General features: G+C 44.0%; 2 protein-coding genes across 2 annotated transcripts; both read right to left on the bottom strand.

Moving 5' to 3' along the window:
- Nucleotides 1–22,553: 22,553 nt before the first annotated feature.
- On the bottom strand, nucleotides 22,554–32,408 carry LOC126033455 (ceroid-lipofuscinosis neuronal protein 6 homolog). Its single transcript, XM_049790431.1, has 5 exons — nucleotides 32,368–32,408; nucleotides 30,901–30,984; nucleotides 24,566–24,675; nucleotides 24,317–24,414; nucleotides 22,554–24,224 (listed from the first exon to the last, which is right to left on the bottom strand). Exons 1-5 carry the CDS (start codon nucleotides 32,406–32,408, stop codon nucleotides 23,442–23,444), a joined length of 1,116 nt encoding a protein of 371 aa, XP_049646388.1. The 3' UTR covers nucleotides 22,554–23,441.
- A 4,724-nt stretch (nucleotides 32,409–37,132) lies between these two features.
- Nucleotides 37,133–94,037, bottom strand: RBM20 (RNA binding motif protein 20). The gene is made up of 13 exons (XM_049790430.1): nucleotides 92,883–94,037; nucleotides 91,103–91,164; nucleotides 89,069–89,160; nucleotides 88,206–88,303; nucleotides 76,626–76,769; nucleotides 72,468–72,599; nucleotides 58,748–58,827; nucleotides 56,315–56,975; nucleotides 51,946–52,050; nucleotides 50,357–51,014; nucleotides 48,553–48,687; nucleotides 40,975–41,096; nucleotides 37,133–37,400 (listed from the first exon to the last, which is right to left on the bottom strand). Exons 1-13 carry the CDS (start codon nucleotides 94,035–94,037, stop codon nucleotides 37,290–37,292), a joined length of 3,555 nt encoding a protein of 1,184 aa, XP_049646387.1. The 3' UTR covers nucleotides 37,133–37,289.
- Between the last annotated feature and the right edge of the window lie 44,901 nt (nucleotides 94,038–138,938).

Here is a 138,938-nt window from a genome sequence, read left to right as displayed (position 1 = left end):
TGGCTCTGGCCCAGATTCCTGCTGTGTGCAGACCCCTCTCTTCGCAAATATTCTCCACACTGACACACAGATCACTTCAGCTTCACCAATGTGGAAACAAACTCACAAGCTCTGCAAAGTTCCTTTCCTAGTAGTGACCAGCCAGGCATTGAACTGGGTTAAGTCCCACACAGTTCCCACTGCAAGGACGGGCCCTTTCTCAACCAGGACTATAATTTCATTGTTGACACTTCTGCCACCCTTGATTGTTCTTAGCATCTTTTTCTTTCCGTTGCAATCTTTGCCTCATTCTCCCTAGGCTGCCATTCCCAAATAATAACCAGAACTTTCTGCTGCCTCTGTGTCTGGAGAGAGGACACAGTCACTCTTGATCATGTTGTCTGAGACAAAACCTGAGTGAGCAGCGAAGCTCCAGCAATCTTCTCTAAGGCTATTCTTCCTGTTTTGTTTTGTTTTGTTTTTTTAACCTCTATTGGCTTCCCATTGCCTATACATCCATGGCTAAAACCTACTTGGAACACCCAGTTCTCTGCTTTCCAACCCCTTTGTCAGTAGTTTTTAATCTCTTGAAATGCTGCTTCTCTTATCTTCTATCTATATCTATGCAGTCCTGCCCATGCCTCATGTCTCATCTACATGGACCTTTCTGAGCCTCATGACTTACTCTGCCTTTTCTGTCTCCTGATTCTTGACAGTATTGACTTGTAGTATCTGTCAAGGTACTGATCACATTCCACATTCAATGTTATGTGTCTCTGTCCTAGCTGAGTGTACCACTGTTTTTTGGATTGTCACATTGTGAAGGGCAAGACCTATGTCTCAGTCATGTTAATATTGTAGTGCTTAGCAAAACTATTTTGCACATTTATTGAACCTGTGCAAGAAATAGTGTACCTGTGCTTGATCTGAGCTCACAAACATGCTCACAAATATCTTCACCTATTGGGTAAGAACCTTCCAGCACTGTCAACTTCTGAATTAGCATCATGAGTCACTTTTACTTTCTAAAACCTCTGTTCTCTCAGTTTTTTGTTTTGTTTTTTTTCCATAACCTACCTACAGCTATCTCCTTATCTTCTCTGCCAAGGTTCCAGGTTTCTGACTCCAGTGCTGGACCTTGCTTTTCATCTACCCTCTTGCTCCAAATTTTTGCATTTACAAACTTTTTTTGTTGTTGTTATTGTTCGAGTTTTTTGGTTTTTGGTCACACCCTGTGACGCTCAGGGGTTACTTATGGCTACGCACTCAGAAATCGCTCCTGGCTTGGGGGACCGTATGGGACGCCAGGGGATTGAACAGAGGTCCATCCTAGGCTAGCATCGGCAAGGCAGATGCCTTACCACTCCACGCCACTACTCCAGCCCCTTTAGTTCTTGACCCTTCTTGCCACCAACCTTGTTTAACATCATTTTGGAATTTACTCATTAAGCACATCTATTAATTATCGGGGGCACATCCACACTACAGTGGGAAGATACCCCAAGATCAATGAGATAAAAATAGAATGGGATAAGGCTTCTCAGGATCACACAGTGCTTGTACATGTGAGGCATGCCCTCTACCACGGAGCTACATCTCTAGCCCTCCCCCTTTGATTACCCCTTATCAAAAAGGATATTAAAAAACCTTTGTCCTTTAGCAAATTATCCAAAAGGGACCCATTAGGAGCAAATTGTGCACATCTTTTTAATGTATCATTTCAAGCCAAGACCCACCTTAGGGAAAAGCCTCCCTACTTGGATGTGATTGACTAGTTTGAATCAGGCAGTCAGGAAATAGAATTCTTGTTCTTGCTCCACATATAGAATATTTAAGAATGTCAACCCCTCTTAGGACCATCTTTTTTCTTTCAAATGTAAATTGGGCTCAAGTAGTAGTTTCTAAAGAACATGAATTTTTGGAAACCATAACAAATGTTTTTAAAAATGGGAAGTTTTTGTTATAATCAAAGTGGTATGAAAATAAAATTATTTTAATGAAATTAAAACTTTTTTGTTTGTTTGTTTGTTTTTAACCCACAGTGATGCTCAGGGCTATTCCTGACTCTGCACTAAAGAATTATTCCTGGCAGTGAAACCATAAGAGATGCTGTGATCTAATAAACCAAATCATACATGCAAAACAAGTGCCCTACCAGCTATACTATTGCTCCAGCCCCATTAAAACATTTTTGTACTCCAACTTTTCAATATCTTTAATGGACTGATCTTAGAAATCTTGAAGTTACCACAGTGAAAGTTCAGTAATATTTCCCAACTCATTCCAACACAGAACTTTTTTAATCAAGATTTCCTTCCCCAAGGAGGAAACTGCACTCTCCAAGCAAGTGAAAGCAGAGATTAACAGATGGGAATATATTAAGCTGAGAAGCTTCTGCACCTCAAAGGAAATAGTGCCCAGGATACAAGAGCCACCCACTGAGTGGGAGAAACTATTCACCCAATACCCATCAGATAAGGGGCTAATCTCCAAAATATACAAGGCACTGACAGAACTTTACAAGAAAAAAACATCTAACCCCATCAAAAAATGGGGAGAAGAAATGAACAGACACTTTGACAAAGAAGAAATACACATGGCCAAAAGACACATGAAAAAATGTTCCACATCACTAATCATCAGGGAGATGCAAATCAAAACAACGATGAGATACCACCTCACACCCCAGAGAATGGCACACATCACAAAGAATGAGAATAAACAGTGTTGGCAGGGATGTGGAGAGAAAGGAACTCTTATCCACTGCTGGTGGGAATGCCGTCTAGTTCAACCTTTATGGAAAGCGATATGGAGATTCCTCCAAAAACTGGAAATCGAGCTCCCATACGATCCAGCTATACCACTCCTAGGAATATACCCTAGGAACACAAAAATACAATACAAAAACCCCTTCCTTACACCTATATTCATTGCAGCACTATTTACCATAGCAAGACTCTGGAAACAACCAAGATGCCCTTCAACAGACGAATGGCTAAAGAAACTGTGGTACATATACACAATGGAATATTATGCAGCTGTCAGGAGAGATGAAGTCATGAAATTTTCCTATACATGGATGTACACGGAATCTATTATGCTGAGTGAAATAAGTCAGAGAGAGAGAGAAAAACGCAAAATGGTCTCACTCATCTATGGGTTTTAAGAAAAATGAAAGACACCCTTGTAATAATAATTTTCAGACACAAAAGAGAAAAGAGCTGGAAGTTCCAGCTCACCTCAGGAAGCTCACCACAAAGAGTGATGAGTTTAGTTAGGGAAATAACTACATTTTGAACTGTCGTAATAATGAGAATGTATGAGGAAAATGGAGAGCCTGTCTAGAGTACAGGCGGGGGTCGGGTGGGGTGAAGGGAAACTTGGGACATTGGTGATGGGAATGTTGCACTGGTGATGGGTGGTGTTCTTTACATGACTGAAACCCAAACACAATCATGTATATAATTAAGGTGTTTAAATAAATTAAAAAAAAAAAAAAGATTTCCTTCCCACTCCCAACCAAATTAGTGTTTTTATAAACCAGTTTGGGAAATACAAGTGACAGCTGCTACTATAAACATTCTTTTCAACTCTATTAAACCCTGAACATCTGAGTCTTTGCTAAACATTTTTTAAAGAATAAAAAATGGGACCAGAGAGAAAGTGTAAGGGGGTAAAGCAATTACCTTGCATGTAGCTGATTCTAGTTTGCTTCCTGGCACTATATATGGGCCCACACACACTACCAGGGGCCACTCCAAAAGCAGAGAATCAGGAATAGCCCCCAAGGACCAAGGTGTGGCCCATTTCCTGCCCAAGAATATAAAACAGTATCTGAAAATAGGAAAGTACTCACATATCAATCCAGAAATATTGATTATGTGTCATTTTGTAAAAAAGCCCATAGTTAATCCAGCTGTGGACTTGGCAAAAGATATTCTTACCTTGGAGTAGATAGTGTTGCTCAGACTTCTGGATCATAATGTCCAGAGTAAAATGAATTTTATTTTAAATAAAATAAAAATTAATTTTATTTCACATTAAAATTGCTCACAAGCTGACATTCTATTTTCTTTAGCCCTGTGCCAGTAGGCTTGTGTTAATTTAGCTGTTATAAGAGAGAAAGGAAGAGAGAGCCCTTCTCTTTAACCCATTCTATCCCAAATATTGGAAATTACAATTTGCATTTTCCTTTACAATAATACTTTCCAGCAATTAAGAACAGAAAGGTCTACCACTGTTGGCTTAGATGAGACAGTAGATTAGCGGTAGTTAAAGAATGTCTATGGAGAGGCTAGAGTGGTGGCACAGTGGTAGGGCCTTGCACATGGCTGACCTGGATTGGACCTCAGTTCAATCCCCCGGTGTACCATATGGTCCCCCGAGCCAGGAGTGATCTCTGAGTACAGAGCCAGGAGTAATCCCTGAGCATCACCGGTGTGGCCCCCCCCCCAAAAAAAAAGAATGTCTATGTAGTGATTAAATCAGTATTATGCACCTAATTTTCCTCGTGCCCCTTAGGTATAGGCAACAATGAAATGAGTGAAGGAGGGGTGATGGGAATGAGGGTACAGGATTACATCAGGGGTTTTGTGTTGTTGTTAACTCTTCAGACAACTTGACTCTGTCCTTAACACTTTCTTTTGAAATATTATTTCCCCTTTCTGGATAAATTGAATGTCTAAATACTCTTTACTATAAAAAGAGTTGGGGAGAAGGGTGCTGGAGAATACAGTACTTGCCTTGCTCACTGTGACCAGGTGTCACATATGGTTCCTGAGCTCTGCTAAGAGTAATCCTGAGCACAGAGCCAGGAGTAAGCACTGAGCACTACTGGATGTGGCCCAAAACTAAACAAGAAAAAAGAAAAAGAAGAAAAGTTTCTGTAAAGGATCTTTTTTTTTATTATTTATTTATTTATTTAGGTTTAGGGGCCACATCCGGTGGTGCTCAGGTTACTCCTGGCTCTGTGCTCATAAATCACTCCTGGCAGACTTGGGAACCAAGTGGAATGCTGGGAATCAAACCCAGGTCCATCCTGAGTAGGCCACATGCAAGGCAAGCACCCTACCACTGTGCTATCGCTTCTGGCCCCTCTGCAAAGGATCATTAAAGAGAATTCAGTTTTGATGCCATAGGCGGAGATAAGGTTCTGTACTGATATGGCAGCACTGGCATCCTGGAAATGAGGGACAAGAGTTGGCAGGATTTGCTCTAGAGGTATGGGAGAATTCTACCAGGTTTAGATAGAGGCTTCCTTCTGAATTCAGAGCTCAGATAATATCACCTTCCTCCATCCCAAAAGCAAAAATGAATGCAAGTGTAAGGTCAGGCATGCTAATGACTTAATGCAAGTGAATTACTTGGAAGTGCACAGAGAGCACAAGTTTCTTAGTAAGCACTGTTCATGGTTTGAGATCAAGAAGAGTCCATCTCGAAGACTGAAGGAAGTCTTAGACCACTTCCTTCTAAAGAACTGTTAGATGCTACTATAATTTGCTACAATTTCATCTACCTGAACTAACATCCTGTTTCCTATTTCATCAAAGGACTCAATTTTAGGAATTCCTCCTTAACCCAAGGGGTAAAAGTTGGGGAATATGCTCTGAAGAGAAAATTTCATAAAGGATTCTCAAAACAATGATGACTTCTAGCATTTGTGTTGTGTTTTAAGGTTCACCGAATATTTTCACACACTTTCATCCTCACCCTCTGAAGTGGATCCGAAAGGATCATTCCCTGCTTTAATGACAAGGAAAATGAGGCCTTAACAGGTCATTTAATTTTATGTTGAGGAAACTTGAGGAGTCCTTGTTTTACAAATGGAGAAACAGAGAGTCAAAGTTAAATTAGCAGCTTAAAGCCACATAGCTAATTAGGAGCAGAGCTATCTACCATGCCGATAAATTTGTAATGTCCCAGTCTTACTGATAGAGTCCAAACCTTCTGGCATCCAAGCATAAACTGGATTTTTCTGCCAAACAACTTGATTCTCTTGAATAAAAATGAAATACTTGAGCTCATTTCTGGTCCCCAAGAGCTTTTCACTATCAGCTGAATCTTCTTAAGGTCCTGGAAGGAGAGGAAATGACTTGTAGAGAGGTTTTGTTTGGAAGCTGCTGAAAAGATTATTTTCAAGATTATCTTTTCCAGAGTAAAAAGTAGAACAGGAAATAATGTGCAAAAAAAAAAAAAAAAAAGAGAGAGAGAGAGAAGCAATGTTTTAAAGTGGTATATACTATTATTAAAAGGTTAATAAGGTTTTGCTTTCTCTGCTCAGATTTGAGGCAGTTTTCTTGGTACATCTGTCCTAGTGGTATTTCCCTCATCTGCTTACTAACCAAATTATTCCTGCTACTACAGAATTTAGATAGAGTTCTCTTGGGATTGAAGAACTGCAGCAACAGGACAACTTTCCCAAAATAACCCAGGAATTTGAACATACCTCCTACACCAGACCTGAGTTCTAAACCTGTAGGAAAAAAAAAACTAGTACATTAGAAATTTGCTCTTCTGAGACCATTTAACTCAGTGCCTTTCAGTGCTTATCACAGAGTCTGGGTAGAGAAGAACTTCCCAGTTATATCTCTGGAAGCTGCATTTCTGTTCTTCTTGTATACTAGGTCATCAGCTAGACAGCACACTTCTCAGAATGTATCCCCTCTTCTCCTGTGAGCCCTAAGTGCAAAGAAGTTGTCATTACACTCCATGTTGGTCAGGGTCAGTTATTTCTGCTAAAGAGCATGAAAAAGATGAAGAATTCTCAGAGGAATCATGAGATCAGTGCCAGGTAGGGAAAGAAATATAAAGAAAAGGAAGCAAATCTCTGTTTTCAGTAAAAAAAAAAAAATAGAAGAAGAAATAAAATTAGAGGCCAGAGAGATACAGAGATAAGACTCTGGCCTTGCACACAGCCAGCTATCATTAGATTCCTAATGGCACCATTTATGGCCCCTATTCTTGTCACTGTGACCTCTGAGCACCAAGCCAGGAGTAAGCATCGAGGACAGCCAGGTAGGGTCCCCAAACCTCAAACAAACAAAAGAAATAAAAGTTCTGGAAACTAAGAAATTTGGAGGAAGTCAACAATGAAAGTAGTTTCATTGAAATTCAGAGATAAAAGGACCCCAGAGATGTCAGTTTGTTAAATATAAAGAAGAACTCTGAGCAAAGGAGAGATCTGGCTCCAGTCAAGGTTCAGTCTCCCCCTCATTCTTGTACTGGTCTTTCTTTTTCCATGTGGTTCTCTGCTCATATTTTGTCTTCTAGTTCACTCTTCTGCCAGCCTTCCTTCTTTCCTCTTTTTTATGAAAACAAAAAATAGAGGCCATCTTTCAGAAAGCGAATAAAAACCTATGAGAGGATTGACACTTTTAAAGGGCTGTAGGAAATTCCAAACTCTACATTTGAAGCAACATGATTAGTAGTCTTTAAGCAAAACTAGTATTGAAACAGGAACTAGTGGGCGACAACCAAGAATAGAAAGAAAAAAATAATTCTGGATGGACCAGCGAAATAATCATAATTGTTTCTAGTGTTGTGTGGTTCATTGTGTTAAACTTTTCTTTGAAGGTAATTGATTCCCTCAATAACTTATTGATAGAGCTTCAAAGAGTACAATAACTTCTCATCTTTTATGTAAATGTAATTATGAATATGCATTTTATGGATTATAACTCCTTTTGTACCATACTTGAAAAAGAGCCATGTCCAAAGAAGATCGCCATCTTCTGAAATATGGCATATTGTTATGTATGCCCATCTTCAAAGGGGTTATTCATTTAGGAAATGCCACTAGAATATTTCTCTATGTGTGTTAAACCAGGTGCAGAATAAAAGTGCCTTCAAAGTTACCACAACAGAGAAACAAAAAAAATTATTTTTTAAGAGATTTGTGGTCCCCCCAAAAAAGAATTGGAATGCCATCTTGGGACATCTCAACATTGACTTCAAAGTGCTAAATCTCTCAATGCATCCTAAGCAAAGGTCATAATTCTATTATCACAGAATTTATCTTTTAAGAACTTTGGGAATTATTTAGAAAAGAGTATATAGTATCACTCAAATATGCTCCACAAATGCTCTACCACAAGTATTCCAGGGGACCAGAATCATAGTACAGCGGACAAGGCATTTGCCTTGCACATGATTGATCTAATTCAGTCCTCAGCATCCCAGATGGTCCCCCAAGCTTGCCAAGAGTAATTTCTGAGTGCAGAGCAAGGAGTAACTTCTGAGCATCACCAGATGTGGCCCAATCAAAAAAAAAAATGTTTTTTTAAGAATTCCAGGATGAATTGAGGAAAATGCCTATCGTCTCCCTTCTTGGAAAGGCATACTTTATAAAAGGAGTTTTAAAGGCAAAGAAATTCTATCTCAATAAAATTGTAGTTTATTTCATTGAAAAATGTTTTTGGCTGTTGGGCCACAATCAGTGATGTTTAGGACTTACACCTTGTTCTATGCTCAGAAATTGTTCCTGGTGATGCTCAAGGAATCATATGTTGTGCCAGGGATGCAACTAGGCAAGTGCCTTGCCTCCTGTATTATCTCTCTAGCTCCTGTTTAATTTTCTTAGCTCAATATTTGCTGAACTTCTTGATTAAGGAAGACTTTTAAACTTAATATGTATTAATGTCTCATAGAATACACACTGGAAACATTGATAAAGTAGAAATGAGATCTGAGCTAGAAAGCAAGAGGTGTGGATTCCTACCCACTCTCTCCTCCTAATTTGATAAGTGGCCTTAGAACTTTGACCTTCAAATGGTATTAAATGTAAAGGGGTCTCTTCCTTTCCTTCTGGGATTTTGATTGATCTAGGATGATCTCTGGTTTAGTAGATGGCTTAAAATTCTTTTTGTAGGGCCAGCACGCTAGCACAGCGGTAGGGTGTTTGCCATACATGCTGCTGACCTGAGACGAACACAGGTTTGATCCCATATGGTTCTCATGCCTGCCAAAAGCTATTTCTGAATGCAGAGCTGGGAGTAACCCCTGAGTACCTCCAGGTGTGGCCTAACTCTCCCACCCCCCAAATTCTGTTTGTAGCCATTTTCTGTAATTATGGGCCCTTCAGTGATTCTAAGCCAAGTGAATTTAGAGAATGTGGTTCTGCAATGCTAGGGATTACTCAGGCCATCTGGGGGTGCATGGAGGCCTCCAGGACTGCATGTAAAGAGGCCCCAGAGCCCATGTGTGCCAGGGATTGAAACAGTGTGTTGGTTACATGCAAGGCAAGCCCCTTAACCTCTGCACTATCTCTCTGGCTCCTGGGATTCTATTTTCATTGATGAGACTATATGATTTCTGCTAGTCTATAAGCCGCTGTCTCTTTAAGAATCCTCTAGAGAGAAAAAAGCAAATGTTTAGGCACCAGAAGGGACACTGCAAATAGGATCAGCTTTGTTCACTATATGAACACATATGCTTGGCTCAGAGACCTTGGTAAACACAAAGACAGATGACTAGTGTCCATGGGGGTTTAATGGGGCTGTTTTTTTTTTAAAACTACACAACCTCTTTGAAGCCAGCAGTGTTTTACCAAGCCTGATCACATAATGTTAAAAGCAAATGCTCTTTTTCAAAGTTATCCCCAGAGGCATTTTTATCCTCTGGGAGAATTCCCTATCTCAGAGGAGAGGAGTGCTGACTGCAGCTGGCTTTCAAAGGTGTTTGAGTCAGTAACAACTCTGACAGCAAGCTTTCCCAGAGGCCTGGGAACACTTTAAGTACCACCTGCAAAGGCCTTGCAATCTTGTGCAATCAGTGAGATGTGGCTCAGGGTCAAGCATTAATCCTACCTATGCTTTCTGCATCCTGAGTACAGGAAGCTCTATAAAACTTTTGCAGGCATAACATAGGAGGGGTCATAAAAAGCAGAGGCCCAAGACTGCTGGCTCGGGACCAGAGATAAGTTGGAACTTGTTCCCTAGAAGGGCTTTCCCTAGCCACTACTGTGGCAGTATATTTGTCCTTGACTTGAGGTGGGGCCACTTGTCCAGGCAAGCTGGCCTGTGTGCAGCTCATGTTCTAATAAAAAGTTTTTTCCCAAAAATAAATTGATATCACCACACCTTGATGCCTCATGAAATTTAAACAGTTTAGCAAAGCATGCATGCATCTTCCCTTCTGGGAACATAATGCCTGTGTTTGAAAGTGTGGGTGCAGGGACAGGATTTTTGCCCTCCAGGAGCCTGTGGTCCAGGAGCCTGGAATACCCGCATGAATCACTGGCAAGTCATAGGAGCAATGAGTCTTTCCCTGCCCTGGCCCCAGGAAAGCCTCTTACAGGTGATGTTATTTTACCTGGATCTAAAGGATTTGTCAGAATTCAATAAATAACAAGGGATCATCAGCAAAACAGTTTTATCAGATAGTTATAATATGCCAGAATCTTATCGGTACTATGCAAACATTCTTTTTGAACAATAACCTTAAAGAAATGACTACTGTAATGATTCTCATTTTATTTATTTATTTATTTTGGTCAGGGGTTATTCCTGGCTATGCATTCAAGACTCATTCCTGGTGGTGCTCAGGAGATCATATGGGATGCCAGAAACCAAATTTAGGTCAGCTGTGTATAAAGCAAGTGCCTTACTAAATATACTACCAGGACTATCCCATAAACCTAGAGCACTACCAGGAGTGACCTTGAGTGCAAAACCATAAGTAAGCACTAACTATGCCAGGTGTAGCCCAAAAACTAATTAAAAATAAAAAGGAATAGCAAGGGTCAGAGAAATGGTACAAAAATTAAGATTTATTCATGCATATTTAGCAAAAGACTGAAAGAACTGAGCCAAGAAGATAGCTCAAATGGCTGGAACTCATGTTTTGCATGCTGGAGTCCTGGGTTTGGTCCCTGCCCCTAATCCTGCCAGCAACCCCCAAGTATTTTGCTGGATACAGTCCATGAGCACTGCACTTGTGGCCTTTGTTTCCTCACATCCCACCCCAACCACCTCCAACCCCAGAAAAGTATGAAGAAACTAATACAATTATGCCTTAAGTTTCATTTTCTGGCTTAACCTAGCATCCGCCTGCCTTCCCCTCAAGGTCTGCAGGGAGCTGTCAGGAGACACAACTACAACAGACTGATTTCAGAGCTTACAGCCAAAGCTAGACTTGCTGAGAAAGAACCAAGGAGGGGAACTATGGCAATTTATAGGCGCTTCCAGGAAAGGCAGGAAGCTGGAGTTCTCCAGCAGCCACCACACACTGATCGCGGGCAGAACGTGCAGGCAAGCACGCCAGCTGTTTCAGGAACACTCTGGCCCTGCCGACTGGGGCAGGATTGATGTCTCAGGGCCCCTGGGCTATTTCTACTCTGACAGCCTGTTTCAGGAGGTGGTGGGGAGGAAAAGCTGATGAAAATCAAACAAGCTTGGCGATGTGTTACACAGGAAGTCACAGGTCTGGAAGCCCTACCAGAGCAGGGGTACTGGGGTGACCCACCACAGGAAAAGCTTCCTGAATATGAGACCCTAAAATAAAGCTCAACACTATTTGTATTTGGGGTTTCTCCTTTCAAGATCAAGCAGGTAATACTTCCTGTTGTCAAGTTGGTCTCTGCTCCTAAATAGGCAACTTAGTTTAAACTATTGAGGTAAAAGTCAAGACAGCCAATAAAAAGGCAAATTTTACTGTCAATACCACAGATAGACCATGTACAAGAACCCCATGCACAAGGCATACAAAAGCACATGCATGCTCCGCACACAGACACATTGTACACATGCACACATGCTAACTTGAAACATTTTGGAATCAAGCATCTGAATGCTTAATGTTCAGAGTTTCTCCAATTGGCTCCCTAATTGGAAACAGATGTTCTTTCTCTTCAACTGTTTCTGGGGCAGAGTTCCTCTAAATGTGGGTCTACTCATGGTGATTTTGTTTCCTTTTGCTCAGTCAACAGTCATTCAACACCCTTCCCTGGACATATCTGCAGCCCTGTCACATTATTCACTCATCAGTCTCCATACTGAGATGTTTATGAAAATTTCAAGACCCTCACTGATTGACAGAATTTGCTGTGCACCAGCCAATACTCGAGGGCAAGTGAACTTCATCACACACAGCAAGATATTTTTATTTCCCTCTCTATCTACAGATGAGGAAGTTGAGGCTCTCAAAGATACGAAAATCACCCAAGGCAAGAAAGGGCAGAATTTGAACCTCAGTGACTTTCTAGCCTCCTCTGCCTGCTCCCTGCAGCCTGGCAACACAAAATTCAATATGCTTTCTTTTTTCAGGAAAAAGTTCCTAATCCACTGCTGAAGTTTCCTGCCATCTAGACAATTTCTGACCCTCAATTTTTACTTGAGTTCTCTTCTCTCTTGGGAGCTGTTGGCTTTGTTCTCTTGGCACTTTCCCTGGCTGGCAACATGCTGTCTCCCATCAGCGTGGCCAACACAAACTTCTCGCTGGAAAACACTGTGCCCCTCACACAAAGACTCTGTGTGATGTTCTAGTACCTACCTTATTCTCTACTGTGAAAGGACCCAGCTGGGGCAGCTGGAGGGCCAGGCAGGCGACAGACAGGCAGCGTTCATAAACAGCTTGTCTTGCCTCAAAGCTCAGACTGGTGTAGAGCCAGGTGTTGTCTGCCTCAGGGCCTAAAATCTCGCTGGCCTGGGTCTGCCAAAATCCTTTTCTGGAAAACCTGGAGCTGCTGGATTTTTAGGGGCAGAGGCTTTGAATATTCACTTTTAAACAACAGAAAATGGGTTTAAATCTTAGCTCTGCCACTTTCCCACCTCTCTGGCTTTCGAAAAAAGAACTTCAGTTGGCTGAGCTTCAGTTCACTCAGCTGCTGAAGTGACTGAAATGAGTAACATCTACCTATAGTCCCTAAACAAAAATCTGGGTCTCAGCCTACCTGTTTCTGTAATGCAGGGACTGGGTCACATGACCTTGAGGTTTCTCAAAAACAGTTCTTTGTGCAGGCTGAGAGGAAGATGTTTTTCCTATTCAGGAGTATAGTGGTGAGGGGGGAGGCGGAAGAAGGAGGGCTGGATGTTTTGTTGACTGTTAGGGTGAACTCAATCCTGTGGAAAAATACCTAGCCTAATTCAACAAATGTTGTTAAGCACACCACACGTTTAAAAACATTTTAAAGAGTCAGGGTACAAAGATAAGTATAGGCCCTACCCTTAAAAGAGCTCAGAGGGTAGACCAGTAAGAATGATTAAAAAAAAAAAAAAACAACAACCATAAAAATAAGTTATAGTATATGCAGGAAAAGTGATAAGTAGACTAGGAAGGGCAGCGATAAGGGACTGTGAAGGTTGAGAAATAACCAAAGGTGATGATTCTCCACTGGAAGGGTGCTGTGGCCACTTCAGGAAAGGTCTTAAATGACAGTTTGGGTTTTCTGGGGCAGCTTTAGGAACCACAGAAGGCATCCGTTGAGGGCAGTGGGCATATCAGAGTCCTCTGCAAGTTAAATGCTCTACCACTGAGCTATAGTCCCCATATCAGTCTGGAACAAATATGTATAGAAATTTTTAAAAGGGGGAAACTCACCATTTTAGTCATTTTCACCTTGGCTTTGTTCCTAAACAAAGAAGTTCAATATCTGCATAAAAAGTAAAGCAAGTCACAGCTGGTGTTCATTCTTTTTTCTTTGGGGGCCACACATGGCTATGCTCCAGACTTACTCCTGGCTCTCTGCTTAGGAATCACTCTTGGCGGCTTGGGGAACCATTTGGAGTTCTGGGAATAAAACCTGGGTCAAACCTGTGCCAGGAAAATGTCCTACGCACTGTACTATTTCTCCAGCCATGGTTCTGCCCTTTCTCTGTGCCCCCTTACACAGCCATCTCCATGCATGAAGGACACAGATAATGAGGGGCAGAAGGCAAGAGGCAGGAACCCAACTCAGGGAACTGGACCTGGGACCTTTGCTGCCCAGCCAGCTTACCCTGACTTACTTAGCTCATAGACATTTGGGAAGGAATTAAGGGAAGGAGGTATCAGTGAGTAGCATTCAGCTAACAGATTGAGGTGTGGATTGTGCCTGAGCGTGTTTGTGTGTGTTGTTTTTTCAGAACTAAGTGTTTTGCAGCTGATCTCTATCTTGGTTAGAGCTCTGCAGCTCTCAGCATATCACTATCTAAAGAAGATAAACTTGAACAACCCTCTCCAGAACCTACTAGCGATAAACTCCCACACTGGAGGTAAACACAGATGTTGGCTAGGCTTTCATTTCCAACCCAGAATGGGGCCTGAGCACTAGCAGATGCCATCAGGTGAGCACGCTGTAAGTTAAGTCTCCCAAAGAACTGAGGGTCTCAGCTGGCCTGTTTTTTTGTTGAGGAAGACAATATAATGGTGATGTTTCTTTGGGTTTTTCTTTTATTTTTTTGATGGGTTGCACATACTAATGCTGAAGGGCTACTACTCTAAGCTCAGTGCTTTAGGGTCCTCAGGAAACAATGCAGTGCTTCTGGGATATCATCATAGAGAGCACACACCCAGTTTTTTGAGCCATCTCCTGGGCCCAACAATGGGGATTTTTGTTCCAGCCTGGCTCCTGACACTTGGCTCACCAGAGAAATCAAGTGGCAGGACAGGAAGACTTGAAAACATCCAGGTCTAGATGCTTTCTTTGCCCTTTATCTACCATGTGACCTCAGTCGTGTCAACTTGCTTCATGACAGTGAGTGAAACTGATGCTTTCGGAAATGTGAAAACCAGGAAGGAAATCCCAAAAGAGTGATAAAAAAAAAATGACTCTACCTGTCCAGCTGGTTCATCTGTATGCAGTCAAAAGCTCCTCATCATCTCTTGAGTTGGTATGTTCTCAGTTTAAATATGAGAACATACTTGGTTTTCTGACTTCCTGGTCTACCTCCGATAAGAACTGATTAGCAGTGTTGATCTTCAAGATGACTGATGGAACACGAAAGGCAACCCAGAGATCAAGCAAGGAGGAAAAACCAACAAAACAGACTTTAGAATAGAAATAAGATGTTTCAAACTACAGGAGCTACAGGGTCAGAGTGATAGCACAGTGGGTAGGGTGTATGCCTTGACCACGCCTACCTGGATTCAATCCCTGACTTCCCATATGGCCACCTAGGCATTGCCAGGAGTAATGCCTGAGAGCAGAACAAGGAATGACTGCAGAGCGCCAGCAGGTGTGGCCCCAAAACAAAACAAAAAAAATTAAAATACAGGAGTAACTTTGTACAGCCTCAAACACATTCATACTTCTCAGCAGTACCTAAGGTAAGAACATCATGCCTGGGAGCCTACGATAAGGAATATATTCAAAAGTGATTTTTCAAGGAAACTTCTAAAAACTGCTTTTTGTATTTTGGAATGGGGGATACTCTGTCAACCTAGCCAGCAGTTCAGTGTGAAAGTTTGTGGCTGCTGTTCTAGCCCTGCAATGCCAGGAATCACTGGGCTAATCACTGTGCTTGGGAGCCTCCAAGGCCACACCAGGTGGTGCCCAGGGGCCTTCTGGGATAACCCAGTAGTGCTCAATACTCAGGGTTCAAACTGATGATAAACTCAGGCAAGACATCAGAAACTATTTTATATAAAAAATTCCTTCCAAATAAAGTTTTGGTTCTTATCAGGGAAAGTGCTGGTATATTCTAAATATTTAGAACTGGGAAAGTGGACCAGAGAGATAGCACAGTGGTAGGGCATTTGCCTTGCACGCAGCTGACCCAGGATGGACCCGAGTTTGATTCCTGGCATCTCATATTGTCCCCCAAACCTGTAAGGAGCTACTTCTGAGTGCAGAGCCAGGAGTAACCCCTGAGTACTGCTGGTTGGCCCCAAACCCAAAAATAAATAAATAAAAATAGACCTAGGAAAGTGTGTGTGTGTGTGTGTGTGTGTGTGTGTGTGTGTGTATTATCTTCAAGTATATAATCCTCAAGTATAGTTAGTGGAGGGCATAATAATACCTATTTTCTGCAGATCAGCATTTGAATCAAATGTCAAATCAGATGGAAATGCAAAGTTACCAAAAAGTTACTAACCATGGAAGCAATGATGATTTATCCATTGGTCTCTAATTGTTTTTGAAAAATGTTTCAGAATGATCCTAACAACCATGCTCTCTGATGAATGTGATTTTAATTTGTTTTTTTCTTCTAAATAAATGTAGAGTGAACTTTCCCCAGTAGCTACAGCTAGGAAGAAGAGAAGAATTAGGAAGTACAATTTCTGACAATAAATATCCTTTTTCATGAGACCAGCTCCTTTCTTTAGGACTATGTGATTGCTTTGGGTTTATAGAGAAATGCAGTTAGTCAAGTCACACACTACTGCTGCTTCTCAGTGCTTGGGACAAAAGAAGCATGAGGCGCAATCAGAAACCTTACAGTCTCTCAGGTCAAAACAGTACAGTGAGCAGTGTATTTGCCTTGCATGCAGCCTACCCATTTGATTCTGAAATCTCTGGTCCCCTGAGCACCACCAGGAATAATTCCTGAGTATAGAGCCAGGACTAACCCCTAAACGTTGCTGGGTGTAGCCCAAAAACTAAACAATAAAAAAAAACAAAAAACAAAAAAAAACAAGGACTGAAGCAATGGTACAGCAGTTTGCCTTGCACACGGCCAACCCAGGACAGACCCTGGTTCAATTCCCAGCATCCCATATGGTCCCCAGAGCCTGCCAGAATCGATTTCTGAGTGTAGAGCCAGGAGTAACCCCTAAGTTCTGCTGAGTATGACCCAAAACAAACAAACAAACAAAAAAACAAAACTAGGAAAATTTAGTCTAGTTGCTTTCAAGGATAGGGCTTACATCAATATTAGTATTGGATTAACAGCATTTTTCCTAATGCAGTTTACTCAATACATTTCAATGCACAAACTATGATTTCTTATGAAGAAAATACAGATGTGAAGAGAAAATAAATGCATTTACAATATTTCACACAGGCACAAGCAGTATTATCCCTAATATTACTAACCAGGATTAATCAGTTATAAAATTAGTTATATAAATGATCAAATGAGCAAACACTGAATATTATTACTAAAAATACGCATAACTCCCCTCACACATTTAGAAGAAAGAAGAAAACCTCAGAAACACATCATCTGTTCTGGGAACATAAATTCTTTAACTACTCCAAATAGAAATTCCTCAAATAGTAAAGATATAAATGCAAATAAGCAAAGTTATAAAAGTAAAAAAAAAAGCAAAGAAGACTAATTATGTAACATCAGGATGGAGAAGCCTTCTTAAGCAAGGCAGGAAACCTAAAAACTTAAAGAAAAATAATATATTTAAAATTTGAAACATTTAAAACTTCAACATGATGAAAGAAGCATAAAATTAAAAAGCAAATAGTTTAAAAGCGATGGGTGGGTTAAATTTATTATCAGCCAAGGGATTTACTATCCCTAACGTCAAGCTCTATCTCTGGCACCACTGTACCTCCTCCACCCAACCCTTACCCCACAGGCTCCAAAACATTGTCCTTTTTTCTTGCCAATAAATGTCCCTGCCCAGTGCACAAAGTGCCTTCAAGTAAGAACATCCCAAACGTTTAAATAGAATAATTGGCAAAGAGTATAAGAAAGAAATCACAAAAGGAAGCAGATGACCAATAAACATGAAAGGTAGTTCAAGTTCATTGGCATAAGGGAAATGAAAATAATTTTAAAATGAATAACTCGTAGTACTAGCAAATCTACACAAAAGTGAGTACATAGACTGCTAATGCTGATGTAAATAAATTCACATAACTTGGGGAGGAGGTGATTTAGTAGAAGTTACTATGTACACTGAATATGTGTTTTACTTTTTAAACCTGTGATGCTACTTTTGAGACTGTCCTACAGAAATAATAAACAAGGACGTGTATTGCAGCAAGTTTTGTAATAAAAGACACTCGATGTGAGTTTGTGTTAATTGCCACATATTCATATTTAGGGACTACTATGCAAACAGTAAAAAGGGGTAGTATTTTGGATGTGTTTGAAATTATGTATACGAGAGACTTTTGAATTTTTAAAAAGCAAATTGCAAACCATTATATACAACAGTATTTTGGTTTGTAAAATTATGTGTATGTAAACTTTGTGAAAGTTTGAACATTTTTGAACTAAAGAGTTAATAATGTATGTATATCTGAGGAAGAAGATTTGGTGGAAAAGTGGTCTTTTACTTTTTAACATATTCCAGGTGCAATTATGATGAGAGACAGAGAGAGAGAGAAAGAGAGAGAGACAGAGACAGAGACGAAGAGACAAAGAGACTCGGGGGTAAAAAGAAGGAGCAAAGTGTGTGACTTGCTCAGCTTCAGAAAAGGACGTCCCCATCCTTAGTGCTTGGGCCTTAAGTTCATAGATATGAAGGAAAGAAAGGAGAAGGTTCCAGAGTAAGGCAGCTTTGTTCTGAGAATCCCTTCACCTCCTGTTTCCCCACTGCCGGTGTTGCCTTTGGCTAACTCTCTGGCTTCTTGCCTGAACCAATACAACAGAGCGGGTCTGTCCTGGTTTCTGTCCGAGGCTTGGCTTCTCCCCTGCTTGTCTCATGGTGTGCACCTGATTTCATTCTTCCTCATACATCCTCCAGAACAAGATGTCTCTGGGCAGTGACAGCCCAGTAAAGGTGACCCCAGATGGGGTGACTTGGTTGAAACTTGAGAGCTGCCAGAGCTCACTTTGACTTATCCTCCGTAGACAAGCACATGCAGGAGGGTGGAGTTCCAGACCTGACTCTTTTTCATTAACTTCCTGAGGACAGGGACCATGGTGGTTCTGCCCATCCACTGGCCCCACAAGACTTAGAACCTAGAGGGATCCTAAGAACTTGTTGCTAAATGAATATTGGATGGATATACTTACACTTTCTTCGCTGGCTCGAGAGAACAGAGGAAGTCATTGCAACACATCTGAGAATCCTCTGGAACTAAGTCTGCAAATCTTTTCTGAGAAAATTCAGCGAGTAAATATATTCAGTTGTTTAGGCAAAAAGGAGGCCATATTGAGGCTCCTGTCCTTTTTAGCTTAGCACTGAAGAAAACAAATTCCTATGAGCCTTTTATGGATGGAATCTAAAATATAATAATGTCTAAATACAGTTGATTTAATAATACAAGTTTCCTGATGAGAAGAATAAATTTCTCTCCTTAAAATGACTAGTACTGTGCTTAGTGGGGGGGTGGGGGTGGGGACTCACAGCTGGTATCTTTTCTCATCAAAATCTACTGCAAATATGCAGCCTTTGATCCTTAAATGTGATATGAGTGATGAGATTTTATTTTATCATTGAAAGCTGAATTTCATATAATTTTCACATCATAAAATAATTATTTTCCTTCCAAAAGATATAAAGCTCATCAAGCAATGGGGTGGATGTAACATCAGATAATGTCTGTTCTGGAGAACATGCTTGCAAACCTGTACAAGAGAGAAAATCTTATTCTCTCTCACCCCTAAGCATGACTGCAACACTCACCCTCAATTCCTAACTTTCTAAAGTCTAGAGGTCTCCAAGCCACTATCTCTCCCTTTCTCAGTTCCCTTTCCTTTTCAAAGAAGGACTCATAGAAATAGCAGAAAACCCTCAAGGAAGAAGTCAGGGAGTTTTGTTATTGCCTAAGCTCCCCAGAATCGCAGCATGGAGTCAGAGCCATTCTAGGCCCTTCCTTTCCCAAGCTCAGCGTTAGCTCTTTGCCAACCACATGAAAACCACTGGGAAGGACTTACTATGGGCTCCTTCTCCACCCAAACCACAGGGAGAAGGTCACAGAGCTCCTGAGTTTTAATGGGAAACAGTTGTCCTTCCCCAGCCCTGTACACCAAGGGAACACATTGAAATGCCTAAACTTTTGTTGTGTTCTAAAAAACATACCTTTTGGATAAAACACTGACCACAGTCCAGAATTCAAGGCCGGCAAAAGAACACAAGTAATGGGCCCGGAGAGATAGCAGAGCAGTGTTTGCCTCGCAAGCAGCCAATCCAGAACCAAAAGGTGGTTGGTTCGAATCCCGGTGTCCCATATGGTCCCCCGTGCCTGCCAGGAGCTATTTCTGAACAGAAAGCCAGGAGTAACCCCTGAGCAATGCCGGGTGTGGCCCAAAAACAAAAACAAAAAAAGAACACAAGTAATAACCTAAAAGACCTTGTTTTTGTTTTGTTTTGTAAATATGAGAGGGTTAAGGAGGACAAAAATTTATGGAAACATCAATCATTCGCTGACTCATTAATATATTCAACAAATATTTTGCAAGGGTATGTTCCCTGCCACACACTGTATTAGGCCCTGGGCAGATTGCAGAAAACAAAACTGACACAGTTCCTGCTCTCCTGGAGTTTGCAGTGTGTCAGTCGAGTTGACCAAAGGTTAGTAGGCAGTGGCATATTACTAAACACTCCTTCAACTAAAATGATTGCATGGTAAACGATACAGGAAAAGGGATTACATTAAGAAAGGAAGACAGCTCAAGGGTCAGGGTACAAGACCCCAAATTCAATCACTGCCATTAGGACCAAGCCCTAGCATTGGACTGTCAGACCTGATTGGCTGAGTGTTGCTGGAGGTGACCACAATCTCCCTGAAAACCACGTGGGAGCAACCTCTTCCCCATAGATTAAATCGATAATTAGGTTACTTTATGTTAATACTTCAGAATCTTTAGCCTTTAATGTCCATTGAGAACCTCTATTGGGTCAATAGAAAGTAACCTCAAACTTAGGGCATTCTTGAGCTGCCTTTTGTGTTATCAGAGTCTCAGGCAATGCAGTTTGGGAATGGTCCTCAAGACCCACGGCACTTCTGGGTAGGTTGTGCACTGAACAGTGGGAATATGATTAGATTTACTCAGACTCTCCAGTCACATGGCTGTCACTGGATCATGTGACTGAGCTCTCTCTGACCGAGCAAAAGAGAGAGGCTTGTATTCCCAGCAGCTGGGAAGCCCCTCTCCCTGTAGAGGATGCTCAAAGGAAGGTCAGGTGCCTCCTTTGTAAGGTTCATTGTGAGGAGATTCAATGTTTTGTGAGTCTTCAGGCAGAAAGAAACTAGCAGATAAAACAAGGACCCAAAGAGATAATACAATGATATTTAAAACTATAGATATAAAGAAGACCCCCCCCCAATCTCTGAGATGGAAAGTTACAAATTATATCTAGAGAAAAAAAGAATGGCAACGGAATTCTCATTAAAGCAACTTTGGAAACAATATCTCAAATGAAAATAATTTGCAACCCCAAACTCTCTATTGGCCTGACTCCCAATCAAGTTTGAGAGTAGAAGCAAAGTATTTCAAGTGTTGTAAAGGTTCAGAAATATTGGCCTCCCAGACTTTCCAGGAATTATTTGAATATGTGCTCTTTGAAAAACAAACAAATACACAAAAGAAGAGAAAGGTCAGTCTAGTTTCCAGGAAGTTAAAGGTGCCTCAAAGGATAAGCCCAGAGGACATCCAGGATGGAGCTAGGATTGCCCAAGGACATAATTGTGTGGTACTGAGGACCTAGTCAAATGGATTCTGAAGAAAGTACAAAGAGGAGAGAGCAATGCCAGAGGGAGGAGTGAAGCCAAAACAAATGAACAATAACAACAAAGCGCCAAACCAAGGAATTATCTAACCCTGTGGAAAATTCTGTTTACAGAACTGGAAATACCTATCCATGGGCTGAAAGAAAACTGGCTATCATAAAACAAGGTAATTATTAACTTTCAATAAACCCTCTAAGAAAGGCAATGTGCCATAGCTGCTATTGGACTTAGAAATGATTCATACATACCTGTTTAGCAACAAGAACACAAACATAAGTTTAGATTTAGAAAGAGATGATCAAGAGAGACTGGGAAAGGAGAAAGTGAGGAAGCTAAAATTATTGTTTATCCCCCTGGGAAACAGTGGACAGTGACTTTAATTCATTCATCAACAGTGAATGTGCTGTGCACTTACTTGTTGATGAGAAAATAAAGGAAAACATTGAAACGAAAAACTGAAATACTGGAGAGACACTGTATGTCAGATGGAGGTGGGAGAGAGCAGTGGGACATGCAGAGAACTGTCATTTTTGTTCTACATTTTAGCACTATTTAATTTTTTATGTTAAGCACGTAGATTTTTTTTAAGTGGAGATGGTAGGGTGTTAACCAGGTTGTCATTGGCTAAGTGGTTTATTCCATTCACCTGCTTCCAAGCTGGCCCAATTAAAGCTCATGGACAATTTAAATGATAAATTGCAGAGATCTTTGCTACTCATGAGCAAAAGCACAAACGGTGAATGTCAGACCAAGAATAATGGCTTATTGCCTCAAGATTCCAGCTGTTCTGTATCTGCGGACTTAAGCAAGGACAGCAACTGGGAACTGGTTATAAAATGCACTATCTCAGGTGACATTCCTGGCCTAGTCCCCAGATCAAAGCTTCTTACATTTCTCTCCCTTGAGACCTCTTTTGGCCTGAGAAATATCAGAAAGAGTATCTCCAGAAACACTGCAGATTTATGACATGGATGGTCTTAAATTCATTTTTGGTGCATGTGTATTCAGAAACCTTTTCCTCTTTTCAACTTTTTTTTGCAAGCTCTAAATTCAGCCACAGCTCAGGGCTTTTCTTTTTCTTTTCTTTTTTTTTTTTTTTAAGAGTAGCACACACTTTTATTCACACCTCACACCCATGTCCATGTGGGCAGCACACAGGATGACAAGGCTTGGGGTGACCCCACTGTGAGTAAGTCAGGCCCAAAAGTTCCCTGAGAACGCAAGACAAGGAAGAGACCAGAAAGCCCAAAACAGAGGCCCCAAAGCCTGGTGGACACAGGGGTCCTGCTCAAATAAGATCCCGCTTGGTCTGGATTTGCTAGAGAAAAGCACAAGCTTTCAGCTGAGATGGAGGACGCTTGGGGTCATCCTGCCACCCCCTCCAAGCTCAGGACCACAGCTGGAGAGCTCCATTTGGCCAGGCTGAACAGCAGGGGAACTGCAACTCTGCAGAGGCCAGGAGAGATCCCTCTGGGAGTGAGGAGTGAAGGGTGCCCTTCCCTGGGAGCAGAAGAAAGGGGAGCTAGACTGCTCAAATGTCCACCCTGAGGCTGAGCATGTGGGGTCTGACACGCCACAAGTGAGGCCAGGCAGGGGTGAGCTGGGTCTAGACCCACCGTCAGGATCCTCCACACCCAGCAGCAGAGTGGGTGCAGCTGCAGTGGGATCCAGAGAACCACACCCCCTTCTTCAGCCCCACGAGGACTCCCTGCCATGACCCCAAGAAGGAGACCAGACCTGAGCAGAGAGAGGGGCCAGAAAGGAGAACCTGGCTCTTGGCTGAGAACAAAGTCCAGTCCTGATCCAAACCAAATAGAAATGTCACCTCATACCCCACCACCATACACACGCTTGATACAGATGTACACACATCATAAACACATCCTCACACTCACACTGACATATAGCCTCTCACCCCCACACACTCACACCCCCACACTCACTCTCACACCCCAGCAGCCAGCAGGGCTCAGCGCTGGCTGCTGACGTGGAGGCTGTAGAAGGCCCAGGGTTCGGGGACGTAGATGGCGCCCGGATACTTCTTCCTGAGCACGGGGTCGTCCCACAGCCAGGCCACCCAGAGCACCACGAGCAGGAGCGCAAGGCTGAAGGACGCAAAGAGGAAGAGGCCGTTGCTGTCTAGGAGGAGGCGTTTGCGCCTCTGGTGCAGGACGAGGGCCAGCATGGCGAAGAAGGTGAAGATGAAGAGGATGAAGATCTGGCCCTCGGTGACCAGGTACCAGTAGTACAGGCCACTGGGCACCACCAGGAGCAGGGCCGCCCCTGGCATGGAGCGTGGCGCTGCTGCGGGAGTGAAGCAGCCACTGAAGTACATGAAGAGGATGAGGAAAAAGGGGATATACCACATGCAGTGGCCCAGGTACTCGTCGTAGTAGTAGAGCAGCTCGAAGGAGTCGATCAGCGACTCGGGCCAGAGGTCCCTGATGATGGGGTTCTCGCGCACTGACAGGTGGTGCTGGTAGCCGCTGAACAGCAGCCGGTGGTTGACGGAGTCCCCCACCAGATGGATGCTGGCGCCCATGATGAAGGTGATGACGCTCACATAGATGATGGAGCGTGGCAGGGTGCGCGGGGATCGCTCGACGAGCTTGAGCAGGAGGAAGGGGGTGATGACGTTGTAGGCCATGTGGAAGTAGTCCCCCACACTAGGCTTGTTGAGCGGAAACCACTCCAGAGGAAACACCAACATGGCAATGGGGCGGCCGAAATCCAGATATATGTTTTTAATACTCTGAGGAGTGAGGGATGTTTCCCTGAAACTAGCTTCTCCTTATTTCTGCATTATTAGTGAGGACACCCACGGGATTGCCATTTGGGGCTGACTCTCCTAGAGGTCTCTGCCTCCCCTCCAATGGGCACCTGCAGGCCCCTCTCAGAGCCATCGCTGCCACAGCCATAGGCACGATGCACCTGGTGGCACCCTAAAAAAGGAGACTCACATTTTCTCTGCCTTACTCACACTCCTTTCAAAACCAGTTTTTAACGTCCACTGCAACTCTTTCCAGCACTCCTCAGTAATCCAAGAAAGAAAATGCGCGACTGGCATGGTTCCCCGAGTACTGAAGAGACTACCGGCACCGCACCCTTCCATTTGGACCTCTGGTTCTACTTCACTGTGCAGAACTGGGTTCTGGATTTCGGCCGCCCCATTGCCATGTTGGTGTTTCCTCTGGAGGGCTTTTCTTTTTCAAGAGGTTTGGGGCAACGAAAACAGTGGTCAATTTGCTGCCACTGCCTTAACTTCTTACAAGATTCCATGGATTTTACCCATTATTGTTGTACTCCATCTGTGCAAATGGAGTAAAATATCTCAGTCTTATTGAACTGGGCTGGGACTTAAGCGGTAAATAGAGCACAGGCCCTGCTTGTATGAAATCCTGGGTATGACCTTGGTAGCATGTTGCCCCCAAGCACTGTGACAATGACAAGAATCTTTTTTTGTTTTTGTTTTTTTGGGCCACACCTGTTTGATGCTCAGGGGTTACTCCTAGCTAAGCACTCGGAAATTGCCCCTGGCTTGGGGGGACCATATGGGACGCCGGGGGATCGAACCTTGGTCCTTCCTTGGCTAGTGCTTGCAAGGCAGACACCTTACCTCTAGCACCACCTCACCAGCCCCATACAAGAATCTTAATATTAATAGAAAATAGTTTTGACCTCATGGATCCACTGAGAATATAAAGAAAACATCCAGAGATCTAGAGGCTACATTTGAAGAATCACTGACTCACATATGGTAGCCCCCAAAAGTGTCTGTCTTTTGATGGCTCTGCCAGAAATCACAGGGAAGAGTCTGGCAGACCCATCTGGGACCTGTTCATCTCTCCGAAACATCATCACTCTGAGGAGGAGAAGCTTCTCTGAATGGTCAGGCTTGAATCATGGAAGGACCTCTAGGAAGGATGGGGTTACCCAGCCCACCCAAAGCACAGGGAAGGACCCACTGAGGAAGGAGCGCCTCTCTTCCAGGAAGAAGAGGGGTTGGCCGAGCCAACCTAGTACAGATTTACAGGGAAGAGTTAATGTCAGTAAGTGCCAGACATTGTTCCTGTGGGAGGCTTCAGAAGCAACAGAAGAGATCAAAGCTGAGGAGAAGATTCTCAGGCATCCTTGAGGGCACTAGGTCCTACAGCCAGTTTGCCTGCAAGTTCATGCAACACTGCAGGGAGAACCAAGTGACCAGACTGAGGTTTGCTTAAACCAGTGGTCCTCAAACTACTGCCACATATTGTATTTGTTCCCATTTTGTTTCTTCACTTCAACACAAGATATATGAATGTGCATAGGAATTTGTTCATAGTTTTTGTTTTTACTATAGTCCAGCTCTCCAAAGGTCTGACAGACAGTGAACTGGCCCCCTATTTTATCTTATTTTTTTGTTTTTTGGGTCACACCCGCAGTGCTCAGGGGTTACACCTGGCTCCACGCTCAGAAATTGCTCCTGGCAGGCATGGGGGACCATATGGGATGCCAGACTTGAACCAATGACCTTCTGCATGAAAGGCAAATGCCTTACCTCCATGCTATCTCTCCAGCCCCGTGGCCCCCTATTTTAAAAGTTTGAAGACCACTGGCTTTAACTGTGCAAAAGGTGGATGGTCCCTTCTGCAGTCTCTGTCAGCAAACCAAGAGCTGTAGACATTTGTTTCCTCGGTCAGTCAGCTTGACTCAGGAATCAGAAATATGGGACCTTCAGGGAATAGGGACTGAATAAGTGAAAGGGAATTCTGAAGCTGGGGTGTCATATAAGAATTTTTAGGGATTTCCTTGGAGGTGCTATTGGGCAGTGATCAGTGGACTGTGGTGTGTGAAGTTGTGCTTCTGGCAACACTCAGTCAATTGGTTCCATGACTGGACTGACTCAGGTCCAGCAGTGCTGGGGTCTCAGAGCTAGTCTCAGGGGTGCTTGGGAGGCTGATTGGTGCTGGAATCAAACTTGGGTCATTGTACATGCCAGGTCCACATCCCTGACCCTTAAACTATCTCTCCAGCCTTTGTATGGAGATTCTAAAATCGCATCCACCCAAATGCAAGTCTGGTACAGGGCTTTTCACATTTGCTGTTTAAATCTCTGCCTTCTATTTATTTACACTCAGAATTCTGAAAGTAGGGGCTGGAGAAATAGCATAGAGGCAGGATGTTTGCTTTGCATGCAAAAGGACGGTGGTTCGAAACCTGGCATCCCATATGGTCTCCCAAGCCTGCCAGGAGCAATTTCTGAGCATAGAGCTAGGAGTAACCCCTAAGTGCTGCCAGGTGTGACCCAAAAAAAAAAAAAAAGAAAGAAAGAAATTTTGAAAGTAAATAATAAATAAATGTGACCCAATATGGTCACATCAGAGTTCACTGGGGATCATCTTTGTCTGGAAATAGGTTTTGGGTCTCCTTAGTTTCATCCCCTCCCAGGCTTTCTCCTGGTTCTCTGCATTCTCAGCCTCCTTTGCTTATCCCATCAGTGTGGGTAGTCTTGGGGTGCCTGGACATAAAACCTCCTTTCTTCTCTGGAGGCAATGTGATCTGTCCTGTGCTCAGTGACGACCACTTTTCTTTCCTAAAACTGCAGGAAAACTGTTCCTCCTCCTTTTGCACATACAAACACATTCTTTGTGCACTAATTTGCCTTCTTTTCCCCTCAAGAGCTGGGATAATCAGAGCAATTGGTGCCCCACTGGTACCAAGTCTCTCATGAACCCATGTATACACTGGGGACTAAAGCATGTGATCTGCTCATTCAGATGTCCAGGCTGTGTGTGTGTGTGTGTTTGTGTGTGTGTGTGTGTGTGTGTGTGTGTGTGTGTGTGTGAGAGAGACAGAGCAGAGACAAAGAGAAGGAATACACAGCTGTTTAGCCATCTTTCAGATGATCATTTATGTGCAAATATTTAGTTCTAACCCCTTGAGAAACACGTGATTGTTCTAGAACGCGATTGAGTCAGAAAGAGACTATAAAGTGCCAGGCAGTGATAGTAAATGTGGAGGGCATGAAGGTGGAAAAGTCTATGTCCATTCCTCAAAGCAGCTGGAAGGGTAAGTAATGAAAATCTGTTTATGAATCCCACACTGTCCAGTCCCAGCGTGCTGTAGCAGTGGAGTGAATGTAAAGGAAAATTTTTGTATTCACTACTTAAGTACATACAACTTCCCACATCTTAACATTTGGGAAATCAGTTGGGCTGTGTGGAACAGGAGATCTGATAAGAACACATGGTGTCAGGAACTAATTGGCAGCATTGTTTGCTTTACTTCTTGTGCACAAAGCAAAGATTGAAATCCACTGTGGGTGCTGCCCTAGACTTACACAACATATTAGTTGGCTCTCTCAGAGAACATTGAAATTGAATTTGTCACCCATAGCAACATCTTTTTAAACTCCCATTTACATTTCTTTTGGTGTCTCTAACCCTGCATTCCCTTAAGCTGCTCAGAAGTCCTATGTCTCCATTCCTCTCTCTCCTTACTCTCCACTGAAACATAGCAGAGCATCTTTCTTCTCCTTACCTGAGAGGACACATTGTCTTCTCTTCTTCTTCCTGCTCTTCCTTACTCCATTCCTGGCACCCCTGGGAAGCAATCTCACTCATTTTCAAAGAGCATCTCCCCTGCTGTGGCTTTACCAAGATCAGTCCAGAGGTCAGTTCCAGGTGTGTCCAGTGGGACTGTCCTACACAGAACCAAGGTAGTGGGACCAGAAAGCCAGAGTGGGCTGGAAGTACAGAGTGCAGCTGGTAGGGTGCTTACTTGCCTTCTACATGGCTGACCTGGGTTTTATCCTTGGCATCTCTTGTGGTCCCTTGAACTCAGCCAAGAGTGATTCTTGAGTGCAGAGCCTAGAATACACCCTGAACATTACTGGGTGTGGCCCCCAAATCAAAAGTGAAATAAAATAAAATAACAGAGAGGGGAGAGGCCCTGCTCAGGCAGAACTCATGAGGGAGTTAAGGAAACACAGTCAACAGAGGTGGAGCCAAAGTACAATCTGATCTGCAAAGCCCAGGGCAAAGCTAGCAAAGTTGGTGATTGCTCCAGGCCTGTGGGTAGCGTCGAGTTCATGAGAATCCAGGAAGTCTTTGTTTACCAGGTGACTTACTGGCTCTTGATTGTCGGGAAGGATGAGCCCCAGACTCTCAAGAGGTCTTTCCCTGACTCCTAGGAATGATGCTAAGCCTCCAGACCTCCTTTGCAGCCCTGCTGGTGGGTGAAATCTTGTCTGAAGAGGGCTGTGTTTGACCAAGTGGGTCAGGTTTCACATTTAATCCAGCCTCAGTGACCTCCATCAAGGTCCCTCTCCAGTGAAGCCCCCAGAATGACCTAGACAGTTGGAGAAGAGCAGCTGAAGCAAGCCGCGATGTGTGCTCAGGAGGCATCGATTAGGTGTGGACACCAGGTCGGCAGGTGTGGTTTCCAAGAGGCAGGGTGAGTTGAGGCCATCGCCCAGTGTTGGCACAACTGCCAGCTTTGCCTGGGAAGGGCCCTGAGAAAGGGGTGGGCCTGGCCAGGTGATGCTGAGTGAGGACATATATTAGGAAGTGTCGCCCCCAGGGACGCAGAGCCATGAGGCTGGCAGGAGCACCTCGTTCTCTGTGGCTGCCAATTAAATTGGCTATTCAAAAGCTGAATTTGGGGATTTTAGCAACAAAGTATTGTGTGAGGCCCTGAGTTCAATTATGGCACTGCACAAAAACAACAGAAAGCAAACACTGAGTCTGGGGCAAGCTAAACTGGTCTTGCATCACTAATCATCAGAGTCACCTCCCCGATCTGAGCTATGGACAGGGAACAAGGGGCTATGTCCTGCCCTGCTTCGAGTACACACCTCACTCTGACAAGTGAAGTCTGGGCAGATTCCTGGGTCAGAACTGTAATGGCTCCAATCTGTCCTACTCCGTGCTGGGCACAGTGGCCACTAGACAAGCTCCTGCAGAGAGAACTTGAGACAGGTTGGTGGGTGCGAAGTGCAGTTAGAAAGGGTCACTGGGGCCCGGAGAGATAGCACAGCAGCGTTTGCCTTGCAAGCAGCCGATCCAGGACCAAAGGTGGTTGGTTCGAATCCCGGTGTCCCATATGCTCCCTCATGCCTGCCAGGAGCTATTTCTGAGCAGACAGCCAGGAGTAACCCCTGAGCACCGCCGGGTGTGGCCCAAAAAACAAACAAGAAAAAAGGGTCACTGAAGGCTCCCTAGCACATGGAAAAGTCTTGGTTTGTACAGATAAAGGAAACAATTGATCTGGGTCAGAAGAGCAGATCCAAGAGCACCAGTTGGGGAAACACATTAATCTGAAAGCTTATATTAAATTTTTATAGGGGCCAGAGCGATAGCACAGTGGTAAGGCATTTTTGCCTTACACATGGCCAACACAGGATTGACCCCAGTTCGAATTCTGGCATCCCATATGGTCGCCCAAGCCTGCCAGGAGTGACTTCTGAGCACAGAGCCAGGAGTAACTCCTGAGTGCCACCAGGTGTGACCCCAAAACCAATATGTATATATATGTATATACATATAAGCATACATACATACATACATACATATTATATAAGCAGATAAAAAAGAAAAATCGAGTTAAAAAAGAAAAAGAAACACACTTATAAATTTAGGGAGTCAATGAAAAAACAACACAAATTCAGGAGGTCCAGGCAGGTGTGACAAAGGGCAGGCCTTTGGACCCTGGCAGATGACACTCTGACATTAGGGGCTATTAAGAGAACTTATTGTCTCCCACAATGGATATCTTCTCACCTTAGATGGCAACTACTGAAGGATTTTCTTCACCTCTCACTTGGCACAAACCACAGAATTTTTGAGTAGAGTTGGGTAGAGGCATTTTCTCGAGAGAATCTCAAGGTTTGCTCTGATGAGAATAAGGTATTGGCACAGACTTCCTCTTTTGCTGTGTCTCCCGGGAAGCCCCCATCACAGTTCTTGCTTCTCCACCACCACTCAGCAGCCTTTCTGCTCCTATACATGCAGCCTCCAGCTTTCTTCAGTCATCAAATGTTTTCTGTGGGCTCAATCTGGACACACACGATCTGGGCTGTATGTGCCCTCCCTGACTTGCTGGAGAGAGGTAGCAGGTAAATAAACAATGAGGTCTCACTCAGGAAAATGTGGGTGCAGAGACTGAAAGTCAGAGTGACTTACTGGGTCTGGGGGAAATCCCCTTCTGATAGTCTCTTATAGCCCCAAATTCCCCAGAGCAGAGATCAGAAGTAGGAGGAACTCAAAATACTCCTCGCTCCTTTTCCACTCACCCAAGATCCTCCACTCATGCCTCTGGTAAACTCTCCCAAGTAAGCAGAAAGAAGAAACAGGAGTTTGGAGTCCCTGGTTTCCTGCAGTGCGGTGGATAGGAACCTTTAGCTGCTTTCAAAGTGTGTGGGTGTGTGTGATGGGAGATCAACCTCATACCTGACAACCTGGATGTCAGCCTTCAGCACCTGAAGGAAGTAGCCGCATGCATTTCCCCAGTCTAGTCTAGCCCACAGGTGGAGCCTTGGGGAGATAGAGGATAAGATAAGACCCTGGTGCTGAGACAGACCCTGGAGAAGAGTGACTTAGGTACACAGCTGGAAGCCATTCAGATCTGGGTTTGAATTATTAGTCGTGGAATGCTTGCAAAAATAATAATAAAAAAAATAATAATAAAGGCACAATAGTTCCCTCTAAATGGGAGAATGACTGTCTCCCAATACTATAGACCCAAGACCATGTCTCTACAGAGTAATACAGTGTGTGGGGGGCTATGAAACCGGACTTAACAACTCACAGGCTAGCACTGGTGTTTGTGAGGTGGCTGTGGTGGGTAGGAGAGAAAGTGTGTGTGCAAACCACAGAGTTCCTTGCTCAGGTGAGAGGCCCAGGGAACTGTACTTGATCCTAGGGAGACAGTAATCTAGTTTCTCTCTCTCTCACTCACTCTCTCTCTCTCTCACTTTCTCCAATTTAGTCTCTCTCCCTCTTTCTAATCCAGTGTCTCTCTCTCTAATCTAGTCTCTCTCTCCTCTCTCTCTCTCTCTCTCTCTCTCTCTCTCTCTCTCTCTCTCTCTCTCTCTCTCTCTCTCTCTCTCTCTCTCCTCTCTCTCTCTCTCTTTCTTCTCAGTGCCTCCCACCTCCACTCTAAACACTGCTGACTCTGCACAGCAGGTCCTTTCCCTGAGGGGCAAGTCTGTCACCTGCCCCTAGCCCCAGTATTGCTATGAGTTCTCACTAGTACCATCAGCCATGGCCAGACTGTTCTCCCTCTGTGGTCCTCTTTTGAATGCTGCAATCTCTCCTTTCTTGAGTGTTTTTTTTTTTGGGGGGGGGCACACCCGGTGATGCTCAGGGGTTACTCCTGGCTATGCGCTCAGAGTCGCTCCTGGCTTGGGGGACCATATGGGACGCCAGGGGATCAAACCTTGGCCCGTCCTAGGCTAGCGCTGGCAAGGCAGACACCTTACCTCTAGCGCCACCACGCCAGCCAGAGTGTTTTTTTTTTTTTAATCACCCTTTTCCTGCCCTTCCATTGGGGAAACTAAAATCCCTTCAAGTCCAACTGGGGCATTTCTGGTAGCACCATCGAGGCAATGAGCACTGCCTGTACTGATTGTCCACACAGCTCTTACAGTGCCCTTGTCAGGGTCCACCAAAGGAAAGGCCAGGAGGCCCCTTTCTAACTAGTTCCATGCCAAATTTGCACACAACCAAGCACGGCAACAGTGATTATTTTAGGTTCTACTAAGTGGCCAAGTTCAGGAAGAGCTCAGCCTGGAAAACTCGTAAGATAATAGACTCCAAAATCCACAGGTGCCCCTTTCCACAGGAGGCATCATTTCACACTCTAAGCTAAGGGACTTAGGCAGGTCCCTTCCCCTCCCCATAACTAAAATTTCTCACCAGCCAATAAAGGACCCGGCCTTAAGGGTCTGCCCTATCATGCCTGGAAATCCACTAGAGGCAGGCTCCAGGGACAGGCCCACAGGTGAGAAAGGAAAATGGGGAGCTGGTGAATGGGCCCAGGTGGACCATGAACAGTTGATACAGTTGTTCAAAGGGACAGAGGACTCAGATCAGATGGGGGCCATGGTCGGTGTGCAAATTACCTGGAAGAGGGAAGACTATGAGGAGCATCACAGCATCAAGGTCAAGCTAATACCTCCAGAAACTCCAGAGCAGGCTCTGGGGGCAGGGAGGGAAGCTTGAGCCCAGACAGTGAGCTAGAATGTCAGGGCTCCAGCTCAAGAGGCTGGCTCTGGGCCAGGCTCTGGGGTCTGGAGGAAAAGCAGAAAGCATAGAAACACTAGGGACAGGGGCCCTCCATACAGGGTGGCTCCACTGCACAGCTTCGGGGGTGGGGTGGGGCATAGTATGAAAAACAATGTGGCTGGTGTTTTATAAATTGTGCCACGTGGAACATGCTAGGCTCTGGATCCTGAACTTGGGTGGCAGGAACTTCGGTACAGCCAGCTGGCAAGAAGCCCACTGTAGCAGGAAAGGCTGTTTCTCTACCCCTCCTGTGGGGAGATTTAGGGGAGTACAGCCCCCATATGGCCACAAGAGCCCGGGGTCAAGAGGGGAGCAGAGACAGGTTCAATTAGAACTTCCTTTGGACCTACAATGTGCTCCCATTTCTGGAAGATGCCCCCCACCCATCACTGCATTCTCCACATGGGCTTGGGAGCTCAGCCAGCAAGAAGGGAGGGCCTGGGGGAGCTTCCAGGTCGTTTAAAAACTGCCATCAGGGCCTGGGATCCCAGCACTGTGCTGCTGGAGCACCTTGCAGAGGGCACTTGAGGAGAGCAGACTCCAGGCTCTGCCTCACACCAACCCACTGATGCTTTCACCCAGGCTCCCAGATGCCTGCAGATGCCCAAGAAGGGATCAGCATCATTCTCACTAGAGGCAGTCATGAGGCTTAAAAGTGTGCATTAGCCCTCATTCCCTGTCTCCACCCTGTCAGAGGAAGGAAACTACAGCAGTGACCTGGCCCTGATAACAGGACTCAGGGTCTGTCCCTCCACTAGAAGAGGACTGGGAGCAAAGGCAGGCCCCCAACTTTCTCTTTCATTTAAACCTATCCCTTTAATATGTAAAAGCCCACCCAGATCTCACTTGAACCTCCCCACCTGGGTGAATTGGTACTTGTTTAATAAAGAAAGGTCAGGGGGCTGGAGAGATGGTATGGAGGTAAGGCATTTGCCTTTCATGCAGAAGATCAGTGGTTCAAATCCCGGCATCCCATATGGTCCCGAGCCTGCCAGGAGTGATTTCTGAGTGTGGAGCCAGGAGTGGCCCCTGAGTGCTGCCGGGAAAGAAAAGAAAAGAAAAGAAAAGAAAAGAAAAGAAAAGAAAAGAAAAGAAAAGAAAAGAAAAGAAAAGAAAGAGAGAGAGGGAGGGAGAGAGAAAGGAAGGAAGGAAGGGAAGGAAGGAAGGGGAGGGAGGGAGGGAGGGAGGGAGGGAGGGAGGGAGGAAGAAAGAAAGAAAGAAAGAAAGAAAGAAAGAAAGAAAGAAAGAAAAGAAAGAAAGAAAGAAAGAAAGAAAGAAAGAAAGAAAGAAAGAAAGAAAGAAAGAAAGAAAGAAAGAAAGAAAGAAAGAAAGAAAGAAAGAAAGAAAAAGTCTGGTTTGGCAGGAGGTGAGAAGCAAACTGACTCAACTGATTCTCTCCTAATTGGGTTGGTTTATTAATTTTTCACGGCTACCCTGCTTCTTCAGACCCCATTCATTTAGGGTTGAAAATACGGAATGGGGGCCAGAGAGGTGGTGCTAGAGGTAAGGTGTCTGCCTTGCAAGCGCTAGTCAAGGAAGGACCGAGGTTCGATCCCCCAGCGTCCCATATGGTCTCCTCAAGCCAGGGGCAATTTCTGAGCGCTTATCCAGGAATAATCCCTGAGCATCAAATGGGTGTGGCCCCAAAAAACGAACAAAAACAAAAAACAAAAAACACGGAATGTGGGGTGATTTCACAATGTGGGGATTTATTTTACATCAGTCCTGTTTGAAGTTCACCCTGAGGATCTCACTTTCTCTGACCAGACTCGCAAGCAGAAGCTGTGGTCTCCTCACTGTCCAACTCTTTAGGAACATTCTAGATGCAGAGAGGGACCAAGTCTCAACTGCTATGCTCTATCCACAAACCTCCCCAACCAAATGGTGACTAGGGCTCCTGTGAAACACAAAGCTCTCACTCCACAAGCTTTCAAATGCTCTTTATTAAAAATCTCTCTTTTGTAAAAACAAACACTTGCAGTCCGTTATACAGATCAGGAAAAGTGGTGATGATTTATATAGGTCACTCAACAAATTCCAAAACTTTACAGGTCAAACTTAAATTAACTCAGGGTTTCCTCTTTCCACCCCCACCCCCATAAACTCAGATAACAAACTCTGGTCCAGTTCAAGTATAATCTAACAGATCATGGCCTTGCCTTTGTCCAAGAAAGAAAACCCTGAAACTCAGGGCTGCTATTCACACCAACGTCTAATTTGCTAAAGTCCAGGTACACGTCATTTCAGGTGTCTATGAAGTAAAGAAAATTACACAAGTTTTTTGTTACCAGAAAGCAGAAGACAAGTAAATCTGCTGCTTCAGGGAGCAGCTGCTCTTGAACAACCTTGTGGAGAGAGACTCTATTATATGGCTGATAAACACTGAAGAAAGGCTTTATAAACCCTACCAGTATTTTTCTTGGTTACCTTGAATCCTGTATTGTGTGACACACATAGGAACAAAAAGTGCAAGTTGTAGAGTGGGTGAAGGACCATGCCAATGGAATAATATAAAAATAAATAAAATACACATATATATGTACATACGTCTCTAAACCATCCATCGTTTTTTTTAAATAGAAGGCTCTGACCGAATGCAGCGTGAGCCTCCAGCTCATCTCCTCCTCCTCGGGGCTCTCTCTAGCTTTCCAATATGGAGAAGGTCAGTCTGTCAGTAAGAGAACCATTCTCCAACTCAGGCAGGCGGGAGGCTGTTTGAACAGCCTTCCAGATTTCCATGGGAACGCTGCTAGGGGGATGCTGCCAAGGTCAGCTTCCTCTTTGCTGGGGGAGAAGCTGCATGCCTCTCTGGAAGCACAGTTCTGCCTCTGAGGGATGTGGAAGACTTTTCCTAGTGAAGCGGCCAGAGATCTGGTTGGAGACATACAAGATCAAAGGTTTTTCTGAGAAATAGTAGGTTTCCCGAACACCAGGTAAAAACCTGTGTTAGCAGCCAGGAGACAAGGTCTGAGCTGAGCCACAGCCTCAAATCTTAGGCTATTCTGAGCCTCCTCTGTCTCACAAAGGCCTGGCACTGACTGAGTGGGTTTTCTATCTGCTCTGGCCTCTCCTGCTCTGTTCAAGTCTTGAGTACTTGTCTCCTCACTCCAAACAGTAGGCCCCAGGACAGGGCAATTGCTTTAGGTTTGGGCTCTTTTCTTTCTGTGTTTCCTTTCCTCCCTGAGCCATGGTTCAGCATTGAACTCAGACCATCTCTCTACCCTCTACCATTCTTGCCAAGGACATAATGTGCGGTCTACTCATATCAACTGTAAAAACAATGATACGAACAATAAAAATTAAGTCAAACAATCCTGTGCTGGTCTCCCTGCCTGGGGTAAGGAACAGAAGCCAAAGGAAGGGCTCTCAGGGGGCCCAGCCAGTATCTCAGCTGCTGGAAACAGTTCCAGCATCTCCAACCTCACCCAAGGTCTTCTCTGCAATTGAGGAGCCCCTTTCCACCCAGTTCCTTTGTGCTCAACACCTCTGGGTAACAGGCCCAACTGGGGCCTGAAGGCACTGCCCCCTCTCCCCCACAAGAGTCCCATGGGATAAGGGCTCTGTTTTAATAACTTGACATCAAAGTCTACCCATGGGGTCAATTCGGAGATGCCCTTGACCTCCTGCTAAATTGGAAAGTATCCACATAAAATATCCAGCTATCCTCAAAGGCCTCACTTAGGCCAGCAGCCTGGCACCAGGGACTAGAACCCATTTCTACTTCCTCTCCAGGGCCAGCTGAGGTCCCAGATTTAGTGGGTAGGAGAGACATTTCTGTTTCATTCCTAATGAAGTGAACCTACCTCAAGTCCACTGCCCAGAATAGACCCAACCCAGGATTGAGAGACAGGGTAAAGTGTTTGGAGAGAATCTAAGAGAGGTTTCAAAATGAAGAGCTCTTTCCTCCTCTATGAAATTCCTTGAGTTTAATTTTAAGGCATTAATCTGTTAGACCATTAAAATAATTGAGAGATAAAACAGCTGTTTAAAACAGGGGCTTTCCAAAAGGACACTCCCTGCTGGTTACTGAGGGTGCCTCTCCCTAAGATAAGCAAGACCCCAATGGGGTCCTCTACCTCTACCAGGATGCTAGGCAGGAAAATGTCCAGGTCCACTGAAGTAGCTTTTGACCCAGGCATTTTCATGAAATCCTTTTCTAGGATGACTTAGCTTGCCCTGACCTGTCATCGCCCATCAAGAATTTGAACATGAAAATCCCTGAGAAGTTGGATTTGATGAAAAAGGAAATGACCTTTGACACAGAAGGAGGAGAGAGGGCAAAAGGGAGGGAGGAAGAAGGGACGAGAGAGAAGCACTGAAGGATTGTGTGAAGGGGACCAACTCAACAGGGAATGAGTGGACACCCCATGGTGGACACATAGGGGTCATGGTGTCAGGCACATCAAGGGTTGTTATGAGTCTGAGAACAAACCCAGGCAGCATGTGGTTTGCCTGGTTTTTTTGTGCAGAGGCTGGTACAGGCCCCCAGGGACAGTCCCCCTCACGGCCCTCCTCTCACTGCAGCCATAAAGCAGCAACAACACAGGGACTGGTCAGAGCTTCTTCCTCTCAAAGTGCGGCACAATTCCACTGTCCTCAGGCCGTGGGCTGCCAGCCCCCTCAGTCTCCTTCAGGCCCTCCTCTGCCAGCTGGGACAGGTATTTCTGTGTAGCAAAGACAGAAAAAGCAGAGTGTCAGTGGGGTCTAGGCAGGAAAGAGGGCAGGACTCTGCCCCCTTTGCCATCTTGCCCAGATCTCTGCATTAACTAATGTGCTCCCTCCCTTCTTGGCATTAGTTGCTAAGCCAGACTGACATACCACAGCCTTTATTCTGGGCTAAATCCTAGACCTCTCTCACATAAACCCATTTCATCCTCACAGCAGCTCTACTTGTTTCCTGGAAAGAGCCCTCATTTCAAGGCAACTGTCCACACCAGAAAAGCTGAGGGAGGAGAGCTTTCCAGAAGGATGGTGGAAGGGCTGAGGAGAGAAAACGATGTTTGGTAGCAATTGTGAAAAACAAAACCACAGCCTGACACTGTGAGCCTCCCAACAACCTATTTCCTGTCAAGCCCGTGGACTGCTGAGTGTTCTGGAGGGGCCTCACTCAATTTCTGTTTGTGCCTAGCCCTACACACTTACTGCCCTCATGGCCTCTTTCCAACTCTGGATTTGATCCAGCAATCTGGAAGGGGGCTCTGGCTGGGAGGTACGAGGGATGCTCTGATCGATGGGGCAACAAAGAGCACTGGAATAAGAGTTAGCAGAGTGAGGCCCAGCACAGTGAGTGAGTGTTTGGGAGCTACAGACCAATGATCCAGGTTCAAATTCCAGGTAATTCAGCAGGTAAGTTACCCCAAACACCTGACATCTGCATTGTGAAAGTAACAACAGGAACCAGGACAGAAGGTTGCTATGAAGGCCTGGAGCAGTACCCCAAGCATGGACTGTGGTGCTTGTCACAGAAGAAACACTCAGGCCTGTGCCCTTTGTCCTGAGTGGAACCTGCCTCAGTTTCCCTATCAGTGCAATGGGGAAAGTGTCATGCTGCTCCTTGTCTGCTTGTAAGGGTCAGGCAAGGCAATACACATTAGAAGACAGGTCTGTTGGCTTCTCTGGAAGATGCTTGCTTGGTTGAGAGACAAGAAGTCTGATGGAAAGAGGGAGGACAGCTGTGAACCCCGGAAGCCCAGCTGTTGTCTGAGGCTGGGTTCTTATGGTTGTCAGTTCAGAAAGAAAAAGCGCTTGGGGCCGGAGAGATAGCATGGAAGTAGGGAGTTTGCCTTGCATGCAGAAGGACAATGGTTCAATCCTGGCATCCCATATGGTCCCCCGAAACTGCCAGGAGTAATTTCTGAGCATAGAGTCCGAAGTAACCCCTGAACGCTGTCGGGTGTGACCCCCCCCCAAAAAAAATACACACACATAAAGAAAAAGGTGCGCTCACCAAGAAGCAGGTGTGTGCTATGGACAGGCACATGGAGCTAAGGGCTGGCCACAGCGGCCGGGCTCTTCTTGTTGCCCTGGATCCCTCTGGATGGGATCTTGATGCCATGACCCCTAAAAGAGGACTGGAGGAAGAGTAGGAGCCTCACACCTGCTGCTGCATCCCAAAGCAACCCCCGCTCCTGACCAGGCCTGCTGGTGAGTGCTAAGTTTACAAGCACCCTGACCTCCATGAAGGCCAGTACTGGCTGCTCACACATCAGAATTCTTCCCTTATCACAACCCAGGGTGGGTGAGACTGTGCAGACAGAGGTACTTGCAAGGTCATGGCAGAAACTCTATCTAGGGAGTCTGCAGCAGAGACAGGTGTGTGGGGGAAACCTGAACTGGGCAGGCGGATGGATGGGCCAAGCACTGTCTGGTCCCTACGTGCCTGGGAACCACAGGAATGGCTGCTGCCTGCGGGGCAGTGGAGAGAGACTCTTTGGGGGAGCTGGCATGGATCCCACATACAGCACCTTGGGCTGTGAAGCAGGATCTGGAGTCAGAGGGCCTGACCCGTCTGTCTTCTTCCTGGTTGACCTGGTCTGTGTGGTCTCCCTGAAGGCAGCACAATCCAGCTGGGAAGGCTGGAGGAGATACTGAGATAGCAGCCCCCGCTGGGAAGGTTTCATACATTTTTTCAGGCAGAAAATAAACCAAGGGGTACAAATTGAGGTCAGGAGGGTGTGTTTTAGAAAGATGCCAGTGGCTTTGAGGACCAAGGACCAGCACTCGATGATTTTGAGACCCGTGTCCAGCCCTGTCACTTTGTCTAGGCAGTAGATGATGAAGCGGGATATGCAGCTGCCTTCAGCCACCCCTCTGAGGCTCTGTCTGGCTACATCAGGCTTTGGGGGTGTGGGGGTTCCGCCAAGAGAGGATTGACCATGACCTGGGTCCTGCGGCTTCCTCAGTCACAGAACAGCTGCTTACTGAGAGGAAATCAAGAGGCTTAAATGACCTGTGTTTGGGCAGAGCAGTCTCTTGCACACAGTGACCCAGGCCATGACATTATGGGTCTCAGCTTGCAAGATCTGAGAAGCTTAGAAGGAAGAGGAAAGTGATTAAGCATCAGGTGACCTGGTCCCAGGCCTGGCCACCAACCACCTGCATGACTGCACACCAATGAGGGCCTCTGTTTCCTTAATTATAAGACTAGGGCACTAGCCTCTCTTAGTTTCTTGAGTTTGGTCTGCTGCTTTCTTAGGTTCTTGGTTTGCCCCAAATTCTGTCTTGTAGCATTGTCTAGGAGATTGTGGGTCACATCCTCTTTCTCAACAAAAGTGACAGTAATGTGCATGCTGCTCTGAGGCCTGCTATGACCGGAACTCCCTGGGGATTTCCCCAACCAAAACTAGCAGTCTTGGCAGTACAAATAAGGGGGGATGGGAGGTGAGTTTGAGAGAGTTGCTCCTGGGTAAAGACATACCAGGCTTTTTGGGTTTAAGTTGCTCACACCAGTCTAGACCCAGAGTTCAGTTATGAATGTCCTACGGTGCCTATGTTAGGTGTCTGTTAAAGAACATTGGGACATGCTTTTTTTCCTCCACATGTCAACATTTCTGAAACTGACCTGCATTTTATAGCTGCTAGAGTCTCAACTCCATTTATAACTTTCTTTTTTACTAGTTAGCATCCAAACAAGTCTTGAGTATCTTGCAAGTTGTGGCACCCCTATGGGATTTATATATCTCTTTCAATATACTATAAAACTTGTCTTTTTTATGAGTTGTCACTTACAGTCTAACAGAAGCTTCATGGGGATGGGGATTTTCTTTCTTGGTCTGGTTGGTTTTTTTTTTCCTGTTTCTGGTCGTTGTGTCTCTAGCTAGAGCAATGTGTCCCTGGCTAGAGCAATGTCTGGAATGTGATAAGGAGCTGTTATGTGATGAGCTTCTAACCAGAATATAATCATGGTTTGTATTCGAGCAAAGCGAGAAGCCCAAGGTACAAGAGATGTGAGATAATGAGAAAGTTCTGCATCAGAAACACCCATGCACTTGGGGGTGGGGGGGTTGTCTGTAAGTCTTAATCAGGCCAGGGGCACTCTAAGTCACATGACTGCATCTAGTAGGGGACAGCAGATAGCTAGATACTGAGTAGCACATGGGGTTCAGCTCTGGGGAGCAGCCTGGTGGGATCAGGCCTCAGTGCAGAGCAGAAAGTCTCCAAGGGATGGACAAAGGTAGAAATTCTGAGATATAGGGGTGGAGGCACCCCAGTGCCCTGAGGGAAGCTGGGATTGATTACCTGTAAGTTCCTGTAGTGGATGGCGCTCCGGCAGTGGCTCATCTTCGCCATCTCCTCACTTGTATAGAACAGCCCACACAGCTTGCAGTAAAAGCCAGTCCTGGGTACCACGAACTCGACCCCTGGGGAACATGGGAGATGGATAGAAGTTCGTTAGGAAAGTAGAAAGAAGGCCTGGGGAGGAAACAGGACTAATGAAGTCCAGCTCCTTTTGCTGCTGACTTTGGCTGGTTACTACTACCTGGCTTCTCCCATCCTCAGTTTCCTCATCTGCAAAACTGACCACTGATAACCTCCACAGTTGGCAGTGATGGGGGGAGGTGCTCCTGAAGTGGGGTGCCTAGAAATCACAAGCTCTGGGAATCCTTCTCCCAGAACGCCTAGTGTCTGGAGGGAGGGAGGGAGGGAGGGAGGGAGGGAGGGAGGGAGGGAGGGAGGGAGAGAGAGAGAGAGAGAGAGAGAGAGAGAGAGAGAGAGAGAGAGAGAGAGAGAGAGAGAGAGAGAGAGAGCTGGGGGGTTTGCTCATCCTACTCTCTAAATTTCTTTTCTCCACACTGCACTCATCTCTGCAGCTGCTGTGGCCAGAGAACTCTGGGATAAAGCCCACACTTTGTTTTGGAATTCACGGAAGGACATTTTTTAAACAAACAAAAGCAAGAAAATATCACCCAGCAATATTTTGATCCAGATTATTTTTATTTTTTTACCCTACAGACTGTCTGTAGAGCATCTGGAGGGTGGAGATTATTACATTTATACCCTGTGGGGTGGGTACATTTTTTCTCCTCCATTTTCTTCATCTAGTAGTGAATCAAAAACACCCTCCACCCTTGGATGGGAGTTGTGGATGAAACGTTTCACCTTCAAGTTATTAGCCCAAGTCCCAGGACTCAGGAAGGCCTGGTAATTCTAAGGAAACTATCCTGGCAGTCTAAGAAGTAGCTCTGCTACAGTCCAGTTGATTCTTTTTCTAAGAGTGGCTGCCCTCTCCTCCCCCCAGGGGTTGTGGGGGTGTTAAGGATTCACCCCCTTGACAGAGATGTCAGCATAGTGGAGAGTGCTTTTGGGGTCTGTAAAGGGCAAGCCAGACATTGAGAACCTGTATCACCTTGGAAGGGTCAGCTGACAGGTTCCAGGGCCCGTTTCCTCACCTGAGGGGTAGTCACTGCCCTTTCTTCGTACACCTGACAGTGATGCCAGCCCAGGAGCATAGGTGACCACCCCACAGCAGGCCCACATCCAGCTCTGCACTGGGCAGATTCAGCAAGTGCTGCCACGTTTGGCTGGGCCTGTGCTTCCATCTGCTGTGCTGGGGGCGGAGGGAGGGGGAGAAGGAGTTGGTGAAAGGAGATGGGGAGGAACTGGGGAAGGAGGAAAAAAGGAGACAGGGGGTGAGGAGGAAGAGGGCAAAGGGAGGGAGAAGGGACTGTGAAAGGAGAGGGATAGAGGAAGGAAAGAGGAAGGAGGGAGACTGAGCTGGAAAAAAGGGGAGAAAGGAGGGTGAGGGAAGGAAATGGGGGAGGCTGGACCAGATCTTAGTGGGTCTGAACCCATCTCTAGAGCTGCTTCCACACTGTCCTCCTGCCTCAGGACACAGATCTAAAGGCACTGGAAACTCTGCATATAACTTTTGGGTTTATTTTCCAAAAAGTCACTTATCAATCAGCATGGAGGCGGAGGCCTGCGAGGAGGGAGCGGCAGGGGCCTGCCTTGGCTGATGGTGCTGCTGTGGTTTGGGGCTGGATGACCAATTCCCTAACTGTCACCTGGCAGTTGGCAGTGATACCAGCTGCCCCTGGGAGTCGGAAGGCCTTGCCCTGACTTTCAATTTTTGCAGAAATGGCTCAGCTTTGTTTGTGGGGGCCCATTTGGTCTTTGGATCTCACACTCAGGGTCTGGCTCCCAGTGAAGGAACATTAAATAATGTCCCCATTCAAGAGTCCCGCTTTGAGAAACCCCCTCAGTGCTCCTCTGCAGGAAGTCGACACCCTGCAGGAGAAAGAGACGTGACCCCTGGAGGCCACACAGAGCACTGCAGGTCAGAGCAGTGGGTGGCACCAGAAACAGCTGGGATTTTGGCTGCAGACTCCAGCAGAGGCCTCCCTGGTCCTTCTGGCCATGTCCCAGAAAGATGATCAAAACAGTTTCCAGATGTCGGTAAAAGGTTTCTCCAGAGAGGCCAATGGCCCACATCTAGGGCAGCGATATCCATACTCTGGCCTTCACCAGGGCCCCCTACAGAATCATTCTGGAGGGGGCTTTGGTCCCTGTTCTCACCCATTTTCTTGGGCTGCATTAAGAAAAAAGAGGGTCAGGACAAATGCTCTGCAGCATGGCTGGGAGCTACCCCAAGTTCCTGAGACATGCCCTGCCCACCCTGCTATGGATGCCTCTGGAATGTGAGGCTATGTGAACAGCATCAAAAAAGCATAGCAAACAAAAAAAACGCTGCCACAGCCCAAACAAGTTCTGGAGCTACTTGAGTGGTCCTCCCATTTTCAGCCTCTATTAAGCACTATCATTAAAGCAGCATTTGCCTTCTAATAATAGCTCCTGGCATGAGTAATTACAACTCTGTCATCCCAGCAAAGCCTAGGTGGGGTGAGGGGGGAGAGCAGGAGCACAAGTCTTGAGTTTGCAGTGGGTTCTGGGGAGGAAGAAAAAGCCTTGGTAGGCCATGTTGGCTGGGGGTCACCGGAGTGATCCTGGAGGACCTGGGCATCACTGTCCTCTTGCAAGCTCCCTCATTGAGTCCCTGAGCAATCGGATCTGTCCCCTCCTTGCACTCTTCATTCATTTTGCTCTCTAGAGTCACACATCCTTAAAGATGTATCCCACCAGTCACTACCCCTACAGTACTGACCGCTCCTGAAGAGCATAGGGTTATACACCCAAAGTGAGAAAACACAGTAACTCCCACCAACTACTTCAAAAGGAAGAGTAACAGAATGGGGGTCTTAGGCAGTACCTCCTGCTCGAAGGCATGAACATTGCCAGCATCCATTCCCTTAATACTCAAAATAGCCTGACATAGTAGTTTCTATAATAGTCCTTGTATTTACAAGTGAAGAAAGCCAAGTAGAGAGGTTAGAGAAGCCGCTCTCTGTGGCCCAGCCAGCTGGTTTTGATCCCAGAGTCTGAGCTCTTCATCACTGCACAAATATGGCCTCTTCCAGGCCACAGAAATGGTTCTGGGGTCCAGAGACCAGGGACAAAGGTCTTGCATGTGCAGGGATGCAGATTCGGCCCTTTGAACTGCATGACCCCTGACCCTAACATTGCCAGGTATAGCTCTGGTGGTTTCCAGAACTTCTAGGTCTAAGAATTACGGTGTCTGAGCGTTGAACCATCTGGCAAAGTTGACCAAGAATCACTGGGCGTAGCCCTTCAATATCCTGAGCACCACTTGGAAGGCCCATTAACAAAAACCATGCTCATTTCTGCACTGGCTAATCAAACTGGAGGGGCAAGAGTCAGAACGGTCTCAGATCAGAAATCCTGAATGCTGACCCAAACTTGCTGCGCCTTCTTGAGTAAACCTCTGGACTCCTGTGTCTTCACCTGTCCATGTCATCCTCCCACCGTCATCAGTGAAATAACAGATCTCAAAGGCATCTGAATGATTTATTTAATACAGAAACAACACTGAAAACAACCCAAGTGCCGGCCAGCAGGTAAATAAATAACAAAATGTGGTGGAGCTAGAGCTACAATGAGCATTTCTCAGCAGTAAAAAAAAAAAAAAAGAAAACAACCAATTGAATAGGCTGCAGAGAGAGAACATTGGTTAAGGTGCTTGCCTTGCAAGAGTCAACCACAGTGTGATCCCTGGTTCCACATATGGTCCCTCAAACACTGTCAGGAGTGACCCCCTGAGCACAGAGCCAGAAAGTCTTTGTGTAACTCCTGCACAATTTGGCTCAATCCCCCCAAAAAAAAATCAGATAAGGAAAATCCATATCGTATGAGACTCTCATACAAAACTTTAGGAGATAAACTAATATTTCACTAGTGGCTAAAGTAGATCAGTGGCAAGAGATTGAGAAGGAGCACAAAGAAGACCCAGGAAGTCTAGGGGTGCTGAACCTGTGGTTAGGCTCTAACTATGACTACGGTTAAGACTGATCAAAGAGGACATTTAAATATGTGCATGTCATTAATATCAGTCATGCAGCAATATGGAATAGTGTTGAAAACCAGATACTGCTCTCTGCATATCCTAACAGACTGGTATGACTGTAAACCAAAGAACAGATTGGTAATGACTGAAAACGAATTAAAACCCTTTTTTGGCCAAGAGAGCGCTTACTCTGGCAGGGAAAAAAACTGGCATCATTCCCATGGAATGTAGTATAGCAGCAATACTGAAAATTTGAGGTATAAGTGACTATGACCCCAGACCCCACAAGGACACTGTCTATCAGAAACAGTGTCTCACACACACACAAAGGGAACTGTAAGTCTGAGGGTAGCAGAGCTTGGCTAAAAGCAATGCAACTGGGGAAGGAAACCAGGTGAATCATTCCTACCTCCTAAGTGTCCAAAGAGAGTTAACTGTTCTAAAAGATGCAAAAAGACTAGAAATGGTGCCTACGAAGTAAAATTAAACACCTATTAAAGCATTAATAAGGGGGGAATTAAAAAGAACATAAATGTTCACCAGGTTAAGACTAGTTCAATAAGTTATGGAATGTCTGGAAGTTGGAATCTTTGCAGTGCTTAAAAAGAAGACTCTCGGGGGCCGGGCGGTGGAGCTGGAGGTAAGGTGCCTGCCTTGCCTGCGCTAGCCTAGGACGGACCGCGGTTCGATCCCCCGGCGTCCCATATGGTCCCCCAAGAAGCCAGGAGCAACTTCTGAGCGCATAGCCAGGAGTAACCCCTGAGCGTCACAGGGTGTGGCCCAAAAACCAAAAAAAAAAAAAAAAAAAAGAAGACTCTCCAGACCTGGCATGAAGAAATCTCTAAGACCCACTGATTAGTTTAAAAAATTAGAAGAAAAGAAAACTGCAGGAACTGGTATGTATATTATGATCCTATGTTTGTGGGATCAGAATGATCCTATGTTTGTGGTTCCTCCAGAGTTGGCTCCTGAGAGACAGAGGAAAGAGGCTTTTAATAAATACTCTCCATAGTTCATTTACAAATTGGCCATTATGATTTTGCACATTGTTTTGTAATGAGAAATAATAATAAAAAAGAAGGAAATTAGAAGGTTGCAGAATATTTTCTTAGAGTTTTTACTGCATGGGTCAATTAGATGACAGGCTTGAGTTCTGCCCCAAGCCCCTCCTTTAAGGCCCTGCTGCCCAGTTGCTGACTGAACAAAGGAGCCCTAGCCTAGCCACTGAAGAGTGCAGGCCCTTCTCTCTGGAGAGGTACGAGTGCTGGCCAACCATTTCCAGGGCGAACCTAACCCAGGGCCTGTGTGCTGTCTTCTGAATTCATTTGAAGGTCAGTATCTCTTTCTGTTTTCCTGGGGCATGCTAGATGCTGAATATATCATTTGTTCCTTAAAAAAGGGCAGGGGTTCTGTCCAGATCTAATTTTACGAAAGAGGGATACTTGGATTGAGAAAGAAAAAGGAAGGAAGGAAGGAAGGAAGGACGCAGGTAGGAAGGAAGGAAGGAAGGAAGGAAGGAAGGAAGGAAGGAAGGAAGGAAGGAAGGAAGGAAGGATAGGGAGGGAGGAAGGAAGGATAGGGAGGGAGGGAGGGAGAGAGAGAGAAGGAAGGAGGAAGGAAGGGAAGGAAGGAAGGAAGGAAGGAAGGAAGGAAGGAAGAAGAAGAAAGAAAGAAAGAAAGAAAGAAAGAAGAAAGAAAGAAAGAAAGAAAAGAAGAAAGAAAGAAAGAAAGAAAGAAAGAAGAAAGAAAAAAAAAGAAAGAAAGAAAGAAAGAAAGAAAGAAAGAAAGGAAGGAAGAGAAGAAAAAAGAAGAAGAAGAAAGAAAGAAAGAAGAGAAGAGAAGAAGAAAGAAAGAAAGAAAGAAAGAGAAAGAAGAAGAAGAAAGAAAGAAAGAAAGAAAGAAAGAAAGAAAGAAAGAAAGAAAGAAAGAAAGAAAGAAAGAAAGAAAGAAAGAAAGAAAGAAAGAAAGAAGAAAGAAACAGGTAAAAATGTTTTAAAAGAGAAGACAAGAAAGTGACCTGCTGGCAGGGTGAGCCTCAGTTCTGAAGCCTCTCCTTGAGGCCAGACTCAGCAACAGTGCTCTGTGTCTGAGCTGCCCCTTTGGCCTCCCTGACAAGCTCTGAGTGTCACTGCCTGGGCCACTGCTTTCTAGACACTCAGTCATAAAAACAGCCAGAGACCATGTGGCTGGAGCGTCCTAAACTCTCACATTCCTTTCTGGGCTGCCCAGCAGTGCTCAGGAGCCAAATGGGACCATATGGAGGGGTCATTCCATCTCTTAGACACCTCTTTCTGACTCCCCAAATTTAAAATACTTACACTTTCCACACTGCAAATCTAAACGCTTCTCATTAAAAATGTGTCCTAGACTCATGCTGTGATTAACCTTCCTCTCCCCCACTGCCCTTTCCTCCCTTCTACCCATTGTTTCTTTCTTCCACCTGCTTTCCTTCCTTAGGATTTATTGGTTCTACAGGGATCATGCCTGGTAGTGCTCAGGAGACCAAACATCAGAGATCAAAACTGAGTTGCCACATGCAAGGCAAGTGCTCTGCTTGTTGTACTAGCTTTTTAAACTCATTCTTTTTTCTCTTTTTTATTCTTTCTTTTATTTCTTCCTCCCTCCCTTTCTCTTTTCCCCTTCATTTTCCTTTCTCTTTTCCCTTCCCTCTCTCCTATACAGGCACCCAGAAAGGAAAAAGGAAGGGAAGGAGCCAGACCTTTCCTTGTTCAATGCATCTTCAACCAGGGTCCAGCCATATGCAGCCTATGTACCACTATTGTTGGTGAGAGAAGATGATCCCTGTGTGAGAAAATGCAGCCTTCCCTAGAAAGGGACAGGCAAGAAAAGGAAGAAAGAGAGAGGCCACATGGGCTCAGGCCTATTGAGGCTGCCATTGGGCTTTGCTTTCCCTTCACCAGTGGAGCTGTGTGTGGTTGGGAATATAGCTTCCCTGTGGGGAAAGTGGGTTCCTTGTAGCCCTGAATCCCATTCAGGGCAGCACTGTGAAGGAGCAGCAGTGTCCTGTGGCCCCTGGAATTGTAAGAGACTAAAAAGAACAATTGCAAATGAAAGCTCTGCAATAGACAACAAAAATGACCCCCCTCCAAATAAAAGCAAAATGTCCTCTCAACTATTGGTCTGTGTTTGCCTTGGATGCAACTGACCTAGGCTCAATCCTTGGTTCCCCATTTGGTCCCTCAAGCCCTCCATTAATGATCCCTGAGTACATCAAGGTGTTGCCCCAAAACAAATCAAAAAAGCCTCCCAAAGACCAAAATAAATAAAAAGCATCTCTCTCTCTCTAGTATATATATATCTATCTATCTATATATATCTATCTATCTATCTATCTATATATATATATATATCTTTCTCTCTCCTCTCAAGTTTGCAGATGTCACTGTGAAACAAGTACTTCCTGCAGCTGAAAGTTTGTGTTTGTGGGGTTCACCTACCCAGAGGAATGCTAAGTTCGCTGAATACATCCTCGGGCTCCCACGAAGGCAAAGAAAGGGGCTGTTTCAGCTCCACTTCAGTGTATTCTGGGGACCTCACGTCCAGAGATTTCATTTCCCCGAACCTGGAGCCTTCTGCAAAACAGGAGCCAAAATCAACAGTGAATGAAACACCCCAAGCCTCAAAGCCTCCCTCTAATCCTTTCCCTGCCCTGTGTGATGGGGAACAGCACCCAGGACTGCTTAATAATATACAGCTGGGGTGACAAGTACTAATTAGAACCAAAGTGCTATAATTAAGTGCTTTTCTCCACCATGAAAAGGATGCCACACACATCATAAAACATGGCAAAATCTTTGCGTTGGGTTGGGACAAGACAACACGCGAGCCACGCACTATCACTCCATCTCTGTGGGCACCATTATGGAAGAGCAGAAATTGTGCTGGCAGGCCCAGGAGCCTCCAGCAGGCAAGAAAAGGGCAATGCCACTCGCTCCCCAAGCTTGTTGAGTGGTGTTATTAAATCCAAACTCCAAACACTGGGGAAACTAATAAACCATGAATCCTGTACATGTTAAGGCCTATACTGCAGAGCAGGAGTGAGATTTGAGCAAGGGGGGAAAAATTGCCCCTGCTTCAGTCATGCCTTTTTGGGACTCAGCAGTCCTCTAGCAACATAAAGGCAATGCATGTCATTTCCATGGAGACACAGGTCCGTGCAGGTGGAAACTGCCCAGGTCAGCATAGCACAGACCAAAGCATGAGTTTCCAGTTCAGCTACCAGCTCAATCTGCCATTGAGCACTGGCTGGGCATGTTCTCTTTTCTTGTCTTTTGAATGTGTGTGTGTGGTGGGGATAGGTGAGTGGGAGAACCCTCTATACCTGGTGGTGATTAGGGGTTACTCCTGGCAGTGCTCAGGGAATCATATGTGGTGCTGGAGATCAGTTCAGCACTTTGCATGCTGTTGGTCACATGCAAGAAAAGTGCCTTAAGCTCTGTAGCGTCTCTCCAGCACCCAAAATGTTACTTTTAAAACCTCCCCTCTTAATTTTCTGTCCTTGGCTCTCATTCTCTTCCTTCCAACTCCTATTTCCTATTTTGCTGTAGGCTTTCATGGATGGCATCTCTGTCATTTTTCCCGGGGAGAACACTGAGGGGGGCCCCCTTGCTCCCTCACGCCAGAGCCCTTCATGGAGCGTAGTTTCCATTTGGCAAAGAAGACAGGGCTTAATCTATTTTAAATTCTCTTTCATGATGTCATAGTGCTGGGCACAGACCAACATCGCCTCCAATGAGGCAGGAGAGATCCCAGGACAAGTTGGGTTTCACTGTCAGGCCCTGGAAAAAAACAGGTCTGAAGTAGTAAGAAGGGGAACAGGCCACGCCCCCTCATTCTTCCCATTGACTAGTTCTGAGTTCTGTTCCCCTCAAGCCCCCAAAATACCAGCAGCCTTTGTGGTCCTCTTGAGAGGCTGCCTGTAGATTAAAAACAAAACAAAACAACAAAACATCTCTACTGGCTGCTAACTCCAAACCTTTGCTAACTTTTGCCATCAGCCAATCTCTGGGTTCAATCTCTCTCTCTCTCTCTCTCTCTCTCTCTCTCTCTCTCTCTCTCTCTCTCTCTCTTCTCTCTCTCTCTCTTCTCTCTCTCTCTCTCTCTCTCTCTCTCTCTCTCTCTCTCTCTCTCATGCACTTCTTGCCATTCTTCTATTCCTTCTAGCTGGCCTCACCCATACTTCTCCAGGGGAGCAAAGGTCTCCTCAGCCCACCCACACCTGAGAAAAGGGGAGGTAGTTACCCGGGATCAACACTCTGCAGCAAGCCTGGCTTTGGAGGTCAGTTTCGGTGGGAGGGCTGGCTTTCTCCTCCAAGGGGCTGCCTTCACAAGCCCCCTCTTCGGGGCTCCCCCTGGCCTTGTGGTCATCGAGAAGTGGGCTAGGCTGCCGGGCTGTCTCCTCGGCGGGCTTAGGGGAGGACTTAGGGGAAGACATTTGCTGGACTGTAGGGGCCGGACAAGCATCTGAGCTCTCCTCTCCCTTTGCCCGCTTCTCGTAGCAATCTGAACCCTCCAGCAAGAGGCCTGTCTCGCATTCAGCTGGCTTCCGCTCAGCGTCCAGATTTAGGCCAGGCATTTCCACGTCCATGTCCCCGGGATGGCGCGTGGGAGCAGTAGGCAGCTCTCTGATCACTTCCGCAGCCCCGTTCCCTAAAGTCTTGAGTCCCTCTTGGGTGGAATCCTTGGCTAAGCCCAGATCTAAGGCCGTCACACAGGGACACATTTCTGGGCAGAGTTTGTCCCTCTGGTCAATGGGCACAATCTCGTCCAGCTCTGGGATGTCTGGTTCCATGATAAAATCTTCTTCTTCCCCCACCTCGTCCACTGTGACCAGTTCCTCCATATTCGTGGGGTACCAGCTCTCTCCCTCTGCTTCACTTCCGCTCTCCCAGTCTTCATCCTGAATAAAATTGCACAGTGAAGGTTTAAGGATGGTGGAGTCTTGCTGGTTAACCAGTGGGGAACCAATCTTCACCACAAAAACCCTCTAACCAGAAAGGAGCATTCTTACTGCTACCTACAAATAATTACTGGGTAATTGGGGGTGGGGGTTAAACCACCCTGACTCATTCTCAGGCTGAAGCTCAAAACTGCACAGCTTGGAATAAGCCCTCTCTGCTTCATCCACTAGCTTTAAAGCTGTACAAATAATTGCCAGCCCTGGCACACAAGAGGTGCTCAATTATTAGACACTATACCCATAGCCATGGCTCATACTTTACCACTACCCACCCCAATCCACACACTTTCTCTTTGTGTCCCCATCAACCATGGGCCCAGAACCAGTGTGAACCATCAGTGTCCTTGCCGGTCATTCCCATCTCTCTGCCTCTCTGAATAAGAAAGGCATAAAGCCAGCTATATTTTCAAGGACATTTCTTTTTTGCTATAATAGCCAGACACAGGGAGAACTGGTGTGTGTGTGTGTGTGTGTGTGTGTGTGTATGTTTTCATTTTAATCAAGTAAAATAATCCTCGTAAAAGCACAGTTGAGGTCTTGTTAATCCCAGAGCCTGAGCCAGCTGAGGTCAGTGCCCAGCTCAAGTGCTTGAAGCTGGCCCTCACCCCCTGTACCCCCCTAACAGTGTCCATCCCCACTCTGACTCCTCCCTGGGGATCTGTCTATTTTGGGAGCTCGGCTCTGAAGCCTGAGTCTTTTCTAGGGCACATGTTTTCTCTGATGAACATAGCCAAGTCACTGGAAGGTTACAATCTCCATCGGGACTGCCTGAAGGCTGTGAGCGAAGCCCTTCTTCCCCCTGGGATGGGAATGCATGAGACTTGGTCCCCATGGGCCAGCCTGAATCAGTGGCTTCTGGAACCAACTTTACCTTTTTTGCCCTCATGTTTTCTGTGTCAGAGGTCTCTGCTTCTCTCTCCTGCCTGGCCAATGATGTGGACTCTTCCTCCTTGCCTTCCTCCTCCTCTTTTCCAGCCTTACCAAAGGAAGAACAGAACCAGCCAATCAACCATGTATAAGAATAGAAAAAAAAAAAAGCACCAAGAGAACTGTGTACTGTTGGCACAGATAAATCTCTGTAGGCAAGTCTCCTGCATCCCTTCCTTGAACTGCACTAAACTCCTTAGAGGCAGGTGTACTTAGCATCTCCACTGTATAGCTAGGAATCTGAGGCTCAAAGAGATGAAATAAGTATTTCCAGGTCACATAGGCAAAGGGAGGCATGACCCCCTGGGTTTTATCCCCGGTGTCATAGCCTTGGGCTATGCACTGAACCATCAGACCACCTTGGGGCAGCTCCTATAAGAAAACATTTAAAATGTATTATGAATCAGAGAAATAGTAATATAGGGATAAAGCACTTTCCTTACATATGCAGCCAACTCTGGTTCCATTCCCACACACCACCAGGAGTGGCCCCTAAACTCAGAGTCCCAACTTCCCTCCAAACCAAAAAAAAACATTTTTTAAATAAAATAAATAGTAATCAGCAACCTATAATCTACAAGCCAGATCTGATTCACTGCCTGCTTTTGTACAGCCTGTGAACAAATGCTTTTCACATTTTTAAGTTATAATTTTGGATGCTGTATTTTGTTTTGTTTTGTTTTCTTATTTTATTTATTTATTTATTTATTTATTTATTTATTTATTGCCATACCAGGTGGTGCTCAGAGTTTATGCCTGGCTCTGTGCTCAGGGATCATTTCTGGCTGTGTTCAGAAGACCATATGCGATCCTGATATCAAACCAGGATCAGCCACATACATGCAAGGCAAATGCCTCAACTCCTTTACTATCTTGCTGGCCCTAATAGTCACTTTTTTTTTTAATGATTAAATAAACACCCAGATTAGATTCTTGATTGTGCCTTTTGACTAGCTTAGGCTGAAACATTTAACTATCTGATGCTTTGTAGAAAAAACTGGCCAAAACCATGTCAAAAGCTTTGAGCAAAATATTCTCCCATGATGTAAATGCTAACCAGCAAGTCACTATTTCCAGCAGTCCTCAGGACAAGATGCTTTTTCTCTTTGGGGGCCGAGGTTGGTTCAAAGTAAATGACATTGGCTCTGATTTCTTACATCCAAACACACCCCTTCTGAACTGACTAGGAGCCAGCTGGAGAGGAGCTCAGGGTGGACTGGTTTAACCAGTTCATACCAGACAGAGAAAGTTCAAATCTAAAAGTCACTGCTCCGTTCAATATTTGGAGCAGAAGACGACATTGAAAGCTTCTCTCAAGTCTTTTGAGCTCACCCAAGTTAAAAGCTGCTCCAAATGCCTTTCTTTAGCCACCAGAACCCACAGCTTCTACCAAATCAGCAGTACTTTCCCAGATTTTTACCCATCACCCTCTCTCATCAAGATAAATAATCCTTATGCTTCTCAAGCAATTCCTGCAGCCACACTCCTCCGGCTTAAGCTGGCAAAACACAGACTAGCCACAATCTTCCTAAACCTCAGCCTACTCTAATCTTTTTACCAAAGGCACCCTTGCCCTTCTCTCTGCCAGCAAAGAAAGAGCCTGTGTGCCCTTCAGTGGTTTCTCTGCCTCGGTAGTGACCAGGTGAATGAAGCTAAAGGGGAGCAAACAAAGCCAAACAACACGTCTGCCACTGGCCCAAATATTAAGTCGAAACAGTTGCCAACGAACTCTGCCAAACTACCTCCTAACTGGTCTCCCACTCCCTAATTTCTTCCTGCCCAGGGCAGTCAACGATGATTCTTCCAAACTCCAAAAACTGGAGCCCAGAAAAATGGAGCACCTGCTGGAACTGATGAGCTCAAGCCCCTAGAGTTGCTGTTTGTTCTGAGTGTGAGCCTGGAGATACTGTGGGCCACAATCCGTGGAGCAATTTCTAGCCAGGTGTGCATGAGCACCACACTGCACCCCACAGAAACTAGCTGCACAATAAACAAAAGGAGTTTCTCAAAACAGGCTATTTTCTATAGACATATGGTCTTTGAGCATGTACAAAGAAATGGGAAATAGGGTTCCCAATTGTTTCTGAACAATGGCCAGATAATAAAGCTGGCCAGTGAGTGGTTACCCCATCAGACAAGCACTTCATTCTTAGTCTGTCATTGCCCCACCACCTCACTGTGACTTCCCTCAGACCCACAGGTCCATGCCATGTGCCTGGGCTCCCTCTCTTAGGCATCTGGGTTTGTGACCCTGGACTCCACTAAGGTGGAGGGCTGCCCCTTAATTTATTTCCTCCCTTCTGTGGTCAGGGTTGGCCTCTTGGATGGATAGGGCCCTCCCATCACATGTAGTAGACAAGGTGGCCTCTCCGGTAGGGACAGTTTCCTCTCAGGCTCTGAGGGTTCCTCATCAATGTCTCCCCACAGCCCTGTGGTCACACCTGTTTAACAAACAAGAAAACTAAAGAGGAGCAGAATCAGGTGCGGTCTCACTTTCCCCAAATCAGAATTTTTGCCTCCAGTGTCTGAGTTCAGTCATTCACGTCTCCAACAGGTATTTCCTGATTGCCAACTCAGCCTCTGGGGACTGAGACTGGGGTCACAGACAGAAGTTCCTGCCCTTCTGGAGGCTACATTTAGGAGCCAAGGCAGGATCAGGATAGACTCGAAAATGTCAAAGAATAAGTCCCTACTAACCTAAGAGGCAGAGCCAATGAGAGTAACAAAATTGAGTGGTAAATCTATGGGACTTTCTGGAAATTTCTTTCTGTAGGCAGGATCTCTATTATGGGCTGAATCATAATCACTGGCAATAGGAAAGGATGTAGTCCCTGTGAAATTGGGGGAGGATCGGAGTGAAAACAGTGGGAGAAATGACGCTGCCATGGAATGGGGTGGAGGGGTGAAGGGGAAGCTTCTTCCCTTTGCCTGAGGGACAAAAGGCTCCAGAGCATGTGTGTGGGGACATGTATGAGGGTCGAGCAGGCCAGTCTGTGCCTTTTGTTGAGGCCCTGACCCATTTTTAGTACCATGGGTGCTTCTAAGCACAGATACACTCAAAAGTATTTCTGGGTAATGGGGTCTTTCTGAGCTCTGCTCCCCACCCTAACCTGATCATCCTAATGATGCAGCCACGTTGTGTGTCTCCATCCACTGTGTATGCTGCTGGTGCTGGGGTGGCCCTATCCACCCAGGAGGCCAACCCTGACCAGTCTCTCATTCTCACTTTTGTCCTTGTATTACTTCCCAATCCCCTGTCCAGCTCCAGTGAGGCATCTTTCCTCTCCCTGAGTTAATAGATGTCCTGAAAGCACCTTAGCTACGGCTCCACTCAGCAGGTGACCAAGTTCTCAGGTTCCTAGTCTAAACCTGCCTCCGTCTGCTCTCTGGCCTCAGCTACAACACTGATTCTGTCCTATGCACCCCACCCCAAGAATACCAGCAACAAAGTGGTCCCCACCACACTCATCACCACTCTCATGGGAGAAAAAAAAAACCCATGGTGCAAGGTTCTATGTTTATGGAAGGGAGAATCCGGCTCTTTATTCGTGTTTACTCACTGTTGCTGACTGTGGCAGACTTGCTGACTGGCATGTAGGACTTTAGAAGCCAGGTTCTTTAAGCAAATCCCCTATCTCTATGATCCCCCTATGATCCCCATCTCTTTTACTTAAACAGATGGCTCTGACAAGCAGGCATAAGCAGAGCTAGACGATAGAGCTGAACCCTGAGTCTACCCAGTGCCTCTGTGATGGCAAAGTCCTGCAGCAGTGCTGAACTGCCCAACATGTGGATGAAAAGAGCTGCACAGGGTCTTTATGAGGATATGAGGCAAAGACTACAAACCTTCTAGAGAAACACCCTCAAGCTAATTTACTGGGTGGTGGCTGATGCTTCTAGACCGGCTCAGCCAGGAGCCCCAGAATGGGGAGATGCTTTTGGCAGAAGAGAAGATGGAGCAAAACAAAGATCTAATCTCCCCTGACAGAAACTATGAGTGCCAACACTTCAGGGCATTCCACCCTGGACCATGGCTCCCAGAAGGCCTTTGCAGAGTATCCTTCCCCAATGTCCAGGAAAAGCAGTGGGCCACAGTGGGCTGTGAAGCCAGGTCACCAGCACACCCACCGATCTGTATTTCCTCGGTTCCTGTTATAGCATGAGCTCGCAGCCCTCCCCACACTTCCCCATTTCCTTACGGCAGTAATAAAGCCCTAGAGCCCCACTGGCTCGGAAGAAAGGCCTGAGAGCTATGTGCTGTCTCACTCACTCGTGGAGTGACCATGTTTTCCTTAGGGCGAGAGCATCATTACCTCATTCTTGGCCACTCTGATTTCTTTTCTCTCATCAGCTCCTTCTTGGTCTCTGTCAGGCCTCTTAATTCTGCTTTTCTCATTCTGCTTAGACCTGGCGCCCTCAGGGGCCCGAGTGCCCTTCGCCTCCTGCCCATCTTCTTTGCAGGAGTCCTCAGGGTGGGGGTGTCTGCTTTCCCAGGGCCGGGCCTCATCCTTCCGCCTCGACCTCCCCGGGAAATCCTGTGGCTGCTTCAGATGCTTTTCCGATTTGCCCTTTGGCTCCTTCCTGTAGTAGCCATCTTCCCGGCCCTTGTAGCCCAGTGATGCTGAGTGGAGAGCAGCAGGCGACCCAGACCTCGGGTGCTTTTCTCGGTGGCCCCTCCCGGCCTCCAGCCGCTCATCTAGCTCGGCTTTGTCCAGTGGCCGGGAGTAGTGCTTGCGATCGTGGGCCCAAGTGTCTGTCCTGTCCCTCTTGTCCTCCCCGTTCTCCCTCCAGGGCACCAGGTCCCGCTCTTCCTCCCTCCTGGCAAAGGGAGAAAGTTCCCAAGAGTCCCTGCTGTTGCCCCAGTCGGTCCGAGAAGGGCCCGGAGGGCTGCAGGAGGCGAAGCTGGGAGTGTGCGAGCGTGGGGAGAGAGACCGGTTCATGGGACTGCGAGACCGAGGCCGCTCAGGGCCGTATCTAGGAGGGAGCAAGAAAGTGGAGGTTAGAACCTGTCCTGACAGCCCCCCCCCAAACGAGATATGCTCAGACTCTGCCTTCACTGGCTGTTTCCAAGTACACAAGGCCAGGCCCTTCTCAAACACAGCACAGGGAGCACGTCTGGATTTTCCCCACTGGGTTTCCAACACTGGGTGTTCCCTTTGCAGTCCTGGCTACTTTCAACCTTTGATTCAGCCGGACCAGGGACAGGGGTGAATAATTGGACCACTGGGCTCAGCCCTATCTTCCAGCCTCCAGAAGACTCCCCTGGGGTGTCTAAGGTGGATGAGGTTGTCCTTGTGCAGCCGGTGGATGAGACCACCTCACCCTGGGGTTCCAGAGCAAGCAGAACTCAGCAGAAGGCACCTCCCAGCCTCCATATTTTTTGTAATTTTTTTTTTTTTTTTGTAAAAAGATCAAGGACAAATTTATTTAGAATTTCCATGCTGGGCTAGTTTTCTCTCTGGTCCATCAGGAGTGCACTCCGGCTTTCTCCAGTTCCAAGGGATCACTCAGATCCAGATGGGGCTTGGGAGCTCCATCCATGCCTGGAAAGTCTTAGCACTAATTACAAGACAGGAAAGACTTCTTGCGAATTTCTCACCTTAATCTTTGTTCAGATCCTCAGCATGGGAGAAGGAAGCAGATTATGGTGGAAGATAGAGGGTGGGGCTTAGGCAGTTCTAGAAACAATGACTTAATGAACTTGGAAGGCATTTTAGGGCTGAAAGAAACCTCAGCACAGTGTCCAGCTCATGTTTGAATGAAGAAATACAGATCCCCCAAAAATCCTAACCTGCCCAAGGCTCAAAGCAAGATCTGCCCTCCACCCATCCTTCCACTCCCAGTCCGACAGAGAGAAGCAGAGGTCATGGTGTAGTTTCACACATGCCTTAAAATAACCCAATAACCATAATTAAGATGAACAAAATGCCAAACTTGAATATCCACATACGCACACCCTCTTCTTTCAGACATTTACTTAATTATCAAGCACATCAACTGATTCAGATTCCCGACATTTGAAAAAGATGAACAATTTTTATTTTAGTTCCCAAATACTGAAAAATCTCACATTCTAGGGGGCCACAAAACGGGATTTACTAGGACCAGGCCTAGTAAATCTGATCATCTTTGGGGGAAAAGGCCAAGAACATTAGAACACTATCCGGGGTGGACAGCAGTGCCCTAACAGCACAGAGGGCACCTACAGTACTCCCATCTGCTTTTGCCTGCCTGACTCTTCTCATGGACTCTGTAGGGCAGTGATAGGGGAAAACTTGCAGCCCCAGCATAGCACACTCACACCCTCCCCAGGAGAAATGACTTGGAAAAACTGTGTGTGTTCACTGTTCAGAGATAGTGATGGGTCAAGTAATTTTCTTAGTCTACATTTGGTTCATGAGAAATCAAGACCTGGCTCTCGTGTGTACTTATTCGACCATGCATGCACATTCACTCACACACTCGCACACACACACACACACACACACACATCTCTATATCCCTTTTCTCACAAGGGAGCAGCTAAAATGAAGTGAAACATTACAGTATCTCGCATTTCCCTGCAGTACAATCTGAGTATTTCCCTGCAGTGCAATCCAAGAGCTGGGCTGATACTCTTCACTGGGCACATGGAAAGGCAGGACCCAGAAAGGTGATGAACAGGGCAGGACACAGCATGACTCAAATACCCCAGAAAGTGTTCCACCACCTAGAGTTGGTGCTGAGACCTCCAGCCAGAGCCTCACCTGTCTGCTTCCCGGAACATGTCCCTCTCCCTTTGGGAATGGATGTCCTGGATGATGGCAGCCACGGTCTTCCCCGGTTTCTAGGAGAAGACAGAGAGATCACTGTCAGGCCAGGGACACACAGACACATTGTATGAGGGAAGCAGGGAGGACCTGAGTCCACTGCCCAATCCTTCATAAGGGGGACATGTGCCTCTTAAGGGAAGATAAAAGGAGGACCCCGAGATTGCCTGTAAGTACAAGACTGGCAAGGGGTGAAGCTGAGTGTTCCTGGTTCATGGTGTCCTGGAGCCAGGAAGGCTGGAGCCTGGGGCTCAGCAGTCACGTGCTGGGGGAAGCAGCATTCACTCATGAACTGAAAGGCATCATCTGTATTGTTTGTGATGGAAAAGGAAGGAAGGAAGGAAGGAAAGGAAAAGGAAGGGAGGGAGGGACAAGAGGCCAAGGGGACACTGCTGATCACTAAGCATAATCCCATATTTTATACAATGAAACACTAAGAGTGCATGTGGCCAAACTCTGCCCTTCAACTCCAGTGTCACCAGCTATGCTGTGCTACTTTTTGATGATGGCCTGGGGAATTAAAGAACAGGTTCAAGGTCTTTAAGTCAGAAAACTGAGGCTGCATAATCAGCAATTTTAGTTCAGATGCCTTGGTCTATGTCCAAGTCTCCTGCTTCCCCTTACCTGTGCCTCCTCAGCAGCCATTTGGGGCTCAGTGTAAACTGGTGAGGTAGACAGTGCCCACATTTCACAGCTGAGCATGAAATTACAGCAAGGGCCTAATCCCTGCCCCTGCATCCCAACCAAAGCCTTTGATTAAATCCAGAATGTGTTACAACAAACTGATTTTAATGCTTAAAATAAGAACTTAATGATAACATAAATGAAAGCACAAATTAAAGGGTAAAAGCTTTTTCCAAGAGGACTCTAAAAGAATTTATGCATTCAATTAAAGTATATTGAATTATGTATTAAATATTACAATCTGGAGACTATTTCAGTAAAGCTGAAAGTAGAAAAACCAGACCCTAAAAACTCAGTCTGTAATATCAGCTTCTGAAAAAGAGGTTATTTAGAAGTTATTTAACCGACTGTTCTTTTCAGTCTTGCAAAAAAAGTTCACAAAGACCCAAGTACTCTCAAGATTATAAAATGTGGGGAACCATCACATATCACCTCTTATAGATGGGAAACCAGTCGTGAACTGAGAAGTGAGCTGGTGATCAAACTGGGACAAGAACTGATATGTGAAAAGCTGCAGGAAGCAAAGATCAGGGTGTGTGAGTGTGGGAGAGACCAAGTCATGGGTCTGTGAGACCAGTGCTGCTCAGGGCCATATCTAGAGGGGAGCAAATAAGTGGAGTTTAGAAACTGGATCCTCAGCAGCCTCTCACAACCAGATATGCCCAGATTCTGCCTTCACTAGTGTGTCTATCCCCATGTAGCCAGGTCCTTCTCCCACACAGCACAAGGCACACATTTGGGCTTTCCCCACTGGGTGTTTAGGTGGAATGATGCTGATGTTGAGCCAGGAGGGTCAACTGCTGGCTGGGTCAGCTGGGGCCAGACAAGCGCCTGTGGGAGACTCACCTTCCCCACCTGTAAAATGAGAAATAGCCACCTGCTCCTCACCAACAGCCTTAGGGCCTGGCAAGCTATGCTGATTACAGTCCCAGAGCACAAAGGAAACATAAAGTGGAAGCTAGAAAAATTCATGCCTGTGGTCCCTTCATGGCTGTTTTACAAGACTCAAGAGTCCTGGCAGAAATATTGAAACCTTTTAGATGAGGCCTAAATTTTTCTGGGTCAGTGCTACCCTAGCAGTTCTAATGCTTTTGAACTTGACCTTCTAGACTCTGCATCTCCTTTCAGTCATTCCTTCCTGGAAGCTCCACTGTATCTAACTATTTTTCAAATTTCAGGGGTTTTCAGAGAGCCAAAGCCTTCCCCTACAGGACCCTCAGCTCCTGCACTTATGCTGTCTCCTGGCTAGATAGCACCCACCCCACAAGCGAAATGCACATCTCCTATTTGTGATAGCCTCAGCACTAAGGCCTACATAGAGACTCAGTCATTGTGTGTCTACTTATTTGCCCTATCTGAAGGCTCTGTGGCCCACTCACAGGCCTGCCAAAGGCCATATATGGCTGGGAAGCTGGGAAGACCAGTGTTCCAGAGCCAGATCCTCTGTGCCCCCAACACCTGAAAGCCTCAGCCCTCTCCTAAATGTTCTGAATAAGTTATCACTGGGCAAGAGACCCTAAACGCCCCCTTAGCATCCACCCTCCCTCAACCATTCTCTGGTAGAAGGCAGACACAGTATTCAATATCTCAAATTTCTCTTCCATTCCCAAGGACACTATGACCCTGGAAAAGCTGCTACAGACAATCCAGGAAACAGCTTATTCTTCTATCCCAAGTCTATGGGCAATGAAAAATAAAACATTGTTCTTTTAGGGGCTGGAGCGATAGCACAGAAATAGGGCTTTTGCCTTACATGTGGCCGACCCAGGACAGGCCTGGGTTCGATCCCCGAGATCCCATATGGTTCCCTGAGCCTGCAAGGAGTGATTTCTGAGTGAAGAGCTAGGAGTAATCCCTGAGTTCTGCCGGGTATGGCTCCAAAACAAAATGAAATAAAACAAAACAAAACAAAAAAATGTTCCTACAGCTTTGCTCTTTCTCCTTCATTCCATATGAGGACACCTACTATGGGAGTGGTTAGCCCTTAGCTACCCTAAGGCCAGGTACTCCTTGAGGAAACAGTCCACAAAGAGATGAACAATGGAGAAACCACTCCTTTCTCTGCCTCAGTTTTGATGGGGGAAGAGGGGAAACGTGAAGGTAGAGGAGAAAGATCCATCAAAATGCCACTTCCCTGCCTACAGAAGTCCTGATGGCCTTTCAGCTGCCAACATACCATCTACCAGCCCAGTGACCATGGTTGCTTCCCCACCCCTGGCGCCAAGCCCGTGACAAGTAGATATCACATGCTGCACCATCGAAAACTGTGTCTGTCTTCCACAGAGCCTGGTGGTGGGCAGACTGGTGGTCCCAGAAGTTCCAAACTCTACTGGGGAAGGAAAACGAAAGATGAGAAGTCAGAGCTGGAGAAGTCCCTGAGGCCACTGCGCCACCTAGAGGATAGAACTTATGGCTGCCAGGGTATTCCTGGGAGCCCCAAGATCAGACTGAGAGAGGTCCAAGAAACCAAGTTTTACCTAAGGACATCCATCACTTGGGCCTTGAATCAGACTGATTCTCAGCCAGGTGATGGGCCTTCCCGTTTCCAGGAACCTGTAACATCCATCATTTACTTGAGCCCATGTGTTTCCCAGGAACACATTACGGCTGCATGCAGAGAGAATGTGAACCTCACAGCAGAGAATGTGACCTGATTCAAATTAACACTGGTGCCATCATGCACTGGTGTCATTAAACATGCTTCCAGAGGTGAGTGTGTGTGTGTGTGTGTGTGTGTGTGTGACCCCAGAACGCAGTGAGTGGCCTAGAGAGCGGAAAATCCTTACTAAAGTCAGAAAAAAAAATGAATTCTCAACTCTGGCTGCTCAGAGTACCCAGAGATCCCGCAGCTCAGCAGCTTCTGGGGAACTTGTTAGGAACATAGAGTCACTGCAGACACTGTAACAGGATTGGGACATGATTTGCACCTTTACAGTTGGAGGAGCTGTATGGATCTGATAACGGGGTAGCTGTAAGCAGATGCCCTGAGTGCTCTCTGTATTTTCCGGCATACAATGAGGCACACGGCTGCACAATGAAGAGAATCAGATATGGGACCCAACCAATGCAGGACTGGGATTTAATTGGGGCTCCTCCAAGTAACTTTGCTCTTGTAGCTCCTGAACTTCTATTAGCCTCAGTTTCCTCCGTAAAACTGAGATAATAATACCTGTTCCACAGACCTGACGTCAGGATTAACAGATAATGTATGTAAAGTGCTTGGCAAGTACTTGACCCAGAGAACCGGGATGCAATTAAAAAGGTACATATCCTTGTTAATATTGCTGTACAGTTATAATGACTGTTATTATCCACCCTACACACCTCATCAGGAAGACTGATTATGAAACTTGAAAAAGAGAGCATGTCTGGAAAAAAAAAGCTTGAAACCAAAGGAGTCTGTATATTTATCATGGATCTGGAAACTGAGTCATGAAAGTCAAATACCTTGAACAAGTTCATCAAAGCAGGAAGGGTGGCACCCCACTGTCCAATCTTGCTTAGGTCACATGCTTGTTGGTGGCTGTTTACTGATCTATGGTGCCCAGCCCGATCCCTACCCTAATGGGCACTTAGGTTCATCAGACCTCTTTTGTGTTACTTCAAACACTCCCCTCTTAATAAGGTTCCATAGTGCCTGGGTACTTTTATTTAAAGAACTGGGTACTATTGTAACCCTAACTGTAATCTCTGGGTGACATACTATTTGGAAAACAGAACTCTGCTGGAAATGAAGCCATTCTCTTCTAGCTCCCATGGGGCATCTAGAAGAAGCTATTTGGTCTGGGTTCTTTCACTTGATTCAGAAAAGCAGCAAACTTTCATTGGTCATTGAAAAGCTGCCAGTGTATGCCTGAAGCAAAACTGCTTAAAAGAATCTTCCTAAGCAGTAATGCAAGCTAAGCAGGATCAGGAAATTGGCGACTGCTTGACTTATTACCAATCTGCATATGGAGACTTGTTGGGGTGCTAGTCCTGGCTAGAAACAGCCACCAAGTCTTTGATTTCAGACTTCAATCTTGAAACAGAGGAAAGGTTATAGGACATAAACCAAACAGACACCTACTAAAGATGGAAAAAGCAGAGGTGAATTGATCATGAAAGAAAATGCAAAACAAGAAGGGAGCTTTGAACATAATAAAACATTAATTAATCACAATGTCTCCAACTGGACTAAGTTCTCTTGTCAACAGAACTCATGCAAACCAATAACAAGACATAGTCCAAGGGCAGAACTTGGGCAGATGATGCAAACAAAAAACCTTCACATCAGAAAAGATCTAGGCCAGAGTTTCCTATGGGGGGTACTAGAATGGTGTGGGGATGGGCTGTAGAAGCTTTAGGTGCAATTGGGGGTCATTTTCTGCTTTTTTAAAGAAGAATTGGGGGGATCATGTGCTGAGTGGTTTCTTTCCTGAAAAGCAAGCAGTAGGCCAAATAAGTTAAGAAGTCTCTGATCTAGATGCAAAAACCAATAAATAAATAAATATATATATATATATATATATATATATATATATATATATATATATATAAAAGTGACACCCACAAACACCATGTTCAAATCAGATCAATTCCACAGACTCACTCGGTTCTTGAACAAAATATAAACCAAGCTGTGAAAGAACATGTGTACACTGGCCACACAGCAGAAAGCTGGCCATCTAGGGAGGAGAGGGTGGGCCAAGCCACCAACCAGCCGAAGCCACACCTACTGCCTCCATCACCTACCATCACCATTTCCCCATGACCTTGCCACATCACTGACCCTCTACAATTCCCTTTAGGGACACCAATCTGATCAAATTTCAGGTATACCAGTTTTTAGGTTGCTATCACTAGGGCTTTTGAAGCTAGTGCAGGCACCCTCCCCTTTGTATCTTCCTTCTTCCAGAAGGACTTGCACCTGAATATATGCCTCTAAAAGTCGCAATAAAAGTGATAGTCCTTTGGATTTCTAGACAACTTCATTTGTTTGATTCTATCATCCTTATAGGAAAACCCCAATTTAACGGAACGAACAGCTAACAACAAGAACTTACTAAACCTTCTGCCATTGTATTAATGACTTCATTGGAGATACAATAATTTTCACAAAAGTGCTTGCTACTATACTTTTATTTTTTCTTTCTTTTTTTAAACTTTTTAATTTCTTTTTTCTATTTTTTTCAATAACTTTGCTTTCGTTTTTCTGGAAACATGCATTATTATCAACTATGTCCACTATGGGATGCTATTTTTTAAATAAAATTTTAAAAACATGAAAAAATGCTCATGGTCTGAAGAGATCATATTGAGTTAAGGTACTTATCTACAGTCAGCCTACCCAGTTTCAGTACCCAACACCGAAGTGTTCCCTGAACACACAACCACAAATCCTAAACATAGGTATGTTCCATTTGAAAATAGAAAAATAAAACTGAAAACAGTTATGTTTTCATAACTGTTATATTGATAATAGGAAAATGTTGATAAATAGAAAAATAAAAAATAAAAACACAATAAATTATTATATTTTCTCTTGTCTTTTCTGAAAAATGTCTTTTCTGAAAAACTACTGTATTTTCCAGCATATAAGACGACCTTTGAAACAAAAAAAAGTCAACTGAAAATCGGGGGTCGTCTTATACGCTGAGTATATCCCAAAAAATGTTTCAATATGCCTCTAAACGAAACAAAAAAAATTCAGGCCGCAGAGTTTCCAAATCTCTTTCTTGGGGCTCCCAAACAGTACTCAGGAGATCTGGGAGCCACTTCTGGCAAAACCCAGCTAACCCTGTTGGTGGTTCAGTGCTAGGGTCCGAGGATAGGGTGTTGTTTGGTTCATGTAGTGGGGGAGATTAATTGATGCCACCAGGAAATTGCCAGAAAAGGTAGGTGCCTAAGATAAGGGACCAATCACTGCAAGGCTGCTTGGACCGCCTCTCTAACTCAGCCAGTCCAAGAAGGCTTTTTATGCATGCAAATTAGACAATGTTTTGGACCCGAATCTACACTGTAAAAAGCCTGCTCAGATTGGCCAGAGTCAGAGAGGAAGTCTATTACAGTATAACCTTTAAATCTTTGCTTGTTGTGATTGGCTCACTGTGGTACATACAGTTGCAGCACAGGAACGTTCTGTCTGATTCAGCGAATATAAGCCTAAACCTATGTTTTAACTGCAAAATTAGGGGGTTGTCTTCTACGCCCAGTCGTCTTATACGCCGGAAAATACGGTATGTTTCCTTAAAAAACACATAATTAGAATAAAGATTTGGAACAACTAATCTTGAAAAGCTCTTGCCAACATAAGTAAAATGAAATGGACTGTGAGTTCAGAGAATTGGGCTCTTGTCTTGTATGTGGCTGGCCTCAGTTGAATCCCCCAGAACCACATATAGCCTCTGGAGCACTGCCAGGGATTACTCCTCAACATGGAGCCAGGAGCAGTCACTGCTGGCTGTGGTCCAGCCTGCTGCTACTGCTGCTGCAAAAAAGCAACTGAGGATCAGCCTGCTTGGAAATTTAGCAACTTATTCTGATTTGAGTATGTGCCCTTTGCTATGTTCTCATGAGCATGGGTACTAGGAAATACATTTGAGAACATTTCAGAGGCATTTTCCTAATACCATAAAACTGGAAATGATCCAAATGCCCATCAACAGAAGAAGACATAAATAAACTTGGAGTTAGCAGAACTTATATAACAATACAACCACTCCATCCACATGGATGGCATAATATTAAAAGCAACCAGTAACAGGACACAGTACAGCCATCAGGAGTCCATTCACATGAATTCACAATTATGCAGAACCAAACTATAGTAAGGAAAAACAAGAAAATAAGAACCCACAACATAAGAAGAGTGAAGATGAGGAGGTTGAAGAATATCTGAACTATTTCTCAATTTTGATGGTAAATGTTTAAGGAAATTATGGAGTGTCATCCATTATTTCTTTTTAAAGTGTATACAAATAGACGCTCGCCCAGTGGTTCCCAACTGTGAGAAACTGTAAGTGTTGCCTGTGCGTGTTTTTCCACTGTCCTGTCTCCTGAACCTCTTGGGAGTGGGCCAAAAAGGGCCCAGAAAAATAGCTCTCCCAGAGGCTCATCCAAGGGCTTGAATGCCAAGGAACTGTGTCTGACCATGAAAATCGGCTACCGCAGTATTCTGCAGAAAGAAAAGTCCCCTGTTTGTGACATCAGGCTGGGAATATATATGCCCGCCCAGTGTTTCCTGACTGTGAGAAACTGTAAGTGTTGCCTTGCGTGTTTTTCCACTGTCCTGTCTCCTGAACCTCTTAGGAGTGGGCTGAAAAGGGCCCAGAAAAATAACTCTCCCAGAGGCTCCAGAAAAGCACGGCCACTCTGCTTCACTTCGCGGCCGCTCACTCTTTCTAACTAATGAACCCCACCAAAACACGCAGAAAAAAATCACACTACAAGAGTGACAATAGGAAAACCTCGCAGGCAAACACCATGCACAGAGAATGAAGACGATAGCGCGGATGACCTAAAAAATTCCAACCATCTGATTAACCTCTCAAATAAGGAGTTTAGAATCAAAATAAGAAAGATGTTTGTAAAACTCAAAGAAAGCATAGATTGATCTGAACAGAACATAAAGACAGAAATCAGAAAACTCCAAACTGAAATAACAGATCTGAAAAACATGGTAGCTCAACTGAAAACCTCAGTGGATGGCCTCGCCAACAGGGTAACAGCAGCTGAGGACAGAATCAGCGTGCTGGAAGATGAGATGCAGAAAAACTCAACACAGCAGAAGAAATTGGAAAAGAACCTTCAGACAAACAATCAGGCAATGGAAAAAGTATGCAAGGAATGTGAACAGATGAAAATAGAAGTCTTTGATAAACTCAACAGAAACAAGATAAGAATCATTGGAGTCCCAGAGGCCCAGGTAGGAGATCTCCAGGAAGAATCAACTGTCAAAGACATCATCAAAGAGATACTCCCAGAGTTAAAGACTACATGCAATCAAATTCTGCATGCCTGAAAAGACTGAATGAAATTGGTGCCTCACCGAGAATACTGCACCCGACTCACGTTCAGGTTTGAAGGAAGAATACATAGCCTCATGGATAAACAACAGCTCAGAAACTTCACAGATGAAAAACCAGCCTTAAAGGAAAAACTGACAGGTCTACTTTAAGACAAGAGAGACCAACAAACACAGCAAACTTATTTACAAAGATGACATTAAATCCTATGACAATCATCTCCCTCAATGTCAATGAACTAAATTCACCAACAAAAAGACACAGAGTGGCAAAATGGGTCAAAAAGATGAATCCAACCTTCTGCTGCCTACAAGAAACACATCTGAATAGTCAGAACAAACATAGACTCAAAATCAAAGGCTGGAGGAAAATCATCCAAGCAAACAACACCCTTAAAAAAGCTGGGGTGGCCATATTAATATCTGATGACACCAAATTATACTCATAAAAGTGGTAAGGGACAAGGATGGACATTATGTACTAATCAAGGGATATGTGCAACAGGAAGAAATCAGACTATTAAACATATATGCACCCAATGAGAGACCAGCAAATTATCTAATACAATTACTGACATTTGAAAGAAGAAATCAATAATAACACAATAATTGTGGGAGACCTCAACACGGCCCTGTCAACACTTGATTGGTCAACCAGACTGAAACCCAACAAAAACATACTAGGCCTGAAAAGAGTAATGGAAGAAAGAGGACTAGTAGATCTATATAGGACACTCCACCCCAAAAAACCTGGATACACATTCTTCTCCAATGTACACAGGTCATTCTCCAGGATAGACTACATGCTGACACATAAAACATACCTTCATAAAATCAAGAGGATAGAAAAATTGCAGGCTATCCTTGCTGACCACAAGGCTCTGAAATTAGATGTGAACTACAAAGTCACATAGAAGAAAAACTTTAACAATTGGAAATTAAACAGCCTGCTACTGAACAACCAGTGGGTCCGAGATGAAATCAAAGAGGAAATCAAAACTTTCCTGGAAACAAATGATAATGAAGACACAAACTGCCAGAATCTATGGGACACAGCAAAAGTGGTCCTGAGAGGAAAATTTATAGTTTTGCAAGCACACATCAGGAAGGAAGAAGGTGCCTATGTGAATAGCTTAATGACGCAGCTCATAGAATTAGAAAGTGCTCAACAAAAGGACCCAAAAATAGGGAGACAGAAGTAAATAACAAAGCTGAGAACAGAAATCAACGAAGTGGAAACCCAAAAAACAATCTGAAAGATCAACGAAAGCAAAAGTTGGTTCTTTGAAAAAATAAACAAGATTGATAGACCAGGGCAAAACTCACAAAGAAACAGAGAGAGAGAGAGAGAGAGAGAGAGAGAGAGAGAGAGAGAGAAACCTGATAACCCATATTAGAAATGAAAAGGGGGAGATCACAACAGATATTGCAGAGATCCAAAGGGTAATCTTTGAGAAACTTTATGCTACTAAACATGAGAACCAAATGAAATGGATAAATTCTTGGACACTTATAACCTTCCACAGTTAAGTAAGGAGGATGTAGCATATCTAAATACCCCCATCACTACTGAGGAAATTGAAACTTTAATCAAACATCTGCCCAAAAAGAAAAGCCCAGGCCCAGGTGGATTTACTAATGAATTCTTTCAAACCTTTCAAGAGGAGCTACTACCAATCCTAGCAAGGCTCTTCCATGAAATTGGAAAAACGGGAACACTCCCAAACAGCTTTTATGAAGCCAACATTGCCTTGATACCAAAACCAGACAGAGATACTGCCAGAAAAGAAAATTACAGACCAATATCCCTGATAAATCAGATGCAAAGATCTTTAACAAAATCCTGGCAAATAGGATTCAATCCATCATCAAGAAGATCATACACTATGACCAAGTAGGTTTCATCCCAGGAATGCAAGGATGGTTTAACATCCGTAAATCTATCAACATCATACACAATATCAACAACAAGAAAAATAAAAATCACATGATCATATCAATAGACGCAGAGAAAGCATTTGATATGGTCCAACACCCATTCTTGAGAAAAAAAAAACTCTCAGCAAGATGGGAATGAAAGGAACCTTTCTCAATCTAGTTAAAGCCATCTACCACAAGCCAATGGCAAATATTATCCTCAATGGAGAAAAACTAAAAGCCTTTCCTCTAAATTCTGGTACACGATAAGGCTGTGCTCTCTCACCACTCCTCTTCAACATAGTACTGGAAGTGCTTGCTATAGCAATCAGGCAAGAAAAAGATATCAAAGGAATCCAGGTAGGAAAGGAAGAAGTCAAGCTCCCACTGTTTGCAGATGACATGATAATCTACTTAGAAAACCCTAAAGACTCTACCAAATAGCTTCTATAAACAATAGACTCATATAGCAAGGTGGCAGGCTACAAAATTAACACACAGAAATCAATGGCCTTTTTATACACCAATAATGATAGGGAAGAGATGGACGTCAAGAAGGCAATCCCATTCACATTAGTACCACACAAACTCAAATATCTTAGAGTCAACTTGACCAAAAACATGAGGGACCTATACAAAGAAAACTATAAAGCCCTACTCCAAGAAATAAGAGAGGACACAAGGAAATGGAAACACATACTCTGCTCATGGATTGGCAGGATTAACATAATTGAAATGGCAATACTCCCGAAAGCACTGTACAGATTTAATGTAATACCTCTAAAGATACCCATGACATTCTTCAAAGAAGTGAATCAAACACTTATGAAGTTCATCTGGAACAATAAACACCCTCAAATAGCTAAAGCACTCCTAGAAAAAAGGAAAATGGGAGGCATTACTTTCCCCAACTTTAAATTGTACTACAAAGTGATAGTTATCAAAACAGCATGGTATTGGAATAAAGACAGACCCTCAAATTAGTGGAATAGGCTTGAGTTCCAAGACAATGTTCTCCAGACATACAATCACCTAATCTTTGACAAAGGAGCAAGAAATCCTAAGTGGAGCAGGGAAAACCTCTTCAACAAGTGGTGCTGGCAGAACTGGGTAGCCACTTGTAACTAAGCAAACATAGATCCCCAGTTAACATCATGTACGAAGGTAAAATCCAAATGGATTAAAGACCTTGATATCAGACCTGATACCATAAGGTATATAGAACAACACGTAGGTAAAATACTCCATGACATTGAGACTAAAGGCATCTTCAAGGAGGAAACTGCACTTTCCAAACAAGTGGAAGCAGAGATCAACAGATGGGAATACACTAAGCTGAGAAGCTTCTGCACCTCAAAAGAAATAGTGCCCAAGATACAAGAGCCACCCACTGTGTAAGAGAAACTATTCACCCAATACCCATCAGATAAAGGGCTAATCTCCAAAATATACAGGGCACTGACAGAACTTTACAAGAAAAAAAAAACATCTAATCTCATCAAAAAATGGGGAGAAGAAATGAACAGACACTTTGATAAAAAAGAAATACAAATGGCCAAAAGGCACATAAAAATGCTCCTCATCACTGATCATCAGGGAGATGCAAATCAAAACAATGATGAGATACCATCTCACACCACAGAGATTGGCACACATCACAAAGAATGAGAACAATCAGTACTCGCGGGGAAGTGGAGAGAAAGGAACTCTTTTTCAGTGCTGGTGGGAATGCCATCTAGTCCAACCTCTATGAAAAGCGATATGGAGATTCCTCCAAAAACTGGAAATTGAGCTCCCATTCAACCCAGCTATTCCACTCCTAGGGATATACCGTAGGAACACAAGAATACAATAGAAAAACCCCTTCCTCACACATATTTATTACAGCATTGTTCACAATAGCTAGGCTCTGGAAACAACCAAGATGCCCTTTAACAGATGAATGGCTAAAGAAACTGTGGTACATATACACAATGGAATGTTATGCAGCTGTCAGAAGAGGTGAAGCCATGAAAATTTTCCTATACATGGATGTATATGGAGTCTACTATGCTGAGTGAAATAAGTCAGAGGAAGAGAGATGCAGAATAGTCTCACTCATCTATGGGTTTTAAGAAAAATAAAAGTCATCTTTGCAACAATCCTCAGAGACAATGAGAGGAGGGCTGGAACTTCCAGCTCACTTCATGAAGCTCACCACAAAGAGTGGTGAGTGCAGTTATAGAAATAACTACACTGAGAACTACCATAATCATGTGAATGAATGAGGGAACTGGAAAGCCTGTCTAGAGTACAGGTGGGAGTGGGGGTGGGATGGAGGGATATTTGGGTCATTGGTGGTGGGAATGTTGCACTGGTGAAGCGGGGTGTTCTTCACATGACTGAAACCTAACACAATAATATTTGTAATCAAGATGTTTAAATAAAGAAAAAAAATTTTAAAAAGTGTATACAAATAATTATTTTTCTGTATACTTCACATTTAAAACACCCACAAGAAAAAAAAACGCACAGAAGAAACAAGAGAAGCAAAGGACAATACAGACTAGGCTAAAACAAAAACAAAATCTCTGTTTGGAATTACATGAATTCACCCTTAGGTTCTGACAATGACCATTATAGTCAATTTAGAAAAAATTCTCAGGGTCTTGCAACATTAATATAAAAGATGGTGGAAAGAATAGAGACCAAGGTGGATAAGAGAAGAAGAAAAAGTTACTGAAACCTGTACAAGTCGAAAAGGAGATTTTTATTGAGGGCACAAGACTGGAATTTTCACCACTGAAAAGCAACCACCTTCCCTTTCTTTCTCAGACTTCAAGACTTCTATTAAATCTTGCCCAGGTATTGTCTCTCTCAGCATTCCTTTGCATTCTAGACTTAATTCAATGAGTACTTTTCCTGCCACATTATAATTGCTTGCCAGTCTAAAAATCCTCAAAGAGAGTGGGTACCAGTGAGAACTTTACTTGCTCTTTTCTCCCTACCAACTCTTAGGCAAATGTCCAACAAGCTGATTCTTATTGAATGACTGAGTGAAACAGACTGTTTTACCTTTAGCTGCAATTCCTTGTATCTTTTGGACATCCGGATGAGCAACTTTTCACCATTGATTACAGCGGATTTTTCTTGGTAGTACTGGACCATGGCCTGGGCAGCTTCTGTGTAAGCCATCTCTAAAAAGGCCTAGAAAAGAAAATAAGGCTATAGATTGGGCTTAGACTGAATCGTCTGAAAGAAAACTCAGTACAAGGTATGAAGTTCACAAGTACACGAAATGAATGAACAGGTTAGAGCTTCTTTTTAAGCCCTGGTTGGTAGGTCTGGAGTGGGAATAATGAATGCCTAAAACTATTATCATCAACTTGGTAAATCACAATGCCTAAATAAGTAAATAAAATCTGAAAAAGCAATATCTTTCATAATAAAACTTTAAACTCACAATTAATGCCCCTGGATAAAACAGAGGACTAAAAATAACGCATCTGAGTTTCTTATCACTTTTCCTTTGTCAGTATGCTAAATGTTTGTCTAAATATCTGGATATTTAAATCACTTCTTGTTTTGTCATCTAAAAATGCCATATCGTTTGCTTTTGATTTGCTTTGGGGCCATACCTGGTGGTTCTCAAGGCTCTACACTCAAGAATCACTTTTGGCAGACTTGTGAGACTATATGGTATGCTAGAGATTGAACTCAGATCATAGGTGTGCAAGACAAGTGCCCTACCCACTGTTCTGTCCCTCAGGCACCGGAGTATTGTTTAAATTAAACTTTTCCTTAGTAGTGCCACTTAAGCATGTGTCATATATGAAACTTGGTAAAATTCTACCAAGTCAAAAAAAAGTTACTGAAACCTGTACAAGTCGAGAAGATTTTATTGAGGGCAGAAACCGGGAATTTCCACCACTGAAAAGCAACACTAAAAAGCTTCCCTCTCTGGCTGGGAATCAGGGATTAACTGAAAGAGCATGAAGAAAGCTCTGTATTCTGGAAATATTAAATATCTTGACCTGGGTGGTTATTACTTGGGTGTACACATGTAAAGAAATTAATGGCATTGTAAAGATTAGTGCACGTCAGAGTATGCATTTTATACCTCAATAAAAGAAAGGAGAAATCGGTAAGGGTAGACCTCTTTTTGATCCCATCTGTTCAAAGAGACCTATTTATTAACCTCACCAAAAGAGCTCATTATGAGATGACTCCTCTCCTGGTCCCATGGTTACCAAACATGATTCTCAGCAACAGAAGTCTTTCCTGGGCTACATCATCTATAGGAACCTCTGGGACAAGAGCGCCCACTCTACAATTCTCTGTGAGCAGTGGTGAGGGGAGGAGGAAGGAATAGGCACCACACAGATGACCTTGAGCCTTCCCTGCAAAACTTGATCTTTGATAGTGACAGCTACAGACAGACATAAGTCCTAGTTATCCAAACTCTTGCTTTCTTTGCAAAGAAAAACATATCCTAGAAAATTCAGAGGCTCCCTTTACTTGAAGGAAGTCTGTGTCTTTGTGAGTTAAAGAGAAAAAAAAAACAGTAATTTCCATGATTAATTAGCATGGTTATGTTTCACCAGTTTCTCTTCAACTTTTAAAACACTTGGAAAGAAGTGGGCTTCTCTGTTACATCAGTGTCTGGAGGGTTTTATATAGACTATAGAAGATTCACAGCCATACTAGATGCTACACTCATCATTATTGTAATACTGGCTTCTTCCCTCTGTGAAACCCAAGCAGTCTGTGAGGAAGGAGGCTCCTCTGTGGGTGACTACTCTGAACATGTGGGCTAGTAGGCCCAACAGCTCTCCTGTACCCATATTTCATTTTACCTTTCAGAGATGCTTTCCTTCATACTATCACAGCCTAAAGCCAAGATCTGAACAACTAGTAAGCCAAGATTCTATGGGTTTTTGTTTCAAAATATATCCCACAACTTTCTAAGTGCCTCTTTCTTGAGGTCAACATACTGGCACCTTCTAGCTGTCACCTGCCAAATCAGAATTATACTAACTCACTCCTTCTCACTGCAGAAAGTTGAAAGCTAAATTTCAAACATTGGTCTAAAATAAAACTCCAGGAATGAGTTACAAGGACACTAGGTGAGTGGTCTGAAGTCCCTAAATTAAGCCAGAGGCCTTAATGAAGAGAAGGGTTCTAAGTCCAGGGAGACAGCTCACAGGGCTGGAGCAATGCTCTGGAAATATTTCATAGTCCCCAGAGCATCACCAGGTGTAACTCTGGAGGCCTTTCACCTCTGCTGAAACCACCAGGCCTGCACTTTCAGGGGTGTCCTCTGGACATCTGGAGCACCCTTCAAAAATTTTTAAAGAGAATTTCATATTCTTGTTTCTCTGATTTATGAGAGTACTATAAAAAAGAGAGGAAATGTAGCAGAACTGTGAATAACATTGTTTTCAACTTTGATTTATATTGATAAGGAAAAGTTTTTTTAGGGAGAAATGAATTGGGCATTTGCTTTGCATGTAATCCCTGACACCCTATCTGGTCTCTTGAGCACCACCAGGAGTGATCTCCTGAGTACAGAATGGGGAGTAAGTCATAAGCATGGCTGATGTAGCAGAAAAAGATTATTTTCCTGATGGTGATAAAAGTGATATTACTCAGGGACCTGCTTTCCCCACATAATGTTCCCTTGAAGTCAATTAAAAAATATATATAATTTTTAAGGACTTAACGATCGTATGCTTTTTGACCATTTACTTTAAAAAGTTCCTTTTTGTTTTGTTTTGTCTTGTTTTTGTTTTAGGGCTACACCCAGAGGCGTTCAGGGGTTACTCCTGGCTCTGTGGTCAGAAATCGCTCCTGGCAGGCACAGGGACCATATGCCGAGGATCAAACCCAGGTCTGCCTTGGGTCTGCACGTGCAAAGCAAATGCCCTATGCTGTGCTATTACTTCTGATCCCTAAAAAGTTCCCTTTGACTTTAGAAATAAAGCAAATCTATTAACTTCCAAGATCACAGTCAGTTTCCCACCTACTTTATACTTAGCAACTTAGATTGATCAATTCCCCTCTTTCCTCCTGTTATGAAACTCAAGGATCAGTAAAAATATTTGTTCCCAGGAAATTCTTGGTTGGCTTCAAATTCAGGTCATAGATATGATACAGAACCTTCATATATGGTGTGAAATGAATCACCAGATAGGATATGATTCCTTCTAGAGTTAAGAATGAAGTACTTTTTCAGACTGATAACATAGTGAAAGACTTGAGTCTATGGGATTGTATTCTGAAGGCTGGTTAGCGTTTCTATGCCAATGAGAACCTCATATCAAAGCATCTCAACTCTATGCAATTTATAAAGGACAGACAGTACATGACCAAAAGGAGAGTGAAACACGGTGAAAATTCTACCACTAGGAAACCTCTGATCTATATCAACAAGAGAGCTGTATAGGACCTCTTTAGATTAAGAGCACCCTCTTTATTAAAAGAAGAAGAAGAAAGAAGAAGAAGAAGAAGAAGAAGAAGAAGAAGAAGGAAGAAGAAGAAGAAGAAGAAGAAGAAGAAGAAGAAGAAGAAGAAGAAGAAGAAGAAGAAGAAAGAAGAAGAAGAAGAAGAAGAAGGAAGAAGAAGGAAGAAGAAGAAGAAGAAGAAGAAGAAGAAGAAGAAGAAGAAGAAGAAGAAGAAGAAGAAGAAGAAGAAGAAGAAGAAGAAGAAGAAGAAGAAGAAGAAGAATTTTATGGTTTCCCTCCACCTATGTGTGATCTATTGGTATTACTTCTGTCAAAATGCCAGACTGAAGATGGTTCTGTAGGACATGTATATCCATCATTTGCCAAACTGTAGTAGTGTTGCTAATAAAGCTCTGTCTCAATCCAAAAGCACAGAGAAAGGAAGGTAGCAGAGGGAAGGGAAAGGGATGAGATGGGAATGAATGGGGAAGAAAAAAGAAAGGGAGGAAAAGGAGGTTAGTGGAAAAGGGAAGGGAAAGGAAGGTATAAAAGGAAAGAAAAATATAGGAAGAGAAGAAAAGGAAAGAGAAGGGAGGTGACAGGAAGAAAAGAAAAGGGAAGAGGAGAGGGAAGGAAAGGGAAGAGAAGTGAAAGAAAGGAATGGGAAGAGGAAGAGGAAGAAAGATATGGGAAGGGAAGGGAAAGGAGGGGAAGGGAAAGGAAGGGAGGGGAGGAAGGAGGAAGAGGGAAGGGAAGGGGAGGGAAGGAAAGGCAGTGGGTACAGACCTACCTGGTTGGTAGATTTCATAAGGATGTAATTAGTGACCTTCCCAAAGGGCAACCCCAGGTTGATGACGTCGTTCTCAGTGCAACTTCCTTCAGGGAGATTGCAGATATGAACCACGCGGCCAGCACCTGTTTTCCTCTGTGCAAACTAATGAGATACAAAGAGTAATAAGAGACCTTCAGAAGACTCTGTGTTGTACCAAATAATGACTGCAAAACTGTAATTTGCTAAATCACCACTGGAAATGGGTATATCTATATATTACTGGGAGAGGTTGTTCACCTAAATGTTTTTGTTATTGTTTTTTGGGGGGGGATCACACCCAGCAGCGCTCAGGGGTCACTCCTGGCTATTACACTCAGAAATCATTCCTGGCAGGTTCGGGGGACCATATGAGATGCCGTGATTCAAACCACCATCCTTCTGCATGCAGGGCAAGCACCCTACCTCCTTGCTATCTCTCCGACCCCTCACCTAAAATATTTTGAGAATATACTCTAACAATATAGTTGTTAAAATCAATATAGTTGATAAAACTTAAAAAATAGCCAAGATTCTACCACCACAATTTTGGGCAATCTATTATTACACAGGAATAAGTATACCAATACATAAATACTGTGTACAAGGACATTTATTTCAGTTATTCAGATTTAGGAAAAAAGAAGTCTAATTGTCAAAAAATAGAGGAATGTTTGAGCAAAGGTTGGTTCATGCAAACAAGAGAAAACTTAAGAATATAGTAAGTCATTATGTCATTAAAAAAGGAGTATGTCATTAAGAAGAGGAAGCAAATGTGCTGATTAGGAATCATTTTAAAGAATAAATGAAGACCAGGTAGTCTAATAATGTGTCATAGAATGCCATTTTTGGAAAATAAAATACTGAAAATATGAGAAAAAGAGATGAGTGTCATAAAATGTTTATGCTTGGAATGAATTGTGGGCATATAGGGATCAATTCTATTAGCTTCTACTGTTCTATCTGACTGATATTTTTTTTGGGAGGGGGCCACACCCGGTGACACTCAAGGGTTACTCCTGGCTATGCGCTCAAAAATTTCTCCTGGCTTGGGGGGGGGGGGGCGTATGGGACACTGAGGATCCAACCCAGATCTGTCCTGGGTCAGCCACGTGCAAGCCAAACACCTTACCACTGTGCTATTGCTCCGGCCCCCTGACTGGCATTTTTTTTTTTTTTTTTTTTTTGGTTTTTGGGCCACACCCGTTTGATGCTCAGGGGTTACTCCTGGCTATGTGCTCAGAAATCGCCCCTGGCTTGGGGGGACCATATGGGACGCCGGGGGATCGAACCGCGGTCCTTCCTTGGCTAGCGCTTGCAAGGCAGACACCTTACCTCCAGCGCCACCTACCCGGCCCTGACTGGCATTTTTAATAGTGAAAACAATTTAACAACTCTGAGCATCGATAGAGAAAGTCATGGGACATTATATCTTCATCCTCAATACTGGTTATCTTCACAAATTGGAAGGGAGTCAAGAAAGAAATGCTTGACTTTTTTCTTATTTATCATCTTCTTATATTGACTGATTTATAATTTTTTAAAATTTGAATAAAGAAGAGAGTATACAAAGAATCTGTATGTGTGTAATACACAGACAGACATTCACAGCAAAAACCTGTGGCTTTTTTTTTTTTAGGCAGTGTCTATCTAAACTTTGTTAGCCTTGGGAGGCCTCGTTCCAACCCAAAGCTTATTCACTAGCACAGTAGGATCAACAAGTAACAGAACTGCCCTACATGGTGCCTTGGGCTCCAGCACTTCGCTACTGCTCTCACCTGGCAGTCTGGAAGGCACCTGTAGGGAGAACTGTTTGGAAGCCAAGACCTGGGCCTGATAAAAGCTCTTAAAAGATGAATTATTCCTGTTTGGTCAATGCAAATATGAATCAGCCTAGAGTCGCTGGAAGGGTAACTAGGAACCCAACCAAAATGAAAGAGAATAAAGCAATCCAAACCGGAAATCCATTCCAAAAACACAGCCTCTATTTGCATAATCAACTTTTTCTATGACATAGTGAATTTCAGCATCCCTGGTACCCCATAAGCCCCCCTCCCTGAGCCTTTCGAGGAGTGATTTCTGAGAGTAGAGCCAAGAGTAAGACCTGAACACTGCTGGGTGTGCCCCAAAACAAACAAAAATCTCCCGGGTAATTCTCCCATGAGAAGCCCTCAGTTGGCTCATCGGGATTCAGCTCTGTCTGTGTTGGAGAAACTCAAAATTCCTCCACACAATATTGAGCGGTCCGAGCACTATCCCAATGGAGAACAAGAATTCAGCAGACGCCCTGAATGGCTTCCAGATCAGCCCTTGCTTTCCTGACTGCAAACTGAACTGTCCCTGGGGCCGGAGAGATAGCATGGAGGTAAGGCATTTGCCTTTCATGCAGGAGGTCATCGGTTCGAATCCCGGCGTCCCATATGGTCCCCCGTGCCTGCCAGGAACAATTTCTGAGCCTGGAGCCAGGAATAATCTCTGAGCACTGCCGGGTGTGACCCAAAAACCACAAAAAAAAAAAAAAAAAAAGAAACTGAACTGTCCCTAAGCTGGAAGACTTCACATCTGCCCTTCTCAGGGCAACAGTGTTGCTAAGAGGCAGAATTTTCATTAGGGTGAGTCTAGTTACCTAGAGACCAAACCCAGCTAAGGCTTTCAAACAGGGAATGTGACTGGCTCCTCTGAGTTTATCACCCATTTTTCTGCCCACCTGCTCTTGGCAGGCACAGTACTGCACCACGCAACTCTGTTGTGACGGGCTGAACAGATATATACGATATTTGGAGGACAGAACAAAGAAGGGCGGTGTGGGCCCATCCCCATTTCTTACCTGTGCAGTTGCCTAGGGACCAGGCAAGAGGGCCAAGGCCTCTCTGTGTCCTCCAGACTGAAACAACAGCACAAAAGGGTTTTACCCAAGTGGAAGCACAACAAAAGCTGCTGAAAGCGGGTGGGGGCAGTGAGAACAAGCTGATGAATAAGTACTCTCACAGCTGCCCATCAACAAGATATGTTTGTGCAGAAAGGCACTGAAATGAAGGAGCCTCAAGGAAGATATTTGCTCCATTTCAAAAACACATTCCAAGAGTTTTTTCCTCTCTCCCAAGATCATAATCAGAAATAAGGATTGTATTTTATTGGTCCCCTTTCACAATATTTATGAGATATTTTCATTGTGTCTGACTTTTGACTTCCGATTTCTAGTTAGAAACTTCATTTATTTATTGGTTTTTGGGCCACAATCAATGATGCTCAGGAACTAGTCCTGGCTCTGTACTCAGGAATTACTCCCAGCTGTGCTGAAGGAACTATATGGGATGCAGGGGAGAGAAACTCAGGTTTGGTTGTATGAAGGCAAGCATCTTACCTGTTGTACTATGGCAGTAGCCCCTAGAAACTTTTTCTTTTTTAAGAATGTGTTGGATGCTTCTGCAAATATTTGATGTGGAACGGTTTAGTCTTTGGTCTTTTCTATTACAGGTTTAAGATGCCTTGCTGTGAAAACCTATTTGGTTCAAAATCCTATTTTATTCACAGAAGGTATGGATTCTACACTGCAGTTTTATGAATTCTCATGCTCTCCTGTTCTAGAAACATTTCTAACCATGGTATTATTAGCCTGATGCCCCATGGAGGCCTAAACTATGAGGGAGGCAGGAGATATGTGAGAGGGGGAGAGGGAGGCAGAATGCAGTCTGCAATGGTGCCTCTAGTCTCAAACCCAGTCATGGGAACAGAACAACCTAGAGCCTCTAAGCAAGCAATGAGATTCTGTGCATCAACTCAGCCTTTCTTTCTCTACTCAGTCCTTAAGGGCCTCAAAGGGGAACAGGATCGCAGGGAAGGGTCATTATTGTTTTACATTTTAAAGACCTAAATTGAGTTGCACTCTGAATTTATTTATTGCCTATCAGGGTGACTGATTAGTCCCGAAGTTGAGCAGGTCTGATTGGTGTCTGTGGGTTTTTTTTTTTTCTTTTTTTTTGGTTTTTTTTTTGGGTCACACCTGGCAGTGCTCAGGGGTTATTCCTGGCTCCAGGCTCAGAAATTGCTCCTGGCAGGCACAGGGGACCATATGGGACGCCGGGATTCGAACTGATGACCTTCTGCATGAAAGGCAAACGCCTTACCTCCATGCTATCTCTCCGGCCCGGTGTCTGTGGTTTTTGATGAATGAAAGTGGGCAGTTAATTACTCATGATTACATTAAGAATTTACTTTTAAAATATAGAGACATGACAGTGAGAAAAATGTAAAAGAACAGTGGATCTGGACAAAAGGTATATGGAAGGTCCCTTTTTTGAAAGAGGAATGATGTCACACCTGGGAGTACACAGAGCTTATTCCTGTCTGTGTTCAGGAATCACTCCCAGAAGAGTTCAGGAGACCATATGTGGGGCCAAGGAATGAACCTGGGCTGGCCACATTCAAGGCAAATGCCCTACCCACAGTATTATATCTCTTGCCTCCCATAATGTGGTTGGTATTCCTTAAGCTTTCTTACAACTGTTCTGTAAGTCTGAATTACATTAAAATGAAAAGTTAAATTAAAAAGGACCTTAAGTTGAAAGATGTGCCCTGGGACCAGGAATAAATAACTTTAGAGAGAATAGTAATATCCTGCCAACTAGAACTTTAAGTATGAGGTGTTGATGCTCTCCATAAACATCTCACCCAAAGTTCTACTGAGCTCCAGGGAGGGGCACTGCACAGGTGCACTTGAGCCGGTCCAGCCCAAGGTCAATGGTCTAGGAGTTAAGCTGTCAGGTTGTAACTGAAGCCCTCATTACCGACCTAAAGGGGCACTAATTTTTTCCCAGCCAGAAGAGTTCCGAGCTACAGCAGGCCAGCACTGACCTGCAAAGACTTCCTACGGTCAGATCCGGACACTTTCACTTGCTCGAGTCACTCATTTACAATGAGCTGCTACCACTTCTAGTTCACATGATTGGGCCCCAGACCCCTATACTCCCCCAGAGATCTTTATGGCCAGGTGGAATGTGAAAGGAGCAAATATTCTCATGTAGGAAGATTCTGAGAACTTTAGCTGACCTTGAAAAGAAGTGGGAACAGCCTTCCAAGATGAATTCAAAAACTTGCCCAGTTCAAGTAACTCACAGACCAGCCATAAAACTGTGAACAACAGTAAAAGGTCCATAGGGATTTGACTTTCTCAAAGCAGCACTAAGGGAGTGGAGGTTTTTCATGCAGGAGGCCTTGAGTTCTTTCCTAGCATGTCTCCAAAGCACCCTTGGGAGGAGCAAGCTGGGAGGATCACCTGAATACTATGTTCTTATGGCACAAAGAATCTCCCTCAAAAATCCTTTCTGGAACTCCTGCAAGTTGATTGCAGATTCCCTCATCAAAAACAATTGTTCCAGCCTGGTCTGCTTTAGGTGTGTTCTAAAATCATCTGGCAGTCTGTGGGCGTCTGCTTTTTGTGGACAGATAGTGGGCAAATGTTTATTTTATGCTGTTGATTTTGAACATATTATGTGAATTGTAAGTGGGCGTAGGCTCCATGGCAATGGATCTTGGTATAACTTGAGAAAGAGACACAGATGTCTTTAAAAAACATCTTCAAATGTTTTACAAAGCACATGAGCTTTGACTTAAAGTAATTGTACTTCTGTCAGTGCCAGACTAGCCTCCTGTTGTAAAGTAGCTTACTTGGACCAAAAAAAATGTCATCTTATAAACTTAAGTGTCACAAAAATCTGAAAACTGAGAGGTCAGCCAGTCTGTCCCACCACTGGGTATGAAGACACTGATGCTTAGGAATAGTTAAGCAATTTAATCCATGATCAACTAAGTAGAGACAGATTTGTGATTACAACTTTGCTTTCACTGAAAAATGGATCAATCTCCAAAACGATAAATTAGAGTAAATGTGTACAAACAGATGGTGTTACTACATGAGCTGGGTTTTGTTTTGGGTTCGATTTTTGGGCCACTTGTTGGTCTGTGTTCAGGGATCACTAATGGTGGACTCTGAAGACCATATAGTTTTCTGGGGATTGAACCCAGGTCAGCCATGTGCAAGACCAGCACCTTACCCCTTGTAACTTTCTCTCTGGCCACTGCGTGAGCTAGGTTTTTATGCTCAGAAAAGTCAAGATATCAGTTTAATTATAAATCAAGAATTTATGTCATAAGAATAAAAGTATATTTTACAATAGATACATGGTATTTTTCTATTTTTGAAATAAAGTCCCTTTGGCACTTTAGAAATTAAACACACACACATATACTAGCAAGAACTACACTGTTAGAGCAATAGACGTATACCTTTCATTTTTTTCTATAGTGAAGAATTTGAAATCTTTTATATTCTTGTTACTGCCTGAGTAACAGTAGTAGTAATAGTGAGTAATATCTACTAGCCAAAGTAATTAAGATTGGGAGGGCCCGGAGAGATAGCACAGCAGCGTTTGCCTTGCAAGCAGCCGATCCAGGACCTAAGTTGGTTGGTTCGAATCCTGGTGTCCTTATGATCCCCCGTGTCTGCCAGGAGCTATTTCTGAACAGTCAGCCAGGAGTAACCCCTGAGCACTGCCGGGTGTGGCCCAAAAACCAAAATCCAAAACAAAAACAAAAGATTGGGAGGGGTCCCAGCAATTCTCTGCCACCCAGGCTCGTGACTTAATGTGAGAGTCCAAAAATGTGGTGCTGCTCTGATTCTGTGGAGCTGAGGATTACCCAGGCCACCCCACAAGTACTTGGGGATCTCCAGGGCTGCACCCTAACAATGCTGGAGGACCCTTGTGACCAGAACCACATGATATGTACCTTAACTTAAGGAACATAATAGGTACCCCAACTCCTATCCTATCTCCCTGGCTCCAGTAATGAAGATTAACAAGGAAAGAAAATAGAACAAAATGCCCACTGAGATGCCCTTTGTTCTCTGAAAATACACAAGAGAGCAAGAGTTGTAACAGAACTTAAATGTGGGGAAGGAGAAACTTTGCCACATCAATTATGACTCCATACTCTCTAGAAGTCAAGAGACCCAAAAGTGTTGAGCCTCGGAGCAATCTGAAAGGCCAGGGTGGAGAGACAGATTGTTTTAGAAACTTCTAGTAATCTAAAGGCAAGCAATCCTGACCTTCCACAAATATCTATGTCTCCCTTTGCATAATTTTTATCTCTGTGACTTTTCTGGGTACAAGTACTGGTGAGAACAAAGCCATCAAAGAATGGGCCAGAGCAACCCCTTCTGGGCCCCAAAGGAACTAAACTCCCTGGAGGCTCAGAGGAGGGCCAGGTTGAGGCCTGGGATCAGGCACCAGAAAACTATTTACAGCCTGCAAAGGCCCCTTCAGAAACCTGAGGACTGTTTATGATGAGATGCGATGAGGGCAGCAAGTGTCAAGTGCCTCTGCTAGACTGAAGGCAGCAGCCTCAGTGGACACAACTGTCTCTCCCTGGGTACCTGTGGTTGGAAGATAGGGAAGGCAGGAGAGAGAAGCAGGCCACACACTCACAGCAAACAGAGTTCATCGACTGTGCAACACAAACAAGGAAATAAGAGGCCAACAGTCCCACACAGAGGAGACCAGTTTCTGTCAGCCCAGCCTGTGGAGCAGGTGGTAGTAGATGGGGTCTGTGCTGTGGTGGGTTGAGATTCTGGAATACTCCAGCTGATTTATGGAGGCTCATTTCCAGAACCCTGCTTCTCTTTGTTCTCTAGCTTAAAAACAGGGACCTTTGAAAGCAGCAAGTTGTGCTTTGCTCCGCCAATAATAATGGTTTTCTGATGGTGGAATCCTGCCTGTTTCTGGATTGACTCAACAGAATGGACTCTGCAAATACGGCTGTGCCTGGTGTCCAACAGATGTGGCCTTGGCACAAGACTGAAAGGAGGAACTTGTGGACAAAAGTTCAGGGACCCCAGGTGTCAGTGCTTGACTGTATCCCATACTTCTTTTCTGTTTGAATGCTCACCAAATTGAAATGTGCATTTCAAATGCAAAAAATAAGAATAATGTCGATGTAAGAGTTTACTGGAGCCTCACAGAGTCTCGCACAAGGTATCCTTAGTAGCTGTAATTGCTTCCACTTCTCTTCAGGGCTCAGGATTTATAGGCAGAAAAGAAATCAATCATTTCTCATACACAGTTGTGAGAAATATTTTGGATTTGTTTTGGGGTGACATCTAGCTTTACTCAGGGCTTACTCCTAACTCTTTGCTCAGGGGTCACTCCTAGCAGTGCTCAGGAAGCCATAAGCAGTCCCAGAGACTGAACAGGGCTGGCTGCATGCAAGGCAAGCAGGGGACTAGCACCTGCTATTCAAAGGAACTGAACAAAGTCTCCTTTTGGAGCAGAGAGATAACACAGGAGGTACCTGTGTGCCTTGTATGCAGTTTGCACTGATTTGCTCCCCAGCACAACATAGTGTAGGGTGTGGACACAGTAAAAAAGCATCTTTCTGAAAAATGATATTAACACCTGGCCATTGAGGCAGGAACTGGTTGGAGCAGATTTTGTTCTATCCTCCAGATATCATTGGGGGCTAAAGAAATACTCCAAGCACCTGTGTACAGCTTTGCATGCAAAGCACTGTTCAGTTCCCAGCATTGCATGGTTCCCTGAACACTGCTGGGAGTGAACTCCATGAGCAAAAACGAGCTGAGAACAGCCTTGATCACCACCAGGAGTGGTGACCTCCAAACAGACAAACAAAATAAATCCCTAAAAAATAAAACTAGTCCAGAGATGCCTCTTCATCTGCCAAGTCTGAGAAATTCCTGCGACCTCCACAATGCCACAAGGTCCTGCTAAGTAGCTTTTGGAAGAGAAGGGAAGGGAAGACCTTATTAAAGAGTGTTTGTCACAGTCTAGAGTCTCACAGAGGACAGGCGGCAGGGATCAGTGGTGCAATGCAAGGCCTCTAGAACCTGGTCATCTAGGCTGAACTCTCACAGCCCCACTGCCCAGCAGGGTGGTGGTCTTAGGACAAGGCACCCAGCCTCCCATGCTTCATAGGACTGTCATGGATTCAGTGAGTGGATATGTACTAAGAGCATATCAGTGAGTGCTCACATTATTGTCCCACCACTTTGGAGATGCTTTCCTGCTGCCAGTGCAGAAAGCAAAAATGATTCTGTGTTGCTTCTGCCCTTCAAGCTCAAGATTAACTCCTCATTCCTAGGCATTTGGAGGAAACCCTCCTCAGATTGCCTGAATATCCTCAGGAGTTGTCCTGCATCAGCAGAATGCATGAACCCGCCCAGTGGAGAAGGCATTCCTGGGAGCCTTGCAACATGTTCAAGGGATGAGCTCTCTCTCTCTCACTCCAGTAGTTCCAGGCAGTGGTTGCAACAGAAATGCTGAGATGAGACTTGCCTGACACACGTAGTGAGCCCACAGAGCTAGAAGCTAGGGTTAGCCAAACCGGTTTCCCACAATGGAAAACTGTTCCTTAAGAGTCATTGATAGATCTTAGATCGGACACCAGAAGAGTTCAGAGTCATTGCCACATACATGATCCCACTTGACCCTACAAGGTCAGGACAACTCAGGCCTGAGCATTGCTCCCTACTCTAGGCTTGACCAGCGAATCAGAGACTGTTCACATGGACACATATGGTGCCAGATTTGATACATAATCAAAACTTTCACACAAGACAGATGCAAATTTCTTTGATCTCTCAAATTCATCAATTTCCCCCATGTCATTAAATAAATTCATTAATTTCACCGCAGGAAAGTAAAGTGACTTAAGAATGGCCACATCCACACCCAGAAGTTGGGCATGCTTATCAGCCTGGATGAAGGGCCAAGACGAATCAGATGGGCACTGACCCTTCTACGCTATTCCTCTTGCATTTATATAAATAAGCTCATTGTCAGCAGCTCTTTCCCTTGCCCAGACCCCCTCACTCACCTGCCCCTCATTCCTACCTCCTGTTCACCCCAGTTCCTAGAACACAGTGGACAGAGAGATGCCTGCAAGGTCCTTTACATGAGGAGGGTGGCCCAGGGACCGGGTGGTGCTGGAATGGCCAATACCCCCATTGGGACTCAAGTGTGACACCAAGGGGGTCTGATTGCAGCAACAAATGAAGCTACACTGAACCCCATTGTCCCAACTAAGGGACACTCATGCACCCTAGCATGAGTGCAGAAAGGAAAATATAAAATTCTCTTTCACCAGAATTGGGGCTTGCAGACATGATCTGTGTGAAAGCACTTCTCCCACTCCTCAGGATGGACACACACTCATGCATATATGCACACACACATGCCCAGGCAGGCCTCCCTTTAGCCACGACCCTCTCAGGGACTCTCCAGTAAGCCCAACCCCTTAGCAGTCTCTTCCCAGCAAAAGGTGAGAAACAGGGTGGGAATTGGTGCTCGGACTGCAGGAGGAAAGAGAAAGATGCTGGTGTTATCTAATGTTAAACAAACAAAAAAAAATGCAGGCACAAACAAAACCTTCATAGACATGCAGAACTCAGCTAATGGTACCTTGCCTTAATGCTGGCTCTGTGGGTCCCACCCCATGAGAGAAAGGGACAGTCGCAATTGGGAGCAGAGCAGAGAGAAGAGAAGGGGAGAAGGAGACAGAGAGACAGACAGAGAGACAAAAACAGAAGAGACAGACAAAGACAGAGAGACAGACAAAGATAGAAGAGACAGAGACAGACAGAGACAGAGAGAGATAGAGAGAACACTCACACTTCTGAAAACAAGACATGTTCTCAGGCTCTCCTGAGACAAGCCATTTGCTACGAGGCCCCAAAGTGCAGCATGTATCATTCCTGTTTTTAAACACATTTTCTCCTTCTGGGATCAAGTTTCACTGGAATCAATCCACTTCAATAAAACACCAAAAGGTCTTTTAAAATATACAGGCAAGGGGGGCCAGAGAGATAGCATGGAGGTAAGGTGTTTGCCTTGCATGCAGGAGGTCGGTGGTTCGAATCCCGGCATCCCATCGGTCCCCCGAGCCTGCCAGGAGCGATTTCTGAGCATAGAGGCAGGAGTAACCCCTGAGTGCTGCCGGGTATGACCCAAAAAAACAAAACAAAAAAAAATGTACAGGCAAGGAATGAGAGAGAGAGAGAGAGAGAGAGAGAGAGAGAGAGAGAGAGAGAGAGAGAAAAATAGGTAGGTGTTTGCCTCATACACATCTGATCAGGGTTCAATCCTTGGCATTCCCTTAGATTCCCCCAAGGACTGCCAAAAGTAAAGCCTGAATGCAGAACTAGGAGTAAGCCGGAGCACCACCAGGTATGGCCACCCCCCAAAATAAAACAAACAAAAATAAATTAATTAAAAAATTATGCAGGAAGGGGTAAACATTTTCCCTCCCTAAACCATGGTCTGAGTGTTTAATTTCCACCATTTAAAAGTATTCCCACTCTGCATGTTTTTCAATACCAGCTGAGCTGAATGAAGGAACGAAGGCCAGAAGACATTGTCCCTCGCTGCTCTGATCTCAGTCGCAGCAGCACCTGCTGAGCCCACCCTTTACTGCAGCCCACACTCAACACTGCAGCTGACAAGAGTGCTTCAATAGTAACAGTGATCACAGAGAAGCCGCTTCTGTACTCACGTTTGTCCCTGGAGAAGTTGATGGCAATGCAGGATTGGACTGAACAAACGGCCTTGCTGGAACTGCCACATAGGAAGTCCCCAGACTTGAGGCATATTCTAAAGAATAATTGCACAGATGCATGAAAGCCTAGACATGTACTTCATGTTCAGTCTAGTTCAGAGCTTTCTTACACCCCTCCAAAACCATACTCATTTTTTTCTCTCATCAGCCCCAGAAACCATCACATCAGTGGGATCATGAAATAAGTATGTAGCCCATGAAATAAGTATATAGCTTCATGTTTTGCCCTCCAACGTCTTGGCAAAAACATGTGGGAGTTGTCCAGAACCATACTCTAGGCTTGCTGCTGACCAGCAAAGCTTTTTTTTTTTTTTTGATTTCTGGGTCACACCCAGCAGTGCTCAGGGTTACTCCTGGCTCTGTGCTCAGAAATTGCTCCTGGCAGGATTTGAACCACCATCCATCCTGGATCAGCTGCTTGCAAGGCAAATGCCCTACTGCTGTGCTATCTCTCAAGCCCCAAGCAAAGCATTTTTATATAATCTGGAAATGGGAGATCCATAATGTTCAGGGACTTCTAGGACTACAACCAGTGGTGCTCCAAGGGTCATGCAGTCCCTGGAATAAACTCCAGGGCTTTTAACATACAAAATAGGAACTGATCCTGATCTATTCCCTCCCAAAACATGCCCAGCAAAGCTTTATGTTTAAAATAAATCATAAAAATTTCTAGTGCCAGGGCAACAGGTCCAGTGTGTTTCAATGACTTAGTTCTGTTGGCATATTGAACATCTTAGGGATGATTTATTATTAAAGACATGCCAGTGAACCCACAGAGAAGCCTGCAAGACCTTACTCACCATCATTCCCCGCAGGGCTATACATGGTTGTACTGTTAGGAGAATTTACCAACGGTCCCTCTGCAGAGCCAAGTAAACAACGGACTCCAGCACTGCAAAGGGGAAGAAAAGAAAACCAGAGCCTCTGTAAGTGGAACAAAGTACTGTCACTGTTAGGCATAGAACCAAATTAGCAGAGAAGATGTCTCACTAAACACGTGTGCGTGGATGCTCAGAGCAACACTCTTCTCCCTATCAAATTACAGAAATAACCTACACATGGGTCAAACAATGAAAGGATCAAAAAAAAAAAATGGAAGATACAGGTACAGCTCCTAGAATATTATTCAGTAGTGAAAAAGGTCGCCTGTGCTATAAGGTGGAGGAAGCTTAAAAATAGGCTGAGTGAAAAAAAGCCCATCAAAAGGGCTACATAGTTGTTTCATAATCTCACTGATGTGATGATTTCTGGGGCTGGTAAGAAGAAAGAATGAGCATGGTTTGGGAGGATATAAGAAAGCTCTGAACTAGACTGCAGTAATAATTGTGAAACATTGTGAATGAGTTAAATGCTACTGAAATGATCTACTTTCAAATGGTCAAGATGGCAAGTCTTGAAGTAAATTTCAAGGAAAAAGTGGGGAGCCACTTTTTAAAAATCGTGATAAAATCCACACAATCCATAACTGACCATCGTAACCACTATCAAGAGAGTCACTAAAATGGCACTAATCACTGTCACTGTCCAGAACCTTTGCATCTTGCAGATCTGAAAGTGTGTCTGAGAAACACTGACTTCCTGTTGTGTCATGTCCCCCCATGGCCACCATTGTACTCTGGGTCACTGTAAATGTCACCAGCCTAGAACCGCATGAAAGTGAAATCCCATGTATGCCCTTTGTGATGGCTCTTTTTACTCAGCAGCATGTCCTGGTGGTTCATCATCCTGTAGATGGTGTCACAGTCTTTCCTGTGAAAAGCTTTAGTGTCTCACTATGGATGTGTACTTCATTTTCTTCTCTGGTGGGCTTGCCAGTGGACACTGGGTGGCTTGTACCTGTTGGTTCTTGTGAACAAGAAAGGGAGGCCTTCCAACATGCTCCTTCTGGGCCCTTCACCCCCATCTCTTCATCCCTGGTGTCCTCTCACAGATGCCAGCTGCCCTGGCTCACAAGACCCCCGGTGTCTGCCTTGCCCTGCCCACTTTCATGTTAAGTCCAGCAGCCAGGGTCGGGGAAACAAAGACTCATCAAAATTCTGCTCCACTTTCCAAAGAAAAAACAAAAGTTCTCACAACAACCTGAGCTCTGAAGATGGGGCCTAACATGGCCCAGATCCCTTCCCTGATGCTTTGTTCTAGGACACCCTGCTGAGAATACCACCAAGCCTTGGGCCCTACTGGATCAGTGGAGCATTCCCCTGGCCACCACTGGGCCTTCACACTTGCCTCTCTTTTGCTGGGCGCCAGTGTTCACCCAGACCTTCCCTATTCCTTGCAGAGTCTCTGTAGTGTTCTCAGAAGACTTTTCCTGAAAGTTCAGCATTATTTGTTGGGGGTCATACCCAGCTTTGTTCAGAACCTATTTCTGACTCTGCGTTTGAGTCACTCCTGGCAGTGTTCAAGGAGACTGGGTGTTGCAGAGAATCAAATCCAGGCCCCTTCCCCCATTAATGCATGTTCTCAGCCCACTGAGATATCTATCCTCAACACCCTATTTAAAATTGAGTTTTTCTAGAGCCATTTGGAAAAATAATCAATGTCTTACATAACTCTATATACAACTTTCTTTGAAAAAATGAGAAATGTGTAACTAAAAGTCTATTGTTAAAGAGTTGATCCTTTTCTTTTTCTTTGTTTTGGGACCACACCTTGCAGCACTCAGGGTTTACTGTAGGCTTTGTGCTCAGAAATTACTTTGCATGCTGGTTTCCTCTGGTAGGCACAGAGGACCATATGGGATGCTGGGGATTGAACCTGAGTCAGCTGCATGCAAGACCAACTCCCTACCTGCTTGCACAGCCATGCATGGAACCAGGCTCAAAACTAACACTTACTTTTCTGAGAAGACCAAGCATTTCTGTGCATGGAGTTTCCCTTTCACGTGCAGCTCCCAGTCCTAAGAAAGAAGGAAAGAATGATGAAAAGCAGAACTGCGCTGTGAAAAGCAGGTGGGGTGGTCCCCCTGGCCCCACAGGGAGCATCCAGAGGCTGGGGAGTCTGGTCCTCTCCCCTCAGTGCTCTGCCCACCATCTCCTTTGTGCCCTTAACTTCCACCTGTCCATCAGGTCCTAGTGGACAGGAGACTGCTTTCATTTTCCTTCCAGGGGATCCATCTGAATAAGGGGATCCCTTGGCACCTCCTCATCTTTCTACCCATATGCCTGCATCTATGCATCTCCCCACCCCAGAGCCCACAATCTTCACTCTGGCTGGGAGAATCTGACAGGTGGGCTTCCTGTGAGTCACAAAGTCTTAGAAAAGGCTCATGAGACAAACTTACTCCTCATCTCCCAGGGCTGTGACTCTCAGAACCAGATCAGGATAGGGCCTCACACACACATTCTTATAGGATGAATTCTCCTCCCAGACAGAGAAGAACTGAGTGGGGTGGGGAAAACTGAGAGCAAAAAATGGTGCAGCCATCCTCTCTGAGACATCCTTAGTCTCCTCTCACGCCTATGGAGCTGTGGACCAGGGCCAGTTGTGTCCTCTCTGTGAAGTGGATAACTACATTAACTGCTGACAGAGCCTTGTGTGACTATGATGTTTGCTCCAGGATCTTGCAATGTTTGTTAGAAACAAACATCTGTCTATTAAAACAGCACTTGGATTTTATGCTATTTTAAATATAGCACTTACAGCTGATGTGATCAAGTGGAAAACACACAGGTGAACGATTGTCTAAACAAGCATTCCCTAAACCTATTCAGGTCACCTTTTAACCTTGTTTCCTTTCTGTGTTCCCCTTGTTCTACCTGTTGACCCTCAAGTCTCATGCCATGACCACCCCCATTTACATATTTTTTCTTTTCTTTTCTTTTTTTTTTTTTTGGTTTTTGGGTCACACCCGGCAGCACTCAGGGGTTCCTCCTGGCTCTATGCTCAGAAATCACTCCTGGCAGGCTCGGGGAACCATATGGGATGCCGGAATTTGAACCACCGTCCCTCTGCAGCTAAGGCAAACGCCTTACCGCTGTGCTATTTCTCTGGTCCCCCATTTACATATTTTTTTACTGCGGCCCCCTTCAAATATTCTGGAGGTCCACATATAGGTCGACATATAGAGAGAGACTTTGTGGCCACAACATTCCCCAACTACCACGAGCACGTCCTGGTACTAGATACTCTCACAGAACAGATGCTGAGATCCACTGTCCCAATTGGTCCTGGTGGTAAATGATACTTTTATCTTTGATCCCAAATCCTGATTTTTCTTTCATACACAGAGCACTGGACGCTCTCAAAAACAGCATCTCTGGGCAACACAGGACACCCCTCTCCTCACAGACTCAGATACCCGAGCCCCATCTCTGTCTAACCCAACTGGAGTCACTTAATGCCTTCCAGTCCAATTGTCTCATCTCTAAACCTAGACAAGAATCGTGCTGCTTTTAAAGCAAGGGGCTGCCATGAGTCAGCTCTGAAATTCTGATTCTGAAATTCTGAATCTGGTTCTGAAATTCTGAATTCTGAAATTCTGACTCTGAAATTCTAATTTCTGTGATTTGCACCAAAGATTCCAGTGGCCCAAACACTGTTCCATGCCACAAACACTGCCCTGAGGACTGTGTTGCATATTGGGGGGGGGGCTCCCCAGGCTGCCAGAAGACTTACCTTTAAGTCAAACACCTTCTTGTCGCAGATGCTACAGATGTGGGGCAGGTGGAGGGGGGCCACGCCATGCAGGTCATTCAGCTCATGCGCCTGCAGGGGCCTCATGGATAGCATGACCTGATCGTCCTTGGCCCGTGGTCTGGCCCCTCCAAAGCCAGCTTTGTTATTGTTCAGCCTAGCCCCAAAGGAAGGAGGGGTCCTGTCAGGAGTGGGCTCCTCGGGGTCATATAGTTCGTAGGTCTGGGTGGGGGGCGGCGGCCACAGATTGGGGCCTGCTAGGAGCTCAGGCTTGCTCTGGCCAGAGAACCCGTGGGTGCCCTCCCACTGGCCACTGGCGCCCTGCAGCAGCGAGCCCGCCTCGCCCTTCAGACCACTGGCCTGCTCAGAGGCAAACCCGCCTGCCACATGGGACCCGCCTTGGGAGCTGGGCCCATAGAAGTCTTTGGCAAAGGCTGCTTGGCCATCTGGTCCTGAGTGGCCATAGTGCCCTTCGTAGGCCACGCTGCCCGAGGTACCGGCTGGGGCTGGCAGGAAGCTGGGCTGCCCATCTGTCTCTGAGCCGAACGTCTGGCCCAAGTTGGCCTTGCTATACTCATAGAAGCCCGCAGCCGCTGGAGCAGCTGCAGCCTTGCCAATGCCCAAGAGAACCGCAGGCTGGGCAGGAGTAGGAGGCACCACCCCGGGGAAAGGGTGCATCACCACGGCACTGGGGGCCTGGCTGGGAAGGCTCACAGAGGGTCCGGGGCCTCGTGTCTGGCCCTGGGACGAGAAGGCAATTGTATTTGCTGGGAAGCGGGCACTGGGCATGGTTACAGCATGTTGAGGCACCCCGGTATGACTGGGAGAGGCGCTGATCACCGATGGATGCCTCAGCTGGTTGAAGAGAGGCTGGGACATGGCCACTTTGGAGAGGACTTGGTTCAGGACTGTGGCAGCCGCGGTGTTGTTGGTGACTGCTGTCTGTGCCAGCTTCAACCGGTGGAGGGTGAGCTGGGCTTGCAGTTGTGCCAGCTGGAGACTGGCCGGTGAAGGAAGCAGAGGGTTCGGGTTGCTGACCGAGAAGGGGTTCTTGTCCAGCAGTTTGGCAGCACTGCAGGGAAATAAACATCTCAATGTATAGCTGGTTTTCACCAAGGTTGACAAGGGACTGCCCATGGTATCTCCTACCCCTAGCAAGACCCTACCCACACGGGTCTCACATAAAAGCAAGTATGCTTAAAAAGCTCCCACTTTTTAAGTTCTAATTAGAAAACAATTATCGACAGGATGTTAATTCTGACCCATAGTAAAAAAAAATAAGCTAAAATTGTTAGAAACAAACATCTGTCTATTAAAACAGCACTCGGATTTTATGCTATTTTAAATATAGCACTTAAGGCTGATGAGATCAAGTGGAAAACACACAGATGAACGATTGTCTATGTAGCATGAAATAATTAACGATGGTGCTGGATGGCGATGGATGGAGGCCTTTGTGCTTAGGCCCCAGCCACGTGGCTTCATCCCCATCCAGCTGGCAGATTTCAGGCCCAGGTAATCGGCGTAATCAAGACTCACTCACATGCAGGCTTCAGGAAGCATTAACTTTATTCATGCCCTATTCACCACATGTGTGTGGCCTATCTCATAACCTTTTAAGCACTAGTTATTCTTGGCCCTGCATCTAAACTCCTTTCAGCCATCTTCCCTTTGGGCTCCATGCTGGTCAAAGACCAGAACACAGAAACCCAAAAGCCAGAGCGCCCAGCAGCGCAGAACGGGCAAAGAGCCAAAAGGGGGCAAAAAGCCAAAAGGGGCCGAATTCCCTTGGTTCAAGCCTTATATAACATTTCCCAGACCCCTCCCAGGAATGGGAGGGTCTAGCAGGTAAGGTTACACCTACTATCCGGTTCCCAAGACCCCTCCCAGAAGTGGGTGGGTCTAGGGTCTTAAATAGGTACACCCACATTTCCTCCTTTTCTTAATATTTTTATGCACCAACGTAATAGAGTGAAAATTAATATACCAGCCCTTTTTAAAAACATATTTTTGCAAAATATACTTTACACCTGTAACCTAAAATTCTATTAATGCTTTTTTACCAAGCACTATTTTGGAACTTTCATGTTCCTATACTTTTAAACTATATTGGGGGAACTTCATGTTCCTATACCTATTGTATACACAAGTACTGCAGCATACATGCATAACATACATTTTAAAAACAGGCTAAGTACATTGAAATACACAGTAAAACATTTTGCAATAGAAAATATTAACTATGAAAGACAACAAAACACATTTAAATTATAAAGAAAATGACTAAGACAAAGATGCAGGTGGTTAGAAATTAGATGTTTAAATGATCTAAACAGAACTACTTCCCTTTTATTTTTATTTTTTAACCACTAACTAACTAAAACTTATTACATTACCAACTATGAGTAAAATATTACTACCCACTAATTTTTTACACCTAAAACCATAGTTTAGATTAATTTGTTCCACGCTGATCTCACCACGTGGCTTTTGTAAACTTTTAAAGTTCAGATGTTGGTTTGTCCCACGCTGATCTTACCACGTGGCTTTTTTCCGTAGTTTCAGGCTCCGCTGCCGGTTTGTGATCTGGAGCGTGGATTTCAGGTTTTTCGCTTTTCCGGGCAAAGCTGAGCCCAGCCGAGCCGAGCCACTTGGAGCTTTTCGCCGCTTTTTTCCTCCGGGCGCACTTTGGATGTTCAGAGTTCCAAGTGATTTAAACTAAAAGTTCAGTTCAAAATTTCCAAAGTCGAAATTCAAATTTAAGCCGCAGGTCATTTTCAGAAAATCAGTCCATTTTTAATAGTCTTTTTTTCCTTCTTTTCCAATTTAGACTTTTAATAAGTATTTGAAGAGGCCCAGGTTTTTGTTTCTTGTAACAAAGTTTTAGTTCTGGGCCTGGGCCTGGGCTGGAGGTGATGCAAGCTTCCACCTCTCTAGTTTTAATGGCCTTTGAACCCCCAGATGGGGTGTTGGCCATTTTTGAACATTGTTGCACGTGGCCCAGGGTTTTGGGCTCAGTGCACCCGAAAAGAGCCAAAATGAAACAGAAGAGCAGAAATCTCACCATTTTCGCTGTTTTGTTGGGTTCAGGATTCAGGTCCCTGTTCGGGCGCCAGATGTAGCATGAAATAATTAACGATGGTGTTGGATGGCGATGGATGGAGGCCTTTGCGCTTAGGCCCCAGCCACGTGGCTTCATCCCCATCCAGCTGGCAGATTTCAGGCCCAGGTAATCGGCGTAATCAAGACTCACTCACATGCAGGCTTCAGGAAGCATTAACTTTATTCATGCCCTATTCACCACATGTGTGTGGCCTATCTCATAACCTTTTAAGCACTAGTTATTCTTGGCCCTGCATCTAAACTCCTTTCAGCCATCTTCCCTTTGGGCTCCATGCTGGTCAAAGACCAGAACACAGAAACCCAAAAGCCAGAGCGCCCAGCAGCGCAGAACGGGCAAAGAGCCAAAAGGGGGCAAAAAGCCAAAAGGGGCCGAATTCCCTTGGTTCAAGCCTTATATAACATTTCCCAGACCCCTCCCAGGAATGGGAGGGTCTAGCAGGTAAGGTTACACCTACTATCCGGTTCCCAAGACCCCTCCCAGAAGTGGGTGGGTCTAGGGTCTTAAATAGGTACACCCACAGTCTAAACAAGCATTCCCTAAACCTATTCAGGTCACCTTTTAATCTTGTTTCCTTTCTGTGTTCCCCTTGTTCTACCTGTTGACCCTCAAGTCTCATGCTGTGAGCACCCCCATTTACATATTTTTTCTTTTCTTTTCTTTTCTTTTCTTTTCTTTTCTTTCTTTCCTTCCTTCCTTCCTTCCTTCCTTCCTTCCTTCCTTCCTTCCTTCCTTCCTTTCTTTTTTGGGTCACACCCGGCAGCACTCAGAGGTTCCTCCTGGCTCTACGCTCAGAAATCGCTCCTGGCAGGCTCCGGGGACCATATGGGATGCCGGGATTTGAACCACCGTCCCTCTGCATCTAAGGCAAACGCCTTACCGCTGTGCTATCTCTCCGGTCCCCCATTTACATATTTTTTTTTACTGCGGTCCCCTTCGAATATTCTGAAGGTCCACAGAGGGATTTCAGGGTCCCCAGTGTAAGCTGATACATACACCTCTGCTATAATAACTCATTACAGCCACTGCTTGATTCCCAAAATTCAATTCTACCCATCTATTCTAAATAAAAGCACCAAAATACAGACAAAATCTGATAGTCTAAAGATATGTCCCATTATTTGTTTTAGAAAGTTGTTCAATAACAGGGAAGCAGGTTTTAAACTATTCACATAATGAAAAATTAACCATCCACAATTTATGTTTAAACTTCTACTTTATTATGGTATTTAAGATACCCAAAATACGGGACCGGGAGGTGGCGCTAGATGTAAGCGTTAGCGTAGGATGGACCGTGGTTCGATCCCCCAGCGTCCCATATGGTCCCCCCAAGCCAGGAGTATATATTTCTGAGCGCATAGCCAGGAGTAACCCCTGAGCATCAAAAAAAAAAAAAAAAAAAGATATCCGAAATGCAATAAACTTAAGAGAGAAAAGATTTGGGCTAAGGACTCATAAGTGTGAATGAAGTCTTGATTCAAATTCTCTGCACCACAAAAGCATAAGATAAAAAGAGATGATTTGGGCCCTATTTCTCTTTTAAAAAAATTATAAAAATGTTCCCAGTTTCTGGGCTGAAGAGATACTGTAAGAGGTAAAACATCTGTTTTCATGTGCCCAATCTCAATTCAATCTCTGACTCCATATATGGCCCCCTAAGCCCTTCCAGAGGTCACTCAAGAGCACAGAGCCAGGAATAAACTTTGAGCACAACTAGGTGTGGCCCAAACCCCCATCACCTCTTCATTGTCAATGATAAATACTATCTTGAATTTGATATGGTCATTGTATACAAAGTATAAGTTGATTATTTTTTCAAGAATGAGATTAAGTAAAAATAAAAAAAAGTAGTCTTACTGCATAGAGAGGGAATTGTGTATAAAATGTGTGCCAAATATATTTTCACCAGATCCTCATTTCATTTATAAAAGTAAGGGCAGAGTCAGCAGGCCAAAGCCATGCCTGATGCACCCATAACCCATAATTGCCATTTTGCCAATGGCCCTGCTCCACCACTCTTCTAAGGCTTCTGCAGAGACACTATTCTGGTATTTGGGCTGACATCACCAGGATTGTTTGTTTGTTTGTTTGTTTGTTGGGGGGCACACTTGGTGGCATTTAGAAGGTTACTTTTAGCTCTAAGATCAGAAATAACTCCTGGCATATTCAGCTGACCACATGGGATGCTGGGGATAGAACCTGGTTTGGCCATGTCCAAAGCATATGCTCTACCCACTGTTCTATGGCACCAAACCCATCACGACTCTTTTTGAAATGAGTATGAGCACCCTCCCCCACCTTCTTATACTTCCAGAAATCCCACAAAAGCTTCAGTATCAGCAATAATACTTGGAATTCCTGGACCATGCAGCTGTATTCACAGCTGCATGACAACTTCATTTTTGTTTAATACTGTCATCCCCATAGGGACGCACCAATCTAGACTCCAATATGTATTTGAAGCTACCTATTGTTCAGAAACAAAAGAAGTAAAAGAATTGTCAACTAGAAACAAGAGCTTACTAAACCTTTTGACAATAACTTAGTGACTCTTGTTGCAAGATACAATAATTTTCACAAATTTTCTTGTTGCTATAATTTTTCTTTCTTATATCTTTTTTAATACTTTTGCTTCCACTTACTTGAAAACAAGTGTATTATGATCTACTATGTCAACTATGCGATACATCGTCTATAAATAAAGTAAATGATATTAAAAATAGTATGAGTAATTCTCTCTCTAGTCCACTTTTAAACATAAGGAAAAAGCCCAAAAAAATTTTTTTTAATTTTTTTTTATTTAAAAACCTTTATTACATACATGATTGTGTTTGGGTTTCAGTGATAAAAGGAACACCGCCCATCACCAGTGCAACATTCCCATCACCCAAGTCCCAAATCTCCCTCCTCCCCCCCCAACCCCCGCCTGTACCCTAAACAGGCTCTACATTTCCCTCATACATTCTCAATATTAGGACAGTTCAAAATGTAGTTATTTCTCTAACTAAACTCATCACTCTTTGTGGTGAGCTTCCTGAGGTGAGCTGGAACTTCCAGCTCTTTTCTCTTTTGTGTCTGAAAATTATTATTACAAGGGTGTCTTTCATTTTTCTTAAAACCCATAGATGAGTGAGACCATTCTGCGTTTTTCTCTCTCTCTCTGACTTATTTCACTCAGCATAATAGATTCCATGTACATCCATGTATAGGAAAATTTCATGACTTCATCTCTCCTGGCAGCTGCATAATATTCCATTGTGTATATGTACCACAGTTTCTTTAGCCATTCGTCTGTTGAAGGGCATCTTGGTTGTTTCCAGAGTCTTGCTATGGTAAATAGAGCTGCAATGAATATAGGTGTAAGGAAGGGGTTTTTGTATTGTATTTTTGTGTTCCTAGGGTATATTCCTAGGAGTGGTATAGCTGGATCGTATGGGAGCTCGATTTCCAGTTTTTGGATTAATCTCCATATCGCTTTCCATAAAGGTTGAACTAGACAGCATTCCCACCAGCAGTGGATAAGAGTTCCTTTCTCTCCACATCCCCGCCAACACTGTTTATTCTCATTCTTTGTGATGTGTGCCATTCTCTGGGGTGTGAGGTGGTATCTCATCGTTGTTTTTATTTGCATCTCCCTGATGATTAGTGATGTGGAACATTTTTTCATGTGTCTTTTGGCCATTTGTATTTCTTCTTTGTCAAAGTGTCTGTTCATTTCTTCTCCCCATTTTTTGATGGGGTTAGATGTTTTTTTCTTGTAAAGTTCTGTCAGTGCCTTGTATATTTTGGAGATTAGCCCCTTATCTGATGGGTATTGGGTGAATAGTTTCTCCCACTCAGTGGGTGGCTCTTGTATCCTGGGCACTATTTCCTTTGAGGTGCAGAAGCTTCTCAGCTTAATATATTCCCATCTGTTAATCTCTGCTTTCACTTGCTTGGAGAGTGCAGTTTCCTCCTTGAAGATGCCTGTAATGTCCTGGAGTGTTTTGCCTATGTGCTGTTCTATATATCTTATGGTTTTGGGGCTGATATCGAGGTCTTTAATCCATTTGGATTTTACCTTTGTACATGATGTTAGCTGGGGGTCTAAGTTTAATTTTTTGCAAGTGGCTATCCAATTGTGCCAACACCACTTGTTGAAGAGGCTTTCCCTGCTCCATTTAGGATTTCCTGCTCCTTTATCAAAAATTAGATGGTTGTATCTCTGGGGAACATTTTCTGAGTATTCAAGCCTATTCCACTGATCTGAGGACCTATCCTTATTCCAATACCATACTGTTTTGATAATTGTTGCTTTGTAGTACAGTTTAAAGTTGGGAAAAGTAATTCCTCCCATATTCTTTTTCCCAATGATTGCTTTAGCTATTCGAGGGTGTTTATTGTTCCAAATGAATTTCAAAAGTGTCTGATCCACTTCTTTGAAGAATGTCATGGGTATCTTTAGAGGGATGGCATTAAATCTGTATAATGCCTTGGGGAGTATTGACATTTTGATGATGTTAATCCTGCCAATCCATGAGCAGGGTATGTGTTTCCATTTCCGTGTGTCCTCTCTTATTTCTTGGAGCAGAGTTTTATAGTTTTCTTTGTATAGGTCCTTCACATATTTAGTCAAGTTGATTCCAAGATATTTGAGTTTGTGTGGTACTATTGTGAATGGGGTTGTTTTCTTAATGTCCATTTCATCCTTATTACTATTGGTATATAGAAAGGCCATTGATTTTTGTGTGTTAATTTTGTAGCCTGCCACCTTGCTATATGAGTCTATTGTTTCTAGAAGCTTTTTGATAGAGTCTTTAGGGTTTTCTAAGTAGAGTATCATGTCATCTGCAAACAGTGAGAGCTTGACTTCTTCCTTTCCTATCTGGATTCCCTTGATATCCTTTTCTTGCCTAATCGCTATAGCAAGTACTTCCAGTGCTATGTTGAATAGGAGTGGTGAGAGAGGACAGCCTTGTCTTGTGCCAGAATTTAGAGGAAAGGCTTTCAGTTTTTCTCCATTGAGGATAATATTTGCCACTGGCTTGTGGTAGATGGCCTTCACTATATTGAGAAAGGTTCCCTCCATTCCCATCTTGCTGAGAGTTTTGATCAAGAATGGGTGTTGGACCTTATCAAATGCTTTCTCTGCATCTATTGATATGATCATGTGGTTTTTATTTTTCTTGTTATTGATGTTGTGTATTATGTTGATAGATTTACGGATGTTAAACCAGCCTTGCATTCCTGGGATGAAACCTACTTGATCGTAGTGGATGATCTTCTTAACGAGGCATTGAATCCTATTTGCCAGGATTTTGTTGAGGATCTTTGCATCTGCATTCATCAGTGATATTGGTCTGTAATTTTCTTTTTTGGTAGCGTCTCTGTCTGGTTTAGGTATCAAGGTGATGTTGGCTTCATAAAAGCTATTTGGAAGTGTTTCTGTTTGTTCAATTTCATGAAAGAGTCTTGCCAAGATTGGCAGTAGTTCCTCTTGGAAAGTTTGATAGAATTCATTAGTGAATCCATCTGGACCTGGGCTTTTGTTTTTCGGCAGACATTTGATTACTGTTTTAATTTCATCAATGGTGATGGGGGTGTTTAGATATGCTACATCCTCTTCCTTCAACTGTGGAAGATTATAAGAGTCCAAGAATTTATCCATTTCTTCCAGGTTCTCATTTTTAGTGGCGTAGAGTTTTTCAAAGTAGTTTCTGATTACCCTTTGAATCTCTGTCATATCAGTAGTGATCTCTCCTTTTTCATTCCTGATACGAGTTATCAAGTTTCTCTCTCTCTCTTTCTTTGTTAGGTTTGCCAGTGGTCTATCAATCTTGTTTATTTTTTCAAAGAACCAACTTCTGCTTTCGTTGATCTTTCGGATTGTTTTTTGAGTTTCCACTTCGTTGATTTCTGCTCTCAGCTTTGTTATTTCCTTCTGTCTTCCTATTCTTGGGTCCTTTTGTTGAGCATTTTCTAGTTCTATTAGCTGTGTCATTAAGCTACTCAGGTAAGCTCCTTCTTCCTTCCTGATGTGTGCTTGCAAAGCTATAAATTTTCCTCTCAGTACTGCTTTTGCAGTGTCCCATAAGTTCTGAGAGTTTGTGTCTTTATTGTCATTTGTTTCCAGGAACCTTTTTATTTCCTCCTTGATTTCATCTCGGACCCACTGGTTATTGAGCATGAGGCTGTTTAACTTCCAGGTGTTAAAGTGTTTCTTCTGAGTCCCTTTGGAGTTCACAAATAATTTCAGAGCCTTGTGGTCAGCGAAGGTAGTCTGCAAAATTTCTATCCTCTTGATCTTATGGAGGTATGTTTTATGTGCCAGCATGTAGTCTATCCTGGAGAATGTCCCGTGTACATTGGAGAAGAATGTGTATCCAGGTTTCTGGGGATGGAGTGTCCTATATATATCCACTAGGCCTCTTTCTTCCATTTCTCTCCTCAGGTCTAGTATATTCTTGTTGGGTTTCAGTCTGGTTGACCTGTCCAGTGTTGACAAAGCCGTGTTAAGGTCCCCCACAATTATTGTGTTGTTGTTGATATTATTTTTCAGATTTGTCAACAGTTGTATTAAATATTTTGCTGGCCCCTCATTCGGTGCATATATGTTTAGGAGAGTGAATTCTTCCTGCTCTACGTACCCCTTGATTAATATAAAATGTCCGTCTTTGTCCCTTACAACCTTCCTGAGTATAAAGTTTGCATTATCTGATATTAGTATGGCCACTCCAGCTTTTTTATGGGTGTTGTTTGCTTGGATAACTTTTCTCCAGCCTTTTATTTTGAGTCTATGTTTGTTCTGACTATTCAGGTGCGTTTCTTGTAGGCAGCAGAAGGTTGGATTGAGTTTTTTGATCCATTTAGCCACTCTGTGTCTCTTAACTGGTGCATTTAGTCCATTGACGTTGAGAGAAAGAATTGTCCTGGGATTTAACGCCATCTTTATTTCAAAATTTGGTGTGTCTTTTGGGTAGTCTTGTCTTAGATTAGGTCTTTCAGTTTTTCTCTTAAGACTGGTTTTGTGTCTGTGAAGTTTCTGAGCTGTTTTTTGTCTGTGAAACCATGTATTCTTCCATCAAACCGGAAAGTGAGTTTTGCTGGGTATAGTATTCTGGGTGAAGCATTCATTTCATTCAGTCTTGTCACAATATCCCACCACTGCTTTCTGGCATTGAGCGTTTCTGGTGACAGGTCTGCTGTAAATCTCAGGGAAGCTTGCTTGAACATGATTTCCCCTTTTGATCTTGCTGTTTTCAGAATTCTGTCTCTATCTGTGGGATTTGTCATTGTGACTAGGATGTGTCTTGGGGTGGTTTTTCTGGGGTCTCTTTTGGTTGGTACTCTTCGGGCATGCAGGATTTGATCACATATATTCTTTAGCTCTGGAAGTTTCTCTTTAATGATGTTCTTGACCATTGATTCTTCCTGGAAATTTTCTTCCTGGGTCTCTGGGACTCCAATGATTCTTAAGTTGTTTCTGTTGATCTTATCATAGACTTCTATTTTCGTCTGTTCCCATTCTTTGACTAATTTTTCCATTGTCTGCTCATTTGCTTTAAGTTTTTTGTCCAATCTCTCCTGCTGTATGGAATTGTTATGTATCTCATCTTCCACAGCACCAAGTCTATTCTCAGCTTCTGATACCCTGTCCCAGAGCTTATCCATTTTGTCATTCACTTCGTTTACTGACTTTTTCAGTCCTGTTAGTTGACATGTTATTTCAGTTTGGAGTTTTGTCATTTCTGCCTTCATATTTTCTTGGTTCTTATTAGTGTTCTGTTCAACTCGATCCATGGTTTCTTGGAGTCTGTTGAGCACCTTCCATATTGCTAGTCTAAAGTCCTTATCTGAGAGGTTGATTAGTTGTTCAGTCATTATCTGGTCCTCAGAATTGTCATCTTCATTCTCTATGTCTGATGCTGGCCTGCGTTGTTTCCCCATTGTCACACTTGTATTGTGGGTTTTTCTACGTGTTGTGGTGGTATTCATTGTCTATATGATGCAGGCAGCACACTCCTCTGGCTCCTCCCTTTCTGGATGGGCTGACTTGCCTCTAAGGGAGGGGAGTCCTCCGTGGATGAGGCCTCACACTGGGTCAAATCTTAGGCCCGAGCATGCAACAGAGAAGACAGTCCAGAGAGAAATGTTTGCTTCTGTGATATAGCGCCGTTCTTAGTGTGATTTTTCCTTCTTGTTGCAATGGAGTTCTTTCCTTAGAAAGAGTGCACGGCCGCTCCGCTTCGCTACGCGGCCGTGCTCCTCTGAGCCTCTTTTTGCCCCACTCGCAAGAGTTTCACGCAAGAGGACAGTAGACAGACATAGACAGGTCACACTCACAGTCTTTCACAGCTGAGCCCCACTGGGCCGGTGTACTTTCGCGGATTTTCCCCGCCTGGTGTCACACACAGGGAGCCAGCTTTTGCAAAGGTTAGCCGGTTTTTATGCTCTGAAGTCCCTCCCTGAAAATGGCGTCTGGGCGAGCGAGGTTTCTGGAGGCTCTTTTTGCCCCACTCGCAAGAGTTTCATGCAAGAGGACAGTAGACAGACATAGACAGGTCACACTCACAGTCTTTCACAGCTGAGCCCCACTGGGCCGGTGTACTTTTGCGGATTTTCCCCGCCTGGTGTCACACACAGGGAGCCAGCTTTTGCAAAGGTTAGCCGGTTTTTATGCTCTGAAGTCCCTCCCTGAAAATGGCGTCTCACCAAAAAATTTTAATGAATTCTATTCTGTCTAAAATTGTGTCCTTATTATAGTTCTCTATTGTTTGATTACAACAGTTTGATAGTATAGCATAAAGCTGGGAATAAAAAAAAGTCCCCCATCTTTTTTCCCTAGTATTTCTTTGGCTATTGGGAGTGATAGAGATGGTGATTATTACCTCATCCAAATTTTTTTCCTGGTTTTTGGGCCACACCTGGTGACGCTCAGAGATTACTCCTGGCTATGTGCTCAGAAATCACTCCTGGCTTAGGGACGCCGGGACATCGAACCATGGTCTGTCCTAGGCTAGTGTGGGCAAGGCAGATGCCTTACCACTAGCACCACCACTCCAGCCCCACTTCATCTAAATTTTAACAACTTTTGTTCCATGTCTTTAAAATAAATGTCATTGGTATTTTTATAGGGACTACATTGAATCTATATAATGCTTTGGACAAGACTGTCATTTAAATTTTTTATTATAATACCATGATTTACCAAGTTGTTCATAATATATTTTGTTTTAGGCACTAAATGTTCAAACACAAATCCCACTATCAGTGTGACCTTCCCTTCACCAGTATCCCCAATTTCCCACACCATCCACACTAGCCTTCCTTCTTGTAGGCAAAAATTTACTTTATATTGTTTGTTACAACTCAAAGGCAAATGTAATTATCAAAATTTAGATTACCGTACCCCAGCCACATACCACCAGCACCCCACTCCCTACCACCAGAAAATCAACAGTTTCTACCCATACCCACTATCTTCCCAGCAGAAAAAAAAAAAAAAAAAGTCCAGGTCCTCTATGAAGCTCCAAATGTAAATGATGGCCAATGAATTTTTCCAGGTAGTCTGATCCAGACTGCTACCTTTGGGTGAGGAGCAGATTCCCCTTTCTGTCTGAAATTACAGTAACTTACAGCAATACTAGCAATACTCATCACCCTCCAACAGAAATGGCCCAGCTCCACAACTTAACCTTATTTGTCAAACCACCAAATCCTGCGAAGTTACTAACATCTCAAAGTTTATTGTAGTGTTAGCACAGTAGTACTGCAAGAAATCTAATGGAAAAGCTACCTAGGAATCTCTTAAATTTAGTGACCCTAAACAGTAACATGGAAGGTTTAACCAGCACTAACCACAGCCCAATTAATACTTAGACTTTAGTAACATCACTGAAAGATTGTCATTTTGACAATATTAACCCTTCTAATATAAATAGGGATGTGTTTACTTTCCTGTATTACTTTCTCTTTTAGTAGAGTTTTATAGTTTTATAAGACTTTCACTGCTTTTGTTAACTTAATTCCCAGGTACTTGGTTTTCTGGGTTACCTTTATAATGGTATCTCTTTATTATTTCTCTCTCTACTGCTACATTATTTGCATACAGGAAAGCAACTGATATATGTACACTGATTTTTCTGCCCGCCACTTTACTATACAGTTTATTATTTTTAGGAAATTTTATTGTGGAGTCATTAGGATACTATAGTATCATATTATCTGCATATAGTGAAAATTTGGCTTTTTTTTTATAAGAATCTTGTTGCTCTAATATCTCTGTCTTGCTACAGCAAGAACTTCTAATACCATATTGAAGTAGTACTGAGTACTTGGTTCATGTCTGATCTTAAAGGGAAGGCTTTCAAGCATTCACCATTGAATATGATGTTTGCTCTGGGCTTCTCAAAATAAATGACTTTGACTATGTTGAGAAAAGTTCCTTTAACCCCATGGGCTGGAACAGTGGTGCAAGCAGTAGGGTGTCTGCCTTGCATGCACTAACCTAGGACGAACCACGGTTCGATCCTCCAGTGTTCTATATGGTCCCCCCAAGCCAGGAGCGATTTCCAAGCTCATAGCCAGGAGTAACCCCTGAGCATCACTGGGTGTGGCCCAAAAAACAAAAAAAAAAGTTAAAAAATTCCTTTAACCCCCTATTTTATTGAGCATTTTAATAAAAAATGGTTTTGGATCTTGTCTGTGTCTATCAAGAGACAGATTTTTAGGTATATGGGCAGTTCATCTTCCATTAAAAAAAAGCAAATTATGGGGCCAGAGATATAGCACAGCGGTAGGGCGTTTGCCTTGCATGTGGCCGATCCAGGAGGGACCCAGTTCGATTCCCAGCATCCATATGGTCCCCCATCCTGCCAGGGGTAATTTCTGAGTGCAGAGCCAGGAGTGACCCCTGAGCACTGCTGGGTATGGCCTATGAACCAATCAGTCAATAAATAAAATTATACACACACACACACACACACACACACACACACACACACACACACACACACACATATATATATGAAGCAGAGCAAGGAAGGCCTCTTCAGTAAATAGACTATTTCAGGTATGAAACTCTACTAAAGTACTTTGGAGATCACAGTGCCTAAAACAAAATAATATAAATTACAAGTGAAAAGTCTGAAACTGAGGTTACTGGCTATCCTGGATGCTCCCCAAACTTCACATAAGGTGCTCCACAAACCAGAGGCAAGGGTGCCTCTACAGTCTATGTTTTCCTGTGACTGCCTCTGATTGGTCATGGTATGTTCTGGACCAAAAAAGCAGGCTGCAAGGTTTGAGATGGAGACAGGCTGTTCCCAGAAAGTCTGAGGTCTGTGGTTACTATTGTCAGAGCTTTTTGTAAAATCATAGTTCCTGAGTCTCAAATTTGCCTTCCGGGGAGTGGGTGTGATCAGGAAATGTGTTTGGGATGTTACTAAATTGAAATTCCTAGGAGATTTGAATGGGACAAATGAGAGGGTGCATTTGGAATTGGGGTCGGCATGGAGAAATAAACATGCATGTGGATGCGTGGGCCAGAGTGAGGACAGGGTATCTATAACCATAGGCATCTCATGAAACATGTCTGAGGATTTAGAGTTGAAGAAGATGCTGGGTAGCAACTGAGAAGAGAGTTTCTCCTTAGGTTAATCTAAAAGTGAGTTTCTCAAATTAAGCAAAACCCCCCAAGGGCACTGAATGCATCATGAAAAGTAGTGACAATCTGAGGTGACACAGAGAGGTGATATTTTTTTTTTGAATAATTTCTTTTTCTGGCAAAGAGGTAATAGGCTAAATAGGTTTGGGATCCTCTGGTCTAGGAGAAGGAAGGGTAAAATAAAGTACTGTGGGGCTAGGGTAGGGGGTAGTGATGCCTCACTGGACTAGTACTTAGCTTGTGCATTTTCATCTGCATTTTCATCTCCTAGACTGATCCAGTCCAGGAGGCACCAGGGGAAAAAAGTATTTTTCATCCCAATTTTACAGAGCAACAACCTAAAGCTCAGAGGCAAGATGACCTATTTACAATCACTCTCGGTTGGTGAAACCTGCAATGGGACATTATAGAAAAAAGAAAAAGGAAAGGGAAGGAGAAAGAGGACGAGAAGGAAGAGAAGGAGGAGGAGAAGGAGGAGAAGTAGGAGGATGTGGAGAAAGAAGAGGAGAGGGAAGAAAGAGGAGAAAGAGAAGGAGGAGGAAGAGAAGAAGAAGAAGAAGGAGAAGGAGAAAGTAAATGTGGAGGAGGAAAAGGAACAAAGAGCCAGGAGGTTAACCAGGCAGCTCCTCAGCTCTTTCCAAGCTTCTTCATGAGCTGTTTCACTATTTTGTTTGAAGTGAGTTCTCAGAAAACCGACACACCCACCACATTCAAATACAAGAACAAAACCATTTCAGAGACAGATAAAAATAGTTGGGGGAGGGGAGGGCAGAGCAATATAGGACAGTGAGTAGGGTGTTTGCCTTGCACATGACCAACGTGGATTTGATCCCCAGCATCTTATGTGGTCCCCTGAGCCTGCCAGAAGTAATTTCTGAAAGCAGATCCAGGAGTAACGCCTGAGCACCATTAGCTGAGCCCCCTCCAAAAAATTGGGGGGAGGGCTACTCTTTCTCACTTTGTGAGAAATCAAGAGTTTGCTAGAAATAATTAAAGTGGCACAACCATCCCTCAGCCAGCAGACCAGCTGCAGTTTGAGATCTTCTAAGGTTAAAGCTGGTGCCAGATCTATTCTCTTCAAATGGGTGTGCTGGTTGTAGGCTGGTCTGAGTGGCTCCAGCGTGACCCAGGCACAAATCATGGCAGCAGAGCAGCATGGGGGAGGTGTTCACTGTTGAGGTAGGCAAGAATATGAAAGAAAGAGGAGGATGGTTAAGAGCTGATGATGGATTTCTATCTACTTGTGTAGCATTAAGTAGCTGAGCTTTAGAAGAGCAATTAAGCTTAACTCAAAACCCTGCCCACACAGGGCCAACCCTTCCTCCCAGGTTTGTCCACAAAGCAGCCTATCCTTGCTAACAAGGCGATAATGAGGTGCCAACTTGGTTTCCATGACCAGGATAAGACAAGGTTGGTTTTGTTTTTCCCAGAGAAGTCAGCTGTATTTTTTAGAACTGTTTTCTGGACGGGAGGGAGCTCTTGCTGGACATTTCTCTTTGCTTCTGAGAAAAGGAGGGAGAACTGTCTTTCCCATGAGAAAAACCAACAATACTTGGTGCTTGTCAGCCCATGAGAACTGAGCATGTTTCCAAGTACAGCCCCTGGTTTAGAAACAAGCCTCATACACTACAAAGAAGCAATAAAGCTCCATAGACAACAGAGAGAGAGAGAGAACTAATCACACAACTGTCTTGTGGTAGGAGCTTGAGAGGAAGAGGTGTCAGGCTCCTTAGGAGATGGAAGAGGTACACTGGTGATGGGTGTGTGTTGGGATTGAAATCATTAATAGTGCTGTAAACCACAATGTGTTAATCTAAAAAATATTAAAATAAAATAAGAAGTGTTCTTATTCAAAGCCAGCAAGAAATCAAAACTAATTAGATTTTCTTCCTAACTTTTGCTTTGCCTAGATTACTATAGTTGCAAACTTTATTTTTTTGAGGGTAGGGTGAAGCATTGAGTGACACTCAACAGTGTTAATCTTAGATCTGGGCACAGGAGTGACCCCTGGCAGTGTTCCGGGGTTTCATGCAAGGAAGTCCCTTCACCTTTGCCTTATCTCTCCAACCTGGGAGTTCTAACTTTAGTGAACCGTTAGCAGAAGAGTTTTCATATGAACCCTCAGAGTTAGGTATTTTTTGCTCATCAAAGACTGAGATAAAGAAAAGACACGAAATTCTACTTTTTTTAAAAGCCCTAAAATTCTTAGCCTTCTATTGCTGATCATCTAAATAGCGGCCGATTGGAATCGTAACTCTGAATCCAGAATTGAGATCTATAATTTGAGCCCCCTCAGGGAAGAGGCCCTAGACAGACACCCTCCCCTTTTCCCACTGCCTCATTTTGTCACTGTTGCATCATTTAGCAAATCCCTTCTTGTTAAAAGCCAATATGCATGCTTTTCTCCTCTATCAATTCTACCAGAGAAGAGATTGAGTGTCAGGATTCCCATATTTTCCAGCACAAAACCTCATGCTGGTTTGGCACCCAATGGATAGAAAGAAGGAGGAAGATGATGGGCATATCTCATTAAAATCAGACAGCTTTGAGACCAGTCAGATACCTCATTGGAGAGTATACAATTATAAAAATTAAGAACCATAATCAATTCCCAAATAAGCTAAAGATACAAGAAAGTATATGGGTTTTGCGGGTGTATTGAGCAGATAATGCCTGTAGCAGAACAAATAATAACACACACACCCCAAGATGGACACATTTTCATCTCCAAAACTTGGCCTACATTGCCTTACATAAGTCTGGGGACTTTGCAGGTGTGATTAAATCAAAGATATATATATATATATATATGTGTGTGTGTGTGTGTGTGTGTGTGTGTGTGTGTGTATACATCATGGTGCTTAAATAAAGATTATATATAATATAATATATTATATTTCTTTATATATATAAAGATTATATATAATCTTTATTTAAACACCATGATTATAAGCATGATTGTAGTTGGGTTTCAGTCATAACAGAACACCCCCCTTCACCAGTGCAATCAAAGATCTTGAACTTTGAAGATTCTCCTGGGTTACCCTATGGATTCAGTATCCTAAGTATCCTTAGAAATGGATGCAGGAGGCTGAGAGTCAGAGAGGAAAGGCAAGGATGCAGAGAAAGAAGCTAAAAAGCTGGAGGAAAGGACCATGAGCCAAGGACTCTAGAGCAACCTCTAGAAACTGAAATAATTTCCTCCTAGAATATCCAGGAGGAACCAACCCTTGACTTGGATCCACTGAACTTGTTCCTGGACTTTTGCTATAGGAGATGTGTGTTGTAATCACTGAACTATTTACAACAAGCAATATCTGGAAATAATACAAATGTCATATATGAAAGGGTTGTGGTCTATACACTCAAAGCTCTAAGATGAAATGTTGTCTTTGCTACAATTTGGATGAAACTAGAAAGTATTACATTAAGTTAAATAAGCCAGAGGGCAGCAGATCTGGGATGTTTTGGTGGCTGAGGAAGAGTCATAAGTCTATACACCAATATCATAAATATTAACACTCTTGTAAGTCATGTTACCTCAAGAATAGCAACTTTTTTTTTTTGGTTTTTTGGGCCACACCCATTTGATGCTCAGGGGTTACTCCTGGCTAAGCGATCAGAAATTGCCCCTGGCTTGGGGGACCATATGGGATGCCGGGGGATTGAACCGCAGTCCTTCCTTGGCTAGCACTTGTAAGGCAGGCACCTTACCTCTAGCGCCACCTCACCGGCCCCAAGAATAGCAACTTTTAAAAGAGAAAAAACTTCAAAAAATTGAAACATGTGCATTTATGTGAAGCTACTAAATTTGTGTTAATATTATAGTAGCAAGTAGAAACTAATAGAGGCCACCAAGGTAATGTCATGGAGAAAATGTGTCTATTCTACTCAGAGAGTTATCTCAGTGGCTTCTGTTGGCATAAGGCCAGTGCCCCTAGAGCCTGAGGGAAGAAGTACCATATCTGACATTTTAAGACCCTCTGAGGATTAGCCAGGAGGCAATTCTGAATAAACTAGAGAGACCCAGGGGTTTTTGTTCTTTTCAATGTTAGGCTTCTTTACTAGCTGGACTAATAACAATTGGGGAATGCCTAGAAGTGCAGGCCTGTGGGGATTAATTCCTCCTTAACAGGAAGAGAAAGACACCCAAAGCTGGACAGCTGTGAAACATGCATGGAAGTTAGGCCATTGCCTACATCTTGAACCTAACTGAACATCCTACATTTGCAATCACAAACCAAGCTCCAGCACTGCTGGTGTCTGTGGCCCTTCCTTTTACTTGAAGAGAAACTTCCTTTCACATGTAAGACTCTCATTGAGCAAGGGTGACTTATGGAACCCCAGAAGCTGAGGGTGAGGTGGGGAGCAGGGAGGTCACTTTGTCTGGGAAATGGAAGTGGGTGGCAGGCAAAGTTCTAGACACCTGCCATGGCCGCTCTTCTCTGAATCCTGGAGCAATGTTTATTCAGATACAGCAACTGCATCTTGGATCTGAAAGAAGGGCGACCCACACAGGGTGTCACACACAGCACCTGGGCTTCCAGGCCTTGGCTAGTACTCACACAGCCATACTCCTGAGACACAGTTGCGTTTCTAAGGTGTCCTTTCTAAGCCACTAATTGCTACAAAGAATTCCCAGTGTCAATCTACATGAAAAACCTGTAATTCCCTGCTTACTTAGGACCTTGTTATTCAATTAAAGCAACATTTCTCTCAAGAGTTTTAAACCTAACAGAACATAAAGGAGGGCTAGGGACCTGGATAATGCCGGGAGATTTAGGGGATCCAGATGAAAACTGTTTCTAACGGTTTAATTCCATACTGTTGAAAGGATCTGCTACATATTGTATCCCAGAGCCAACAGCTGTCCAGACTAGCTCATGCACTTATTTGTACTTCTTTAGCATATTAAAAACTGAAAACTAAGGCGGAGTGTGTGTCTGTGGTGCTCAGTGGTTGCCAATGTCACAACCTGTGAGACTTCGGAGAACCATATAGTGTCAAAGAAGGACCCAGGGTCAGACACAGGCAAAGTATGTACCAGACCCCTGTGCCAACTCCCTAGTTATGAGCAGAATTTTTGTGGTTTGGGGGTCACACCCAGTGGTGCCCAAGGCTTACTCCTTGTCTGCTCAGGGATCACTCCTGGCAGTGCTTGGGAGACCCTCTGGGGTGCTGGGGATTGAGGCTGGGTCTTCTGCATGCAAAGCTAGTGCCTACCTGTTGTTCTATCCTTTTGCTCCCAGAGCAGGAATTTTGAGGAGTAATTTATCCTGACCTTTTAAGGCAGAGACAGGCAAATTCTGGTTGGATCCTCTGTCTTCTGCCCCAAAATAGCCCCCATCTCGGGGCTGGAGACATTCAGCTTGCCTTGAGGGAAGGAGCACCTATTGTGTGCTGGGCAGAACTGCTGGAGGATGAAGGCACATTCTTGCTGAGAGGAAAGAAATCTCCTGAAACTCTCTTTTAGTGGTAAGAGGGAGCAATCCATGGAAGAAGGGAACCAAGAAGGCAGCGAGACAGAGGAAGTGGAACAAGCCATAGACATTCTAGGGCCAAGGCACAAGTGAAAGCAAAGGTCAACTCTAAGGCTGTCCTTGCACCCTGCACAAAAACAACCCTGGGCTTGTTAATCCACCAGCAGATGTGAGGCAACACCAGCTGCTGGTGAAAGGCAGCTGCAAGAGCTGTGCTTGGGCTTCCGGAAACCTACAGACAGGCAGCTCCAAGGACTGGGTAGAGAAAAGCTCCAGAGCCAGGGGTCCTCAAACTTTTTAAACAGGGGGCCAGTTCACTGTCCCTCAGACCATTGAAGGGTCTGACTATAGTAAAAACAAAACTTATGAACGAATTCTCATGCACACTGCATATATCTTATTTTGCAATGAAGAAACAAAGCAGATACAAATACAATATGTGGCCTGCGGGCCATAGTTTGAGGACCACTGCTCCAGACTGAGTATATACTCTACATGTTTTATCCTGCAAGCACTCTACCCATGAACACTGAGTCCAGAGTAGTCACTGAGCACCACTTGGTAAGACCCCACACACACACCCGAAAAGAGTAAGAACAATAAAGAACAGCACCAGATTAAGTTATCTGTTCTGTCAGAAACCAGGCTTTCATCTGCTTGTTACTGGTTGTGTCACTATGGGAAAGTTGCTTAAAATTTTCAATTCTGAGAATTCTCTCATGGTTTCATGGGGATCTTAATTCCTCTCTACACAGGGGCTGACTCAGGGACAGACACTCCCTAACAGCTCCATGGCACCATCAGGAGAGAGCCACATTTTGCCATGCTCTGCCTGGGCTGAATTAAAGGCACCCTTCAACGGGCTGACATTAGTGCCTGGCTCATGCTTGAATGTGATTTAATTAACACTAATTGCAGTGTCAGCATCAACATATTAAGCAGAACCATTAGGAATCAAGTCACTCCCCAAAGCCAAGTGGAGGGTACTTGGCAGCTCAAAGTCACCCCATTGTGATACGGGGTGTCCACTGCCAATGGATCTGCCCCAAGTTTTCTGGACATGAATGAATGCTTTCCACTTACTTAGCAAAGATCATGGTGCAGTGCTGGGAAGGCCATATGGGTGTGAGGCTTAGGCTTCTGCCAAGAAAATTCACAGCGTTAAGATAGCTAGTCTACTCCAACTTTGCCATTACAGGGGTCTTTCCTTCCAAAGCTGCCATCACTCAGGCTGTCTCTGAGGATGAACTAACTGAAAGGATCCAGCAGTGGAATCTAGAGGTCACTATAGGGGGAAATTGGGGCATTCCTTAGGTAGGTGAGACCTGCTTTCTGAAGGTTCAGGGACAGAATCCTTTTCCAATTGTGAGGAATAAAAACCAAACACGACAGTCAGGTCAAGGTATGGGCTGGGCTACCATATCTTATGGACTTGGAACCTGCTCAAGCTTAGGCACTTCCAACCTACCCACTGCTCCACAGTCTGTAGGCCTCTCCCACTGATCAAGGGCTGAGTCATCACCCTCTAAGGGGATATTGGAACAATGGGGGTGGTAGTTTTGAGTGAAGATGGGGTACACTAAGCGATTTTTTCCTGAAAAGGAGAGATAAGGTCAGATAGGTCATATAAGCTTGAGAGCCCCTGTAGGAGCAAAGAGTATTGAGTGGAGACAAAAATGTTCCTTAGTCCTCATCACAGGAGGAGAGAGCGGACAAGCAGGTGGGCTATTATGATGACTCCAGGACAGAATCAGCTATCATGGATACTTGTCCTGACATATACCTGCCAGCTGTGCCACAGCAAGAACATGACCTTTTTGACTCTCAGCAAAGTTGGGGCTGGAGTGACAGTATAGTAGGTAAGGTACTTGTCTTGCACATGGCAGACCCAGGTTCCATACCTACCTCACTGTATAGTGTTACATGCCACATCTGAGAGAGATCTGCTCCTTTCATTCTGACTGACTTCACACTCAGGCCAGCTTCTTAAAGTGTGGGTCACAGCCCTGGGCAGGCTACATAAAATTCTTTATGATTTATCATTAGTACATGTTTTCTTTATAGACCTATTTTATCTACCCAAGTTATGTATAAGTTTCCCAGCAAAAAGAACCACGAGTGGGAAAAATGGTTAAGTAGCCCTGATCTACAGGCTTGATAACACAGGTTTCAGAGTTACTGTCAAATTGGGTATGAATTCCAGACCACTTTTAAATTAGTAACTATGGGCAAACGATGTATCTTCTCTAAGCCTCGTGGTTCTCTTTACTAAAGCACGGGTTCCCTCCCATTCTAAACTAGAGTTTTGTTCTGAGAATTCACTGACCAGGCATGGCTCAGTGGTTCTGTGAAGTTTCTATCATCCAGTGAGCAAACACGGAACCAATGTGGCAGTGTCCTTGTCACTACTCTTGTTACCATCACTATTAGTATTCAAGTAGCATCCCTTCATGAGCATCAAGGCAGGGTAGTCACAGCAGAGAGGAGTCTTGCTTAGAAAAAGAATCAGAGGGCCAGAAATACGAAGAGATATGGAATGGAGAGAAGGGATGTGAATGAAGGACGGTTATCTCTCTCAGCAAGAGAGGCAGCAGCAGGAGTGGGGTTAGGACTTGGGAAGGACAGAAAGATTCTAACAGCTGCTCGTGTGGTGAAGCAGAATGCAGCTGTGATGCCAGGAAGTATGTGTCAACTCACCAGCAGTAAGCTTTTCTTTAGTCCTCCAAAGACAGAGGTCAAAAACTACTACTCAGGGTATGACTGTGCCAATAGCAACCCAAATGATCACATCTGCATCAAGTACACTGTCTTCTAAGGTAACCAATAAAGAATTTCAATTAACATCCAGATCAATTTAGTTCACTTTCCATACAAAGCAATAAAAGTGCCATTTCTCTGTGTGTGCTTAGAAGTGAAGAATAATCCAGGTGAGAAAGTTCATGCCCAGGCAAGAGAATGATTTCCAGGCCTGGTCATATCTTTATGGCATGGCCAGATCAAATAAAACACAAGGTTCAGGGTCAGGTCTATGCTGGTCTTGCCTTTCTTTTGGCTCCTGGTCCTAGCTGAACTAATCTGGACCATAAATTCTCAACTCTGCTGTCATAAGCTTAGAAGCAAAGTCAGAATGTGAACCACAAGGAACAGTGCTTACATGCCAGCTTACAAAGATGACAATGATGATACCGCGACCATATGTCACAAATGTTAAAGAGTTAGAGAAAGCCTTAGAGGACATTTTGTTTAACCTATTCCTCCTAAAGAGAAGATAAGTGAAATCCAAAGCAGTGGGCATAAAATGTGAACTAAATCACAGCTAGGGGAGAGTCAGGACTAGAACCCAGGTCTTCTCATTTTTTTTTGGCAAATGCAGCAACTCTAGGTGAACTTGTTCCATCAGCCTTCACCAGATGAAATCTTACAGATATAGGAGTGAAGCACATGATTTTGGGATAATATTAAATTCTAGTAACAATAGGGCTCCGTTTTATCACTAGATTATACACTATGATTAATTTGTAGATCACCAATACAATGATGGATTTTTTGTAGGCCACATTCAGCAGTGCTGAGAGCTTACTCCTGACTTTGTATTCAGTAATTTCTTTTGGACATGTGCAGTTGGTCATATGGCATACTGGGGAGTCAAACCTGGGTTGGCTGCAAGCAAGGCAAATGCCACCAACCTGCTGTTTGTTGCTCTCGCTCCAATGATGGCATTCTTAACCCATGTATTGGCTTTAACTATCACATTATTGTGTGATGATTCATGGTACAATCACACCCCTGAAATGATTCATAACATCAGTGAAAATCCTATTCTCTTACTTTTCTGTTTTTCACTTGGAACATGAATCATTCCACTTACCTCATTAGTGATCTAGCCTCCAGAACAAACACATAAAGAAATAAGTTGCAAAGGACTCCTACTTTCTAATGAGTCTAAGAAAGATTGGATGAACCAAGAGAAATTCAACCTCTTAGGCAGGAACTTGGACAAAAGGGTTCTTTTAAGCATAAAGTCAATTACTTTAATGGGTTTATAAGCAATCCTAACACTCTGGGTTTATTTATGAGATTTTTGGAGTAGGGTGGAGGCATCCAGCTGTTTTCAGGACTTTCTCTTGGCTCTGCACTCAGGGATTACTCCTGGTGGGACTTAGAGAAATCATATGTGGTGCAAAGGATCAAATCTGGGTTAGCCCCATGCAAGGCAAGCCTCTATCTGATGTACTATGGTGCCAGCACAAAGGCCAAACAATATTCTATGCTCTTCTCATTCATAAAATGGAGTTCAAAAACCAGGGCCGTGACTCTACTTCCTTGGATGTGATTTGAGCCCCATGGGTTTTGTTATCTATTGAAAGAATTTTCTTTCATTTTGTGGTTTTTCTTCTACCTTGTTGATTTTTCTTCCTGGGTTTAGTGATACATAATTGATATAACATAGTGTACTTTATTTTTTGGTTTTTGGGTCACACCCAACAGCGTTACTCCTGGCTCTATGCTCAGAAATCGCTCCTTGGCAGGCTCAGGGGACCATATGGGATGCCGGGATTCAAACCACTGACCTTCTGCATGCAAAGCAAATGCCTTACCTCCATGCTATCTCTCTGGCCCCAACATAGTGTACTTTTAAGGTACAAAACAGTGCGATGTTTTAACAGACTTGTCACTGTGAAATTATTATAATGTTAGGGTCCAGAGTCTGAGGATGAGATCACACAATTAAAATAAAGCAAAGCAAAGCTTTATTCTATCTACCAACAAGCTACAAACTGATGGACCTGGGCCACCTCCCACAGGAGGCAACTCCACCGGCCCCTGGGGGTCACAAGCCAGGCTATATAGGACTAAAAGCAGGAAGTCTTGACCTTTAAGTTGATTGGTTCTTGTCTTGGGTGTTTCTAGGGTATTTCAACATGTCCTTTTATGGCTAGATGTTTAGGACAGTATATTGTGGTTCATAGGGCCTTGGGGTATGTATCATTATTGTTGTGATAGAAATTTAGCAATTAATGGAAACAGTCTTAAATGGAAACTTAACATTGGGTCAACAAAATAGAATCCCTTCTGCTCTAGGCTTCACAATAAGAAGTGTAGTTAATATATTGTCATTTTAATGGCACATTTTATCCCAAATGACATCCTCTCAAGACCATTGTCTTCCACACTACTTTTACCAACAGAATTAAGATTCTAAGAAGAGAGAAAAATATCCGAGTTCTTCCACCAAGCTCCAAAAGAAAATAATTGCCACCAATACTTCCCAGGTAGTCTGGTCCTGGCTGATATCTCTGTGGTATTCTCAAAAGGGGGCAGGTCACAGATTCCTCTTTCTTCTTCATGAACTATGCCACACCCTACATCTCTGACAGAAATGATTCAGCTCTGCAACTGAAATCAAATAATATGAGCAGCTAACTCCTCTCAGGTGAGATAGGACTACAGGGCTAAAATCTCTGGGTTTTGGCCTAGACCAACTGCATCCAAACACCACCAAAAAAACCCAGTGCCCCTCCCACTAACCCCATCTTCCAGGCAGAAAAACAGTCTGACTCCTCCACCAAGCTCCTAGAGAAAATAATGGCTGCCAATACTTTCCAAGTAGTCTGGGCTGGCTGATACCTCAGTGGCATTCTCAAAATGAGGAGAGGAGGGAAGCAGGATTCACTTTCTGTATGAACTAACTACAGCAGCCAAATGCCACCCTCTACACTCTCCCATAAAAACGGCCCGATCCAGGGCTGGAGCAGTGGCGCAAGTAATAAGGCATTTGCCTTGCCCGTGCTTAGCCTAGGATGGACCACGGTTCAATCCCCTGGCATCTCATATGGTCCCCCAAGCCAGGAGAAATTTCTGAGTGCATTGCCAGGAGTAACCCGAGTGTCACAGGGTGTGGCCCAAAAACCACACACACACACACAAACACACACACACACACACACACACACACACAAAAGAAAAAATAAAGGCCCACTCCATGACTTAATTTAACTTTGCCAAGCTTCTAAGTCACCAGGTTTGTTTTAGATCTATAAATCCTTGACTGTGTGGCTGCATAACACCTCAATATATTATAGTAGTGTCAGCCCAGTAGTATCACAGGAAACCTGATGAGAAAATTACATAGTAATCAACCAAGCTCAGTGAGCTTCAACAATAACACAGAGGGATAAACTAGCACCTACCACAGCACAGTAAATCCTTAGACACTGTTTTAACAACACCATGAGAGATATGCAATCATTTCAAATTGACCTGTGTTGTTCTAAGTTTTGATAATTCCATTTGCTTCGATGCTGTAACAAGCAATATGAAATAAATTGACTTATGCCAGCATGAAGGCAGGCTATGGTTGTGGGTAGCAGATTGGGGACACTGGTGAAGGGAAGGAAGGTCACCCTGGTGGTAGGATTGGTGTTTGAATATTTAATGCCTGACATTTTTGTATTTTGAACAATTTGGCAAACGTAGTGTTATCATAAAAATTAGGAAAAATAATTAGAAAAGAAAGTTTTCAAAAGCAGAGAAATGCAGCCTTATAATCAAGAGAAAGAGCCTGTCTTTCTTTCTGGCATTATCAAATAGGCTGTACCAAAAGAATTGTCAGGGCAGTAAATGCAGAGAAAAGAATATGTGTAAAAGAAATATTTGTTTTAAAAGGTGTTAATGTCAATTTAATTAATATAAACCTGCACTATATTTTTACCTTTCTTCTATACATTTTTATAAGTCAATCTTTATTTTCTAAAATTATATTATAACTGATAATTTATTTTTAAAACTCATATTTTGGGGCCAGAGAGATAGCATGGAGGTAAGGCATTTGCCTTGCATGCAGAAGGACGATGGTTCAAATCCCGGCATCCCACATGGTCCCCAAGCCTGCCAGGAGCAATTTCTGAGCATATAGAGCCAAGAGTAACCCCTGAGTGCTGCTGGGTGTAACCCAAAAAAACAAAACAAAACAAAACAAAACAACTCATATTTTCTTTCTGTTTTGAAATTTAAGACTAAAACTTTGAAGAATACAACATATATATATGAATTCATTATCCATCATCCCTCATTAATAAATTTTATTATTAATAGCATAAATAATACTAATAGGTACTTTTTGCCCCAGATACTGTTTTTTTGTGGGGGGGCACACCTGGCGCTGCCCAGGAGCTACTCCTGGCTATCTGCTCAGAAATAGCTCCTGGCAGGCACGGGGGACCATATGGGACGCTGGGATTCAAACCAACCATCTTAGGTCCTGGGTCAGCTGCTTGCAAGGCAAATGCTGCTGTGCTATCTCTCCGGCCCCAGCCCCAGATACTTTTAACCAAAAAAAAAAAAAAAAAAAAAAAAAAAAAAAAATATATATATATATATATATATATATATATATATATATATATATTTTACAGATGAAATTGAGATCCTCTTTGAAACTGCCCATTCTAATTCTAGTTTGATCTCCCCAGTGATAGCCATATATGATATATATTTGTATATATATCCATAAAATTATAGAGAAGTATACCAGAAAAAGAATTTTTTCTATATGTATGTGAATTCAGACCAGCATATAAGACTGGTTTCAACAATATTTCTCAAGGAAGCTGGAGAGAGAGGGGAAGGCGCTTGCTTCTGACCTGGTTTGAGTCCTAGAATCCCACATGATTCCCTGAGTACCACCATGAATGATTCCTGAGTACCAAGTCAGGAGTAACCCCCAAGTACCGCTCAGTGTACCCCCACTCCCCAAAACACAACCAAGGAATAAAGCCCACACTATTTCTCTTTCTTACCTCCTCAAAAACAAAAATGCCTGGATATATGGCTTGAATAGAGTACATATGTGCCCTGTATATGTGAGCCCAGGATTCAATCCTGGGACCAATACCCTCCCAGCATGACCCCAAAACAAAAGCAATAAGAATAAAAATTTTAAATGTTTATTTCCTACATTTTCTTGGACACACTGCAGATTGAAGGGAGAACAATGGGATGAATAAAATGTCCAGTTAGAACTCAGGAGACTCAGACCTAACCCAGCAGCCATCATGTACTCCCCATGGGACTGAAATTGTTCAACATCCCTTTTACTGTAAAATGAGAAAGTTGGATGAAAGTATCCCCAAGACCTCTTTCACCTTTGAAATCTGATAGACCTCAGATTGAAGTCCTTCATCTGAAGAAACTGAAGATAGGATTTGTACTGCTGGCCAAACAGGGTGTGAGAACCTGCAGTGTCGATGATGCAGCAACAGTGATGGGGACAGCTGAATTGATTAATGATGATGATGATGATTACTCAGAAATTAAGCTGTGTGTAAGCTCCCGGGAATGCTTTTAAAGAAACCACTGATATGTGCTTTTGATATGTGTGCTGTGCTTCCAGCCAACATAAAATAACTGAATGTCTTTCCTTGGGCAGGCAGATAAGTGTCTCTTATCTCTATCCTTGAAGAGTTAGTGAGCTGAACACTCAAGTGGCTTCTGAGGGACTTTCCCCTCTCTAGAGGCACCCTGTTACCATTCTACCACATCTCTCACAAAACAGCCAAATTGCAGCTCAAATCCATTCAGGTCTGGAACCGATTTTATCAGGAAATTCATGATAGACAGAATTTCAGTGGTTTGGGGCAGACTAAAATGGACACAATTTGTTTGGTTTCTGGGGTTAGGAGAGAACTTTCTATCTTCTCAGAAACTTAAATTATGTTGACATCTCAGCCTACCAACTTTTCTGGGGACATTAGAGTCTTTAGTGGTGGAAAAAGCGGCTGTTTAAAATTAAGCTGCGACATGCTGTTTTCTAAGAAACCAAATACTAATGTTTGTATATGTAAATGAGATATTTAGGAGTTTCCAAGCCTGTCCTGTCCCTGTGAAGGGTAATCTGCTACTAATCTAAGTGCTTTTCAAAGTCAGCTCCTCTCCCTGAACTCCTCTCTCTACTACCTCACCTAGCCAACTATCACCTTTCAGTCTGAAGCTCAAATGTCAGCTCCTGTAAGCAGTCTTTGACTTCCACCCCCATCCAGTGGGTGCTGGTGCCATTTCTGTGATTCCGCATAACATTCAGCTGCTCAGTTACCTCAGCTACACTCTTCTAACTCCAGCCACCCTCTCTACTAGCCGTCTGCTCATTCAACTGATGCCCTCACTAGCCCATGAGCATGGTGAAGGGAGAAATGCTGTGTTCCAGTTCATGTCACCATGCTCAGCACATGGTGGGTCTGTGGATTATCAGAGGTTCCTCCTTTACATGCGCACACCTGTTCTGTGTGTGTATGTGTATAGAGATAATAGCTGGTATCACATTCTCAATTTGTTTTCCTGGCTAAATGTTCCATGTGTGCCTTGCCACAAGGCTTTGAACATGAAGCCCTGCAGAGAATGTGAATTAGATACAGTCTTTGAACACTATCAGAATTATGTAAATACCACCAGCCACATTGAGTATAAAATTCTACAAGCTGGTCGTCACATTTTTTCCTTTTAAGTTAAACTGAAGAAAATGCAATTTCAGTGTGTGATCTGTCGAGATATGCATTAGATCTACATGATTCTGAGATGAAACATATGATCCTGATATGATATATTCTCTAACCATTATTTGTGCCAGTTTCTATCACTGAGATTTATCTGGTAAGAGTCTAAAAATGGTTATAAAATTCAAGCCAACTTAAAAATGTGTTTAAATTATTTTGAAAGAATCAAAGCCATCACAATTGTTTATCTTCGGGGCAGGAGCGATAGCACAACTGGTAGGGCATTTATTTGTCTTGAACACAGCCCACCCAGGTTTGATCCCCGGCATCCCATATAGTCCTCTGAGCTGCCAGGAGTGATTCCTGAGTGGAGAGTCAGGAGTAACCTCTGAGCACCACTAAATGTGGCCCCAAAACAAAACAAAACAAAAAGTCGATCTTTTCCTAGATCAATCGCTCTATCAACCTTGACTTGTTTTAATTTTTATTTAGGGGTCACATTTTGAGGCTTCCTCCTGACTTTGGACTCAGGGGTCACACCTGGTGCCAGGGATCAAAGTTGGCTTGGCCCAGGTGCAAGGCAAACACTTTAAATCCTATATTATCTCTCTGCTCCAATCAATCTTAACATTTTTTTGGGGGGGGGTTTTGGGCCACACCCTGTGACGCTCAGGGGTTACTCCTGGCTATGCGCTCAGAAGTTGCTCCTGGCTTCTTGGGGGACCATATGGGACGCCGGGGGATCGAACCGCGGTCCGTCCTAGGCTAGCGCAGGCAAGGCAGGCACCTTACCTCCAGCGCCACCGCCCGGCCCCAATCTTAACATTTTAACCAATGTGACTCAGACCAAACTACAGGCATCTTCTGAAACATAAGAGACAATGTGGTCAGTGGAGATAGATGTGATTCTGGTTATAATTTCTCATTTCTCACATGGGCTTTACTACCAATAATCATTTATTACAGCTCAGTTTTCTCATCTGTAAAATGAGAGACCAGGGGAAATCATATTTAAGATACATTTGTGCCTTATTGTAAAATAAGAGTTGTGAGATCACCCCACACACAGTATTTCCAACCTCAGGCAGATGGATCTGAAGCAGGTAGGGTAGCCACGAAGGATTAATAAACCAAGCCAGTCAGGAAAAAATCATGGAGTCTATGGCTTTTTGCCTCATGGTCTCTTTGAGTGTCCCCAGCCAAAACTGCCTTTTCTTTATTATACCAATGTCCATTCATCAGGAGGGGAAGGTTGAGTCATTCAGGTGGGCTATTTTTTTTTTTCAAAAGAAGTTTTAGAGAAAGAGGAAGATGGGAGAATGCCTTTGTTTTGGGTTAATTGCTGGGTGTCATCTTACACCATATGAATTGAGGATAGCAACTGTCTTCTAAAGCTGTTATTTAAGAATGGGAAAGTGAGGATACACTGGCATGGTATAAAGATAGATGTCAGCACTAAGATCCAACTTTGCAGCATCTCATCCCAAATGACTTCAGAAGCAGGTACCTCAGATGAGAGTGAACTCCAAGAGCTAGAGTATATGATGTACCTGCTGGGGATTCAGGTTATACTTCCAGTCTTGCATGAGCCTCTGAACAATACCAGGAATGTTCCCTAAGTACAGAACCAGGACTGTCTCCTGAGGCCTACCAAGAGTTGCCTTAAAACAAAACAAAACAGTGCCAGAGAGATAACACAGAGGTAAGGAGTTTGCCTTGCATGCAATAGGACAGTGGTTCAAATCCCAGCATCCAATATGGTCCCCCGAGCCTGCGGGGGCAATTTCTGAGCATAGAGCCAGGAGTAGCCCCTGAGCGCTGCCGGGTGTGACTCCCCCCCAAAAAAAACAAAAACAAAAACAAAAACAAAAAGAATCTGCAGAAACAGGTCTTTTACCTGCTTGGAACAAGTCACCTTTATAAAAATCACACAGTAAATCAGAGTGACTTTCAAGGATATCATGAGAGCTTCTGAAAACACCAGTATTGGAATCACCTCCCAGTGTCTATCTTAGTTTTGTTTGGAGGGTTGAGACTTTGCATATCTCACAAGTCTGGGTAGTGTTGGAGTTGCATAGTGAAAAGCTCTGCACAAGATCTTGAACCCCACTCCCCCCCTTGCAAAAGGGGAAGTTCTTGAATCCTCCCTGCCTACCTCTAAGGTAATCTAGGGTCAGTTGTAAGTAAAGTTGATAAGAACCTTGTCTTGCAAATTATAGTCCTCTGTCTACTCCTCTTCCAGAACAAAGAAGGGATTTCTTTCCCCTGTGGCTTCAACAGTTACTCTTTCCTTCCTACCTCTCCTTAAGAGACTAAATCAGCATGTTCTACTTGACCTATCTACAAAACAATCATGGCCAATAAAACTATAGCCACTTTGTTGATTGATTGATTCAGTATAATACTACCTGGACTGTAAAAGAGAAAAAAAATGTCATTTCACAGATGTCATGAATGCAGAGGACAGAGGATCATACTGTAGAATGCTAAAAAATTTTAGTTTACATCACCATCCTTAAGAGATCTAATCTTCCAAATTTACCATAGACTTCAAAGTTTTCAGAAAATTATTTCTATTGCTAGATTTCAAACATGCTGACACTAACATTATGGTGTTGTTTTAGTTTTTGGTTTTCTTTTTTCAAATAATGGTGCTGGGATCATATTTCAACTTTGTTTTATCCTATGCTCTGAGATATTAAATGAGTACTGGGGATAACTATTTTAAAGCAAAATTTGACACTCATATCAATAAAGAAATAGGATCAACCCATTCATTACTTAGAGTTTCCTACAGCCTTTTCTGTTCTATATTGGCAAGTTTTTCACACAGGTCAGCGCATTATGGTTTTGTGACAAGATTTCTTCCAGATAGGCACACAGTGGCAGAGAGCCAGATGAGGTTGGGTGGGGGATGACCACTGTCCGCTAAAATATAAGCCCCTTGAAGACTATATTCATATAGAAACAGTGGTCACATTCTCAAGTCTCTGTGTGGCTCAATATTAGGCAAATTGGAAGCCTTGAACAAATAACTATTCAGTTCACTTGACTTTCTAACTGCCTCGAAGCACAGGGAAAGGGAACACCTTAGGCTTAGCAGAATGCAGTAAACATTTCGTTGTGGAATAGGAGTAAGTCTGCACATGTGTTGGAATGTGTTCTGATTAATTCTTTTCCAGTTCCTTAAAGTAAATAAACCACATGTGTTGTAACTTCATGAAGCTACCACTTGTTTATTTGAGCTTCCAGTTCCCAAAGGGGATGCAAGTTCCTAGAGGCTTAAGTCACACACACCTTTCAGACCACAGGCCCTGAGTTGTGGGATAGGGGGGTTTGAGGAGCTATTATTTGGAGATGACATTAGCTTATACAAAGCTAAGGCCTGCAAAAGTTAGTGCAGAGAGGAGATAAAAGACAAAATGGCAACAGAGAAACAGCCCCATCTCAGTTACTGTAGTACGTGCCATCCTAGATATTTTCTCAGACCACCACAATCTGAACCTCTGGTTAAGACCAAAACAGGCTGTAAGCTGCCTGGGCTGAGGTAAGAAAATAGCAGTTATAACTCCAAAGCTGATTTTTTTTTTCACTCCAATCTGCTCTCTGGCCCTTTCCCCTGCTCTCTGAGGCATCGCTAATTAGAAGGAGGCAAGGAGGGACATGTACACAGTTCTCTATGGTAAAATTGATTATTCTATTACTATGGAAGAGAAAGAAGTCATTTCATTCGAAATATCAAATTCCACAAAATCATATGAGGCAGCTGTTAGGGTAATGTGGGTGGGTGGGAAGAGGAGAGTGTGTAAAAATGTTAACCCTCTTCCATTAAGTTTTCTGACATTTCGGTCAAGATCTGGGATGGGGTGTAAGCCAGCGCGTTTAAGGCAGAAACCAATGGCAAAGCGACAAAACGCACACTTTTTTTTTTTTAGGTTCAAAAAATGTCCGTGATGTGAGATACCATGCATGCCCCATTTTACTTAGTGTAGATTTGCGATTTACACATTGGTAAGCGGAAAACCAGGACCCCACTGGCGAAAGTGTCAATGTTCTTTTTAAATGCACCAGATAAAGAACGAGGTGAGTCATGTTTGGTTGTGCTTGAGCCTGATCATCACATCTGTGTCCAAATATGTCCCCTGATCCTCACGAGAGAAGTTTATATGCTTGCTTGCTTTGAAATTTAAGATGACTAAAAGACAGCAAACTGGGGCTATAGGCACCAAACAGTTCCCAAGCCTACTTTCTGCCTGACACAGTCCTTGCTCCCTGATTCTAAGTCAGACTTACTCCCTGCCCGACTGGGCACTCGGCAGATCCGAGACATTTCAAATGCCACGACGTGCCTTTGCCATCCTCAACAAGTTCCAGCAATTAGCACTAAACAAGTCAACCTTAAGAGACCCCTGTTGTCCCTCAGGTTTCAAAATACCAAAAATGTCCTTCTGCTACCTCTCAAATTGAGCCCTCACACAATCTGTTTTCCCGTGGCCACGCGACTTTTCTTTCGAAAAGGTTTAAGTGACCAGCGTGAAAAGAACATCTAGACTTCCTGACGTTGTGATTCCCCGGGGACCGGGGTGGGGGGCGACTTCAAGTCATATGTTACTCTGCTCTTGTGGATCATTTTTTACATTTTTTCCCCTCTACAAGAAGGGGGTGGGGATACAGACAAATCGCATACTCATGCACAAAAATGCTTAGCGCCAAGAGCATGGTCAGAGGGCTGGGCTAGAGAGCAGGAAGAAACTCATGGGTTTCCCAACGTGCTGGGGGCAACTTGGGATGGCGTCATGCAACCTTACCTTTCTGCAAAAGCCCAGGGCGCCTGGCACTGAGCGCTGACCGGAGGCCACCAAGATCAGGAGTCATTTTGGATGTCGCGGATGGCCCGCCCTAGAAAATTCCAATGACATTCTACCAGCTTTCTGCATGCCAAGCAGGACAGGCTCTCCCCCTCAGACCCTCTCCGGTGTGGGAAGGGACAGAGGAGGGGCTGCCAGAGAGGTAGTCAGCGAAAGAGAAAGAGGTGCCGACACCGAGCAGTCACATGCTGCCCGGAGCCATTCCTGCCTCATTACACACGCTATGTGTAAGTGACAAGCACTTGCACCAGGCAATGTTTATGCCACGTGTCCTCAGCCGATTCACATAGCAACATCCAGGCCAGTTCTCTGCACCTCTTGAGACCATGTCTGGCTGCAGTGGGGGCTAATCATGCACCCGGTTTTAATAAATTTCAAAGCCTCCGAGTCTGCCTAACTTCTCGACAATATTTTTGAGAGGTGGGAGCAATGATCTAGCTATTTTTCACTCTGGGTTTTCAAAGGAGACAATTTAGGAATGTAGCCACATCAGAGAGCTCTGAGGGATGGACTCCCAATCAGCAAATAGTTGGGGCTCCCCTTTTGAAAAGATGTTTATGAAGCAGAAAAAGGAGTGAGTGACCTGCTCGGGCTAACTGTGATCATGTTTTGGTAGGGAAAATGCATTGTCTTCTGCTTTGAACAATGGCTCTGATCTGGGAACAATTCCTGCTGGTCCCTGAAGATGCTAGAGGGTGACTGTCTTTCAGAACAGGATAGTACTGGGGTATAATTGACATGTGGGTGAAGGCCAGTGATACCACTAAAATCCTACATTGCTCAGGACAGATGCCCCTAAAAAGAATCACCCAGCCCAAGATATCAGCAGTACCATGTTTGAGGATAATAAACCCACACATGTCCTACAGAAATACAGGAAGGAAGGGAGGGAGGGAGGGAAGGATGGGGGAGGGGAGGTGGGAAGGAAGGAAGGAAGGAAGGAAGGAAGGAAGGAAGGAAGGAAGGAAGGAAGGAAGGAAGGAAGGAAGGAAGGAAGGAAAGAAGGGAGGGAGGGAGGGAAAGAAAGAAGGGAGGGAGGGAAGGATAGGGGAGGGGAGGTGGGAGGGAAGAAGGAAGGAAGGAAGGGAAGGAGGGACAGAGGGAGGGATGGTAAGGAAGGAGGTAGAGAAGGGAGGGAGGGAAGAGATGGAGAGAAGTAGGGATGGGAAGGAAAGAGGGAAGGAGGGATGAAAGAAAGGGAGGGAGGAGGGAAGAGAGGGAGAGAGGGATGGAAGGGAGGGAAGGAAGAAAAGGAAGGAAGGGATGGGAGGAGGGAGGGAAGAAAAAAGGGAGGGAGGAAGGAATAAAGGAGGGAAGGAGGGATAAAGGGAATGAGGGAAAAGGAGGGAAGGAAGGAAAGAAGGAAAGGAGAGAGGAAGGGAGGAAGGAAGAAAGGAGGAACGAAGGAACAAAAGAAGGACAGAGCTGAGAAACTCTTTCCTGTAACTGACTAAAGTTGATGGACTCAAGGGATGGATTTCACCTTCTCTGTGGTTTCAGTGCTTTGATCTTGCTCCCTTTGGTCCCAAGAGCCAACATTCTCCTGCCACTTTCCTCTTCCCATACCATCTACTGAAATAAAACAAAACAAAACTTCTCGTGACTGTCCATCCAAGTCTGCCATCCAACGGCACCTCATGGTCGGGCGGGCTCAAGAAGACACCACCAGGTGCCAAGTAGCAATGTGCTCTCAAGCCCCTCACTGAACCTCCGGTCCAGACTGATCTGCTGAGAATCCTCAGGAGTGAAAGAAGAGAAAAACAGGCAGGCAGACAGGTGCTATCCGATTTGTTCTGTCTGACACTTGCAGGTTTATCTGAGCCCTTGGGAGCCTCATCATCCCTCCCCAGACACTTGGCAGAAGTTGCTCTTCCCAGGCTCAGCCTTCCTATAGTCTCTGAGGGCTTGATGGCCTGGTTCTTCTATACAGCTCAGGCCCTGGGCAGGGAGACCAGCCTGATGACCAAATGGACCTTCCTTCAGCTCCCTGAAAAGCTGGTCACATCTAGTCTGTCTCAGGCTGCCCACCAGAGACCCTTCCACCACCCACTGGCCCCAGAAAGCTTCTGGGAGCATCCAAGGTTCCTTCTTCCTAATTTAGTCACAGCTCACACTCTGCCCAGGCCTCGTTAACTCTAGGCTGCTGACAAAGCCAGACACCTAAGGGCACCAGTCCCAGCTCCCGAACTATGGGAGGCAGCCAGTCTGGCTGGAGCAGGGTCTCTGCTCAGATCTTGCTTCAGATCTGCCCCAACCCCCATGATCTACTAGGTTGCCCCAAAGCACAGGTGCGCTCCAATCTCAATAGAGCACTTGGCCTTTCCTTACCTCTTTCTTCCTTTATTATGTTCAAGGCTTTCTTTTTTGTTCGTTTGCTTGGTTGGTTGGTGTTTTGGGCCACATCCAGCAGTCCTGGGGTGTGGGGGGTTTTCTTGGTTTTATGTTCAGCAATCACTCCTGGTGAACTTGGGGACCATATGAGAAGCCAGGGATCGAACTTGGATCAATGCATGCAAGGCAAACACCCGACCCACTGTGCTATTGCTCTGGTCCCTGTTCTAGGCTTTTTAGGATGTGGGTTTTACCATCACCTGATATATTCTAAAGCTTTCATTATCTTTCAGGGAGAAGCAGTGTCAAGAATACTAGTACTGGACCAAAGCTCCAGATATGCTGGTATTTGGGCTGAGAACTCTAGATTCTTCATAGAGACTTCACGAAAAGTTGTGGTCAACTTTCCCCCACCTTCCATACTTCTGGAAGTGCCAATTGTCATAGACACTCCCACAGCTACTGCCATATTATTCATAGAACCTGGAGTTCCTACACAACACCTCCAAATTTTTCAATACTAACCTCCCACTAGAAGCAGATCAAATTAGATGTCAACATAGCACAGAGACCATCTAAAGTTAACAAACAAAACCAGTAGAATTATCAACTAGCAACAAATCTTAGTAAGCTACAGGCAATGATTCAATAACCCCATTGTGAGATATAATCATTTTCAAAAATTTTCTTTTGCTGAAGTTTTTTAAATTTTTTATAATTCTATTGCCACTTCATTGTAAGCAAGCAATGGAAAGCAAATTATTTCATACTTGCCAAGGGGATAGGTTTTGGGGTGGGTGTGAATCCAGGAAAAATGACAGAGGGAATTAATTGTATACTGGTGGTATATTGATATTGGAACATGGAATGCCAGGAACAAATGTATTATGAGCAACTATGTCAGCCATAGTGTTTCAGTAAATTAATAATATTTAAAATAATAATAAGAATAAGAAAAGCAGTAGCCCTGAAGTCAGTCATCCAGAGCCTCCCCTGGGAGATGACTGAGGATTGTGCAGACCTTGGGGACACAATTGATGGGTGTTCCACAGTCCCAGACCTGCTGCCATCTGCATGGCTTATGTACTGCCTCACAAGCTTTATGAACTGCTGATGAAGTCGCAGTCATTAAGACAAAACGCACCTTGATTCAGAGCCTGAATGATTTATCCAAAAGAAATGTCAGAACCAGTAGAGACCCTCTTTTGTGGGGTGCAAGCTCTTCCCTGGAGTCCAAAACACATACCTTGGCCTGATCTGGAAAGAGATAGAACCTATCACAAGATAATGGTAAACCTTTTTTGGGTGTAGGAGGCACTTGCTGTATGCAAGAACAGAAGGAAGAAGGAGGCACTACTGAGTGTGGGAATATAGAAGGCATGAAGTTACCTGGACACACACGGTCTCCATTTTCACCTGCCTTCAAAATGAAGGTGACTCTCCCCCTCTACCTGAGACTAGGAAGCAGCAATCCAGGGTCTTTGGAAACCAGGTCTGTTTGAATCTCAAGGCCTTCTCCTTCTGCCAACCTAACTTAGGTATGCAGTGAGAGTACTGAGCATAAGGAATAAAATACAGAAAGATGAAAGCTGCAGGTAAAAGGTGTGCAAATATTGTGAAAGCACTGGCATAATTTGAGGAGTCAAGAGCAAAATAAAGATGCAGAATCACTGAAGTGCATGAAGATTTTCAAGAAGATAATATAATATTCAGGGCCCTTCTAGACAAAGGCCCTAGAAGGGAGCTAAGAGTGCTGAGGGGCAGGGTGGGAGCCATGGCTCCACCCACCTGCCAGCTGCTTCCTTCCACTCGTCGATCCCCCTGAGATCCAGCTTCCTATTAACACAGGGGACAGGAAAGGGTGAGTGAGGGTGGAATTGGGAGTAGAAGCAGCAGGACGTAAACAGTCCAAAAAACTCTTACAACTTATAGATAATGACTTTCTGACAGAGATACAATGCAAAGAGTAATAGGGCCTCCTACCCGGGGGACATGGCACAGAGCAGGGGCCCTAAATGGATGATCAGAAGGGGTGGACACAATCCCAGAGTCAGTCTCAAAGACACAACTGGCTGGGCTCACACCACAAACTTGAGGAGAAAAGCAGCAATGGTTTGGAAAGAATGATAAAATGTATGCTTGGTAGTGAAATACTGTTCAATCTGCAGCTTCACCACCACTGGTGATGTCCAGTTCCTTAAGCCTCAAAACACCCAAGTTCAAGGTCACTGGGATAAGCACATTCATTAAAATTGATCTTCACAGGGACCAGAACAGATAGCACAGTACTTAGGCTTTGCAAATAGCAGATCCCCATTGGGCCCACTTAACTGGTTTCCTGACCTCCATCAGGAATGATCCCTAAGCACAGAGCCACAACTAAGTCCTTAGCACTGGTGGGTGTGATTCAAAGGAACAACTTCACCAAATTTTTAATTTTAATTTTTATTTCAGTTTAGGTCATATAACTATTAATTTATGGTTTTGATGTACAAAATTACTTTGCCTTCACCACCAAAGACCCTCTACCACTAATGGTGTAGCTGAGCTGCTACATGACCAGGGAATTTATAAGGATCTTCAAACAATCTCTGCTCCAGACTAAGAGGTTTAATTTGCCTCTTCCCTTTTTCACCTTTCCCTCTGGGAAAGCATATGCCAAGTAAAGGGTAGCGTCCAGGTAGCAGGAAGTTACCCAGGTAAGGCAGGACCACGTTGGCCTCCTTGTGAAGTCAAAGCTCACAAGTCAGCTGGGTTTTCACACTGTACCTCAGGAAGGCACCTCAAACAAAGCAGGCAGGCAGATATAACAGCGTGCTGGTAAACAAAGGTTTTTCTATAACCTCAGATTTCTCAGCAGAGAAGTGCAAGTTCATTCACATCAAGACAGCTTCTTGGCACAAACCTCTACTCACAGTTACCTACCTTGACCTTTTCCTCTTGCCCTTGCCCACCTCCCACCCCACTGTAGGCTAACGGTGGAACAAGGGTGCCCTATATTAACTGCAGTCTGGCTGGCAAGATGATGTGGGAAGAAGCAGAGTCACCAACAGAAGTGGGCTGAAGCTGGAGTTCTCTTGGCTCCAGTTTCAAAAGGCAACTCTTTTTGGTGCATAAGTGCAGAGATAGTAGGGACCTCTGACTAATCCTGACTAGCCCCGGATTAGAGACTGTGGGGCTGGGCTGCCTCTAATCTTCTGCAGGCTGCGCCAGGATGGCTCCCTCTGTTTTTAGCTGAGAATTTTGCTGGAGCAAGCTCTCCAACCTGACTGAATGGGGGAGAACTGGTTTCTGCCCACAACCCTCCCTCCCGCCTCTGCTGGGATCAACCAATGTCTGCTTGGAATAGCCAGTTTTGGCCAAGTGGCACAGAGGTTTCCACAGTCTAAGAGACACCAATGTTTACGTGGACAGTGAGAATACCACTAACTACATTCCTGGAATCTTTCTCTCTTCTCTCTACTGTTTCCCAGTTGCATCTACATATAAGATGCTCCCTAAAGAACAACTTCACTTTATAACCAGGGTGGACCATGACATCTTGAGCCATGGAGTTTGGAAAAAAAAAAGCTAAGCCAGAAGTGTTGAGGTTCCAGGCCCCTAAGCTGGATGCATGGATGGATGACAGATGAAGGTGGTAAGAAAAATGCAAAGAAAAAAAGTTGAAGGCCATGGCCTCTTGTTCCAGGAAGAGGCAAGTAGAGAACAAAGATAGGATTTGTTCCCAGAAGGAACAAGTTGGCTACAGCCTACGTAAGGGCCACATCCTGCACCGACAAAGGCCAGGCCCAGCCTGTTGGTGGAGGAAACAGTGGGGAGTTGTGAGTCAGACAATGTGGGGATGCGCCCTGCCCAGGGAAGGAAACGGGCTCTTTGTGGAGCAGGGCCTTGCAACTCCCGTCTGGTAACCGTTGTTCCTCAAGAGCTTCTCCAGGGGACCAAGAAATAGAGGCAGAAAGAATTTTTAAGTTTTCTACATCTGCTCTTTTAAGGCTTAACATGGCTTCCAGACACAGGTCTCAAATTGGGCCCTGGGTTGGGGAAGCTAGGAAAACCATTAGACTATGTCCAACAGTGACATGGGATGACATAGAGCCATAACTCTCAGAATTCTGAAAGTGATGTAGACCTTTGCTTCAGATCTGGTAACTGGCTCCTTCTCAACCTCAGGGCTATGCTGTTGTCCTCTTCCAAAAGTGGCCAGTTCAGCGAGGAAACTACTGCAGGACACTCTATCCTCTTGTGCTCCCTGATGACTATTTGAAGTGGCTTTATTTCATGCGCAACTGCCAGTGTCTCCCCAAACAAGAAGCATCTTGAGTGTACCTTTTCCATTGGTTGCCTGTGTGCCTTTTCCACTGTGGCAGGCAAAATGCCAAGAACCATGCCAGGCGGAAGCTCAGTAGACATTGTTAAAGAGATGACTCAAACTGGAACCATTCCCATGACCTGGACCAGAGTTCAACAACCATCTAGGACACTGGTACATCTTCCCATGAACAAAAGTAACATGCATACACAGGCCCTCTCAAGAGCATCTGAGAGATTGTTGTGGGAATGTCCAGAGAGTAGCCAAAGCCCAACTTTATCTTGCTTGGCCTCCAAAAACACCAGTTGACTTTTATTATAGTCTACAAACAGTGCTGTGTCCCAATACTTGCGTTGCCTTCTATCTCTGCTCTTGCAAAAGATCAAAAATATCTTCTAAGATGATGGTCAGAGGGAACACATACCTTTCTTTTGCATCTACTTAGAAAAGCAAATAATAGGAAAGGAGCAAGTAATAGGTCTTGCAAATGCTTTCGGAGTTGATACTATGGCACTCAAGCTTTCTGATTATACCCATTGTGGAATTAGGAGAAGGAATAAACTTTTACTATTTACTTCAACTAAAATTTGATCAGCAAGCATAGTCATTTAAACAGCCAATTAAAAATGAATGGCAATGTTATTCTATGAAACTTAGTCCCCATAACCAAACACCTGAGAAGTATGTTAAAATAGAAAAGCTAAAAAATATATCACGTATCACATGTTATTAAACTTTCACAGTAAACAAAGTACAGAAGTTATTCTTGTTTGGAATTAAATGAAACAAAACAAAACAAAATCCCCAAACCACCAGGCAATAGAATCAGAGAAGCAGGCTATGGGAATAAAGAGCACATGCTATAAAACAAAAAGTAATAATTTCAAAAGATAGAAAAACAAAATAAAAGCAGGCAAAATCAAGGATTTTGCTCAGGATCAAGTCCAGAAAGAATATCCATGGTCGAACAGGTAGGGAGCAGGGAACTCATTGCCATAATTTGCAAAGAATAAGAGCAGCAGCCTGTAGAAACTTCAACTGTGCACCCCCCAGTTTCTGCTGAGGACACAAATATGACTTTAAAGCTGTTTTTTCCAAGACACAGATGTCAACTGCTGACACTTGCACTGTTCTCTTAGTAGCTATAGTTAATAACTGTACCAACCAACCTCACTTATATAGGAACATTGCAAAACAATGGGTTTTAAGAGAATTGGTCAAGAGAAAACATGTTTCCCTCTAGCCATGTTTATTAGTCAAAACCCATTATTTTTCTGAAGTGATTTCCAGGAAATGGAATCTCTTCTGATGTATAAATAGAGAATTATTTTTTTGTTTCTTTGTTTGAGATTGCCTTAAGCCTGAGGATAGGCAGCAATATTGTTTCCCACCTTTTAGGCTTTCTTCATTTTGTCTTATGAGCCTTAAGCAGAGAAGCACAGAGAGGTTCAAACCTTGACCAAAGAAGGTCCTTCTCCAGGTGCTCAGAGCACACTCACAGATCTGAGCCCTGAACTCAGGTAGGAACATTCACCATGGGGTGGGGAAGAAAGAGAACTCTGGCCAGAGAGAGGACAGCCAAGTCAAATATTCTGAGCCTCCATGGGACAGCAAACCACACAGTCTCTCTCATAGCCATCCGTCAGGCCACCTTCAAATCCCCTTTTTCCTGTACTGAAATTTAGAAGCATTCAAAAAGCAAGGACTTCACAATATGTATCCACCATGGCACTTTCCACACAATAGAGGCTGTTCAGTCTCTTCTGAATCAAGTTATTTACAGGCTTTCCCTCACACTGATGCTACTTTTAGAGGTTTCCATTCAAACCTGGTCTAGAACCAATGGTTGAAAATTCATTCTTGACATTTAGCACTTAAAGTTGTAAAAGTTTGAGACATGTTTGGGCCAAACATGATGTAAAGTTAGAAATAGAACTTGACCTCAACTTATCCGTTGCAGCCAGAGTGAAGCAACTGCCTTCAAGGTACCAGAAGCCGAAAAGAAAGGGCTGAGAGTCCAGTACTGTTCTTACCCCCTCAAAGTCAGTGGTCCCCAGAGAAGTCCTGAAATTGAAGAGGCCAGCATTTGAATAGAACAGTACAGCTCAAAGTGGCTGAAAAAACAATAAAAAGTGGTTTGTTTTCCTTTGGTGGTTATATTAAAAAAAAAAAAAAGAAAGAAAGAAAATGATGGATCAACCTATTGACAGTACCCCATGAGAAAAGACCAGTGGCATCAAGAAACATGAGCTCTTTCAGTTCATAACATAACGGCCAATCCATCAATAGTCACACGCCTTTTATCCCCAGAAGTCTAGACAAGATTATTTTTCCTTATGGTTAGTAATCTCTTCAAACAAAAGCTCACAAGATCTTTTACACTGTATATTGCTTAAGGCAAATATCAGAGTTAGAAAACAAACAGTTTCATTTGTGAGAAAGAATTGTTGGGGTTTTGTCTCATTGTTTTCACAAATGCAATAATAAAGTGTAATAGGAGGTCAGATGGTACAAAAGTTAAGGTGCCTGTCAGCCTGTAGCTGTGGCTGCAACCCTGATTCAAACCCTGAAACTATATATTCATGTTAATAGCTATTTCCCATAAGGGAAGGTTAAGTAAGTAGTGGGTTACTCATGTCGAACCCTCTGGCTGAAAAAAGATCTGGATAAAACACCTTAAAAAAACCAGAGGAGTTGAAAAGATAACATAGTCCTGCTAACAGATTTGGGGAGGAGCTTAAATATAAAGAGACCTAGAGGATTCTTGGGACATCTAAGCTGCTTAGGCCTTGAAGTCATTAGAAGAATGTCTGGTGCTGGGAATGTTGCACTGGTGATGGGGGGGGGTGTTCTTTACATGACTGAAACCCAACCACAATCATGTTTGTAATCAAGGTGTTTAAATAAAATATTATTTAAAAAGAAGAAGAAAAAAAATGTCAACATGTAGCACAGTCACTAAAGAGCCTTCTAGAGTGCTTTTTCCTGCACTAGTCTGGGTCTTAAGGGGTCAAGCTCAGGATTAGGATGAATCAGGATTTAACTGTCCCCACTGCTCCTCCCCAATAATCCTATAGGCAGAGAAAATATTTTTCTGGATCTAAGTACAGCAGAGAAGGAAAAGCAAGGAGGATAGAAAATACCCTTGAGAAGAGGAGGCCACAACTTTCCTTCATACAGTTGCTCAGGGAACATAGGACACAGATGAGCAATTAATTTGGTTTGACATGGTCCCCCCAAACTTGTCCACCATAAAATCATCAGAAGGAAAGCACATTTATGACAAGGCTCAGGAAATCTCCACAAACAGTTTTTTAAGAGCAGTAAGTAGTAAAACAGTTGATGATAACCAGATACACAGAGATATGAAATGACATGAGAGAAGAGCAGTATAAACAACTAAGAGCAGAAACAGACCTGGAAAGGCTTCAGAAGCAAACTTATTAAGTTTAAATATTCTTACCACATAAAAAAAGGCAAGCAAGTTTGCAAACATCTGCAGGGAAGAAAGAAAACTGTAAAAGACTAGCTGGCTGATCTGGAAGAGAATCAAATGAAACATCGAAAAAAAAAGGCTCAGTAATAACTTTTTTAACTTTTTCTCATTTTAATTTATTTAAAGAAAATGCATTCTATAATTGACATAACTAATCATAATATAAAATAATTTTTCAATAGCTGTGTTTGGAAACAGACTAAAAACAGCAGAAAATAAAGAACCAGAGTTTGATTAGAGGAAAGTGTCCAGAACATAGTAGAGAAAAACACAATCCCCTCCCAAAATATAAAAGAGTGGGTTGAAGACAAGAAGGAGACATTATAACATACATTTTATTAGAGTCCCAGGAGAGTGAAAATGAGGCTGAGATAATATTGAAGGGGTAATAGCTGAGGAATTTCTGGAACTATGCAAAGGTATCACAGATTTAAAGAATCCAAAGAATTCCCCATTGCAAACAATGAAAATGAAGTCTTGGAGTCGGTATCACATTGGCAGCTCTCCTCTAACCAGCCCTGTGGCTCAATACAAGGACCTATGGATGTGATATTGTTCAGGCCTACAGTGCTAGGAAATTACTTAGGCACCCCAGCAGCAGCAATGGTGCTGGAGCCTCCAGGGCCACACCCAGAAGTATTCAGGGGGCATCCATGACTCTTCTAATGATGTTCAGGAGACTGTGTAGTACTGAGGATTAGACATCGCTTGGGTACACAAGCCCTAATCACTGCACTATCTTTTAGTTCATCAAAAATAAAGTCTTAAAGAAGAAAATATGGATTACTTTTAAATGAAATGGTTACTAAGAGATGTCTCCATGCCAAACAGAAAAAGCAGAAAAATTGAAATGTTTTTTACTCAGCTGAAAGAAATAATACCATTCAACTGTCATTCTACATACCCCTATGCAAACAGAAACAGTGCCTGCCACACATATACCCCCACCACCACACCACCACAAGATATACAGATCTATTTCTGGAATGTATATGGTACCTTAGACAGTAAAGACTTGGCAGATGTTAGGAAGTTAGAAATCATAAGAGGGAAGGTTATAGTAAATTTTATGGGTGGGTTCTAAAAATTCTGAGCATTATTTAGTGAAGAGCAGAGGGAGACTTGACTTTCTGTCATGGAGAAGATAATGCTGGGAGAAGAAATGACTGAGTTGAATATGCAGTGATGATGGTTCTGCTTTGAGGATGTGGAGTTGTGCACCAACACATGCAAAGATCATTCCTCGAGGCCAGAAAAGGCAAGGAAGCAGGTTCTCCATAGGAACCAGGTTGGCTGACTGG

Source organism: Suncus etruscus, chromosome 17, assembly GCF_024139225.1.
Source record: "Suncus etruscus isolate mSunEtr1 chromosome 17, mSunEtr1.pri.cur, whole genome shotgun sequence".
Taxonomy (NCBI): domain Eukaryota; kingdom Metazoa; phylum Chordata; class Mammalia; order Eulipotyphla; family Soricidae; genus Suncus; species Suncus etruscus.
The sequence above is the reverse complement of the archived record's forward strand: the minus strand, read 5'-3'. Positions and strand labels throughout refer to the sequence as shown.

Bases quoted from the DNA above. Each gene is read 5' to 3' on its own strand.
- LOC126033455 (XM_049790431.1), bottom strand. From the start codon at position 32,408: ATGATAGGGCAGACCCTTAAGGCCGGGTCCTTTATTGGCTG. The intron at 24,415-24,565 runs GTAGTCTCTTCA...CTCCTTTTTTAG, and splicing joins AATGGAAGGGTGCGGTGCCG to GGTGCCACCAGGTGCATCGT. The intron at 24,225-24,316 runs GTCAGCCCCAAA...CTCACTCCTCAG, and splicing joins AGGCAGAGACCTCTAGGAGA to AGTATTAAAAACATATATCT.
- RBM20 (XM_049790430.1), bottom strand. From the start codon at position 94,037: ATGGGCAGTCCCTTGTCAACCTTGGTGAAAACCAGCTATACATTGAGA. The intron at 48,688-50,356 runs GTAACTACCTCC...CCTGTTTTGCAG, and splicing joins CTGCAGAGTGTTGATCCCGG to AAGGCTCCAGGTTCGGGGAA. The intron at 37,401-40,974 runs GTAATCAATCCC...TTTGCTACACAG, and splicing joins TCCACTACAGGAACTTACAG to AAATACCTGTCCCAGCTGGC.